The 144,179-nt window shown below is 43.4% G+C and overlaps 3 long non-coding RNA genes across 3 annotated transcripts in view; all 3 read right to left on the reverse strand.

The window, feature by feature from the left end:
* Positions 1-18,361: 18,361 nt before the first annotated feature.
* LOC138667716 (uncharacterized) lies at positions 18,362-71,385 on the reverse strand. Its single transcript, XR_011318903.1, has 3 exons — positions 71,252-71,385; positions 19,679-19,747; positions 18,362-18,436 (listed from the first exon to the last, which is right to left on the reverse strand). It is a non-coding gene; the product is annotated as an uncharacterized lncRNA (long non-coding RNA).
* Positions 71,386-90,548: 19,163 nt separating this feature from the next.
* On the reverse strand, positions 90,549-94,583 carry LOC138667715 (uncharacterized). The gene is made up of 3 exons (XR_011318902.1): positions 94,465-94,583; positions 92,082-92,150; positions 90,549-90,839 (listed from the first exon to the last, which is right to left on the reverse strand). It is a non-coding gene; the product is annotated as an uncharacterized lncRNA (long non-coding RNA).
* Positions 94,584-144,066: 49,483 nt separating this feature from the next.
* Positions 144,067-144,179, reverse strand: part of LOC138667717 (uncharacterized) — a 4,268-nt gene continuing 4,155 nt past the window's right edge. Inside the window, exon 3 of the long non-coding RNA XR_011318904.1 lies at positions 144,067-144,179. This exon is cut by the window's right edge and continues 163 nt beyond it. This is a non-coding gene — a long non-coding RNA (uncharacterized lncRNA).

Below are 144,179 nucleotides of genomic sequence, written 5' to 3' on the forward strand. Positions count from 1 at the left end.
GAACAAAGCAATGTCGTCTGTTTAGTCCTGTTACCAATTTTAAACTGCATTTTGCCAACTTTTTTCTTGGTTGCCCACAAACTTTGTCTGTGCCTCTCATTACAGTTGTCCTCCACTGAACAAAGCAATGCCGCCTGTTTAGTCCTGTTACCAATTTTGAACTGCATTTAGCCTCCTTTTTTATTGTGGGCCTACAAACTATGTCTGCTCCACTCATTACAGTTGTCCTCCACTGAACAAAGCTATGCCGCCTATTTAGTCCTGTTACCAGTTTTGAACTGCATTTAGCCTACTTTTGTGTTTGGGCCTACTAACCGTGTCTGCGCCACTCATTACAGTCGTCCTCCACTGAACAAAGCTAGGCTGCCTGTTTAGTCCTGTTACCAATTTTGAACTGCATTTAGCCTACTTTTTTATTTTGGGCCTACTAACTGTGTCTGAGTCACTCATTACAGTTGTCCTCCACTGAACAAAGCAATGCCGCCTGTTTAGTTCTGTTACCAATTTTGATCTGCATTTAGCCTACTTTTGTGTTTGGGCCTACTAACCGTGTCTGCCCAACTCATTACATTTGTCCTCCACTGAACAAAGCTATGCCACCTGCTTAGTCCTGTTACCAATTTAGAACTGCATTTAGCCTACTTATTTATTGTGGGCCTACAAACTGTGTCTGAGCCACTCATTATAGTTGTCCTCCACTGAGCAAAGCAATGCCGCCTGTTTAGTCCTGTTACCAATTTTGATCTGCATTTAGCCTACTTTTCTGTTTGGGCCTACTAACCGTGTCTGTACCACTCATTACAGTTGTCTTCCACTGAACAAAGCTAGGCCCCTGTTTAGTCCTGTTACCAATTTTGAACTGCATTTAGCCTACTTTTTTTATTTTGGGCCTACTAACTGTGCTTGCGTCCCTCATTACAGTTGTCCTCCACTGAACAAAGAAATGCCGCCTGTTTAGTCCTGTTACCAATTTTGATCTGCATTTAGCCTACTTTTGTGTTTGGGCCCACTAACCGTGTCTGTATCACCCATTACAATTGTCCTCCACTGAACAAAGCAATGCCGCCTGTTTAGTCCTGTTACCAATTTTGAACTGCATTTAGCCTACTTTTTAATTTTGGGCCTACTAACTGTGTCTGCGTCACTTATTACAGTTGTCCTCCACTGAACAAAGATATGCCGCCTGTTCAGTGCTGTTACCAATTTTGAACTGCATTTAGCCTACTTATTTATTTTGGGCCTACAAACTGTGTCTGCTTCACTCATTACAGCTGTCCTCCACTGAACAAAGCAATGCCGCCTGTTTAGTCCTGTTACCAATTTTGAACTGCATTTAGCCTACTTTTTTATTTTGGGCCTACTAACTGTGTCTGCGTCACTCATTCCAGTTGTCCTCCACTGAACAAAGCTATGCCGCCTGTTTAGTGCTGTTACCAATTTTGAACTGCATTTAGCCTACTTTTTTTATTGTGGGCCTACAAACTGTGTCTGCTTCACTCATTACAGCTCTCCTCCACTGAACAAAGCAATCCCGCCTGTTTAGTCCTGTTACCAATTTTGAACTGCATTTAGCCTACTTTTTTATTGTGGGCATACAAACTGTGTCTGCGCCACTCATTACAGTTGTCCTCCACTGAACAAAGCAATGCTGCCTGTTTAGTCCTGTTACCAATTTTGAACTGCATTTAGCCTACTTTTTTATTTCAGGCCTACAAACTGTGCCTGCGCCACTCATTACAGTTGCCCTCCACTGAACAAAGCTATGCCGCCTGTTTAGTCCTGTTACCAATTTTGAACTGCATTTAGCCTACTTTTTTATTGCGGGCCTACAAACTGTGCCTGCGCCACAAATTACAGTTCTCCTCCACTGAACAAAGCAATGCCGCCTGTTTAATCCTGTTACTAATTTTGAACTGCATTTAGCCTACTTTTTTATTTTGGGCCCACTAACTGTGTCTTCGCCACTCATTACATTTGTCCTCCACTGAACAAAGCTATGCTGCCTGTTTAGTCCTGTTACCAATTTTGAACTGCATTTAGCCTACTTTTTTATTGTGGGCCTACAAACTGTGTCTGCTCCACTCATTACAGCTGTCCTCCACTGAACAAAGCAATGCCGCCTGTTTAGTCCTGTTACCAATTTTGAACTGCATTTAGCCTACTTTTTTATTGTGGGCCTACAAACTGTGTCTGCGCCACGCAATACAGTTGTCCTCCACTGAACAAAGCTAGGCCCCTTTTTAGTCCTGTTACCAATTTTGGACTGCATTTATCCTACTTTTTTTATTTTGGGCCTACTAACTGTGTCTGCGTCACTCATTACAGTTGTCCTCCACTGAACAAAGCAAAGCCACCCATTTAGTCCTGTTACCAATTTTGATCTGCATTTAGCCTACTTTTGTATTTGGGCCTACTAACCGTGTCTGTACCACTCATTACAGTTGTTCTCCACTGAACAAAGCTAGGCCGCCTGTTTAGCCCTGTTACCAATTTTGAACTGCATTTAGCCTACTTTTTTATTGTGGGCCTACAAACTGTGTCTGCTTCACTCATTACAGCTGTCCTCCACTGAACAAAGCAATGCCGCCTGTTTAGTCCTGTTACCAATTTTGAACTACATTTAGCCTACTTTTTTATTGTGGGCCTACAAACTGTGTCTGCGCCACTCATTACAGTTGTCCTCCACTGAACAAAGCAATGCCGCCTGTTTAGTCCTGTTACCAATTTTGAACTGCATTTAGCCTACTTTTTTATTGAGGGCCTACAAACTGTGTCTGCGCCACTCAATACAGTTGTTCTCCACTGAACAATGCAATGCCGCCTGTTTAGTCCTGTTACCAATTTTGAACTGCATTTAGCCTACTTTTTTATTGTGGGCCTACAAACTGTGTCTGCGCCAATCAATACAGTTGTCCTCCATTGAACAAAGCAATGCCGCCTGTTTAGCCCTGTTACCAATTTTGAACTGCATTTAGCCTACTTTTTTATTGTGGGCCTACAAACTGTGTCTGCTCCACTCATTACAGCTGTCCTCCACTGAACAAAGCAATGCCACCTGTTTAGTCCTGTTACCAATTTTGAACTGCATTTAGCCTACTTTTTTATTGTGGGCCTACAAACTGTGTCTGCGCCACGCAATACAGTTGTCCTCCACTGAACAAAGCTAGGCCCCTTTTTAGTCCTGTTACCAATTTTGGACTGCATTTATCCTACTTTTTTTATTTTGGGCCTACTAACTGTGTCTGCGTCACTCATTACAGTTGTCCTCCACTGAACAAAGCAAAGCCACCCATTTAGTCCTGTTACCAATTTTGATCTGCATTTAGCCTACTTTTGTATTTGGGCCTACTAACCGTGTCTGTACCACTCATTACAGTTGTTCTCCACTGAACAAAGCTAGGCCGCCTGTTTAGCCCTGTTACCAATTTTGAACTGCATTTAGCCTACTTTTTAATTTTGGGCCTACTAACTGTGTCTGCGTCACTCATTACAGTTGTCCTCCACTGAACAAAGCTATGCCACCTGTTTAATGCTGTTACCAATTTTGAACTGCATTTAGCCTACTTTTTTATTGTGGGCCTACAAACTGTGTCTGCTTCACTCATTACAGCTGTCCTCCACTGAACAAAGCAATGCCGCCTGTTTAGTCCTGTTACCAATTTTGAACTACATTTAGCCTACTTTTTTATTGTGGGCCTACAAACTGTGTCTGCGCCACTCATTACAGTTGTCCTCCACTGAACAAAGCAATGCCGCCTGTTTAGTCCTGTTACCAATTTTGAACTGCATTTAGCCTACTTTTTTATTGAGGGCCTACAAACTGTGTCTGCGCCACTCAATACAGTTGTTCTCCACTGAACAATGCAATGCCGCCTGTTTAGTCCTGTTACCAATTTTGAACTGCATTTAGCCTACTTTTTTATTGTGGGCCTACAATCTGTGTCTGCGCCAATCAATACAGTTGTCCTCCATTGAACAAAGCAATGCCGCCTGTTTAGCCCTGTTACCAATTTTGAACTGCATTTAGCCTACTTTTTTATTGTGGGCCTACAAACTGTTTCTGAGCCACTCATTATAGTTGTCCTCCACTGAACAAAGCAATGTCGCCTGTTTAGTCCTGTTACCAATTTTGAACTGCATTTAGCCTACTTTTTTATTTTGGGCCTACTCACTGTGTCTGCGTCACTCATTACAGTTGTCCTCCACTGAGCAAAGCAATGCCGTCTGTTTAGTCCTGTTACCAATTCTGATCTGCATTTAGCCTACTTTTGTATTTGGGCCTACTAACCGTGTCTGTACCACTCATTACAGTTGTCCTCCACTGAACAAAGCTAGGCCGCCTGTTTAATCCTGTTACCAATTTTGAACTGCATTTAGCCTACTTTTTAATTTTGGGCCTACTAACTGTGTCTGCGTCACTCATTACAGTTGTCCTCCACTGAACAAAGCTATGCCGCCTGTTTAGTGCTGTTACCAATTTTGAACTGCATTTAGCCTACTTTTTTATTGTGGGCCTACAAACTGTGTCTGCTTCACTCATTACAGCTCTCCTCCACTGAACAAAGCAATCCCGCCTGTTTAGTCCTGTTACCAATTTTGAACTGCATTTAGCCTACTTTTTTATTGTGGGCATACAAACTGTGTCTGCGCCACTCATTACAGTTGTCCTCCACTGAACAAAGCAATGCTGCCTGTTTAGTCCTGTTACCAATTTTGAACTGCATTTAGCCTACTTTTTTATTTCAGGCATACAAACTGTGCCTGCGCCACTCATTACAGTTGCCCTCCACTGAACAAAGCTATGCCGCCTGTTTAGTCCTGTTACCAATTTTGAACTGCATTTAGCCTACTTTTTTATTGCGGGCCTACAAACTGTGCCTGCGCCACAAATTACAGTTCTCCTCCACTGAACAAAGCAATGCTGCCTGTTTAATCCTGTTACTAATTTTGAACTGCATTTAGCCTACTTTTTTATTTTGGGCCCACTAACTGTGTCTTCGCCACTCATTACATTTGTCCTCCACTGAACAAAGCTATGCTGCCTGTTTAGTCCTGTTACCAATTTTGAACTGCATTTAGCCTACTTTTTTATTGTGGGCCTACAAACTGTGTCTGCTCCACTCATTACAGCTGTCCTCCACTGAACAAAGCAATGCCGCCTGTTTAGTCCTGTTACCAATTTTGAACTGCATTTAGCCTACTTTTTTATTGTGGGCAAACAAACTGTGTCTGCGCCACTCATTACAGTTGTCCTCCACTGAACAAAGCAATGCTGCCTGTTTAGTCCTGTTACCAATTTTGAACTGCATTTAGCCTACTTTTTTATTGCAGGACTACAAACTGTGCCTGTGCCACTCATTACTGTTGTTCTCCACTGAACAAAGCAAGGCCGCCTGTTTAATCCTGTTACTAATTTTCAACTCCATCTAGCCTACTTTTTTATTTTGGTCCTACTAACTGTGTCTGCGCCACTCATTACAGTTGTCCTCCACTGAACAAAGCTATGCTGCCTGTTTAGTCCTGTTACCAATTTTGAACTGCATTTAGCCTACTTTTTTATTGCGGGCCTACAAACTGTGCCTGCGCCACTAATTACAGTTGTCCTCCACTGAACAAAGCAATGCCGCCTGTTTAATCCTGTTACTAATTTTGAACTGCATTTAGCCTACTTTTTTATTTTGGGCGCACTAACTGTGTCTGCGCCACTCATTACAGTTGTCCTCCAGTGAACAAAGCTGTGCTGCCTGTTTAGTCCTGTTACCAATTTTGAACTGCATTTAGCCTACTTTTATATTTTGGGCCTACAAACTGTGTCTGCTCCACTCAATACAGCTGTCCTCCACTGATCAAAGCAATGCCGCCTGTTTAGTCCTGTTGCCAATTTTGAACTGCATTTAGCCTACTTTTTTATTGTGGGCCTACAAACTGTGTCTGCGCCAGTCAATACAGTTGACCTCCACTGAACAAAGCAATGCCGCCTGTTTAGTCCTGTTACCAATTTTGAACTGCATTTAGCCTACTTTTTTATTGTGGGCCTACAAACTGTGTCTGAGCCACTCATTATAGTTGTCCTCCACTGAACAAAGCTATGCCGCCTGTTTAGTCCTATTTCCAATTTTGATCTGCATTTAGCCTACTTTTGTGTTTGGGCCCACTAACCGTGTCTGTACCACTCATTACAGTTGTCCTCCACTGAACAAAGCTAGGCCGCCTGTTTAGTCCTGTTACCAATTTTGAACTGCATTTAGCCTACTTTTTTATTGTGGGCCTACAAACTGTGTCTGCTCCACTCATTACAGTTGTCCTCCACTGAACAAAGCAATGCCGCCTGTTTAGTCCTGTTACCAATTTTGAACTGCATTTAGCCTACTTTTTTATTGTGGGCCTACAAACTGTGTCTGAGCCACTCATTATAGTTGTCCTCCACTGTACAAAGCAATACCGCCTGTTTAGTCCTGTTACCAATTTTGATCTGCATTTAGCCTACTTTTGTGTTTGGGCCCACTAACCGTGTCTGTACCACTCATTACAGTTCTCCTCCACTGAAAAAAGCTAGGCCGCCTGTTTAGTCCGGTTACCAATTTTGAAATGCATTTAGCCTACTTTTTAATTTTGGGCCTACTAACTGTGTCTGCGTCACTCATTACAGTTGTCCTCCACTGAACAAAGCTATGACGCCTGTTTAATGCTGTTACCAATTTTGAACTGCATTTAGCCTACTTTTTTATTTTGGGCATACAAACTGTGTCTGCTCCACTCATTACAGCTGTCCTCCACTGAACAAAGCAATGCCGCCTGTTTAATCCTGTTACCAATTTTGATCTGCATTTAGCCTACTTTTGTGTTTGGGCCCACTAACCGTGTCTGTACCACTCATTACAGTTGTCCTCCACTGAACAAAGCTATGCTGCCTGTTTAGTCCTGTTACCAATTTTGAACTGCATTTAGCCTACTTTTTAATTTTGGGCCTACTAACTGTGTCTGCGTCATTCATTACAGTTGTCCTCCACTGAACAAAGCTATGACGCCTGTTTAGTGCTGTTACCAATTTTGAACTGCATTTAGCCTACTTTTTTAATGTGGGCCTACAAACTGTGTCTGCTCCACTCATTACAGCTGTCCTCCACTGAACAAAGCAATGCCGCCTGTTTAGTCCTGTTACCAATTTTGAACTGCATTTAGCCTACTTTTTTAATGTGGGCCTACAAACTGTGTCTGCGCCACTCAATACAGTTGTCCTCCACTGAACAAAGCAATGCCGCCTGTTTAGTCCTGTTACCAATTTTGAACTGCATTTAGCCTACTTTTTTTATTGCGGGACTACAAACTGTGCCTGCGCCACTCATTACAGTTGTCCTCCACTGAACAAAGCAATGCCGCCTGTTTAATCCTGTTACTAATTTTGAACTGCGTTTAGCCTTCTTTTTTATTTTGGGCCCACTAACTGTGTCTGCGCCACTCATTACAGTTGTCCTCCACTGAACAAAGCTATGCTGCCTGTTTAGTCCTGTTACCAATTTTGAACTGCATTTAGCCTACTTTTTATTTTGGGCCTACAAACTGTGTCTGCTCCACTCAATACAGCTGTCCTCCACTGATCAAAGCAATGCCGCCTGTTTAGTCCTGTCACCAATTTTGAACTGCATTTAGCCTACTTTTTTATTGTGGGCCTACAAACTGTGTCTGCGCCACTCAATACAGTTGTCCTCCACTGAACAAAGCAATGCCGCCTGTTTAGTCCTGTTACCAATTTTGAACTGCATTTAGCCTACTTTTTTATTGTGGGCCTACAAACTGTGTCTGAGCCACTCATTACAGTTGTCCTCCACTGAACAAAGCAATGCCGCCTGTTTAGTCCTGTTACCAATTTTGATCTGCATTTAGCCTACTTTTGTGTTTGGGCCCGCTAACCGTGTCTGTACCACTCATTACAGTTGTCCTCCACTGAACAAAGCTAGGCCGCCTGTTTAGTCCGGTTACCAATTTTGAACTGCATTTAGCCTACTTTTTAATTTTGGGCCTACTAACTGTGTCTGCGTCACTCATTACAGTTGTCCTCCACTGAACAAAGCTATGACGCCTGTTTAGTGCTGTTACCAATTTTGAACTGCATTTAGCCTACTTTTTTATTTTGGGCCTAGAAACTGTGTCTGCTCCACTCATTACAGTTGTCCTCCACTGAACAAAGCAATGCCGCCTGTTTAGTCCTGTTACCAATTTTGATCTGCATTTAGCCTACTTTTGTGTTTGGGCCCACTAACCGTATCTGTACCACTCATTACAGTTGTCCTCCATTGAACAAAGCTATGCTGCCTGTTTAGTCCTGTTACCAATTTTGAACTGCATTTAGCCTACTTTTTAATTTTGGGCCTACTAACTGTGTCTGCGTCACTCATTACAGTTGTCCTCCACTGAACAAAGCTATGATGCCTGTTTAGTGCTGTTACCAATTTTGAACTGCATTTAGCCTACTTTTTTATTTTGGGCCTACAAACTGTGTCTGCTCCACTCATTACAGCTGTCCTCCACTGAACAAAGCAATGCCGCCTGTTTAGTCCTGTTACCAATTTTGAACTGCATTTAGCCTACTTTTTTAATGTGGGCCTACAAACTGTGTCTGCGCCACTCAATACAGTTGTCCTCCACTGAACAAAGCAATGCCGCCTGTTTAGTCCTGTTACCAATTTTGAACTGCATTTAGCCTACTTTTTTATTGTGGCCCTACAAACTGTGTCTGAACCACTCATTATAGTTGTCCTCCACTGAACAAAGCAATGCCGCCTGTTTAGTCCTGTTACCAATTTTGATCTGCATTTAGCCTACTTTTGTTTGGGCCTACTAACCGTGTCTGTACCACTCATTACAGTTGTCCTCCACTGAACAAAGCTAGGCCCATGTTTAGTCCTGTTACCAATTTTGAACTGCATTTAGCCTACTTTTTTTATTTTGGGCCTACAAACTGTGTCTGCTCCACTCATTACAGCTGTCCTCCACTGAACAAAGCAATGCCGCCTGTTTAGTCCTGTTACCAATTTTGAACTGCATTTAGCCTACTTTTTTATTGTGGGCCTACAAACTGTGCCTGCGCCACTCATTACAGTTGTCCTCCACTGAACAAAGCAATGCCGCCTGTTTAATCCTGTTACTAATTTTGAACTGCATCTAGCCTACTTTTTTATTTTGGGCCTACTAACTGTGGCTGCGCCACTCATGACAGTTGTCCTTCACTGAACAAAGCTATGCCGCCTGTTTAGTCCTGTTACCAATTTTGAACTGCATTTATCCTACTTTTGAATTTGGGCCTACTAACTGTGTCTACGGAACTCATTACAGTTGTCCTCCACTGAACAAAGCTAGGCCGCCTGTTTAGTCTTGTTACCAATTTTGAACTGCATTTAGCCTACTTTTTTATTTTGGGCCTACTAACTGTGTCTGCACCACTCATTACATTTGTCCTCTACTGACCACAGCTATGCCACCTATTTAGTCCTGTTTCCAATTTTGAACTGCATTTAGCCTACTTCATTATTTGGGCCAATATCTGTGTTTCCTCCTCATCCTGCCCATTGCCCAGCCACTGTTAGATGAGTCTGCTGGTACATTGACCCATACCACTACATTCCCCTTGTACTCTACATGGCCAGAATCTGACGCTGCTGAAAGTCAGGTTCCCCTTCCCGCATACTATACCACCTTACACGGGGACAAAGAGGAAGGTGCAGATGAAAGTGCAGGTTCCTTCATCAGGTGGTGAGGCATACTCGTTGGCACTGGCACAGGGCCCCTCATAGTACGCAAAAGTGTCTCTGGCAGTGGGAGGCGCCACCCACCGTCAAACACACCGCCGTACTATGAGGGGCCCTGTGCAAGTGCCAACGAGTGGGCCCCCCCCCCCGCTTGCCCAGGATCACAGCACTTGCAAATTTGAAATACTTACCTCTCCCTGCTCCACCGCCGTGACGTATTCTGCATTTCCTGGGCCCACGAAAATCTTGAGCCAGCCACAATCTTAAGAAATAAGAATTGATGTTTTTGGCATTAAAATGGACACTGTAGGTGTTTTCCTGTCCTCCACTGACTGCCGACTTTGATTACCCATTGACTTGCATTGGGTTTCGTGTTTCGGTCGGCCCCCGACTTTTCGCAATAATCGGCCGATTTCACCCGACCCGACTTTTGACAAAGTCGGGTTTCGCGAAACCCGACTCGATCCTAAAAAAGTAAAAGTTGCTTAACTCTAGTTATAATGTGTGGAGGCTGACCAGTTTCCAGCTGATGTGGGCGACGTGCTCTGAGATAGCACATCAGAAATGGAGAATAAGGAGGAGCAGAAGCGGGTGCAAAAACTGATGTATGACATGGAGGAAACCATAGTAACATAGTAACATAGTAACATAGTTAGTAAGGCCGAAAAAAGACATTTGTCCATCCAGTTCAGCCTATATTCCATCATAATAAATACCCAGATCTACGTCCTTCTACAGAACCTAATAATTGTATGATACAATATTGTTCTGCTCCAGGAAGACATCCAGGCCTCTCTTGAACCCCTCGACTGAGTTCGCCATCACCACCTCCTCAGGCAAGCAATTCCAGATTCTCACTGCCCTAACAGTAAAGAATCCTCTTCTATGTTGGTGGAAAAACCTTCTCTCCTCCAGACGCAAAGAATGCCCCCTTGTGCCCGTCACCTTCCTTGGTATAAACAGATCCTCAGCGAGATATTTGTATTGTCCCCTTATATACTTATACATGGTTATTAGATCGCCCCTCAGTCGTCTTTTTTCTAGACTAAATAATCCTAATTTCGCTAATCTATCTGGGTATTGTAGTTCTCCCATCCCCTTTATTAATTTTGTTGCCCTTCTTTGTACTCTCTCTAGTTCCATTATATCCTTCCTGAGCACCGGTGCCCAAAACTGGACACAGTACTCCATGTGCGGTCTAACTAGGGATTTGTACAGAGGCAGTATAATGCTCTCATCATGTGTATCCAGACCTCTTTTAATGCACCCCATGATCCTGTTTGCCTTGGCAGCTGCTGCCTGGCACTGGCTGCTCCAGGTAAGTTTATCATTAACTAGGATCCCCAAGTCCTTCTCCCTGTCAGATTTACCCAGTGGTTTCCCGTTCAGTGTGTAATGGTGATATTGATTCCTTCTTCCCATGTGTATAACCTTACATTTATCATTGTTAAACCTCATCTGCCACCTTTCAGCCCAAGTTTCCAACTTATCCAGATCCATCTGTAGCAGAATACTATCTTCTCTTGTATTAACTGCTTTACATAGTTTTGTATCATCTGCAAATATCGATATTTTACTGTGTAAACCTTCTACCAGATCATTAATGAATATGTTGAAGAGAACAGGTCCCAATACTGACCCCTGCGGTACCCCACCATAATAGAAGTAGGGACAACAATCTTTGGCCTAAGGAGCACCTGTGCCATACCAGGGTGGGATTGAACTCCAGCATCCATAATGTTCACCCAGTGTGCCATTAGGGAAATGTAGTGTCCCTGGCCACAAACCTTTGTCCACGTGTTGATCATTAAGTGGACAATCCCAGTAACAGCTTTGATAAGAGCTCAGGTGAATTTCCTGGACATGTGCGGGTGCAAGGAAGGGATCAGAATTTCTACTTCCCCATCTCTTATTGCATGCCTTACTCATTTTCTAATTCCTAAGTCTCTTGAAACCAAGTTTATTTTTAATGGTAAAAAATTGGTCCTCTGCAGCAGTCAAAACATTTTTTAGCTTAATACTAGTGATGAGCGAGTACGCTTGTCACTACTCGGTACTCGCACGAGTATCACTGTACTCGGGCTACTCGGCCAATACGGAGTATTCGTGATACTCGTGCTTTACTCGTGGTCCTCATCCCTGCATGTTGGCGCTCTTTTGAGAGCCAGCCCACATGCAGGGATTGGCTGGCAGACCACTGCAATGCCACAGCCCTGTTAGTTGTGGAATTGCAGTGATTGGCCGGCAGCACAGCGTGACCGAGTCTTTATAAGACCCAGCCGCGCTATGCTCTGCACACAGTGTTCCAGACAGTCAGTGCAGGGAGAGTGTCTGCTGCTTCAGGGAGAGGTTTGCAGCCCTTCAAAGCTAGTTCCGGAGCAGGGCTGCAAACTGATGACCAGAACAGTCCTTCTCAGGACTAATCTAGGAGGATATAGGCAGGGAGGGTATAGCCAGGTCGGAGTACAGGTTTCTAGTGACCAGAACAGTCCTTCTCAGGACTTATCTAGGAGGATATAGGTAGGGAGGGTATAGCCAGGTCAGAGTACAGGCTTCTAGTGACCAGAACAGTCCTTCTCAGGACTAATCTAGGAGGATATAGGCAGGGAGGGTATAGCCAGGTCAGAGTACAGGCTTCTAGTGACCAGAACAGTCCTTCTCAGGACTAATCTAGGAGGATATAGGCAGGGAGGGTATAGCCAGGTCAGAGTACAGCCTTCTAGTGACCAGAACAGTCCTTCTCAGGACCAATCTAGGAGGATACAGGCAGGCAGGGAGGGTATAGCCAGGTCGGAGTACAGGCTTTGTAGTGACCAGAACAGTCCTTCTCAGGACTATTGTAGCTGTATACAGGCAGGGTATATAGCAATTCCTAGTGACAGTATACCAGCCTTCATCATATCTGGGTCTGGTGTACACAGTCTAAAACAGTCCTGATAGTGGCAGAGTACGGGTGCACATTTCTTTGTTTTTTGCACGGCTACAACGCACAAAAAAAGAGAATAATACACATCAGCACCACCTGACAGTGTCAGACTTCTCAGTAATTGTCTCTCCTAAAAAGCTGTTAGGTTGTTAGTGCGTGCATTTAAAACCTCTAGTGTGTGCCCGTTGGTTGCACCGTACGAGTGCACATTTCTGTGTTTTTTACATGGCTACAATGCACAAAAAAAAGAGAATAATACACGTCAGCACAGCATTGCAAAATGCGTAAGGGCGTTGGCAAGGAACAAGGATGTGGGCGTGATGGTGGTGCAGGCAGAGGCCAAGGTCGTGTGCAAGCTCTAATTTCGCCACAACAAAGAGCCACATCTACTCGCTCGCACGTCCTGTCCCAAATTCTTGGGGACCGCAGCAGTACACCGCACTTGAACCAAGACCAGTGTCAATGGGTTGCTGGTTGGATAGCGGATAATGCTTCCAGTCAGATTGGTACCACCACAAACACCCTGTCTTCCACACAGTCAAGTGTCAGTACCCGTGATACTGCACCGCACATTTCACAACCTGATCCTCCTTCCTACCACCAGGCCGAGTAAATGTCCACGGACATTACTGATCCCACACATGGACACTCTGAAGAGCTGTTCACGTATCCATTCGCACATTCTGGCTTCTCGCCAGCTCCTGTTGAAGTGGGTCATGAGAAGATCGTATGTACAGATGCCCAAATATTTGAGCAGCCATGTTCTCATGAAGGGAACGTTGGCAACGTGTCTCAACAAGGGGTGGAAGATGATGAGACACAATTGCCAGGAAGTCAGGAGGAGGAGCAGGGTGCGGAAGAGGAAGATGACGTGGTGGATGATCCAGTAACTGACCCAACCTGGCAGGAGGAGATGCAAAGCGAGGACAGCAGTGCACAGGGGGATGGAGGCGTAGCATCACAACATGCAGTAAGAAGCAGGGTGGTGGCCCCAGGCAGAAGTCAGGCAACCATTCCCCGCAACAACAACATGACACAACGTGCCTGTACAAATGTTCGGTCTTCCCGAGTCTGGCAGTTTTTTAAGTTGGCTCCAGATGATTCTAAAAAAAGGCCATTTGCAACACCTGCAATGCCGCATCAGCAGGGGTACCAAAACTAGCAGCCTGACCACCACCAGCATAATCAGGCACATGTCAGCCAAGCACCCGACTTTGTGGGATGTACAACAGAGTCGAGGAGCAGTGCTTGCTGATGTCACTGCTACGTCTTCACGTGTTGTGCGTGCGAGCCAATCCCCTGTCCATGCTGCAGGCGAACAAGCCTCCTGCCCTGCACCTGCAGTTGCCCACGCAGAACTAACACCATCATCAAGCACGTCCTTGTCCCAGCGCAGCGTTCAGTTATCCATTCAGCAAACTTTTGAACGCAGATGCAAATACGCTGCCAACGCCCCACATGCCACAGTTCTAAATGCTAACTGACTGCTTGCGCTGGAAATGTTGCCTTTTAGGCTGGTGGAGACGGAAGCATTTCGTGACCTGATGGTGGCAGCTGTCCCACGTTACTCGGTCCCCAGCCGCCACTATTTCTCCCGGTGTGCCGTCCCCACATTGCATAACCACGTGTCACAAAACATCACACGTGCCCTGAACAATGCTGTTTCAGCCAAAGTCCACCTAACCACAGACACGTGGACAAGTGCTTGTGGGTAGGGTTGAGCGACTTTTAGTTTTTCAGGATCGAGTCGGGTTTCACGAAACCCGACTTTCTCAAAAGTCGGGTCGAGTGAAATCACCCGATCCTATTGAAAAGTCGGGGTCGGGGATCGGCCGAAACTCGAAACCCAATGTAAGTCTATGTTTTTTTTTTTTTACATTTCTCCTGCCAAAACCCGACATGATATGAGTCATGGTTTACATACAGTAAACCATGTCATATCCCCTTTTTTTTGCATATTCCACACTACTAATATTAGTAGTGTGTATATGCAAATTTTCGGCGCTCTAGCTCTTAAATTTAAGGGTTAAATCGCGGAAAAAATTGGCGTGGGCTCCCGCGCAATTTTCTCCGCCAGAGTAGTAAAGCCAGTGACTGAGGGCAGATATTAATAGCCTGGAGAGGGTCCACGGTTATTGCCCCCCCCCCCTAGCTAAAAACACCTGCCCCCAGCCACCCCAGAAAAGGCACATCTGGAAGATGCGCCTATTCTGGCACTTGGCCACTCTCTTCCCATTCCTGTGTGGCGGTGGGATATGGGGTAATGAAGTGTTAATGCCACCTTGCTATTGTAAAGTGACATTAAGCCAGATTAATAATGGAGAGGCGTCAATTCTGACACCTATCCATTATTAATCCATTTGCATTAAATAGTTAAAAAAAACACACACACATTATTAAAATGTATTTTAATGAAATAAAAACACAGGTTGTTTTAATATTTTATTGTACGCTCAATCCACTCGCTGAAGACCCTCGCTCTGTAAGTGGCAGAAAGTGGCTGGCTGATATACCACAAACTAACAGGACTGAAATATATCCACTTTGTGAGAATTTGAATCTCACTTTTTTTTTGGGGGGAGACTAAACCAAACCTCAGGCCCTGTGCATAAAACAACACAATGTGAGTGGCAGAAAGTGGCTGGAAGATATATGAAAAAATACAAGGACTAGTACAATTTCAATCTCCCTACAATGATCTCAGGACAAGTATGGCAGCAATAAAAAGGACTGCCGCACACAAATGTGTGGAGCAACATGATTTTTGCTTTTAAAAAAGCAGTTGGTTTGCACAGCAGCGTGCAAACAGCAATGCAGCTATCAGGGAGCCTTATAAGGCAGCCTAATAAACTACAGAGCTGATGCACAAAAATATAGCCTCCACTGTCCCTGCAAACAAAAGGTGGTGTTGGACAGTGGAATTCGCTACAGCACAAGCAGTTTCAGGGCTTAATCTTCCCTCCCTAACTATATCACTTCTTCTGATGAAGCTGCGGCAACCTCTCCCTATGCTACGATCGGCAGAAGTAAGATGGCGGTCGGCGTGAACGCCTCTTTATAGCCCCTATGATGCCACAGAAAGCAAGCCAATCACTGTCATGCCCTTCTCTAAGATGGTGGGGACCGAGACCTATGTCATCACGCTGCCCACACTCTGCATCCTCCTTCATTGGCTGAAAAATGGCACTGAACGCGTCATACGAAACGAGACTTTGGCACGAAGATCGCCGACCTCATGGCCGATCCCACACTAGGATCGGGTCGTGTTTCATGAAACCCGACTTTGCGAAAAGTCGGCGTTTTTTGAATTTTTCCGATCCATTTCGCTCAACCCTAGTGGAGACCAAGTCTGCACCAATCACCACAACGGCCAAACCCACTGTTAGCATTGGCGGAACGCACCGAATATATTTATTAAGTGGGATTGGTGCGTTCTCAACCCGGGATCCTTCGTGCAGGAAAGAAACTACTGCTAAATAAATGGCGGCACTATATGGCGGTATAAACCAGCTCTGTTAGCTTCACAGAGCAGCCGAGAAGGCAAAGCTCTGTGCCCTGTTAGACTTTCACAGAGGCACAGGCCAACTACCCAGATGTGAGCAGTGAGTGGTCATGCATGCACACAAAACTCCTCGCTGGAGGTGCCAGCATTATAGGGGCTTATTTCAGCCGGGTCCCTGAACACACTTAAACACAATCTCCTTGCTGGAGGTGCCAGCATTCTAGGGGCTTATTTCAGCTGGGTCCCTGAACACATTCAAACACATGACCACACTGGCGCAAAGCACATAGCATAAGAGGATACTAGCGCATGGACTTAAATAGCTGCAGCACGTATAGGACCTTTCAAAGAAGGACCAATGGAATTGCTGCAGTACCTGATCATGTGACCCTAGATCTCCACTGAGAGATCTTGCCCTGGGCATGCTCAGTTTGCGAAGCAGAACTTAGTCCCAGAAAAGCCTGCTCGCTGCAGATCTGTGCATGGTACAATAGCAGAGCCAGGAGAGGCAGTAGTAACCCTTTGCACAGAATCAGTCTTAGTGAGACGCTGGGAGCGACGTCTTCACTGAGCAGGCTCCACTGTGGCCGATGCAGAATGGAAGACCGCAGCAGACACGGATCGAGATTCCCCCTGTGCAGCAGAGGAAACTCGACTCCTAACACCCACTCATATTAAATACATTAGTTATACAAACATTCATAAAGAGTATACATACCCTAATTGTGAATAACCCTATATATTAAAAAGCTGGAAAAAATGGCACCTTTATAATGTTATATATTCTTTATTTACATAGGTTTGGAACAGGTGTTCAGCCAGTCGAATCATGGCATCCCTATACTAATGGATACTAGAATCCAACCACCTGTAGGTCGATCATGGATATGCAGATAACACCTTCCAGGGTTCCAATAATGAGCCACCAAAGAGAAGTGCACCAAAATTGTAATTAGGCTGGTGTGGCAGTAATATAAACTATCATTGCCAGTGATAAGGCCAAATTCTGTCATCAGTATCGACCAGCTGACTAATCATCACCTCCCTTTCATACCTGGGTACCAGACCAGCGCTTCCACCACCAGCGAGCATCACACAGGAGAGGTTACATGACTATTGCCACGTGACCGCATGCTCAATGACACGCGAGGCCGCTGTGCAGAAATGAGCAGCATCCAGGAGAACCATCCAGATCACGGTGGTAACCATGGCGTCGAGACTACCCCCCATGATGCCAAAGGAAGCAACCCATCCAGGTCAAGAGATCGCAGCTGTCCCAAGGTACAGCACCTTTGTGATTTATGGTAACCCATATTTACATCTTTTTAATGTATAAGGTGTTATTTATGCTATTCACAATTGGGTATGTATACTCTTTATGAATGTTCGTATAAATAATGCATTTAATATGAGTGGGTTTGGCCTTTGTGGTGATTGGTGCAGACTTTGTCTCCACACTATAAAAGCCAGCCCTTTGCGATTTTTTTGTATACTTGATAACGATCTATTACAGATTCGAATTTTGTATTTTGATGAAGGAATGCAAATCATTTCTTTGAAATTCATCACCTGTGATTGGACACTGATCTCTTTATATTTTTTTATCTTTTTGTGTCACCACTTTCCCTCTAATTGTTTGAATTGTATTCTGTTACTTATAGAGTTCTGTAGGTTCATCTACTGAATTATACAGTGCTCTGTATAAAGATTATTATTATTGGTGGTTTATCGTAGCTTTATGTTACTGTTGTCTACTTTAAGTATATTTACACTTAAAAGGCTTTGCATTGCATATGAGAGGCATTTGATATTTAACCTATTTTTTGTTAAAGGTGTTGTTCTGGATTAGAAAACATGTCTGCCTTTTTTCTTAGAAAGGATCCTTCATCTGTCCATGGGTTGTTTTTTTTATTCCCTATAATAAAAGATTTCTAATGCATAAGAACTTGAATACATAAACTATAAGTCATGTGTTAATAGCAGAATTTTATTGGATAACAGAACAGATGAGTAAACAGCGAGCAACAGTGAAGGTCAGGATCCTCAATTGATTAGGACAATTTATAATACATTTGCGGAAAGATGGGGAACAATCCAAGGAACAAAGTCGGGTGTCACATGTTCATTTATTGGAATAGAAATTCCCTTGACCTTGGCAGGGAGGTGGACAGCAGGGATCAGGACAGTAGGGATCAGGACAGCAGGGCGGTGGACAGCAGGGAGGTGGACAGCAGGGAGGTGGACAGCAGGGGTTGCAGGGATCTGATGGAGAAGTAAACATATATCAGTTAGTCATTTATTTCAAAGAAGATAAACTGTATACTTTCTTTTTTATATTTGAGTGCCATTTGAGTGCCCTTTTAATTAAAAGCAGTTTAGTAAGACCGCCAACCTATCTCTGAAAAACCGCTTGTGTGGTGCACAGCTGCAGCTGTTGTATTGTATCCATCCGTTGCTATGTGTGCGGGATCAGGAAGGAGCTGTGTGCTTCTGTCACCTGAGCTACATTCTCGACTGGGATTGGTGCGGGTCTTAGGATGTAGACCCCCACTCACTTGTTTGCAAATAAAAAGCCACTCAAATATAAAAAAACAAAACATAACAGTTTAGTTACAATACAAAAGAGCAATACATGGTACAAGGTAACAGAATAAATTACCTGCAGTTTAAAGATAAGACTTTCATGATATTTATTGCTTTGGAATTAACTTTACTATATATGTGTTTGCTATTTTTCAGAATTTTATATGTGTAAAATAATTTGAGCACAGCGCAAAGGCAAAAAGCAAGATAAATATTTTATTTTTTCATGCACTCACCCATTGAGAAATTCTACAACTGCCAGAATACATAATAGTTAAAATGAAGGTTCCTGTGTCAAGTTCTGGAGAAGAGCATGTTTCAGGAAAATAAGGGAATTTTCTAAAATGATGCAGTTCTCCTATTTATGAGATATGGATACCTTGTAATGAGACACACAATGTAGATCCCTACTGAGCATTCTTTGTGGCCCTGTACGTTGTCTTTGTGAATCATCACATTTTATAAAGAATTGCTCTGTTAGACTGTATACTCTACATTATCAAGGTCACTAGTTTGATTTTCTTTTCTGGACAGCTTATCAAAAATTCACAGACTCCACATTTTTTACAGTGACATTCAATAACCATAATAAATCATTATGACTATCAGTGATCCATGATTACAAACTATAAATTAGCTGCATTCTCTTTGAACTGTAAAAAAATCATAATTACAGTCATAATAACCTATTCAAGTTTTTTACAGACAAGGGAAAAAGTGCCCTAATTTTACAGAATGTTCAAGAATTTCTGGAAGTTTGGGAACCCAGCACAGTTTTTCATCATATTTTATGCCAGATGCAGTCCTATGAATCACACCTTATAAAGCAGCTTTTAAATACAGTGATTTTGATCTGTGCATAGAGAAATTAATTAGCACTGATGACAGTGAAAAACTAACTAAAATTATCCTTATCTTTACCTTGTTTGGGGAATTGTCCACGACCTTGTTGATTGCTGTAGCCGGAGTACTGGGATCCAGATTGGCAAGCTAGAAAAGAGAAACATTCATTCTGTGTTCACTGCATTTTGAAACAATGTATGCAAGTTATGTATGATTATGGTCATATCGTAGTTATGTACAGAGTGTGAGTTCTATGGAGCTGTGGCACAACCTGTTGAAGTCTATAGGATTCTGTTCGACCACCTATGCAGGACAGTTGTGAAGGAAGGGCCTACTAGTCAATTCCTACATACCAAAACTTTCTGCTAGACTCTTTTCCCATCTGCAGACTAGACCCTATGAACCACAATTTAACTGTTACCCTTTTACTGCCTCATACAACCAGGACATGTACACTGACTTGTTCACTGCCTTGCAATAGGAGAGATTTTATTAACAATGCCTTCATTGCCCCAGACAGCCAGAATTTTTAATATGAGAAAAAAACCTTCTTTGGGCTATGACCTCATTATAATTATTACAGGCCTTGTCTTCCTGTATGCCTTCCAAATGTTTCTGTATCAAATTCGAATCATACAGAATTCAATATGAGACTGTTTTAATGGATTATTTCCAATTCTTTGCTCCCTGAGATAAGACCAAAAAGTTTAGATATTTGTTATAATCCTCTATTATTACAATGGCTGGTCTAAAATTAATCTTCTAGTAGTAATTTCTATTCTGCATAATCTGGAAAGAAAAATTTTAAGCAGTTAGTCCAAAATCTGCAAGTCTGTATCACCATTTTGATATCTTGTGTACATAGTATATAAAGAGTTTTAAAAACTACAGAATTGTGTACACAGTAACAATATTCACTGTGTAACAAAAAATTGCATCAAGAACTACTGTATATGCTACAATCAGTGGAAAACCATTATGAGGAATATATCAAATATCATCAATTTGAAAAGATTGCCTACAAGTGGATAACAGATTCATAACAGCTAAACTGTCCATCAAAAAATAAAAAACCCATATACTAATGTCAGCTTGGTTGATCTTGATAGACGTGTCTGTTTTCAAATATACTAACTATGTAATAGTAAAGGCTGCAGGCCAATCAGTGACCTCTTATTGTCTGCAGTGATTATATGACATAACAATGGGAGGCACAATGATGGACAGTTTAGATGTTTAGGAGGGATTGTACACTATAGGACATTACCTCCTGAACCGTTTATCCTTGAAGGTTAAATCCAATGTCATAGCAACAAATATGGCTGTCATAATGAATATCTAGATCAATTACTTTTTCTACATGTTTGAGATTTACTTCTATGGAAAACACTTTTTTAAAATTGAATACATTGAACATACCCTACTTCTAAGACTTTAATCCCTTTACTGTATCAAAAAAGCATATTCAACTATTCATCTCAATAGAAAGCGACTTCAAGTCAAAAAAGGAAGTATACGGCTGAATGACATACAGCTGCAAATTATATATGGGGCCCGTATATACCTACAGGCTGAACCTAAGAGCATATGAAATGTGAGCTAAACCTAACCTTAAATGTCTTAAGGCTAGCGAAACGCACCAAGTAATAGGGTGATAGATACGAGGTGCGTTCACAGCCCGGGGTCCACCGTGCAGAGAAACCAGCTGCAAGTAATGGCGGATGGACACTGAGCTCACACGTGGGTTAAACTTCACCCTGTGTGAAATGAAAGCGAGCTCTGTTGCCTCACAGAGTTGCGCTGTACACAGGGACTAAAACCCTAACTGAAAGTTGTGCTTGCTCTGGAACTCTTCTGTGCTAACCGCACACATAAAGGAAACAGATGCTAAGCCAAGGCTATTTGGCCCCTCTGACGATAGCTGCCTGCCTCAGTGTAGAGCCCCAGGGCTAAACAGGCTCACACCACTTATATACAGTGTGGCAGAGTATCCACTGAAAACTGCCAAACACAAATGATACTAGCGCATTGCAGTGCGGCCATGTGAACCTTTTATAGCTGTAGCAGTTCAGGACCTTCCTAGTGGACCAATAGGAGCTGCTACAAGACCTGAGCATGTGACCCCCGACCTCCAATGAGAGGCCTTCAACTGGGCATGCTCAGGAGGGAAAAGCAGGACTTAGTCCCAGGAGCGCCTGCTCGCCGCCGAACAGCACTAGTTATAATGGCTGAACCTGGAAGGGCAGGAACTCGACGCCTAACAAAATTTGACATGTATTCAGCAAGGCTTTTTTTTTTTTTACCGTTTTTTTTTTCTTTACATTTTTTATCTCTTTGTTAAAAAAATACTAATGTAAAATTCTGGAGCAAAGTTCTATAATACTAATTAATGTGTAAAGTTTACAAAGAATTCATTAAGGCAAAAACAAAAAAGAGTAACTTACGGTCTTGGCAAGGATTCACACAGACAGGCACTTTTTGGCAGGGATCCTTGCACGGATTCTGGCACGAGCTCTTCTGGCAGTTTGCTCCTCCTTTGATTCCAGACATGACTGATTTTTTTCTTAGTTCTGAACTTCTCAGAGACTCAAAAGCTATGTTTTGATGATGGCATTGAGACTGATCCTTATATATCTAGACATAGTGATAATTGGGGCATATTTTCTCATCAGCTGGTGATAAGGCATTTAATAGGATGATTACATGTATAATTATTTAATATTCTAAAGGAGAATAAACATTAATTATGAAGAGTAAGCCACTCAACACCTTATGATATTTACTGCAGAAAAATACTTGACATCGCATTCACCATCATTTCTTTTTATTGCACTGTTCTAAAATGGACATTTGTAAAGTGGGATGAGTATGGGGCGCAATGTTGTAAAACTGTGACATGCCCACATTGTAAAATCTATTTATGATAAAAGGAAAAACATGCAGGCAAAAGAGGAAGTAATTGTTCCATTAAAATGTAACTAGTAAAACTGATGCGCTATGCATCCTTGTACAGTTAATCATGATAGCCATGTGCCACCTTTTTGATAATGGCTTTTAATGTGCTTAGTTCTGCAATGCTGTGAACACAAAGGTCGTCATGGTAGGAAGCACATGGAATATGTGCAGCTCAAAATTGCACGAAACAGCTGAGCACCCATCAGGCAAGAACAGAAATATTGTTTTTCATTTCAATCTTGTTACTCTCAGTACAGACATCGCTCCATGAGTCTATTATCTAGCTCTCTTAGTTTCAGTGATCTTCCTACTAGGCAAAAGTCACATTTTCAGGTCTGTTTGACCTTTTAACTTTGGGCTCAGAAAGATGGTATGATCAATCATGCTCACAGATCCTTACTATGTGTTCAGACATAAGATACTGCAAATATGTGTCTAGGCACAATAAGGAAAAAATGTGAAAAAAATACAATAATCAACAAACAAGGATGATTGTATCCAGGGGACTAAACTTCAGTCCTGGCATTTGAAGTTACACAGGCCCACTTGTCACATGGTGACTGTATAATATCTTTGTACACTTGTATGCATGGCCGGTTTTAGGCAAAGTGGGGCCTTAGCCAAAGTTTAAAATGGGGCCCCAAATGCTAACATATTGCACATCACACAAAAGCATTTCGGTTGTATTTACATGCGTTGAGTTCAGGCCGTTAAATGACTTTGATCGACATTACTGAAGTTGTTCAACGCTTGTTTCCCGGCCTTTTTCCACCGTGTGAGAAAGAATGATGGGACAGACCCATCACTAATAGATCACTAACAGATCACCATACAGTATCATGTTATTAGCAGCACATCTACAGTTTCCGCTGGCGATGTGCTGCTGAGAACAAGGATTTTTGTTCCGGCAAAAACAATCCAATCACCCAATGAATATGCAGCATTTTACTTGTTTAGTAAAATACACCCCATAGTCCTCCATATATTATAATGTTCACAACAGTCCTCCATATACTATAATACACTCCTCCATATATTAAAATACACTCGCCCGGTCCTCCATATAGTATAATACACTCCTCATAGTCCTCCATATAGCATAATACACTCCTCACAGTGCTCCGTATAGTATAATGCACCACCATAGTCATCCATAGATACAGATACCACTGATGCATATTAATGCATACCAGATACAGGGGAATTCCCTATCATGGACATAAACTAATACAGGGTAAACTCCACTACTAGATTAATCCTACAAGCAAACCACGGAGTATAAAGACACCCAGAAGTAAAAATAGTAACAACTTTATTAAATCTCATAATTACATAAATACACAAGGTTACAAAAAACAGACTCGACATACAGTGTACACATATAGTTCATGTACGGCGGACAGGAACCGCTGCATATAACACCTAGGGTGCAGACAAAGCATAAACCGAAAGCCTACCAGGGAAATGTCAGTCTTTCAAAATATCCTCTCACATAAAAGTGCATAGTGCCGACTACACATACCCGGTAACGCTACATTATATTGCATCAGTGACATCTAAACCAGTTCAAATAAATAAACGGTACTCTGCCTGTCTTACCCACACTGTTTAGGTGCCAGCGTCCGTCCGGCAGCCCCGGACGGACGCTGGCACCTAAACAGTGTGGGTAAGACAGGCAGAGTACCGTTTATTTATTTGAACTGGTTTAGATGTCACTGATGCATATATGTGTACACTGTATGTCGAGTCTGTTTTTTGTAACCTTGTGTATTTATGTAATTATGAGATTTAATAAAGTTGTTACTATTTTTACTTCTGGGTGTCTTTATACTCCGTGGTTTGCTTGTAGGATTAACCATAGTCATCCATGTAGTACAATTCACTTCCCATAGTATAATGCACCCAATATTTCTTCATATAGTATAACGTATTCCCCATAGTCCTTTATACAATATAATGCAGCCCACATACAGTATAATGCAGCCACCACCCTACAGAGTATAATGCAGCCACACCAGAGTATAATGCAGCCACCTCAGAGTATAATGCAGCCACCCCAGAGTATAATGTAACCCCCATAGAATATAATGCAGCCCCCCTCATAGTTTAATGCAGCCCCCTCATAGAGTATGATGCAATCACCCCTCATTGAATATAAATATAATACAGCCCCTCATAGAATATAATGTAGCCCCGAATAGAATAAAATACAGCCCACCTTCCCATAGAATATAATGCAGCCCCATCAAAGAGTATGATGCAATCATCCCTCATAAATTCTAATACAGCCCCCCATAGAATATAATACAGCCCACCTCCCCATAATATATAATGTAGCCCCTCATAGAATATAATGCAGCCCCCCATAGTATATAAGACAGCCTTCCCCATGGAATATAATATACCCCCATAGTATAAAACACAGCCTCCCCCATAGAATATAATATACCCCCACAATAGTATATAACACAGCCACATAGTATATAACATGGCCTCCCCCATAGAATATAATATACCCCCATAGTACTGTATATATCAAAGCCCGTATAGTATATAGCACAACCTGCATAGTATATAGCACAGCCTGCATAATACAGCACAGCCCGCATAGTAGTATACAGCACAGCCCGCATAGTAGTATACAGCACAGTCCATGTAGTAGTATACAGCACAGCCCGTGTGGTAGTATACAGCACAGCCCGCGTAGTAGTTTACATCATAGCCCGCATAGTAGTATACAGCCCAGCCCGCGTAGTAGTAAACAGCACTGCCCGCTTAGTAGTATATACAGCACAGCCCACACAGTAGTATATACAGCACAGCTCACACAGTAGTGTATATAGCACAGCCCACACAGTAGTATATACAGCACAGACCACACAGTAGTATATACAGCACAGCCCATACAGTAGTATGTACAGCACAGCCCACACAGTAGTATATACAGCACAGACCACACAGTAGAATATACAGCACAGTCCACACAGTAGTATATACAGCACAGCCCACACAGTAGTATATACAGCACAGACCACACAGTAGTATGTACAGCATAGACCACACAGTAGTATATACAGCACAGCCCAAACAGTAGTATTTACAGCACATCCCACACAGTAGTATATATAGCACAGACCACACAGTAGTATATACAGCACAGCACACATAGTAGTATATACAGCACAGACCACACAGTAGCATATACAGCACAGCCCACACAGTAGTATATACAGCACAGCCCACACAGTAGTATATACAGCACAGCCCACACAGTAGTATATACAGCACAGACCACACAGTAGTATATACAGCAGAGCACACATAGTAGTATATACAGCACAGACCACACAGTAGTATATACAGCACAGCCCACACAGTAGTATATACAACACAGCCCACACAGTAGTTTATACAGCACAGCCCACACAGAAGTATATACAGCACAGCCCACACAACTGTAACTGAGGCAATGACAGACTAGCACAGCCCACATCTCATCTCTCCTCCCCTCAATAATGTCCCCGCAGTCCTGTAAAAAAAGAAACAAAAAAAAACACACTTCTCACCTCTCATTTTGCCTGCGCTACTCCCTGCTCCTGTCTTGGCGGCTGCAGTCTGCCCGGGACACAGCAGGTGCGCGATGATATGACATCATCGCACACCCGCAGTGCCAGAGGCAGAGCGGGGAATGATGGGAGAGGAAGCGTCAGCAGATGCTCTCTCCTCCATCATTGCATTCAACTGTAGCGGCATCATAGACGCCAGTATAGTTGAATGCGGCAGTGGCGGCACTGGCGGGTGGAGGGGAGCAGAGTGCAGCGGCCCACTACTGGCACTGGCCCTTCTGGCATTTGCCAGAAATGCACAATGGCCAGTCTGGCCCTGAACACAGCCACATAGTATATAACACGGCCTCCCCCATAGAGTATAATATACCCCCATAGTATATATCAAAGCCCGCATAGTATATAGCACAAACCGCATAGTATATAGCACAGCCTGCATAATATAGCACAGCCCACGTAGTAGTATACAGCACAGCCTGCGTAGTAGTATACAGCACAGTCCATGTAGTGGTATACAGCACAGCCCGCTTAGTAGTATACAGCACTGCCCGCTTAGTAGTATATAGCACTGCCCTCACAGTAGTATGCACAGCACAGTCCACACAGTAGTATATACAGCACAGACCACACAGTAGTATATACAGCACAGACCACACAGTAGTATATACAGCACAGACCACACAGTAATATATACAGCACAGACCACACAGTAGCATATACAGCACAGCCCACACAGTAGTATATACAGCACAGCCCACACAGTAGTATATACAGCACAGCCCACACAGTAGTATATACAGCACAGCCCACACAGTAGTACATACTGCATAGCCCACACAGTAGTATATACAGCACAGCCCACACAGTAGTATATACAGCACAGCCCACACAGTAGTATATACAGCACAGACCACATAGTATTATATACAGCACAGACCACACAGTAGTATATACAGCACAGCCCACACAGTAGTATATACAGCACAGCCCACACAGTAGTATATACAGCACAGCCCACACAGTAGTATATACAGCACAGCCCACACAGTAGTATATACAGCACAGACCACACAGTAGTATATACAGCACAGCCCGCACAGTAGTATATACAGCACAGCCCACACAGTAGTATATACAGCACAGCCCACACAGAAGTATATACAGCACAGACCACACAGTAGTATATACAGCACAGCCCACACAGTAGTATATACAGCACAGACCACACAGTAGTGTATACAGCACAGACCACACAGTAGTATATACAGCACAGCCCACACAGTAGTATATACAGCACAGCCCACACAGTAGTATATACAGCACAGACCACACAGTAGTATATACAGCATAGACCACACAGTAGTATATACAGCATAGCACACACAGTAGTATATACAGCACAGCCCACACAGTAGTACAGTCATGGACAAAAATTTTGAGAATGGGACAAATATTAATTTTTCCATTGTCTACTGCTTCACTTTTTCTAATGGCAATTTGCATATACTCCTGAATGTCAGAGTGATCAGCTTAACAGCAATTACTGTACTTGCAAAGTCAATATTTGCCCAGAAAATGAACTTTAACCCCCAAAACACATTTCAACATCATTGCAGTCCTGCCTTAAAAGGAGCAGCTAACATTGTTTTAGTGATTGATCCATTAACACAGGTGTGGGTGTTGATGAGGACAGGGCTGGCGATCAATCAGTTATGATTAAGTAAGAATGACATCACTGGACACTTTAAAAGGAGGCTGGTGCTTGGTATCATTGTTTCTATTCAGTTAACCATGGTTATCTCTAAAGAAACATGTGCAGCCATCATTGCACTGCACAAAAATGGCATAACAGGGAAAAGTATCGCAGCTACAAAGATTGCACTTCAGTCAACAATCTATCGCATCATCAAGAACTTCAAGGAGAGAGCTTCCATTGTTGTCAGAAAGGCTCCAGGGCGCCCAAGAAAGACCAGCAAGCGCCAGGACCGTATCTTAAAACTGTTTCAGCTGCGGGATCGGACTACCAGCAGTGCCGAGCTTGCTCAGGAATGGCAGCAGGCTGGTGTGAGTGCTTCTGCACGCACTGTGAGGCGGAGACTCTTTGAGCAAGGCCTGGTTTCAAGGAGGGCAGCAAAGAAGCCACTTCTCTCCAGAAAAAACATCAGGGACCGACTGATATTCTGCAAAAGGTACAGGGAGTGGACTGCTGAGGACTGGGGCAAAGTCATTTTCTTTGATGAATCCCCTTTTGATTGTTTGGGACATCTGGAAAAAAGCTTATTCGGAGAAGAGGTGAGCGCTACCACCAGTCTTGTCTCATGCCAACTGTAAAGCATCCTGAAACCATTCATGTGTGGGGTTGCTTCTCAGCCAAGGGAATCGGCTCACTCACAGTCTTGCCTAAAAACACAGCCATGAATAAAGAATGGTACCAGAATGTCCTCCAAGAGCCACTTCTCCCAACCGTCCAAGAGCAGTTTGGTGCCCAACAATGCCTTTTCCAGCATGATGGAGCAACTTGCCATAAAGCAAAGGTGATAACTAAATGGCTCATGGAACAAAACATAGAGATTTTGGGTGCATAGCCTGGAAACTCCCTAGATCTTAATCCCATTGAGAACTTGTGGTCAATCATCAAGAGACGGGTGGACAAACAAAAACCAACAAATTCTGGCAAAATGCAAGCATTGATTATGCAAGAATGGACTGCTATCAGTCAGGATTTGGTCCAGAAGTTGATTGAGAGCATGCCAGGGAGAATTGCAGAGGTCTTGAAGAAGAAGGGTCAACATTGCAAATATTGACTTGCTGCATTAACTCATTCTAACTGTCAATATCACCTATTGGTACTCATAATATGATTGCAATTATATTTCTGTATGTGATATAAACATCAGACAAACACTAATAAAAACCAGAGGGCAGCAGATCATGTGAAAATATAATTTTGGTGTCATTCTCAAAAATTTTGGCCATGACTGTATATACAGCACAGACCACACAGTAGTATATACAGCACAGCCCACACAGTAGTATATACAGCATAGCACACACAGTAGTATATACAGCACAGCCCACACAGTAGTATATACAGCACAGCCCATACAGTAGTATATACAGCACAGCCCACACAGTAGTATATACAGTACAGCCCACACAGTAGTATATACAGCACAGCCCACACTGTAGTGTATACAGCACAGCCCACACAACTGTAACTGAGGCAATGACAGACTAGCACAGCCCACACCTCATATCTCTTTCCCCCCGATAATGGCCCCACAGTACCGTAAAAAAAAACAAAAAAAACACACTCCTCACCTCTCCTCTCCTCTTGCCCGTGCTGCTCCCTGCTCCTGTCTCAGCGGCTGCAGTCTGCCCGGGACACAGCAGGTGCGCAATGATATGACGTCATCGCGCACCCGCAGTGTCAGAGGCAGAGCGGGGAATGATGGGAGAGGGAACGTCAGCAGATGCTCTCTCCTCCATCATTGCATTCAACTGTACCGGCGTCATAGACGCCGGTATAGTTGAATACGGCAGTGGCAGCACTGGCGGGTGGAGGGGGGGAGTGCAGCGGCCCATTAGTGGCACCGGCCCTTCTGGCATTTGCCAGAATTGCCCAATGGCCAGTCCGGCCCTGATTGTATCTTTGTACCACAGGTCTAGACCAAAAAAGTCTAGCAAGCTAACGTTACAACACAAGATTTTATCTGAACTTTCTATTAATATAATATTATAGATCAGTCAGCTGTCTAAAATCCTCATCTCATATCATTAGGTGACTCAAATAATGTATTAATGTACAGAAAAAGTTCAAGAATGTAACAATCATGTTATTGATAGTGAACCTTTCAAGCCAATATAATGTGATGAGTTTTGTCCTCTAATGGTCTAGGAACTTCTCTTTATCACATAAAAACTAGTGATGAGCGAATATACTCATTACTCGAGATTTCCCAAGCACGCTCGGGTGACCTGCGAGTATTTTTTAGTGCTTCGAGATTTAGTTTTCATCGCCGCAGCTGAATGATTTACATCTGTTAGCCAGCATAAGTACATGTGGGGGTTGCCTGGTTGCTAGGGAATCCCCACATGTAATCAAGGTGTGTCCAAACTTTTGGTCTGTACTGTATGGGGTATCAGCATACTCAGAACAAATTGTACAACAACTTTTGGGTTCCAATTTCTCCTGTTACCCTTGGTAAGGGTTAATAAACTTCTTGAATGTGGTTTTGAGCACCTTGAGGGGTGCAGTTTTTAGAATGTTGTCACACTTGGGTATTTTCTATCATATAGACCCCCTCAAAACGGTGGTGTAAAAATGAGAAATTGCTGGTCAACTTTTAACCCTTATAACTCCCTAACAAAAAAAATTTTGGTTCCAAAATTGTGCTGATGTAAAGTAGACATGTGGGAATGTTACTTATTAAGTATTTTACCAAAACAGAAGGCCGGATCAAGGCTCATACATAAGTAAAGTATAGAAAACCAAATAAAAAGATATGGACCACAGAGCGATATAAGATGTAAATCATACAAATCTTTATTTTGGAAAATACATTAAAATAGTATTAAAGATGATACAAAAATATGAAAAATAAAGGAAAAAGGGGAGATTGTGACACCTTTGGGTGCCACGTCCAAAACGGAAGGTATGTAAATATGTCAGACTAGTTGTAGGCAGATTAGAAGTGGTGAGTACGATTGTCTATGTTGCAGGATGGAACACAACCACATCATATAGTATTACTATCAGATAGCAGTACAAAATGCAAAAAAATATATAGAAAGGAGACTCACGTTATATCATATAAAGTGCCAAGGGCATATTGATAATAATACCTATAAAAGAACCCCAACGCGCGTTTCGCTGTGTAGCTTCTTTGGGGGGCGTGGTGTCAGGGTGTAAAATGCAGGTATTTATAGAGGGGAGGAAATGAGTCCACTAAAAGCGGAGTTGTGCGGTATATACGGCGCTTACAATGGCATGGCGAAAGCCGGAAGCCAGGGCCTCGGCGTCCGACGTCATCGGTCCATGCCCACTGCAGACGCATCAGCAAAGTGGGCTGGGAGCCGAAGACGTCAGGAGGACGCATAGCCATGGAGACAGGCAGACGCCAGCCAGAGGACCGATATAATTATAATAATAATAATTATAATAATAATAATTATAATTTTTTCTTAACTTTTCTCCTTAAACCCTCTATGATAATTGGACATTTTATACAACTGGCTGTTACTGCAAGAGTTTGGCTGTCAGTTAAGCCTCCCAGTAGTGGACCCATGGACAAAGATTCCTGCATGATCACCATGACGTAACTATATACATACGTGGTCAAAATTGTTGGTACCCCTCGTTTAAAGACAGAAAAACCCACAATGGTCACAGAAATAACTTGAATCTGACAAAAGTAGTAATAAATAAAAAATCTATGAAAATGAACAAATGAAAGACAGACATTGCTTTTCAACCAGGCTTCCACAGAATTAAAAAAAAAATAAAACTCATGGAATAGGCATGGACAGAAATTATGGTACCCCTGAAAATAATGTGACCAAAGGGACATGTCAAATCAAAGTGTGTCTACTAATTAGCATCACAGGAGTCTACAATCTTGGAATCAGTGAGTGGGCCTGTATATAGGGCTACAGACACTCTCTGTTTGGTGACATGGTGTATCACACTCAGCATGGACCAGAGGAAGCAAAGGAAAGAACGGTACCAACAGTTTTGATCATTTGTACACATCATAGAACAGGAACATGTTTCCCATCGTAACATAATTCTATGGCAAACACCGGGAAAGACTGAATCTGTTAGGGTTTTCAGAACACACTAAATAAATTTGAAAATAAAGTGTGTTCGCCACCCGGGGTCCATGGTGCAGAGATGGCAAACTGCAGCTAGAGGACAATGGCAAATACTAGCAGTGAGCGAAAGTGACTCACACTGAGTTAAAGTCACTCAGTGGAGAAGCACGTGGCTGTGCCAATCGCACACAGCAATGGGAAAGGAACTTTGCAATAAGACTGTGTTTATCCCCCACAGTTGCTGAGTGAATATGGCGCTAAACGCATAGCCTGTTAGCTTCACAGGAGTACGCAAGCCCCACTGGGGCAAAGGAACTGGTAGTGGACTCCAAGCACTCACAGAACTTCTCTGTTTAGAGGCCTGAATTCTAAAGGCACTAGCGCCATCCCTGAATTCAAACACACAATCTCCTCTCTGGGGAAGCCGGAATTCTAAAGGCAATCGGCCTGCCCTGAGCACATACAACCGAGTCCAGAACACCGTTAGGTTCCTCACACACAACATAAATGATCTTAGCACACCAACGGGAGCACCAAAGATCCTTTTATAGTTTTTGCCAATTAGACAGGACCTTGCTCACGGACCAATCCGAAGCCGGATAGGACATGAGCATGTGACGGCCGACCTCCACTGAAAAGTCGCCTCATGAGCATGCTCAGTAGAGCGAATCTCGGACTTCTTCTCAAGAGGGATAGCTCGCTACTGTCTATTGCCAGTTACTATAGCTGAACCTGGAGAGGCAGCAGTATCCAAGCGCACAGCCCGAGTATGAGCAAGACACTGAGACTGATGTCTTTGCTGAGCATCATTCACTGCGGTTGAGACTGAATGAGGGACCGCAGGAAAAGATAAGGCTTGGGATCCATCCTATGCAGAGGGAGAATCCCGGTGTCAAACATTAACCCCCTTCCTAGCACCCCCCCCCCCCGCGAGCTTTGGCATGCTTGAAGGTCACAGTAAGCTAGGGGGCACAAATGTGTTCAACAGGCTCCCAGGTCCTATCCTCTGGCCCATGACCCTTCCAGTCCACTAAATTAACTTTTTTGCCTCGTATCACCTTGGAATCGATGATTGCATTCACTGCAAAGTCATCCGAGGAAATACCCGACGTCTCGGCAGATGACTCAGAAAACCGGGACATGTGAACGGGTTTCAAGAGGGACACATTAAAGGTGTCGGTGATATTCAGGTGTGTTCGAAGGGACAGGTGATACACCACAGGATTAACCTGCTCCAGTATTTTAAAAGGACCTTGGTGACGGGGAGCAAACTTTAGTGGACTCTACGCACAGCTTGATATACAAGCTAAGAGCCACACCAAGTCGCCCAGAGTGAAGACCAGGGCGGGATGGCGATGTACATCAACAGAATCCCTCATTCTCTCCTTAGAGGCCTTGATGGCATCCTGTGTGTTGTCTCAGATGTCACTAGCCTCCAGAGCCCAGTTTACCAACCTAGAGTCGGAAGAAGAGATGGTCATGGGGACGGGAACACTCGGATGCTGACCTTAATTAAGGAGAAATGGAGTCTGCCCTGTACAATCAGCAACCGTATTGTTAAGAGCAAACTCTGCCCAAGGCAAAAAAGATGCCCAATCATCATGCCTGGCAGAGATGAAGTGCTGTAGGTATGTGACCAGAGTCTGATTGGCCCTCTCCACCAACCCGTTCGTCTCGGGATGGTATGGTGAAGAGAGATTAAACAGAATACTGAGCAGACGACAGAGCTCTCTCCAGAACCGAGAAGCAAACTGGAGACCCCGGTCATTGACTATCATGTCAGTCATGCCATGAAGAAGGAAAAAATGCTTCACAAAAAGCGCAGCCAAAGCCCATGCTGACAGATCTTGTGGAAGAGGAACTAAGTGTACCATCTTGGAGAAATGTTCGGTGACTACCCAGATGACTGTATTGTTACAAGACTTGGGCAAACCCACAACAAAGTCCATCCCGACCATGTCCCAGGGCCTATTTGACACAAAGAAGGAATGTAACAAGCCCACTGGCCTCTGCCGGGATGGCCGATTCCATTCGCGGCCAGCAATAAGACCTCGCCATAAGCTCAGACATCCTTTTGATCCTGAAATGTCCACCCAACCTAGACTAGTGAGCCCAAGAGAGACCCTCTCAGAACAAATTATGGTCCAAACCCCATTTATAAGGCAAGAAATCCCACATATTAAACATGACAGGGCACACCTGTGAAGTGAAAACCATTCCCGGTGAAGCTCATTAAGAGAATGCCAAGAGTGTGCAAAGCAGTCATTAAAGCAAAAGGTGAACACTTTGAAGAACCTAGAATATAAGACATAATTTCAATTGTTTCACACTTTTTTGTTAAGTATATAATACCACATGTGTTAATTCATAGTTTTGATGCCTTCAGTGTGAATGTACTATTTTCATAGTCATGAAAATACAGAAAAATCTTTAAATGAGAAGGTGTGTCCAAACTTTTTGTCTGTACTGTATGTGGGGGTAAACCACTGTTTGGGCGCATGGCAGAGCTCAGAAGGGAAGGAGCGCCATTTGACTTTTAATGCAAAATTGATTGGAATTGAGATAGGATGCCATGTCGCGTTTGGAGAGCCCCTGATGTGCCTAAACATTGAAACCCCCCACAAATGACATCATTTGGAAAGTAGACCCCTAAGAAACTTATCTAGATGTGTGGTGAGCACTTTGACCCACCAAGTGCGTCACAGAAGTTTATAATGTAGAGCTGTAAAAATAAAAAAATCATATTTTTAAAAAAAATAATCTTTTCCCCCCCAATTTTTTATTTTCCCAGGGGTAACAGAAGAAATTGGAACCCAAAATTTGGGAAATTTGTCCTGAGAATGCTGATACCCCATGTGGGGGGGTAAACCACTGTTTTGTGGGTAGACCACTGTTTGGGCGCATGGCAGAGCTCGGAAGGGAAGGAGCGTCGTTTGACTTTTCAATGCAAAATTGACTGGAAATGAAATGGGACGCCATGTCGGGTTTGAAGAGCCACTGATGTGCCTATACATTGAAACCCCCCACAAATGACACCATTTTGGAAAGTAGACCCCCTAAGGAGCTTATCTAAATGTGTTGTGAGCGCCATCAAGTGTTTCACAGAAGTTTATAATGTATAGCCTTAAAAATAAAAAATCATTTTTTTTAACAAAAATTATATTTTTGCCCCCAATTTTTTATTTTCCCAAGGGTAACAGGAGAAATTGGACCCCAAATGTTGTTGTGAAATTTGTCCTGAGTACGTTGATACCCCATATGTGGGGATAAACCATTGTTTGGGTGCATGGCAGAGGTCGGAAGTGAAGGAGCGCCGTTCGACTTTTCAATGCAAAATTGACTGGAATTGAGATGGGAAGCCATGTCACGTTTGGAGAGCCCCTGATGTGCCTAAACATTGAAACCCCCACAAGTGACACAATTTTGGAAAGTAGACCCCCCAAGGAACTTATCTAGATGTGTGGTGAGTAGTGTTGAGCATTCCGATACCGCAAGTATCGGGTATCGGCCGATACTTGCGGTATCGGAATTCCGATACCGAGATCCGATATTTTTGTGATATCGGGTATCGGTATCGGAAGTGTAAAATAAAGAATTAAAATAAAAAATATTGTTATATTCACCTCTCCGGCGGCCCCTGGACATCAGCGGGAGGATCCGGCGTCCGGCACGGCTTCTTTCTTCAAAATGCGCGCCTTCAGGACCTGTGGAATGACGTCCCGGCTTCTGATTGGTCGCGTGCCGCCCATGTGACCGCCACGCGACCAATCAGAAGCCGCGACGTCATTCCTCAGCTAAAGTCCTAGAATGAGCGCCTTCTAGGACCTGAGGAATGACGTCGCGGCTTCTGATTGGTCGCGTGGCGGTCACATGGGCGGCACGCGACCAATCAGAAGCCGGGACGTCATTCCACAGGTCCTGAAGGCGCGCATTTTGAAGAAAGAAGCCGTGCCGGACGCCGGATCCTCCCGCTGATGTCCAGGGGCCGCCGGAGAGGTGAATATAACAATATTTTTTATTTTAATTCTTTATTTTACACTTTAATATGGATCCCAGGGCCTGAAGGAGAGTTTCCTCTCCTTCAGACCCTGGGATCCATGAGGATACCTTCCGATACTTGATGTCCCATTGACTTGTATTGGTATCGGATATCGGTATCGGCGATATCCGATATTTTTCGGGTATCGGCCGATACTATCCGATACCGATACTTTCAAGTATCGGACGGTATCGCTCAACACTAGTGGTGAGCACTTTGAACCCCCAAGTGTTTGCCCAAAATAGAAATTATTTTTTTTTCCTCAAAAATTATTTTTTAGCCCCAGTTTTACATTTTCCCAAGGCTAACAAGAGAAAAGTTGTTGCCCAATTTGTCTTGAGTACACTGATACCCCATATGTGGGAGAAAACTACTGTTTGGGCGCATGGCAGAGCTCGGAAGGGAAGGAGCGCCGTTTGGAGTGCAGACTTAGATGGAATGGTCTGCAGACATCCCATTGCATTTGGAGAGCCCCTGATGTACCTAAAAAGTAGAAACCCACACAAGTGAACCCATATTGGAAACTAGACCCCCCAAGGAACTTATCTAGATGTGTTGTGACAAATTTGAACTCCCCAAATGTTTCACTACAGTTTATAACGCAGAGGGCTTTTTTTTCCACAAGCCCCCCCAATTTTTATTTTCCCTAGGGTAACCAGATAAATTGGACACCAAAATTTGTGGTCCAATTTGTCCTGAGTACGCTGATACCCCATATGTTGGGGTAAACCCTTGCTTTGGCGCTCAGGAGAGCTCTGAAGGGAAGGAGCACTGTTTTACTTTTTCAGCGCAGAATTGGCTGGAATTGAAATCGGATGCCATGTCACGTTTGGAGAGCCCCGATGTGCCTAAACAGTGGAAACCCCCAATTCTAACTGAAGCTCTAACCCAAACACACCCCTAACCCTAATCCCAACCGAAACCATAACCCTAACCACACCCCTAAATCAAACATGCCCCTAACCCTAATCCAAACCACACCCCTAATGCCAACACACCCCTAACCCTAATCCCAACCCTAACCACACCCCTAACTCCAACACACCCCTAACCCTAGTCCCAACCATAACGCTAACCACACCCCTAACCCTGACACACTCCTAACCCTAATCCCAACCCTAATCCCAACCGTAAATGTAATCCTAACCCTAACTTTAGCCCCAGCCCTAACTTTAGCCCCAACCGTAACCCTTACTTTAGCCCCAACCCTAACCCTTAGTGCAGCCCCAACACTAGCCCTAACTTTAGCCCCAGACCCTAACCATAATTTTAGCCCCAACCCTAACCCTAACTGTAGCCCCAACCCTAACCCTAACTGTAGCCCCAACCCCAACACTAACCGTGGCCCCAGCACTAACTGTAGCACCAACCCTAACTGTAGCCCAAACCCTAACTTTAGCCCCAACCCTAACCCTAACTTTAGCCCCAACTTTAACCATAACCCTAATGAGAAAATGGAAAAAAACACATTTTTAAAATTTTATTATATTACCCTAAAAAAGGGGGTGATGAATGGGGGTTTGATTTACTTTTTTAGCGGGTATTTTAACCCCTTCATGACCAGGGGATTTTTCGTTTTTCCGTGTTCGTTTTTCGCTCCCCTCCTTCCCAGAGCCATAACTTTTTTATTTTTCCGTCAATTTGGCCATGTGAGGGCTTATTTTTTGCGGGACGAGTTGTACTTTTGAACGACATCATTGGTTTTAGCATGTCATGTACTAGAAAACGGGAAAAAAATTCCAAGTGCGGTGAAATTGCAAAAAAAGTGCAATCCCACATTGGTTTTTTGTTTGGCTTTTTTGCTAGGTTCACTAAATGCTAAAAATGACCTGCCATTATGATTCTCCAGGTCATTACGAGTTCATAGACACCAAACATGACTAGCTTATTTTTTATCTAAGTGGTGAAAAAAAATTCCAAACTTTGCTAAAAAAAAAAAAAAAAAGATTGTGCCATTTTCCGATACTCGTAGCGTCTCCATTTTTCGTGATCTGGGGTCGGTTGAGGGCTTATTTTTTGCGTGCCGAGATGACGTTTTTAATGATAGCATTTCGGTGCAGATACGTTCTTTTGATCGCCCGTTATTGCATTTTAATGCAATGTCGCGGCGACCAAAAAAACGTAATTCTGGCGTTTCGAGTTTTTTTCCCGCTACGCTGTTTAGCGATCAGGTTAATACTTTTTTTTATTTGATAGATCGGGCAATTCTGAGCGCGGTGATACCAAATATGCGTAGATTTGATATTTTTTTTATTGATTTATTTTGATTGGGGCGAAAGGGGGGTGATTTAAACTTTTATGTTTTTTTTATTTTTTTCACATTTTTTTAAACTTTTTTTTTTAACTTTTGCCATGCTTCAATAGCCTCCATGGGAGGCTAGAAGCAGGGACAGCACGATCGGCTCTGCTACATAGCAGCGATCTGCTGATCGCTGCTATGTAGCAGAATTGCACGTGTGCTGTGAGCGCCGACCACAGGGTGGCGCTCACAGCGACGGGCAATCAGTAACCATAGAGGTCTCAAGGACCTCTATGGCTACAATGGAGACGCATCGCCGACCCCCGGACATGTGACGGGGGTCGGCGATGACGTCATTTCCGGCCGCCCGGCCGGAAGCGGTAGTTAAATGCGGTAGTTAAACTAGTTAATAGGTGCGGGCAGATCGCGATTCTGCCCGCGCCTATTACGGGCACATGTCAGCTGTTCAAAACAGCTGACATGTCCCGGCTTTGGTGCGGGCTCACCGCGGAGCCCTGCATCAAAGCAGGGGAGCCGGCATCGGACGGTATAGTACGTCCGATGCCGGTAAGGGGTTAAGTGGATTTTTATGACTGGCAGCTGTGGCACGCTAAAAGACGCTTTGTAATGCAAAAATTAGTTTCTGCTTCTCCACATTTTGAGAGCTATACTTTTTCCATATTTTGGTCCACAGAGTCATGTGAGGTTTTGTTTTTTGCTGGACGAGTTGACGGTTTTATTAATGCCATTTTCGGGGACATGACAGTTTTTGATCGCTTTTTATTCCGATTTTTGTGAGGAAGAATGAACAAAAACCAGCAATTTGTGAATTTCTTTTGAGGGGGCGTTTTTACCGTTCCCCGTTTGATAAAATTGATAGGGTTAGGGATGGGCAAGGGTTAGGGTTGTGTTGATGTTAGGTTAGGGTGGTGTTGTGGTTAGGGTAATGGTTAGGGTTGGGATTAAGATTAGGGGTGTGTTGGGGTTAGGATTGGGATTAGGGTTGGAGTTAGAATTGGGTGTTTTCCAATGTTAGGCACATCAGTGGGCACAACGTTTAGGCACAAACGTGACATGACGACCGCCAGTGAATCCAGCCAATTGTGCGTTCAAAAAGTCAAACGGTGCTCTCTCACTTCTGTTCTCTGCCATGCGTCCAAGCAGTGGCTTTGCCCCACAGTACCACCATACTCAGGAGAAATTGCACAACAAATTTCGAGGTCCATTTTCTCCTGACAAACTTGTGAAGATAAAAAAAAATTTGCTTCCAAATTAAATTTTTTGTGAAAAAAGTAAAATGTTTGATTTCCTTCCACATTGATTTAGTTCTTGTGAAGCACCTGAAGGGTTAATAAACTTCTTCAATGTGGTTTTGCACACCGTGAGGTGTGCAGTTTTCTGTATGGTGTCACTTTTGGGCATTTTCTGTTATATTGACCCCTCAAATTCACTTCAAATGTCAGGTGGACCCTAAAAAAACAGGTTTTGTAAATTTTGTTGGAAAAATGAGAAAAACTTTTAAGATTTATAATGTCCTAGCAAAAAAAATTATGTTTCCAAAATTGTGCTAATGTAAAGTAGACATGTGGGAAATGTTATTTATTAACTATTTTGTGTGGTAGGACTCTCTGATTTAGGGGCACAAAAATTAAAAGTTTGAAAATTGAAAATTTTTTGCCAAATTTCCATTTTTTGCATAAGTAAATGCAGTCATATCAAATAAATTTTACCATTGACATGAAGTACAATATGTCCCGAAAAATCAGTGCATTAGGCGTCGAGTTCCTGCCACTGCACAAATGGAATCTCGAACCATCTCCGCTGTGGTCTCCCATTCTCCTCCAGTTGCAATGGAGCATGCTCAGCATAGACATTGGTCACAGCATCTGGCTCAAGCTGATACTGTGCAGTTGCTGGTTGCTGCTGTTCTTCCAGGCTCAGCCATTGTAGCCAGTGCAGATCAGTGGTCAGCAGGCGTCCCTGGACTAAGTCCTGCTTTTCTTCTTCTGAGCATGCTCAAGGGACAACCTCTCATTGGAGGTCAGGGGTCATATGCTCAGGTCCTGTAGCAGCTCCTATTGGACCACTAGGAAGGTCCCAGAGAGCTTCCGCTATAAAAGGATTGCATGGCTACACGGCCATGCGCTAGTATAAACTTATTAACGTGTGTGTCGATGTATGCCTGTCGATGGATGAAAGCTCCGAATCTTTCCCATCCCTAGTATTGTTGACTGTTCGTGAAAGGTGGAAGCTATCTTTCGCCTGACAGTGCTATCCCACACAGCTAGCACACGATACAGCATTTGATAGCAGTGACCACCGGTGCGGCGCAATGCACTAATAGTGCGCTTTCCTGGCCCAAATCTGGGTGGTTAGTGGCATCTGCCAGAGCGGCACTGCACACACTCTTGTGCAGTAAATCATTAGTTCTATTAATCTCTGACACCCCAGTAGTGCTGACGAGTGCAAGAGGTCTAGAGGAACTTTTTCCCTGAGTCTTGGGATAGAGTTCTGTGACTCTTTGCTTGCGCTCTTTGTGTGGTACAGCGGCCCTGTGACGCAACAGGGCATGCTTCCTTCATACCAGGTGAAGCTAACCCGTGTGTGTATCCACATTATACCACCATATAGTCCATCATTACTCAGCAGCAGGTTCCATCTCTGCATGGTGGACCCCGGGCTGCGAGCCCACCTTATTCCATCCTTAAAATTATTTGGTGCGTTCCGCTAGCCCTAACACAGTGGGATCTGTGGAAGCGTTCCATAGCTTTAATCTCATAAACTGACAGTGATCATAATTGTAAAAATTGGCCAGACTCTGGGACCTTGATTTCCAAATGAAATGAAAAATTTACTTTCATCTGGACGCGACTAATTAAAGCAATTTGTTTTCGCATAAATTGCCAATAAAAAGCAAAACACCATCATTTTACACAATGAAGAAAATTGTATCAACCAGATCAGGCTCACATGACCCTGGACGCAGTGTGACAAGCTCACCCATAATGCCTTACAGCTATTACATCACATGGTATAGCACTCTTTATAAGCAGAGACTATAATAACCTGTATAAAAGCTGAGACGGGGAATGCATCAGCCTTTTCGAGGTGAATCTGGATAGAGTAAACTATCACATCTCTAAGCTTAGTAACACAGACAGGGAGAGAAACAGTGGACAAATTCTACAACTAGTGTATGACAATAAAACAGCACATCTTCTAACTTTGAAAGGTAAGAAAGAGGTATAAATACTGTGGTGTGCATAGTACACTATCCCAATTTTAAAATTATGCTAAGCTACTTCCGTACGCTTGCTCAGTCCCTTATATGCACACACACTATTTCCCCTAGTGAAGCCTATAGATATTCACACACAGTATGATAACTTTTCTTGCCCCTTATGCCCCAAATACCATAGTATAATACCCCCACAGTACACTATACAGTATGATGCCCCACAGTACATTCCCCTCCACACAGTATGATTATTCCATCATCCTCCAGACACCCAGTATGCTGCCCCCATAGCCACCTACAATGTATGATGCTCCTCACAATTACAATATATACAGTTTGATGCCCCTCACCTAATATGATTACCATTCATTTCCTCTCAAACGATATGATGCCATCAAAACTGCCTTGATTCAGCCTGATGACCTCACAGCCAACCACAGTATATCATGCTTTCACACACAGTATGATGTCCTCATACAACTCTCCACAATTTATGGGGTCCTTAGTGTTCACCACAGAGAATGATGCATCCAACGCCACCCAGAGTACATCCCACCATAGCTCACAACCTTGTTTGATTCCCCCAGATCCTCCTACTATACAGTGTGTTACCCCCAGAGCTCCCCACATCGCATGGTGCCCCCAGAGATAAAATTTAACCTTTATTAGGTATGTATTAAAAATAGGCCTCAAATAGGACCTGACTATAGACCAAAAAAAAAATATACTAAAACAAACAAAAATAGGAAACCAAACGTGGTGTGTGCCCTATTACCTACACAGAAAGGAAAAACGAGAAACAGACAGACAAATACAAATAGCATATACTCTGCAGCACTGACCGTGCCAATACTGAGTAACCAATCCACAATAGTCTTTGCAGGCTCACACAAAGTGGGCCAACTATTGAACAACCCAGCTGGACATAAATATTTGACACAGGATGCACCTCTATATGAAGGTATTATGGCTATAACTGTGTCTGTACAAACAAAAACAGAGTATATCACCTTGTCACAGCTGGTTACTAAACCAAAGAATGTTCTTGTAGTATATCACTGGTAGACAACATATCATTGCTCTACCAAAATATATATACCCAGATAGGAATAACGTCAGTGCAGAGTAGCAGACCACATATGCAGCATAGTGAGATGCCCAACAATAAAAAATACCCTTCCATATAACTTAGGGATCCATGTTAACTCATTTACACATACTATGAGTGTTCCCTGAAGGATTCAGTTGTGGCATTCTTAAAGGGTTAATGACGGTGGTATATAGTAACGGGAACGCTGTGATACACGAGATCAGTCATGTAACCACCATGTAAATTGGTTAGATCTCACCGCGTGTACAACTCATCACCAGCTGATCCTCTTTCTTCGTCCACCTCATATCCTGACCCTTAGTCTTTTACAGAGTGGTACTGCAGAGAGCGTCTCCCGACGCGTTTCCTCCTTGCGGATTCATCAGGGGAGAATGCTGCTGCCATTACGGGTCTCCCCCTTCTGTGTCCTTTATAGATTAAGCTCGTGCCGCGCTGACATAAGCCCCGCCCACCTGGCGTGTGACGCGCTCCTCGAGCTTGTCCAGACTGTACCAGCCGCTCACCGACTACGTTGGACATAGGGAATCCCGGCACAGTAGCGCATGCGCGTCTACCGTAGCGGGGATAGAGATGTCCCAGGGTATGTGAGCGAACTGTATCTTATTCATGATACGGGGGAATAAAGCGTAAATGTATGAATTCATACATATACCCCCCTAAGGTGTCTGTACACATTGCAGCATGGAATCAATAATCCATCCAATATGCCGCACACTTAGTCAGCACCCTAAAAACAGGACCTACAATAGAACACCGATCCTGTTCACCAAACGACATGATTCATGGAAAAACTCAGCATATTATCATACCAATTAAGTTACAGTAGACAAACAGAGGGTTATCTACTTTTTGTGTATAACAATATCACATATAAACTGCGAGAAACAAGGACGAGAGAGCCTAAAAAAACGTAAAATACAGTGAGAATTTAAATACTGATTTGTTGATATAAGGAAATATATAGGGTAAAAATTCTTATGCGCGGGACACCACCATCCATCTCCAAAAAACCCAAAGGAGGGAAAAGGTGACCCTAAAACATTACCCTATCATAATATCCCTACTCTCCTGTCCCTGCCTGTCGCGGAGGTTGGCACCCTACAAAGAACCCTGCGCAAGTGGCGCCCCCACTCGACGTCGGCTCACCCAAAACTATCTCTCCCTATAGCACCCTCATATCTGCAAAGGACAGCTGGAAAGAAAGAACACAGATTGGGAGGGGAAAAGGAACTGTAGGATTTTCCAATAATTTGAAAATATTTATAAAGGTCAGATCCGTAATTAGGCGATACAGACAATCCCTAAGATCCTGACCCTACCTGTCGCAGGGGTTGGCACCCTACAACCTTCGCATGTGGCGCCCCCACTCCACGACGGCTTGTCCTAATTGGAAACCCTATCAGATGTAATCACAAAAGAGGTGGAAAAATAGTAAGATACCTAAATACACCTAAATACAAACTACAGGAAACAACTGTATGATTGTGTCTCATTTAGTCCTAACGGTTGTACAGTCTTCAACATGAATATCCATCTCGTCTCTTTTTGCAATATTTGTTTGTCCCAGTCGCCACCTCTTGGTGGAGGTATAATCCTGTCAATCCCTACGAAATAGATCTTATCGGGGTTGCCCTGATGAAACTGATTCATGTGGATAGCCACGGGAGTGTCCCTTTTATTAGCAATATCATGGAGGTGCTCACCAATTCTCTTACAAAACTCCCTTTTTGTTTTACCCACATACTCCAGGTTACAATCACATGTGGCCTTGTAAATAACCCCCTTGGTCCGGCAGTTGATAAAATGCCGAATTGTGTACGTGGTACCTGTGACATTACTTATAAAGCTTTTTGAGGGTCTGATAGATGCGCAGCTTTTGCAGCTACCACACTTATAACAACCCTTAGTCTGGTTTGTCGTTAACCAAAGGCTGTTACCTGAGTCAAAATGGCTGTGAACCAATCTGTCATGGAGAGATTTGCCCTTTCTGTATGTGATCTGAGGTACCGGTGGGACATGTTTGTTTATATCCCTATCCATCTGCAGGATAGGCCAATGTTTCTGAAGAATTTCTCTGACATAATTCGACCCATTAGAGTATCTAGTGATGAAGCGAATAACATTGTCTTCATCAGACTTGGGCTTGGGTATCAGTAAATCTTTCCTTTCTTTTTTCAGAGATTCTTTGTAGGCCTTGTTGAGTACCCCCTCCGGATTTCCTCTTTCCAAGAACCGATACTTCAAATCAATGGCTTGTTCTTGGAACACTTCATTGTTTGAGCAATTTCTGCGCACCCTGAAATATTGCCCCTTAGGGATCCCTCTTTTAAGAGGAGCAGGGTGACTACTTTCCCACCTGAGGAGAGAATTTGTGGCCGTGTCCTTTCTGTGTGTTTTTGTGGTCAATTCACCATTAGGACGTTTATCAATGCGTATGTCCAAAAATGCCAGGCTAGTGTTGCTGGCTTCAAACGTGAAGCGCAGGCCTAGGTCATTGATGTTTAGCCCCTCAACAAAGTTGGCAAAATCAGTGGCTTCTCCTCTCCAAATTACAAACACAACATCAATATATCTTAGCCACAAAATTATCCTCTCCTCAGGATGGGTCAAAGTGTCTCCAAAAACTACCTTTTTCTCCCACCAGCCCAGGAGCAAATTTGCATACGAAGGCGCACAAGGGCTGCCCATCGCGGTGCCCCTGAGCTGGTGGAAGTACTTACGGTCAAACAGGAAAACATTATGGGTCAAACAAAATTCTAGGGCCTTTATCACAAAATCATTATGTCTGTTATATTGTGTGCCTCTAGTATGTAAGAAGTGGCTCACAGCCATTAGGCCCTTGTCATGTGGTATTGAAGAGTATAGTGACTCCACGTCAATGCTGCCTAAGATCATGTCTGGGTCCAGGCAAACATCTTCCAATTTAAGCAAGAGGTCAGTGGTGTCCCGCACATAAGAATTCAAAGCTCCCACAAATGGTTTTAAGATCTTATCGATGTAAATACCAAGTCTTTCTGTCAAACTGTTGTTTCCTGAAACAATCGGGCGCCCCTTTAGGGGATTGTTCCCCTTGTGAATCTTTGGAAGACAATAAAAAGTTGGAGTAACCGGATGCTTGGGTACCAAATACTCCCTCTCGTCCTTGCTTAACACTCCATCTCTGAAACCCTCCTCAACGATAGATCTGAGTTCACATGTCTGAACTAGGTACAAAAGAAAGACCCCTACTTAGTAATGATATTTCAATCTCTGATAGTGCTCTGGAAGAAAGATTTACTACCTGCATATTTAAGTTGGGGGATTGGTTCGACTCCTGAGTGGATAACTGAGGTCTAAAAAATTGTTCTTGACCGGTGATTTTTTGTTACTCCCGCGTCCCCAGTTACCACCTCTCCCCCTATTCTTTCCTTTTCCTCTCTGTCCTCCAGCTCTGCCTTCACTGTCCGAAACTTCTGCCTCTGAAGATGAAATATCAGTCTCTGTTTTTCGGGAAAATCTACTAGCTGAAAAGGTATATGCTTTATTATCTTTGAACTCCTGAAGATCTCTTATGAAAAATTTATGTTTTTTATCCTTCAGATGATACTGGAATCTCTCTACCGAGTTCTGCAATTGAATTTCTTTTTTGGAGAACTCAGGTTCAGCTGAGAATTTCTTTGTTATATCTATATGCTCTTTCAGGGATTCATTCAAACTGTTCAAATTTTGTTTTTCTTCTTCTAATAATAGTCCCATCAATCTAAGAGAACTTGCCGTGGCCTCCTTCTCCCATTTAGCTAACAGACTGGGATTTTTGTAACGATAACCAGGTGCCAAGGTGATCCTTAGATGTCTGGGAACAATACCAGATTTAAAGTAGTTGTCTAAACTTTGTACCTCCCACCATGAGGCAATTTGATCTTTGTATACTTTGGTCAGCTCTTTAACCCCTTTCTGCCATTAGACGTACTATTGCGTCCATGTGGGGTGGGCTTTACTTCCCAAGGACGCAATAGTACGTCATATGCGATCGGCAGCGCTCACAGGGGGAGCGCCGCTGATCGCGGCCGGGTGTCAGCTGTTTATCGCAGCTGACATCCGGCACTATGTGCCAGGAGCGGTCACGGACCGCCCCCGGCACATTAACCCCCGGCACACCGCGATCAAAGATGATCGCGATGTGCCGGCGGTGCAGGGAAGCACCGCGCAGGGAGGGGGCTCCCTGCGGGCTTCCCTGAGCCCCCCGCAGCAACGCGATGTAGGTGGTGGCTTCACAGAGCCTGCTCAGAGCAGGCACTGTGAAGGCTGCAGCGCTGCATGTCAGATCAGTGATCTGACAGAGTGCTGTGCAAACTGTCAGATCACTGATCTGTGATGTCTTCCCCTGGGACAAAGTAAAAAAGTAAAAAAAAAATTTCAAATGTGTAAAAAAAAATAAAAAAAAATATTCCAAAATAATGAAAAAAAAAAAAAATATTATTCCCATAAATACATTTCTTTATCTAAATAAAAAAAAAAAACAATAAAAGTACACATATTTAGTATCGCCGCGTCCGTAACGGCCCGACCTATAAAACTGGCCCACTAGTTAACCCCTTCAGTAAACACCGTAAGAAAAAAAAAAAAAAAACGAGGCAAAAAACAACGCTTTATTATCATACCGCCGAACAAAAAGTGGAATAACACGCGATCAAAAAGACAGATATAAATAACCATGGTACCGCTGAAAGCGTCATATTGTCCCGCAAAAAACTAGCCGCCATTCAGCATCATCAGCAAAAAAATAAAAAAGTTATAGTCCTGAGAATAAAGCGATGCAAAAATAATTATTTTTTCTATAAAATAGTTTTTATCGTATAAAAGCGCCAAAACATAAAAAAATGATATAAATGAGGTGTCGCTGTAATCGTACTGACCCGAAGAATAAAACTGCTTCATCAATTTTACCAAACGCGGAACGGTATAAACGCCTCCCCCAAAAGAAATTCATGAATAGCTGGTTTTTGGTCATTCTGCCTCACAAAAATCGGAATAAAAAGCGATCAAAAAATGTCACGTGCCCGAAAATGTTACCATTAAAAACATCAACTCGTCCCGCAAAAAACAAGACCTCACATGACTCTGTGGACCAAAATATAGAAAAATTATAGCTCTCAAAATGTGGTAACGCAAAAAATATTTTTTGCAATAAAAAGCGTCTTTCAGTGTGTGACGGCTGCCAATCATAAAAATCCGCTAAAAAACCCGCTATAAAAGTAAATCAAACCCCCCTTCATCACCCCCTTAGTTAGGGAAAAATTAAAAAAATGTATTTATTTCCATTTTCCCATTAGGGTTAGGGCTAGGGTTAGGGCTAGGGCTAGGGCTAGGGTTAGGGCTAGGGTTAGGGCTAGGGTTAGGGCTAGGGTTAGGGCTAGGGTTAGGGCTAGGGTTAGGGTTAGGGTTAGGGCTAGGGTTAGGGCTAGGGTTAGGGCTAGGGTTAGGGTTAGGGTTAGGGCTAGGGTTAGGGTTAGGGTTAGGGCTAGGGTTAGGGCTAGGGTTAGGGCTAGGGTTAGGGCTAGGGCTAGGGCTAGGGTTAGGGTTAGGGATAGGGTTAGGGATAGGGTTAGGGCTAGGGTTAGGATTAGGGTTAGGGCTAGGGTTAGGGCTAGGGCTACAGTTTGGGTTGGGGCTAAAGTTACAGTTAGGGTTTAGATTACATTTACGGTTGGGAATAGGGTTGGGATTAGGGTTAGGGGTGTGTCAGGGTTAGAGGTGTGGTTAGGGTTACTGTTGGGATTAGGGTTAGGGATGTGTTTGGATTAGGGTTTCAGTTATAATTGGGGGGTTTCCACTGTTTAGGCACATCAGGGGCTCTCCAAACGCGACATGGCGTCCGATCTCAATTCCAGCCAATTCTGCGTTGAAAAAGTAAAACAGTGCTTCTTCCCTTCCGAGCTCTCCCGTGTGCCCAAACAGGGGTTTACCCCAACATATGGGGTATTAGCGTACTCAGGACAAATAGGACAACAACTTTTGGGGTCCAATTTCTCCTGCTACCCTTGGGAAAATACAAAACTCGGGGCTAAAACATATTTTTTGTGGGAAAAAAAAAGATTTTTTATTTTCACGGCTCTGCGTTATAAACTGTAGTGAAACACTTGGGGGTTCAAAGTTCTCACAACACATCTAGATTAGTTCCCTGGGGGGTCTAGTTTCCAATATGGGGTCACTTGTGGGGGGTTTCTACTGTTTAGGTACATTAGGGGTTCTGCAAACGCAATGTGACGTCTGCAGACCATTCCATCTAAGTCTGCATTCCAAATGGCGCTCCTTCCCTTCCGAGCTCTGCCATGCGCTCAAACGGTGGTTTCCCCCAACATACGGGGTATCAGCGTACTCAGGACAAATTGGACAACAACTTTTGGGGTCGAATTTCTCCTCTTACCCTCGGGAAAATACAAAACTGGGGGCTAAAAAATAATTTTGGGGGGAAAGATTTTTTTTTTTAATTTTCACGGCTCTGCGTTACAAACTGTAGTGAAACACTTGGGGGTTCAAAGCTATCACAACACATCTAGATGAGTTCCTTAGGGGGTCTAGTTTCCAAAATGGTGTCACTTGTGGGAGGTTTCTACTGTTTAGGTACATTAGGGGCTCTGCAAATGCAATGTGACACCTGCAGACCATTCCATCTAAGTCCTCATTCCAAATGGAGCTCCTTCCCTTCCGAGCCCTCCCATGCGCCCAAACAGTGGTTCCCCCCCACATATGGGGTATCAGCGCACTCAGGACAAATTGGACAACAAATTATGGGGTCGAATTTCTCCTGTTACCCTCGGGAAAATACAAAACTGGGGGCTAAAAAATAATTTTTGTGGGAAAAAATTTTTGTTTTATTTTTACGGCTCTCCATTATAAACTTCTGTGAAGCCCTTGGTGGGTCAAAGCGCTCAGCACACATCTAGATAAGTTCCTAAGGGGGTCTACTTTCCAAAATGGTGTCACTTGTGGGGGGTTTCTACTGTTTAGGTACATTAGGGGCTCTGCAAACGCAATGTGACACCTGCAGACCATTCCATCTAAGTCTGCATTCAAATGGCACTCCTTCCCTTCTGAGCCCTCCCATGTGCCCAAACAGTGGTTCCCCCCACATATGGTGTATCATCGCACTCAGGACAAATTGGGCAACAAATTTTGGGGTCCAATTTCTCCTGTTACCCTCAAGAAAATACAAAACTGGGGGCTAAAGAAATAATTTTTGTGGGAAAAAAATTTTGTTTTATTTTTATGGCTCTGCATTATAAACTTCTGTGAAGCACTTGGTGGGTCAAAGTGCTCACCACACCTCTAGATAAGTTCCTTAGGGGGTCTACTTTCCAAAATGGTGTCACTTGTGGGGGGTTTCAATGTTTAGGCACATCAGTGGCTCTACAAACGCAACATGACGTCCCATCTCAATTCCTGTCAATTTTGCATTGAAAAGTCAAACGGCGCTCCTTCCCTTCCGAGCTCTCCCATCCGCCCAAACAGTGGTTTACCCCCACATATGGGCTATCAGCGTACTCAGGACAAATTGTACAACAACTTTTGGGGTCCAATTTCTTCTCTTACCCTTGGGAAAATAAAAAATTGGGGGCGAAAAGATAATTTTTGTGAAAAAATATGATTTTTTATTTTTACGGTTCTACATTATAAACTTCTGTGAAGCACCTGTTGGGTCAAAGTGCTCACCACACCTCTAGATAAGCTCCTTAGGGGGTCTACTTTCCAAAATGTTGTCACTTGTGGGGGGTTTCAATGTTTAGCCACATCAGGGGCTCTCCAAACGAAACATGGCGTCCCATCTCAATTCCAGTCAATTTTGCATTGAAAAGTCAAATGGCACTCCTTCGCTTCCGAGCTCTGCCATGCGCCCAAACAGTGGTTTACCCCCACATGTGGGGTATTGGCATACTCAGGACAAATTGTACAACAATGTTTGGGGTCTATTTTCTCCTGTTACCCTTGGTAAAATAAAACAAATTGGAGCTGAATTAAATTTTTTGTGAAAAAAAGTTAAATGTTCATTTTTATTTAAACATTCAAAAAATTCCTGTGAAGCACCAGAAGGGTTAATAAACTTCTTGAATATGGTTTTGAGCACCTTGAGGGGTGTAGTTTTTAGAATGGTGTCACACTTGGGTATTTTCTATCATATAGACCCCTCAAAATGACTTCAAATGAGATGTGGTCCCTAAAATAAAATGGTGTTGTAGAAATGAGAAATTGCTGGTCAACTTTTAACCCTTATAACTCCCTAACAAAAAAAATTTTGGTTCCAAAATTGTGCTGATGTAAAGTAGACATGTGGGAAATGTTACTTATTAAGTATTTTGTGTGACATATCTCTGTTATTTAATTGCATAAAAATTCAAAGTTGGAAAATTGCGAAATTTTCATAATTTTCGCCAAATTTCCGTTTTTTTCACAAATAAACGCAGGTACTATCAAATAATTTTTACCATTGTCATGAAGTACAATATGTCATGAGAAAACAATGTCAGAATCACCAGGATCCATTGAAGCGTTCCAGAGTTATAACCTCATAAAGGGACAGTGGTCAGAATTGTAAAAATTGGCCCGGTCATTAACGTGCAAACCACCCTTGGGGGTAAAGGGGTTAAATGCCGCATTAAATGAGGGAACATATTTTTTTTGGGTATAAGATCTTTCAGAGAAAACTTCCCTTGCCTCCGTAACCCACTGATTGGTATCAATTCCTGTGCTGAGAAATCCTGCCATGCCAAAAATAAATATATAAGTAGCGTGGTGTATTTATCCAATAATATTTATACAGTATAGTAGCAAAAGGATAAAATTTAACCTTTATTAGGTATGTATTAAAATAGGCCTCAAATAGGACCTGACTATAGACCAAAAAAAAATATACTAAAACAAACAAAAATAGGAAACCAAACGTGGTGTGTGCCCTATTACCTACACAGAAAGGAAAAACGAGAAACAGACAGACAAATACAAATAACATATACTCTGCAGCACTGACCGTGCCAATACTGAGTAACCAATCCACAATAGTCTTTGCAGGCTCACACAAAGTGGGCCAACTATTGAACAACCCAGCTGGACATAAATATTTGACACAGGATGCACCTCTATATGAAGGTATTATGGCTATAACTGTGTCTGTACAAACAAAAACAGAGTATATCACCTTGTCACAGCTGGTTACTAAACCAAAGAATGTTCTTGTAGTATATCACTGGTAGACAACATATCATTGCTCTACCAAAATATATATACCCAGATAGGAATAACGTCAGTGCAGAGTAGCAGACCACATATGCAGCATAGTGAGATGCCCAACAATAAAAAATACCCTTCCATATAACTTAGGGATCCATGTTAACTCATTTACACATACTATGAGTGTTCCCCTGAAGGATTCAGTTGTGGCATTCTTAAAGGGTTAATGACAGTGGGATATAGTAACGGGAACGCTGTGATACACGAGATCAGTCATGTAACCACCATGTACAGTTAGGTCCATATATATTTGGTCAGAGACAACATTTTTCTACTTTTGGTTATAGACATTACCACAATGAATTTTAAACAAAACAATTCAGATGCAGTTGAAGTTCAGACTTTCAGCTTTCATTTGAGGGTATCCACATTAAAATTGGATGAAGGGTTTAGGAGTTTCAGCTCCTTAACATGTGCCACCCTGTTTTTAAAGGGACCAAAACTAATTGGACAGATTCAATAATTTTAAATAAAATGTTCATTTTTAGCACTTGGTTGAAAACCCTTTGTTAGCAATGACTGCCTGAAGTCTTGAACTCATGGACATCATCAGACGCTGTGTTTCCTCCTTTTTGAAGCTATGCCAGGCTTTCACTGCGGTGGTTTTCAGTTGCTGTTTGTTTGTGGGCCTTTCTGTCTGAAGTTTAGTCTTTTACAAGTGAAATGCATGCTCAATTGGGTTGAGATCAGGTAACTGACTTGGCCATTCAAGAATATTCCACTTCTTTGCTTTAATAAACTCCTGGGTTGCTTTGGCTTTATGTTTTGGGTCATTGTCCATCTGTAGTATGAAATGACGACCAATCAGTTTGGCTGCATTTGGCTGGATCTGAGCACACAGTATGTCTCTGAATACCTCAGAATTCATTCGGCTGCTTCTGTCCTGTGTCACATCATCAATAAATATTAATGACCCAGTGCCAGTGGCAGCCATGCATGCCCAAGCCATCACACTGCCTCCGCCGTGTTTTACAGATGATGTGGTATGCTTTGGATCATGAGATATACCACGCCTTCACCCTGCTTTTCTCTTTCCATCATTCTGGTAGAGGTTGATCTTGGTTTCATCTGTCCAAAGAATGCTATTCCAGAACTGTGCTGGCTTTTTTAGATGTTTTTTAGCAAAGTCCAGTCTAGCCTTTTTATTCTTGATGCTTATGAGTGGCTTTCACCATGCAGTGAACCTTCTGTATTTACTTTCATGCAGTCTTCTCTTTATGGTAGATTTGGATATTGATACACCTACCTCCTGGAGGGTGTTGTTCACTTGGTTGGCTGTTGTGAAGGGGTTTCTCTTCACCATGGAGATTATTCTGCGATCATCCACCACTGTTGTCTTCCGTGGCGCCCAGGTCTTTTTGCATTGATGAGTTCACCAGTGCTTTCTTTCTTTCTCAGAATGTACCAAACTGTAGATTTTGCCACTCCTAATATTGTAGCAATTTCTCGGATGGTTTTTTTCTGTTTTTGCAGCTTAAGGATGGCTTGTTTCACCTGCATGGAGAGCTCCTTTGACTGCATGTTTACTTCACAGCAAAACCTTCCAAATGCAAGCACCACACCTCAAATCAACTCCAGGCCTTTTATCTGCTTAATTGAGAATGACATAATGAAGGGATTGCCCACTCCTGTTAATGAAATAGCCTTGGAGTCAATTGTCCAATTACTTTTGGTCCCTTTAAAAACAGGGTGGCACAAGTTAAGGAGCTGAAACTCCTAAACCCTTCATCCAATTTTAATGTGGATACCCTCACATGAAAGCTGAAATTCTGAACTTCAACTGCATCTGAATTGTTTTATTTAAAATTCATTGTGGTAATGTCTATAACCAAAATTAGAAAAATGTTGTCTCTGTCCAAATATATATGGACCTAACTGTAAATTGGTTAGATCTCACCCCGTGTACAACTCATCACCAGCTGATCCTCTTTCTTCGTCCACCTCATATCCTGACCCTTAGTCTTTTACAGAGTGGTACTGCAGAGAGCGTCTCCCGACGCGTTTCCTCCTTGCGGATTCATCAGGGGAGAATGCTGCTGCCATTACGGACCTCCCCCTTCTGTGTCCTTTATAGATTAAGCTCGTGCCGCGCTGACATAAGCCCCGCCCACCTGGCGTGTGACGCGCTCCTCGAGCTTGTCCAGACTGTACCAGCCGCTCACCGACTACGTTGGACATAGGGAATCCCGGCACAGTAGCGCATGCGCGTCTACCGTAGCGGGGATAGAGATGTCCCAGGGTATGTGAGCGAACTGTATCTTATTCATGATACGGGGGATCAGGTGGGAAAGTAGTCACCCTGCTCCTCTTAAAAGAGGGATCCCTAAGGGGCAATATTTCAGGGTGCGCAGAAATTGCTCAAACAATGAAGTGTTCCAAGAACAAGCCATTGATTTGAAGTATCGGTTCTTGGAAAGAGGATATTCGGAGGGGGTACTCAACAAGGCCTACAAAGAATCTCTGAAAAAAGAAAGGAAAGATTTACTGATACCCAAGCCCAAGTCTGATGAAGACAATGTTATTCGTTTCATCACTAGATACTCTAATGGGTCGAATTATGTCAGAGAAATTCTTCAGAAACATTGGCCTATCCTGCAGATGGATAGGGATATAAACAAACATGTCCCACCGGTACCTCAGATCACATACAGAAAGGGCAAATCTCTCCATGACAGATTGGTTCACAGCCATTTTGACTCAGGTAACAGCCTTTGGTTAACGACAAACCAGACTAAGGGTTGTTATAAGTGTGGTAGCTGCAAAAGCTGCGCATCTATCAGACCCTCAAAAAGCTTTATAAGTAATGTCACAGGTACCACGTACACAATTCGGCATTTTATCAACTGCCGGACCAAGGGGGTTATTTACAAGGCCACATGTGATTGTAACCTGGAGTATGTGGGTAAAACAAAAAGGGAGTTTCGTAAGAGAATTGGTGAGCACCTCCGTGATATTGCTAATAAAAGGGACACTCCCGTGGCTATCCACATGAATCAGTTTCATCAGGGCAACCCCGATAAGATCTATTTCGTAGGGATTGACAGGATTATACCTCCACCAAGAGGTGGCGACTGGGACAAACAAATATTGCAAAAAGAGACGAGATGGATATTCATGTTGAAGACTGTACAACCGTTAGGACTAAATGAGACACAATCATACAGTTGTTTCCTGTAGTTTGTATTTAGGTGGTCCTGTATCTTACTATTTTTCCACCTCTTTTGTGATTACATCTGATAGGGTTTCCAATTAGGGCAAGCCGTCGTGGAGTGGGGATCAGGATCTTAGGGATTGTCTGTATCGCCTAATTACGGATCTGACCTTTATAAATATTTTCAAATTATTGGAAAATGCTACAGTTCCTTTTCCCCTCCCAATCTGTGTTCTTTCTTTCCAGCTGTCCTTTGCAGATATGAGGGTGCTATAGGGAGAGATAGTTTTGGGTGAGCCGACGTCGAGTGGGGGCGCCACTTGCGCAGGGTTCTTTGTAGGGTGCCAACCTCCGCGACAGGCAGGGACAGGAGAGTAGGGATATTATGATAGGGTAATGTTTTAGGGTCACCTTTTCCCTCCTTTGGGTTTTTTGGTGATGGATGGTGGTGTCCCGCGCATTAGAATTTTTACCCTAAATATTTCCTTATATCAACAAATCAGTATTTAAATTCTCACTGTATTTTACGTTTTTTTAGGCTCTCTCGTCCTTGTTTCTCGCAGTTTATATGTGATATTGTTATACACAAAAAGTAGATAACCCTCTGTTTGTCTACTGTAACTTAATTGGTATGATAATATGCTGAGTTTTTCTATGAATCATGTCATTTGGTGAACAGGATCGGTGTTCTATTGTAGGTCCTGTTTTTAGGGTGCTGACTAAGTGTGCGGCATATTGGATGGATTATCGATTCCATGCTGCAATGTGTACAGACACCTTAGGGGGGTATATGTATGAATTCATACATTTACGCTTTATTCCCCCGTATCATGAATAAGATACAGTTCGCTCACATACCCTGGGACATCTCTATCCCCGCTACGGTAGACGCGCATGCGCTACTGTGCCGGGATTCACTATGTCCAACGTAGTCGGTGAGCGGCTGGTACAGTCTGGACAAGCTCGAGGAGCGCGTCACATGCCAGGTGGGCGGGGCTTATGTCAGCGCGGCACGAGCTTAATCTATAAAGGACACAGAAGGGGGAGACCCGTAATGGCAGCAGCATTCTCCCCTGATGAATCCGCAAGGAGGAAACGCGTCGGGAGACGCTCTCTGCAGTACCACTCTGTAAAAGACTAAGGGTCAGGATATGAGGTGGACGAAGAAAGAGGATCAGCTGGTGATGAGTTGTACACGCGGTGAGATCTAACCAATTTACATGGTGGTTACATGACTGATCTCGTGTATCACAGCGTTCCCGTTACTATATCCCACCGTCATTAACCCTTTAAGAATGCCACAACTGAATCCTTCAGGGAACACTCATAGTATGTGTAAATGAGTTAACATGGATCCCTAAGTTATATGGAAGGGTATTTTTTATTGTTGGGCATCTCACTATGCTGCATATGTGGTCTGCTACTCTGCACTGACGTTATTCCTATCTGGGTATATATATTTTGGTAGAGCAATGATATGTTGTCTACCAGTGATATACTACAAGAACATTCTTTGGTTTAGTAACCAGCTGTGACAAGGTGATATACTCTGTTTTTGTTTGTACAGACACAGTTATAGCCATAATACCTTCATATAGAGGTGCATCCTGTGTCAAATATTTATGTCCAGCTGGGTTGTTCAATAGTTGGCCCACTTTGTGTGAGCCTGCAAAGACTATTGTGGATTGGCTACTCAGTATTGGCACGGTCAGTGCTGCAGAGTATATGCTATTTGTATATGTCTGTCTGTTTCTCGTTTTTCCTTTCTGTGTAGGTAATAGGGCACATACCACGTTTGGTTTCCTATTTTTGTTTGTTTTAGTATTTTTTTTTTTTGGTCTATAGTCAGGTCCTATTTGAGGCCTATTTTTAATACATACCTAATAAAGGTTAAATTTTATCCTTTTGCTACTATACGGTATAAATATTATTGGATAAATACACCACGCTACTTATATATGCCCCCAGAGATCCCCACACCTCACATATTATAATACCTGCAATCAAGCATACATTATGCCTCTATGTCATGATTCTTTTTTGAGCTGGTCTATGCCATCTGTCAACTAACCAAAGAATGTCACGTGATCTCAAGATACTTTCAGGTCTTTCAGTCTTTACCCACACTGAATGGTTGAGTAGGGCTCCGATGGCTCTCTCTTCCGCCATTGTATTCAACTGTATTTGCACTAAGAAGACACCGAAAATGTTGAAGTCAGGACATACTTCTCAGCTCCAAGGACAGCAGGACAGCTACCCAGATTGAGGACTATTCTGCTCAATCTGAGTTACTTGGGAGGTATGCAGCTGTGAAAAAAGGGTTACCATCTGTTTATCTATAGTCACATATGTTGAGGCCACTGTGACTTTACTAAGGTTGTGCGTAAGTCAAAGAGCTTAAAGGGAGTTATATACATTCCTAATGGACCTCTTTGCAGCAACTCAAATTTTCAAAATATTCGGTGAAGCTGGTGGATTTGAATTGTAAAAAATTTCTCATCTAAAGTATGTAAATGTATGAGATGGAGATAGTTTTGATCCACGTTGGGATCATAAACTAATGTGAGTTATGACAAACGCTGTACATAATATTTTAACTTTATATAAGCAAAACAAAATAAGTAAGTCAATAAATACTTGGCTACATACCTATTAACAATAGATAAGTTCAAAATGATTCCAAACATGACTCTGCACAGCTCATATAATTATTCTCAAATGAATCATTTAATAATAATGAGCCATTGGGTTGCTGCATATGAGATGATATTGTGGCATTCCATTACCCTGAACAATGTTAAAGTATATATATAAAAACAATAACACTGCACTTTAGACAGAAATTAAGAAACTATAAAGTCTGTGTACATGAAGCCAAAGAAATATATAACATTGGGCATACTGCCATGTGTCTTTTTTATACTGTCTAGTAAGAATTCCTTCTGTACAGACTGTTGGTTCACAGTTGGTTAATGACACGGCCAATTTTGACCTTAATAACCAAGCCGAAAAAGGCTGTTTTTTCATTACATATTGTGCAGGAGTAAAACCAGCTGCTAGTTACTGATGGTACTATATGGCGGTATAAGTGAACTCTGTTACTTCACAGAGTCACTTAAGACAAGAGAATGCTGTGCCTTGTTAACCTCTCAGAGGAACTCAGCTACCAAATAGAGCGAACAGTGGTCATGCAGTCAGAATAGCACATGCAAAACTCCTCCCCGGAGGTGCCGGTATTTTAGGTGCTCATTTCAGCTGAACCCTGAAACTAGGGTTGAGCGACTTTTACTTTTATATGATCGGATCGGGTTTCATGAAACCCGACTTTTTCAAAAGTCGGGTCGAGTGAAATCGGCCGATCCTATAAAAAAGTCGGGGTAGGGGTCGGCCGAAACACGAAATGGTTCCCAGGGTCTAAAGGAGAGGAAACTCTCCTTCAGGCCCTGGGATCCATATTTAAGTGTAAAATAAAGAATTAAAATAAAAAATACTGCTATATTCACCCTCGGACGCGCCCTGGTACTAACCGGCAGCCTTCCTTCCTTAGAATCAGCGCGTGAAGGGCCTTAGATGACATCTTACATATGGATTCCGATACCGATTTCCGATATTTCAAACATATCGGAACTTGGGATCGGAATTCCAATACCAGATTCAGAAGATCGCCGACCTCATGCCCGACCCCACACAGGGGTCGGGTCGGGTTTCATGAAACCCGACTTTGCCAAAAGTCGGCGACTTCTGAAAATGGTCGACCCGTTTCGCTCAACCCTACCTGAAACCACATACATATGACCACACTGGCGCTGAACACATAACTTAGTTGACACAAGCGCATGGCCGTGCGGCCATGCGAACCTTTTATAGCTGCAGCAACTTCAGAATCTTCCTAGCGGTCCAACGGGAGCTGCTGCAGTACCTGAGCCACTTCAGGACCTTCCTAGAGGACCAATGGGAGCTGCTGTGGTACCTGAGCATGTGACCCATGACCTCAAATGAGAGAATTTACCCTGGGCATGCTCAGAAAGGGAAAAGCAGGACTAAGTCCCAGAGACGTCTGCTCGCCGCTGACCAGTACTGGCTACAATGGCAGAGCATGAAAAGGCAGCAGTAACCATCCGCACCGTATCAGGCTGAGCCAGACGCTCAGACCGATGTCTCCACTGAGCAGGCTCCACTGCGGCTGGAGAAGAGTGGAAGACCACAGCGGAGATGGTTTAAGATTCCCCCTGTGCAGAGGCGGGAACTCGACCCCTAACACATATTGTACTGCATGATAGTGGTAAAATTTCTTCCATGTGTTTGAGTTTATTTGTGAAAAAAAATGGAAAATTTTGAAAATGTCAACATTTTCAAACTTTTAATTATAATGCCCTTAAATCAGAGAGTTATGTCGCACAAAATAGTTAATAAATAATATTTCCCACAAGTGAACTTTATATCAATACAATTTTTTGTAAATATTTTTTTTAAGGAAAGTTAGAAGGGTTAAAAGTTATCCAGCAATTTCTCATTTTTACAACAAAATTTACAGAAACATATTTTTAGGGACCACATCACATTGTGCTGACAAACATTTCCCCTGGAGGAGTAAGAATTTTTTGGTTTAAAATTCTTAACGGGTATCATAAAAAGACCCTTGCACAAAAAACCGAGTGACTTTTGAATCACGGAATACGTTCACCCTGGTGTTCGTATGACTGTGAAATATGAGGATAAGAAGGAGGATAACACCAAACAGACCAAATCAGGAAGCGTATACCCACATGTGGTCTGAAGAGGTGCATGAGAATACACCTCCACAAAAAATACAATGTATTTGAGGTTATATTTTGCTGTTTTCAATTGGTGGTGTGCAGAAGTCTTGCCCAATCCAGCCCTTGGTCATTTTTTATAAAAGTCAGCCTGTCAGCATCTTTAGTTGACAGGCGGATGTGCTTATCTGTCATAATTCCACGAGCGGCACTAAAAACCTGCTCTGACAGAACGCTAGTAGCAGGCAGGCAAGGACTTTGAAGGCATAGAGAGCCAGTTCATGCCACGTGTCAAGCTTGGATAACAAATAAATAAAAGGAACAGAGGAATCCCGGAGGATGTTTGTACAATCTGCAAGGTATTCCCTCAGCATCTTCCCATACATTGCACTTCTTGTGACAACATCACCCCTTGCCTCTGTTCCGGCACAATGGGAGGGTCTGAGAAAACTGTCCTAGAACTTTGCCATTGTTCCCTGTCTTAGCTGGATTGTACTTCTGTCTCTCTCGATTGGACTCCTTGGTTCTAGAACAAACTCTGACGTCTGCTGCCAGCGTTCTCACATTTGAATTTTTTAAGTAATTCCGCTACAAGGGCCCTCTGGTACTGGAACATTTTAGTACACCTGTCTGCCTCTAGAAGAAGAGATTGAAAGTTCTTGTAGCAACCAGTAATGACTGTCACTGAAAATTTTAATAATGTGAGAGTCACGGGAAATGCAGTGCAACATAAAATCAGCCATGCATGCTAGACTGCTAACAGGCAAGACTTCCGTGTCCTCACCAACAGGACGACTGAGCATGCTGTCCTCCTCCTCCTCCCTGTCATCAGGCCATCCACACTGAACAGATGGTATGACAGCTGTGCTTGTAGTACCGTCTATAGCGCATGAAAGTAGCTCCTGTTCTTCCTCCTCTTCCTCATTGTGTACCAATTCATGAAATGAGGCTGTGCTGAGTGTAATCACCCTGTATGGTTCCTTGCTCCTTGTCCTCATGCTCTGCCTGATATGCATCCTCTTTAATTGTGAGCGGAGAGGTTTTCAGAATGCAGAGAAGCGAGATGGTGATCCTGATTATGGTGCCATCGCCGCTCACCATCTTGATGCAGTCCTCAAAGTTTTTGTGGATGGTAAATATGGCTGACATCCATGTCCACTTATGAGGTCTTATGTGTGGAGTCAGAACTGAAAAACGATGGTAGTCAACAACTGCCCTCTTCTGCTCGCAAATCCTTTCTAACATATGCAGTGTAGAGTTCCAATGCGTGGGGACATCAACATCAGTCGGTGAGCCGGAAGCTGCAAACACTGCTGAAGCAAGGCAAGGGTGGCTGAAGCTGTAGCTGACTGCAGCTCCAGGTAGCTTTTGAGAAAACGTTGAACGATGAGGTTAAGCACATGGGCCAAGCAAGGTACGTGCGTGAACTCACCTTGCCTTAGAGCAGCCACCAGATTCCATCATTGTCACACAAAACCATGCCTGGCTGTAGGTTCAGCGGTGTCTTTTATATATCTGACTGCTTTTTCAGCACTGTGCACAACTCTTCAGCATTGTGTTGTTTGTCATCTAAGCAGATTAGCTTCAGCACAACCTGTTGCTGCTTGGCTGACGCAGTGATGCAGTGCTTCCAGCTTCTGACTGAGGTGCACATTTCAGAGATGGAAGCTGAAGAGGAGGAGGAGGCGCAGGAGCTGTAGACTGTGGGGGCCACCCTGATTGACATAGGGCCCGCAATCCTTGGCGTGGGGAGAATGTGTTCCATCCCAAGGTCTGACTGAGTCCTGGCTTCCACTATGTTAACCCAGTGTGCCGTCAGTGAGATGTACGATCAATGCCCACGTGTCCGTGGTTAGGTGGACATTCCCAGTAACAGCATTGTTGAGAGCATGGGTAAAGTTTTGGGACATGTGCTGGTGTAATGATGGTATGGCACACCAGGAGAAATAGTGGCGACTGGGGACCGAGTTCCTTAGGATGGCCGCCGCAAGCTTGTTGCGGAAAACTTCCCTCTCAATGAGCCAAAAAGGCAACATTTTGAGCGCAAGCATACAGGAAATGTTATAATTTAGTATTGCTGCCAGTGGGGAATTGACTGGGTAATTTCCTCTTCTATTCCAATGACTGGGGTATAGACAACTGAAGGCTCTGCTGGGATAAGGACATGGACAGGCTTGATGATGTTGCTGGTTGACTGTGGGCAACAACAGATGCAGGGCACGAGGCATCTTCACATGCACGGTGAACAGGGGATTGGCTTCTATACAAAACATTGGAAGAAACAGTGCTGTCACCAGCATACAGTGTTCTTGGAGCCTGGGGTTTGGCCCACAAAGTCTAGAGCTTTGCTGCCATGTGCCTAATCATGCTGGTGGTGGTCAGGCTGGTAGTTTTGCTACTCCTGCTGATACAGGCATGGCAGGTGCTGCAAATGGCCTGTTTGGTGTTATCGGCAGAGTCTTTAAAAAATAACCAGACGCTGGAAAATTTAACAGTTGGAATGGCAACTTCCGTCATGTTGGTTTTACGGGAAATGGATGCAAGTCTTCTGCCTGTTGTCACCAAACTGCTTCTAACTGCCAGTTGGGGTGATATGCCTCCTTCCCCATGTGTGCTGCTGTCCTCGCTCTGCATGTTCTCCTGCCAGGTTGGGTCAGCACCCTGCTCCCCCTCCTGATTTCTGGCAATTGTGTCTCCTCATCTTCCACCTTTTGTGACACTTTCCCACCATCACCTGTGTGTGACTGTGGATGTAAAAATCTTTGGGCATCGTTACATGCGATCTCATCTGGCCCCTCTTCAAGTTGACCATCTGAGAGTCCAGAATCTTTAAAGGGAAAAGTGAACAGCTCTTCGGAGTGTCCAAGTGTGAGATCAGTTGTCTCAAGGCACTCGGCATGGTGGGAGGATAATGGTGATTAATATTTGGTCCACACTCACGGCTACTCAGACTTTACCATGTGTAAGACATGGTGGTGGTGGTGGCTAAGTGACTGGAAGCATTAACCACTATCCAACCAACAACCATTTCACACTGCTCTGGCTTCAATAGTGGTGTGCTGCAGTCCCCTAGAAACTGGGACAGGAAGGTCGAGCGAGAAGATGTGGGTCTTTGTTGTGGCCCATTTTCAGCTTGGCCACGGCCTCGTCCTCTGCATGCACCATCAGCATCACGTCCACTTCACCATCCTTTGCCCATTTTAAAATGGACTACTGAAATATTTGAAAAGTTCAATACAAATGGATTAATTTGGAGAAAACTTAAATGTGATCAGTATGCCTGAAAAGCAAGTATTTGGGGACCACAGACACACCGAGCATCTGTCAGAGATAACAGACAGTTAAAATATGATTTTTTTTAAAAAAATGTAAAACACAAAATACTGAGTAGACCAAGGCTCGCAGAAAAAAACATGCAATGACACAGTCGACCACTGCCTACTGCTACAGATTCTTTCTTCCCTCGGCATCAAAGGCCTTGCCCTGTCCTGGTTTGCCTCATACCGCATGCGTCGTTTTGACGATGCAAAAAAAAAAATGCTACATGGCTGCGTCTCCACTGGTCGCCGCATCGTCAAAACGACGCATGCGGCACCATCCGCATACAGCCGCACGACCTGCGTACCTAATGTTAAATATAGGTACGCAGGCCGCATGCGGGCCGCATGCAGATGTAGATGGAGCTAGCAGTGGAGGTGCGACCGAGGGTGTTGTGAATTCCACTCTTGGGCTCCCTCCGGTGGTTGTAAGTAGCATTTTAATTCATTTTTGGCCAGTTGTACTGTTATGGTCTGGTGATTAAGGAGCGACATGCGACTAGCTCTGAGCAGGTGGTAACTATGCTGACCGCAGTCCCTAAGCTCGACACAACACTAGAAGTAGCCGTGGAATGCTCCTAACTCTGCCTAGGCATCTCGTCACAGCCTAAGAGCTAACTACCCCTAAAGATAGAAGCCGGAAAACTATCTTGCCTCAGAGAAAATCCCCAAAGGATAGATTAGCCCCCCACAAGTAATGACTGTGAGAGGAGAAGGAAATGACATACGTAGTATGAAACAAGATTTAGCACAGGAGGCCACTTCTAGCTAGATAGAAATAGTACAGGACAGAACGCTGTGCGGTCAGTAATAAAAACTAGAAAAAGTCCACCGCAGAGCAATGACTCCAGGCAGGAACAATTGACAACTGGCATTGAATGAGGGATAAGGCCAGACTAATATAGCCGAGCCAGAAAGACGATCAGTGAAAACCGCTGCTGAAGCTAAATCCAAGAAGCAGCCATACCACTCAAAACCACAGGAGGGAGCCCAAGAGCAGAACTCACAAAAATGCTACTTACAACCACCGGAGGGAGCCCAAGAGCGGAATTCACAACAAGAGGGCGGGGCTTCACGGAAGAAGTCCGCAGCCCGCCGCACATCAGGTGAATGCTAGTGTGAAACTAGCCTGAGATAGTGTGGAGACCAAGTCTGCACCAATCACCACAACAGCCAAACCCACAGCCAAATACATTATTTATACAAACATTCATAAAGAGTATACATACCCTAATTTGAATAACACTTTATATATTAAAAAGATGGAAAAAAGGCACCTCTATAACGTAATATATTCTTTGTTTACATAGGTTTGGAAAAGGTGTTCAGCCAGTCAAATCATGGCATCCGTATACATATGGATACTAGAATCCAACCACCTGTAGGTCGATCATGGATATGCAGATAACACCTTCCAGGGTTCCAATAATGAGCCACCAAAGAGAAGTGCACCAAAATTGTAATTAGGCTGGTGTGGCAGTAATATAAACTATCATTGCCAGTGATAGGGCCAAACTTTGTCATCAGTATCCGACCAGCTTACTAGTCATCACCTCCCTCTCATACCTGGGTATCAGACCAGCGCTTCCACCACCAGCGAGCGTCACACAGGAGAGGTTACATGACTATCGCCACTTGACCGCATACCCAATGAAAAGTGAGGCCGCTGTGCAGTAATGAGCAGCATCCAGGAGAACCATCCAGACCACGGTGGTAGCCATGGCATCGAGACTGCCCCCCATGACACCAAAGGAAGCAACCCATTCAGGTCATGTGATCGCAGCTGTCCCAAGATACAGCACCTATGTGATTTCTGGCAACCCATATTTACATCTTTTTAATGCATAAGGTGTTATTTATGCTATTCACAATTGGGTATGTATACTCTTTATGAATGTTTGTATAAATAATGTATTTAATATGAGTGGGTTTGGCCTTTGTGGTGATTGGTGCAGACTCCACACTATAAAAGCCAGCCCTTTGCGATGTTTTTGTATATTTGATTACGACCTATTACAGATTGGAGTTTTGTATTTTGATGAAGGAATACAAATCATTTCTTTGAAATTCATCAGTTGAGATTGGACACTGATCTGTTTATATTTTTTATCTTTTTGTGTCACCACTTTCCCTCTAATTGTTTGATTTGTATTCTGTTACTTATAGAGTTCTGTAGGTGCATCTACTGAATTATACAGTGCTCTGTATAAAGATTATTATTATTGGTGGTTCTTCGCAGCTTTATGTTACTGTTGTCTACTTTAAGTATATTTACACTTAAAAGGCTTTGCATTGCATATGAGAGGCATTTGAAATTTAACGTTTTTTTGTTAAAGGTGTTTTTCTGGATTAGAAAACATGTCTGCCTTTTTTTCTTAGAAAGGATCCTTCATCTGTCCGTGGGTTGTTTTTTTTTATTCCACTATAATAAAAGATTTCTAATGCATAAGAACTTGAATACATAAACTATAATCCATGTGTTAATCGCAGAATTTTATTGGATAACAGAACAGATGTGTAAACAGCGAGCAAAGGTGAAGGTCAGGATCCTCAATTGATTAGGACAATTTATAATACATTTGCGGAAAGATGGGGAACAATGCAATGAACAAAGTCGGGTGTCACATGTTCATTTATTGCAATAGAAATTCCCTTGACCTTGGCAGGGATCAGGACAGCAGGGATCAGGACAGCAGGGAGGTGGACAGCAGGGAGGTGGACAGCAGGGGTTGCAGAGATCTGATGGAGAAGTGAACATATATCAGTTAGTCATTTATTTCAAAGAAGATAAACTGTATACTTTTTTTATATCTGAGTGCCATTTGAGTGCCCTTTTAATTAAAAGCAGTTTAGTGAGAACGCCACCTATCTCTCAAAAAACCGCTTGTGTGGTGCACAGCTCCAGCTGTTGTATTGTATCCATCCGTTGCTATGTGTGCGGGATCAGGAAGGAGCTGTGTGCTTCTGTCCCCTGAGCTACATTTGGGATTGGTGCGGGTCTTAGGATGTAGACCCCCCACTCACTTGTTTGCAAATAAAAAGCCACTCAAATATAAAAAAAAAGATAAAGGTTTAGTTACAATAGACAGTTCAATACAAAAGAGCAATACATGGTACAAGTTAACAGAATAAATTACCTGCAGTTTAAAGATAAGACTTTTATAATATTTATTGCTTCGGAATTAACTTTACTATATATGTATTTGACCATATAAAGCAAAAATGACACAGACACATGATCCAAATTACTTGCCACATATTAACCCATTTCATGTGCCTGCTAGGACTACCAGACCCATCATCATAAACCATACATGAATACAAACGAAAAAAAGATGATCAAATGGTCGAGTATCAAAAAGATCTATATAAATTTTATTAACAAACTATTTAAAATTACATCACACCAAATTGGGACAGAAGGTGAAATAGAGCGACACATTTGCTTAGTGTAATACATAGGTAACCGACGTCATCACCTGGAACAGCAGCTAAACTACGTGATATATACATACATACATTAGTCCCTTGTATGGACCGCTACCAGCTGTAGCCAATATATCATAAATGCCACAGAGTGCACTATTATCCTGCCGCTACTAGCTGGTGCAGGTAAAGATATAACATCCCCATATCTATCTAACAATATCCAGCAAGGACCATATAAACCGGTCACCAATATTTACCTACTGTTGCAGAGATACGGGGGTAAAGCTGCAGTCCTAGTTAGTGCGTCTGCCTGACGCCCGTTTCGGTTGTTGCTATAGTTGCCTCATCGACGTGGCGCGTCACTTCCGGGTCGGGAGCGCAACTTCCAGTGACGTTATCACTGTGTGCGCTTATGTGATACTATTTAAGACTGGCTGGGAGCAGTATAGTTAGGCCCCATGAAAAAGGATAAGGTCCGAAACGCGCGTCGGGGCGGACGCACTCACCTGGACTGCAGCTTTACCCTATTTCACCTTCTGTCCCAATTTGGTGTGATGTAATTTTAAATAGTTTGTTAATAAAATGTATATAGATCTTTTTGAAACTCGACCATTTGATCATCTTTTTTTCGTTTGTATTCCTATATATGTGTTTGCTATTTTTCAGAATTGTATATGTGTAAAGCAATTTGAGCACAGAGCAAAGGCAAAAAGCAAGATAAATATTTTATTTTTTCATGCACTCACCCATTGAGAAATTCTAAAACTACCAGAATACATAATAGTTAAAATAAAGGTTCCTGTGTCAAGTTCTGGAGAAGAGCATGTTCCAGGAAAATAAGGGAATTTTCTAAAATGATACAGTTCTCCTATTTATGAGATATGGATACCTTGTAATGAGACACAGTGTAGATCCCTACTGAGCATTCTTTGTGGCCCTGTACGTTGTCTTTTTTAATCATCACATTTTATGAAGAATTGCTCTGTTAGACTGTATACTCTACATTATCAAGGTCACTAGTTTGATTTTCTTTTCTGGACAGCTTATCAAAATTTCACAGACACTCAACATTTTTTACAGTGACATTCAATAACCATAATAAATCATTATGACTATCAGTGATCCATGTTTACAACCTACAAATTAGCTGCATTCTCTTTGAACTGTAAAAAATGATAATTACAGTCATAATAACCTATTCAAGTTTTTCTCAGACAAGGGAAAAAGTGTCCTAATTTTACTGACTGTCCAAGAATTTCTGGAAGTTTGGGAACCCAGCACAGTTTTTCTTCATATTTTATGCCAGATGCAGTCCTATGAATCACACCCAATAAAGCAGCTTTTAAATACAGTGATTTTGATCTGTGCATAGAGAAATTAATTAGCACTGATGACAGTGAAAAATTTACTAAAATGATCCTTATCTTTACCTTGTTTGGGGAATTGTCCATGACCTTGTTGATTGCTGTAGCTGGAGTACTGGGACCCAGATTGGCAAGCTAGAAAAGAGAAACATTAATTCTGTGTTCACTGCATTTTGGAACAATGTATGCAGAGTTATGTATGATTATGGTCGTATCGTAGTTATGTACAAAGTGTGAGTTCTATGGAGCTGTGGCACAACCTGTTGAAGTCTATAGGATTCTGTTCGACCACCCATGTAGGACAGTTGTGAAGGAAGGGCCTACTAGTTAATTCCTCCATACCAAAACTTTCTGCTAGATTTTTTTCCCATCTGCAGACTAGACCCTATGAACCACAATTTAACTGTTACCCTTTTACTGCCTCATACAACCAGGACATGTACACTGACTTGTTCACTGCCTTGCAATAGGAGAGATTTTATTAACAATTAGTGTTGAGCGATACCGTCCGATACTTGAAAGTATCGGTATCGGATAGTATCGGTCGATACCCAAAAAATATCGGATATCGCCGATACCGATATCCGATACCAATACAAGTCAATGGGACATCAAGTATCGGAAGGTATTCTCATGGTTCCCAGGGTCTGAAGGAAAGGAAACTCTCCTTCAGGCCCTGGGATCCATAGGGATGTGTAAAATAAAGAATTAAAATAAAAAATATTGATATGCTCACCTCTCCGGCGGCCCCTGGACATCACGCTGGTAACCGGCCAGCTTCTTTGTTTAAAATGAGCGCCTTTAGGACCTGCGAATGACATCGCGGCTTCTGATTGGTCGCGTGCCGCCCATGTGACCGGCACGCGACCAATCAGAAGCCGCGACGTCATTCGCAGGTCCTTAATTCCTAGAATTAGGAGTTTTGTGAATGAGAATGACGTCGCGGCTTCTGATTGGTCGCGTGCCGGTCACATGGGCGGCACGTGACCAATCAGAAGCTGCGACGTCATTCGCAGGTCCTAAAGGCGCTCATTTTAAACAAAGAAGCCGGCCGGTTACCAGCGTGATGTCCAGGGGCCGCCGGAGAGGTGAGCATATCAATATTTTTTATTTTAATTCTTTATTTTACACATCCCTATTGATCCGATACCGATACCCGATACCACAAAAGTATCGGATCTCGGTATCGGAATTCCGATACCGCAAGTATCGGCCGATACCCGATACTTGCGGTATCAGAATGCTCAACACTATTAACAATGCCTTCATTGCCCCAGACAGCCAGATTTTTTAATATGACAAAAAACCTACTTTGGGTTATGGCCTCATTATATTTATTACAGGCCTTGTCTGTATGCCTCTAAGAGAAAACACTTCCAAATGTTTCTGTATCAAATTCGAATCATACAGAATTCGATATGAGACTGTTTTAATGGATTATTTCCAATTCTTTGCTCCCTGAGATAAGAATAAAAAGTTTAGATATTTGTTATAATCCTCTATTATTACAATGGCTGGTCTAAAATTAATCTTCTAGTAGTAATTTCTATTCTGCTTAATCTGGAAAGAAAAAATTAAAGCAGTTAGTCCAAAAATCTGAAAGTCTGCATCACCATTTTGATATCTTGTGTATAAAGTATATAAAGAGCTTTAAAAACAACAGAATTGTGTACACAGTAACAATATTCACTGTATAACAAAAAATTGCATCAAGAACTACTGTATATACTACAATCAGTGGAAAACCATTATGAAGAATATATCAAATATCATCAATTTGAAAAGATTGCCTACAAGTGGATAACATATTCATAACAGCTAAACTGTCCATTAAAAAATAAAAAAGCCGTATACTATGGTCAGCTTGGTTGATCTTGATAGACGTGTCTGTTTTCAAATATACTATGTAATAGTAAAGGCTGCAGGCCAATCAGTGACCTCTTATTGTCTGCAGTGATTATATTTCAAAAACCTGACCTGCACATCAGGATGTGCAGGTCAGGTTTTTGAAATGTATTCTCTAGCCTTCTGATCGTGCACTCCGCCTCCTAGCTTCAGGTGTTTTAATTACAGCAGGTCCAATACCCCTCCACAGAGAGAGAGAATTTTAGTCTAGTAAGAGGTTTTCACATGTACCCATTCAGATGGAGACGTTTATTCTCAGCGAGGTAAGGCAAGCATAGGACCTGGTATAAGAGAGATGCCGTAAAGGGGCTACCAGGTACACATAAAATTGGCCATTGTTATGCGCTAAAAGCTCTCATTTTTCATATTTCTAGTGCAGTGGTGCAGTTCAAATTTCGTGTTTTCAAGTTTGTATGTTCTAGCGCTGCAGTGTGCTGCCTTATTTACTTAACTATATACGAGTTGGCAACTCTAGGTTCAGCACCTGTTCACACTTAGTGTATGTTTTGATGTGCAGGTCAGGTTTTTGAAATGTATTCTCTAGCCTTCTGATCGTGCACTCCGCCTCCTATCTTCAGGTGTTTTAATTACAGCAGGTCCAATACCCCTCCACAGAGAGAGAGAATTTTAGTCTAGTAAGAGGTTTTCACATGTACCCATTCAGATGGAGACGTTTATTCTCAGCGAGGTAAGGCAAGCGTAGGACCTGGTATAAGAGAGATGCCGTAAAGGGGCTACCAGGTACACATAAAATTGGCCATTTTTATGCGCTAAAAGCTCTCATTTTTCATATTTCTAGTGCAGTGGTGCAGTTCAAATTTCGTGTTTTCAAGTTTGTATATTCTAGCGCTGCAGTGTGCTGCCTTATTTACTTAACTGCAGTGATTATATGACATAACAATGGGAGGCACAATGATGGACAGTTTAGATGTTTAGGAGGGATTGTACACTATAGGACATTACCTCGTGAACAGTTTACCCTTGAAGGTTAAATCCAATTTTATAGCAACAAATATGGCTGTCATAATGAATATCTAGATCAATTACTTTTTCTACATGTTTGATATTTACTCCTATGGAAAACACTATTTTAGATTGAATACATTGAACATACCCTACTTCTAAGACTTTAATCACTTTACTGTATCAAAAAAGCATATTCAACTATTCATCTCAATAGAAAGCGACTTCAAGTCAAAAAAGGAAGTATACGGCTGAATGACATACAGCTGCAAATTATATATGGGGCCTGTATATACCTACAGGCTGAACCTAAGAGCATATGAAATGTGAGCTAAACCTAACCTTAAATGTGACATGTTTTCAGCAAGACGTCTAAAACTTTTTTTTTTTTTACAGTTTTTAAAAGCATTAATTCTTTAAATTTTTTATATCTTTGTTAAAAAAATACTAATGTAAAATTCTGGAGGAAATTTCTATAAAAATAATTAATGTGTAAAGTTTACCAACAATGCAAAAAGGCAAATCAAAAAAGAGTAACTTACGGTCTTGGCAAGGATTTACACAGATAGGCACTTTTTGGCAGGGATCCTTGCACGGATTCTGGCACGAGCTCTTCTGGCAGTTTGCTCCTCCTTTAATTCCAGACATGACTGATTTCTTTTCTTAGTTCTGAACTTCTCAGAGACTCAAAAGCAATATTTTGATGATGGCATTGAGACTGATCCTTATATATCTGGACATAGTGAGAATTGGGGCATGTTTTCTCATCAGCTGGTGATAAGGCATTTAATAGGTTGATTACATGTATAATTATTTAATTTTCTAATGGAGAATAAACATTAATTATGAAGAGTAAGCCACTCAACACCTTATGATATTTACTGCAGAAAAATACTTGACATCGCATTCACCATCATTTCTTTTTATTGCACTGTTCTAAAATGGACATTTCGAAAGTGGGATGGGTATGGGGCGCAATGTTGTAAAACTGTGACATGCCCACATTGTAAAATCTATTTATGACATGAGGAAAAACCTGCAGGCAAAAGAGGATGCAATGGTTCCATTAAAATGAAACTAGTAAAACTGATGCGCTATGCATCCTTGTACAGTTAATCATGATGGCCATGTGCCACCTTTTTGATAATGGCTTTTAATGTGCTTAGTTCTGCAATGCTGTGAACACAAAGGTCTTCATGGCAGGAAGCACCTGGAAAATTTGCAGCTGAAAATTGCACGAAACAGCTGAGTACCCATCAGGCAAGAACAGAAATATTGTTTTTCATTTCAGTCTTGATAATCTCAGTACAGACATCGCTCCATGAGTCTATTATCTAGCTCTCTTAGTTTCAGTGATCTTCATACTAGGCAAAAGTCACATTTTCATGTCTGTTGACCTTTTAACGTTGGGGTCAGAAAGCTGGTATGATCAATCATGCTCATGGATCGTTACTATTTTTTCAGACATAGGATACTTCAAATACCTGTCCAGGCTTAGAGATGGGCGACTAAACACAATAATGACAAAATGGGAAAAAAATACAATAATCAAGAAACATGGATGATTGTATATTTGTAACACAGGTCAAGACCAAAAAGTCTATCAAGCTAACTTTACAGAACAATATTTTATCTGAACTTTTTATTAATATAATATTATATTTCAGTCAGCTGACTAAAATCCTGATCTTATATCATTAGGTGACTCAAATAATTTATTTATGTACAGAAAAAAGTTCAAGAATGTAACAATCATGTTATTGATATTCAACATTTCACGCAAATACAATGTGATGTGTTTTGTCCTCTAATGGTCTAAGAACTTTTCTTTATCAACTAAAAACATACTTTTTTTTTTGCAAAGCTCTTTTTATGGAGATTCTGTTAGGCGCCAGGACTTTCCCTCGGCACAGGATGGATCTCAAGCCGTGTCTTCTCCTGCAGTTCCCATTTAGTCTCGACCACAGTGAATGATGCTCAGCAAAGACATCAGTCTCATGGTCTTGCTCAGACTCAGGCTGTGCGCTTGATTACTGCTGCCTCTCCAGGTTCAGCTATAGTAACTGGCAATAGACAGCAGCGAGCGATCCCTCCTGAGACTAAGTCCGGGATTCGCTCTACTGAGCATGCTCGTGAGGAGTCTTCTCAGTGGTTGTTAGCCGTGACATGCTCAGGTCATGGTTCGGCTTCAGATTGGTCCGTGAGCAAGGTCCTGTCTAATTAGCAAAAACTATAAAAGGATCTTTGGTGCTCTCGTCGATGCGCTAAGATCATTTATGTTTTGTGCGTGTGAGGAACCTAACGGTATTGTGGACTCGGTTGTCTATACTCAGGGCAGGCTTATTGCCTTTTCAATTCCGGCTTCCCCGCAGAGGAGATTGTGTGTTTGAATTCAGGGCAGGCACTAGTGCCTTTAGAATTCAGGCCTCTCCAGAGAGGAGTTCTGTGAGTGCTTGGAGTCCATTTCCGGTTCCCTTGCCCCAGTGGGGCTTGCGTACTCTTGTGAAGCTAACAGGATACGCATTTAGAACCATATTCACTTTGCGACTGTGTGCCGATAAACACAGTCCTATTGCAAAGTTCCTTTCCAGTTGCTGTGTGCGATTGGCATAGCCACGTGCTTCTTGACTGAGTGATTTTAACTCGATTTGAGTAATTTTCGCTCACTGCTAGTATTCACCATTGTCCTCTGGCTGCAGTTTGCCATCTCTGTACCGTGGACCCAGGGTGGCGAACACACTTTATTTTCATATTTATTTAGTGCATTCCGACAACCCTAACAGATTCACACTTTCCCAATGTTTGACATAGATGTACAGTACAGACCAAAAGTTTGGACACACCTTCTCATTTAAATATTTTTCTGTGTTTTCATGACTATGAAAATTGTACAGTCACACTGAAGGCATCAAAACTATGAATTAACACATTTGGATTTATATACTTTTACTATCAGACATGCCTGTTAAGGGACTTACCTATCTATCTTTCTATCTATCTATCTATCTATCTATCTATCTATCTATCTATCTATCTATCTATCTATCTATCTATCTATCTACCTATCTATCTATCTATCTATCTATCTATCTATCTATCTATCTATCTATCTATCTATCTATCCCATATCTGTCTATCTCATATCTTCAGTACAGAGCAAAAGTTTGGACACACCTTCTCATTTAAAGAGTTTTCTGTATTTTTATGATTATGAAAATTTTAAATTCACATTGAAGGCATCAAAACTATGAATTAACACATGTGGAATTATATACCTAACAAAAAAGTGTGAAACAACTGAAAATATGCCTTATATTCTAGGTTCTTCAAAGTAGCCATCTTTTGCTTTGATGACTGCTTTGCACACTCTTGGCATTCTCTTGATGAGCTTCAAGAGGTAGTCACCGGGAATGGTTTTCACTTCACAGGTGTGCCCTGTCAGGTTTAATAAGTGGGTTTTCTTGCCTTATAAATGGGGTTGGGACCATCAGTTGTGTTGTGCAGAAGTCTGGTGGATACACAGCTGATAGTCCTACTGAATAGACTGTTAGAATTTGTATTATGGCAAGAAAAAAACAGCTAAGTAAAGAAAAATGAGTGGCCATCATTACTTTAAGAAATGAAGGTCAGTCAGTCCAAAAAATTGGGAAAACTTTAAAAGTGTCTCCAAGTGCAGTGGCAAAAACCATCAAGCGCTACAAAGAAACTGGCTCACATGAGGACCACCACAGGAAAGGAAGACCAAGAATCACCTTTGCTTCTGAGGATAAGTTTATCCGAGTCACCAGCCTCAGAAATCGCATCTTAACAGCAGCTCAGTTTGGAGGCCAGGTCAATGCCACACAGAGTTCTAGCAGCAGACACATCTCTACAACAACTGTTAAGAGGAAACTTTGTGCAGCAGGCCTTCATGGTAAAATAGCTGCTAGGAAACCACTGCTAAGGACAGGCAACAAGCAGAAGAGACTTGTTTGGGCCAAGGAACACAAGGAATGGACATTAGACCAGTGGAAATCTGTGCTTTGGTCTGATGAGTCCAAATTTGAGATCTTTGGTTCCAACCATCATGTCTTTGTGCGACGCAGAAAAGGTGAACGGATGGACTCTACATGCCTGATTCCCACCGTGAAGCATGGAGGAGGAGGTGTGATTGTGTGGGGGTGCTTTGCTGGTGACACTGTTGGGGATTTATTCAAAATTGACGGCATACTGAACCAGCATGGCTACCACATAATCTTGCAGCGGCATGCTATTCCATCCGGTTTGCGTTTAGTTGGACCATCATTTATTTTTCAACAGGACAATGACTTTAAACACAGCTCCAGACTGTGTAAGGGCTATTTGACCAACAAGGAGAATGATGGAGTGTTACGCCAGATGATCTGGCCTCCACAGTAACCAGACCTGAACCCAATCGAGATGGTTTGGGGTGAGCTGGACCACAGAGTGAAGGCAAAAGGGCCAACAAGTGCTAAACATCTCTGGGACTTCCTTCAAGATTGTTGGAAGACCATTCCCGGTGACTACCTCTTGAAGCTCATCAAGAGAATGCCAAGAGTGTTCAAAGCAGTCATCAAAGCAAAAGGTGGCTACTTTGAAGAACCTAGAATATAAGACATAATTTCAGTTATTTCACACTTTTTTGTTAAGTATATAATTCCACATGTGTTAATTCATAGTTTTGATACCCTTCAGTGTGAAAGTACAATTTTCATAGTCATGAAAATACAGAAAAATCTTTAAATGAGAAGGTGTATCCAAATTTTTGGTCTGTACTGTATGTTATGATGGGAAACATGTTCCTGCTCTATGATGTACGCATATGGTCAAAAATTGTTGGTACCCCTCGTTCCTTCGCTTCCTCTGGTCCATGTTGAGTGTGATACACACCATGTCACCAAACAGCTCAGTGAGTAACTGTAGCCCTATATACAGGCCCACTTACTGATTGCAAGATTGTAGACATATGTGATGCTAGTTAGTGGACACACTTTGATTTAACATGTCCCTTTGGTCACATTATTTTCAGGGGTACCATCATTTCTGTCCAGGCCTATTTCATGAGTTTTATTTTTTTTTTTATTCTGTGGAAGAATGGTTCAAAAGCAATGTCTGACTTTCATTTGTTCATTTTCATAGTTTTTGTATTTATTATTACGTTTGTCAGATTCAAGTTATTTCTGTGACCGTTGCAGGTTTTTCTGTCATTAAACGAGGGGTACCAACAAAGTTGACCGCATGTGTATAAAGTTACTTCACGGTGATCATGCAGGAAGCTTTTCTCATGGGTTCACTGCTGAGAGGCTTAACTGACAGCCAAACTCTTACAGTAACAGCCAGTTGTTTAAAATGTCCAATTCTTGTAGAGGGGCTAAGGAAAAAGTTAAGAAAAAATTATAAAAATATAAAATAACCTCACAAAACAAACAGTATAACAATCACAAAAAATTGTTTTCCTAATGAATATGCATATGAATATTTTATTGTGTAAAAACAAAATAAACATAAAAGTACACCTATTTGGTACTGTTGCATGTAGCACATCCCCATCACATAAAAAATAAAATTGTATAGCTCTCAGAATGTGTCAATGTATAAACATTTTTTTTCTACAATATTAATCTTAGTTTGCAAAAGTAACAAAAGATAAGAAAACTATATTAATATGGTATTATTGTAATCACACTCACCCAAAGGATAAAGCTTTCTTATCACTTTTACTGTATGGTACATGGAATATAATAAAGAAAAAAAATCCTAAAAAGTCCATATTATTGTAGTTGGAGTTCTGCAAAAATCCCCAAAACCCTATCTCCATCCTTAGCTTAGATTAAAGTTCTGTATGGGGCTAAATGCTCTTTTTGGTTCAGACATTAATCTCTTTAACCCCTTACCGGCATCGGACGTACTATACCGTCCGATGCCGGCTCCCCTGCTTTGATGCAGGGCTCCGCGGTGAGCCCGCACCAAAGTCGGGACATGTCAGCTGTTTTGAACAGCTGACATGTGCCCGTAATAGGCGCGGGCAGAATCGCGATCTGCCCGCACCTATTAACTAGTTAAATGCCGCTGTCAAACGCAGACAGCGGCATTTAACTACCGCTTCCGGCCGGGCGGACGGAAATGACGTCATCGCCGACCCCCGTCACATGATCGGGGGTCGGCGATGCTTGTGAATGGTAACCATAGAGGTCCTTGAGACCTCTATGGTTACTGATTGCCCGTCGCTGTGAGCGCCACCCTGTGGTCGGCGCTCACAGCACACGTGCAATTCTGCTACATAGCAGCGATCAGCAGATCGCTGCTATGTAGCAGAGCCGATCGTGCTATGCCTGCTTCTAGCCTCTCATGGAGGCTATTGAAGCATGGCAAAAGTTAAAAAAAAAGTTTAAAAAAATGTGAAAAAAATAAAAAAAACATAAAAGTTTAAATCACCCCCCTTTCGCCCCAATCAAAATAAATCAATAAAAAAAATATCAAATCTACGCATATTTGGTATCGCCGCGCTCAGAATCGCCCGATCTATCAATTAAAAAAAAGTATTAACCTGATCGCTAAACAGCGTAGCGGGAAAAAAATTTGAAACGCCAGAATTACGTTTTTTTAGTCGCCGCGACATTGCATTAAAATGCAATAACAGGCGATCAAAAGAACGTATCTGCACGGAAATCTCGGCACGCAAAAAATAAGCCCTCAACCGACCCCAGATGATGAAAAATGGAGACGCTACGAGTATCGGAAAATGGCGCAACTTTTTTTTTTTTTTTTTAGCAAAGTTGGAATTTTTTTTCACCACTTAGATAAAAAATAATCTAGTCATGTTTGGTGTCTATGAACTCGTAATGACCTGGAGAATCATAATGGCAGGTCATTTTTAGCATTTAGTGAACCTAGCAAAAAAGCCAAACAAAAAACCAATGTGGGATTGCACTTTTTTTGCAATTTCACCGCACTTGGAATTTTTTTCCCGTTTTCTAGAACACAACATGCTAAAACCAATGATGTCGTTCAAAAGTACAACTCGTCCCGCAAAAAATAAGCCCTCACATGGCCAAATTGACGGAAAAATAAAAAAGTTATGGCTCTGGGAAGGAGGGGAGCGAAAAACGAACACGGAAAAACGAAAAATCCCCCGGTCATGAAGGGGTTAATATTTAGTAGTAAGCACTAATAACTTGTAGTACTAAGGTCATGGGTCCAAATACGTCCAAGGACAACAATTTAATCACTTTACAACCAGATGTATTTCTGTTTTTGTTTTTCGTTTTTTGCTTCCTTTCTTCCCAGAGCCATTTCGTTTATAGTTTTTGGTCAATATGGCCATGTGAGTGCTTGTTTTTTGTGGGACAACTTGTAGTTTTGAACAACATCATTAATTTTAACATATTGCTTACTGGAAAATGGTAAAAAAAATTCTAAGTGCAGTCAAATTGCAAAAAAGTGCAATTCCACATTTCTTTTTTTATTTTTTTTAATTTTTTTACCATGTTCACTAGAGTTGAGCGACTTTTAAATTTTAAGAACGAGTCGGGTTTTGTGATACCCGACTTTGTCAAAAGTCGAGTCAGGTGAAATCGGTCAATTATTGCAAAAAGTCAGGGGATCGACAGAAACACGAAACCCAATGCAAGTCAATGGGGAATCAAAGTTGGCAGTGAGTGGAGGACAGGAAAATGCCTTCAGTGTACATTTTAATGCCAAAAACATCAATTATTATTTCTAAAGATTGTCAAACTTAATTTACTTTATAATAATAATTAGGCATTGAAAACAGGGGGTCATTTGGTTAAATTTGTGGGGGGGGTAGGGCTGGCTCAAGATTTTCGTGGGCCCAGGAAACGCAGAATACGTCACAGCGGTGGAGCAGGGAGAGGTAAGTATTTCAACTTTGCAAGTGCTGTGATCCTGAGCAAGTAGGGGCGGCCCACTCGTTGGCACTGGCACTGGCACAGGGCCTCTCATAGTATGGCGGTGTGCTTGACGGCGGCTGGCACCTCCCACTGCCAGAGACACTTTTGCGTACTATGAGGGGCCCTGTGCCAAAGATGTCGCCAACGAGTATGCCCCCCCCACCTGATAAAGGAACCTGACTTTCAGCAGGGTCAGATTCTGACTGTGTAGAGTGCAAGGGGAACGTCGTGGTCTGGGTCAATGTACCAGCAGACTCATCTAGCAGTGGCTGGGCAATGGGCAGGATGAGGAGGAAACACAGATATAGGCCCAAATAATAAAGTAGGCTAAATTCAGTTCAAAATTGGTAACAGGACTAAACAGGCGGCATAGCTTTGTTCAGTGGAGGACAAATGTAATGAGTGGCGCAGACATAGTTAGTAGGCCCAAAATAAAAAAGTAGGCTAAAAGCAGTTCAAAATTGGTAACAGGACTAAACTGGCGGCATTGCTTTGTTCAGTGGAGGACAACTGTAATCAGTGGCGCAGACACAGTTTGTAGGCCCACAATAAAAAAGCAGGCTAAATGCAGTTCAAAATTGGTAACAGGACTAAAAAGGCGGCATTGTTTTGTTCAGTGGAGGACAACTGTAATGAGTGGCGCAGACACAGTTAGTAGGCCCACAATAAAAAAGTAGGCTAAATGCAGGTCAAAATTGGTACTGCAGCAGTACCTGTCGTGTCAGCGGTCATTTTGAAATCACTCCACAATCTGGTCATAAAACCCCTCTGTCCAACGCCACTTCGGATTTGTGCACCTCTAACACCTCTGCCATGTTGCCCCCTACAACTCGTGTGAGAACTATCACCACCGCTGTGTGCTGGGAATGCCTGAACCAAACGGTCTACAAGAGTTGCTTGTTTGGTAGCCAATATTTGCTCAAGGTTCTCATGTGGCATGATATTTTGTAATTTTCCTTTATATCATGGATCCAGGAGGCAGGCCAACCAGTAATCGTCATCGGTCATTATTTTGAAAATGCGGGGGTCCCTTTTTAGGATACGCAAGGCACACTCAGCCATATGGGCCAATGTTCCAGGTGTCAATTCACTGCTTGTGCTGGGTTGAGGAGCACTTTCTTGCAAATCAACATCACTTGTGTCCTGCAAAAACCCTGTACCTGACCTTGCAATGCTACCAGTTTCTATTGCCACCTGTGAAGCATCCTCCTACCGTAAATATTAATCCCCATCATCCTCCTCCTCCTCCTCTTCATCCGCCACCAGGTCCAGGAGAGTTCCCTGAGAAGACAATGACTGACTGTCATCAAGGCTTCCCTCCTCCTCGGCTGCAGACGCCTGCTCCTTAATGTGCGTTAAACTTTGCATCAGCAGACTCATTAGTGGGATGCTCATGCTTATGATGGCGTCGTCTGCACTTACCAGCCGTGTGCATTCCTCAAAACACTGAAGGACTTGACAGAGGTCTTGGAGCTTAGACCACTGCACACCAGACAACTCCATGTCTGCCATCAAACTGCCTGCCCGTGTATGTGTATCCTCCAACAAATTAATTACAGCACGCCACTGTTCACACAGCCTCTGAAGCATGTGCAGTGTGGAGTTCCACCTTGTTGCAATGTTGATTATTAGGTGGTGCTGGGGAAGATTCAGCGATCGCTGATAGTTCAGCATACGGCTGGAGTGTACGGGCGACCGGCGGATGTGCGAGCAAAGTCTTCGCACCTTCAGGAGCATTGCTGCTAACTCCGGATAATTTTTTAGGAAGCACTGCACCACCACGTTTAACATGTGAGCCAGGCAAGGTATGTGTTTAAGTTCTGAAAGGGCTATGGCAGCCATAAAATTCCTTCCATTATCACTGACTACCTTGCCTTCCTCAAGATGTACACTGCCCAGCCATGACTGAGTTTGTTGCTGCAAGTACTCGGCCAGTACTTCCGCAGTGTGTCTGTTGTCGCCCAAACACTTCATTTCTAACACAGCCTGCTGATGCTTACCACTAGCTGTTCGATAATAAGACACCTCGTGTGCAACACTGGCAGCTGCGAATGGAGTGGCCGTGCGACTGCGCTCTGTGGACGAATTTTCGCTTCTGGAGGAAAAGAAGGGGTGGCGAATGCCTACAGCCAACTGTTTCCTAGACCATGGGCTAGGCAGAACTGTAACACTATGGCTGTCCCCTGTGGACCCTGCATCCACCACATTAACCCAGTGTGCCATGATGGACACGTAACGTCCCTGGCCATGCCTACTGGTCCATGCATCTGTTGTGAGGTGCACCTTTCTACTGACTGATTGCCTCAGTGCATGGACAATGGGTATTTGACATGCTGGTGGAGGGCTGGGATGGCTTTTCTCGCAAAGAAGTGTCAACTGGGTAGGTCATAGCGTGGTACTGCGTAGGCCATCAGGGATTTGAAAGCTTCGCTTTCAACCAACCGGTAGGGCATCATCTCTAATTAGATTAGTCTAGCAATGTGGGTGTTCAATCCCTGTGTGCGTGGATGAGAGGATGAGTACTTTCTTTTCCTAACGAGAGTCTCTTGTAGGGTGAGCTGGACTGGAGAGGTGCATATGGTGGAATTAGCGCTGGTGGTGGTGGTGGACATGGCGGATTGAGAGAGGGTTGGTGATGGTATTCTCGATGTTGGCCTACATACAGTGTTTCCTATCAATAACCTTGTGATTCCCTGACTGCTTTGGCCTTGCGACGATACCTCCACATTTGCTGCTGGTGGTGTCCTAACCGGTGGGCTTACAGTGAGGGAAGCAATGTAGCGTTGCTGACTACCTTCATTCTGAGCAGGTACACCAACGGTACGGGACATTTGGTAGTCAGTCCAGGCTTGCAAGTGCATGCTGGTTAAATGTCTAAGCATGCATGTTGTATTTAAATTTTGAAGATTCTTCCCTCTGCTAAAGGTCTTTGAGCATTTCTTACAGATAACTTTTGACTGATCATTCGGATCTTGGTTAAAAAATTGCCACACTGCACTCTTCCTACTACAGAATACCTTTTCACGCATTGCGCGCTGTGCTACTTTCAACGGATGGCCACGCTGTCCTAAAACTGTTTTTGTTTTTGACTAACGTTTTTGGCCTGATACGTGCCTGCCAGATGACAACTGTTGCGATGTAGATGGCTGCTGCGGATCATCCTCCTCCGCTTCTGAGCTACTGGCAGCGGCACCCTCTTCCCCCAATGGCTGCCAATCTGGGTCAACAACTGGGTCATCTATCACCTCCTCTTCAATGTCATGTGCACCTTCCTCTGTGTCACCGTGTAAGGTGCTATAGCGTTTGGGAAGGGGAACCATAGTCTCATCAGGGTCAGATTCTGGCTCAGTACACTGCGAGGGCAATGTAGTGAACTGAGTCAATGGAACAGCATTATAATCTAGCTGTGGCTGTGCATCAGTGCACTCCATGTCCGATTCATCTTGTAATGGGCAGTTAACAATTTCCCATTCTAACCCAGGCACGGTATGTGTAAAGAGCTCGATGGAGTAACCTGTAGTGTCGCCTGACGCATCCTTCACTTTTGATTTGGGTGAAGGACACAAGGAAACATCTTGTTCCTGACCGGGAGCATCCACTGACGACTCGCTGCTTTTATATTTAGAACTTTCTGAAGAGGAGGCGAAAGAGCTAGAGGCTGAGTCTGCAAAGAAAGCTAAAACTTTTTCCTGCTGCTCCGGCTTTAAAAGCCGTTTTCCTACTCCCAGATAAGGGAGCCTTCGAGGCCTTGTGTAGCCAGATGATGACACTGGCTCAACACCTCCAGCCTTAGGTGCTATTGTGCTTTTGCCACTACCATCAGATGCACCACCACCACCATCAGTACCAGCTCACAACCACCGCCCACAGCCTCTTCCACCTGACTTCCTCATTTTTTGAAAAATCTAACAAATATAACAACTGTTATATGGTACTGTAAAACAAGGTAGAAGGTGTATATAAATGTGTTGAGATTTTAAATCTCCCTTTTTTGGGGGGGAGACTGAACAAAAAATCAGGCCCTGTGCAAAAAACAACACAATGTAAGTGGTTGAAAGTGGCTGGCTGATATACGACAAAATAACAGGATAGAAGTATATCCACTTTTTGAGAATTTGAATCTCCCTTTTTTGGGGGGAGACTGAACCACTACTTAGGCCCAGCGTATATAACAACGGAATCTAAGTGGCAGAAAGTGGCTGGCTGATATACGACAAACTAAAAGGACAGAAGTATATCCAATTTGTGAGAATTTGAATCTCCCTCTTTTTTTTGGGGGAGACTGAAATACAACTTAGGCCCAGTGTATATAACAACGCAATCTAAGTGGCAGAAAGTGTCTGGCTGATATACGACAATCTAACAGGACAGAAGTATATCCAATTTGTGAGAAATTGAATCTCCTTTTTATGGAAGACTGAACCACTATTTAGGCCCAGTGTATATAACAATGCAATCTAAGTGGCAAAAAGTGGCTGGCTGATATACGACAAACTAACAGGACAGAAGTATATCCACTTTGTGAAAATTTGAATCTCCCTCTTTTTTTTGGGAGACTGTACCACAACTTAGGCCCAGTGTATATAACAACGCAATCTAAGTGGCAGAAAGTGGCTGGCTGATATACGACAAAGTAACAGGACAGAAGTATATCCACTTTGTGAGAATTTGAATCTCCCTCTTTTTTGGGAGGAGACTGAAATACAACTTAGGCCCAGTGTATATAACAACACAATCTAAGTGGCAGAAAGTGGCTGGCTGATATACGACAAACTAACAGGAAAGAAGTATATCCACTTTGTGAGAATTTGAATCTCCTTCTTTTTTTTGGGAGACTGAACCACAACTTAGGCCCAGTGTACATAACAATGCAATCTAAGTGTCAGAAAGTGGCTGGCTGATATACGACAAACTAACAGGACAGAAGTATATCCACTTTGTGAGAATTTGAATCTCCCTTTTTTTAAGAGACTGAACCACAACTTAGGCCCAGTGTATATAACAATGCAATCTAAGTGGCAGAAAGTGGCTGTTGATATAAGACAAACTAACAGGACAGAAGTATATCCACTTTGTGAAAATTTGAATCTCCCTCTTTTTTTTGGGAGACTGTACCACAACTTAGGCCCAGTGTATATAACAACGCAATCTAAGTGGCAGAAAGTGGCTGGCTGATATACGACAAAGTAACAGGACAGAAGTATATCCACTTTGTGAGAATTTGAATCTCCCTCTTTTTTGGGGGGAGACTGAAATACAACTTAGGCCCAGTGTATATAACAACACAATCTAAGTGGCAGAAAGTGGCTGGCTGATATACAACAAACTAACAGCACAGAGGTATATTCACTTTTTGAGAATTTGAATCCCCCTTTCTTTGGGGAGACTGAACAACAACTTAGGCCCTGTGCATAAAACAACACAATGTAATTCGCAGAAAGTGGCTGGCTGATATACCACAAACCAGCAGGACTGAAATATATCCAATTGGGATCATTTGAATCTCATTTTTTTGGGGGGGAGACTAAACCAATCATCAGGCCCTGTGCACAAAACAACACAATGTAAGTGGCAGAAAGTGGCTGGCTGATATACCACAAACTAACGGGACTGAAATATATCCACTATGTAATAATTTGAATCTCACTTTTTTCAGGGGGAGACTGAACCAAACCTCAGGCCCTGTGCATAAAACAACACAATGTAAGTGGCAGAAAGAGGCTGGAAGTTATATGAAAAAATAGAAGGACTAGTACAATTTCAATCTCCCTACAATGATCTCAGGACAAGTATGGCAGCAATAAAAAGGACTGCCGCACACAAAAGTGTGGACACATAAACAAGATATCTGTGCAGAAAGGAGCAATAGGATTTTTGCTTTAACCCCTTAATCCCATATGACGTACTATCCCGTCGAGGTGGGGTGGGCTTTAATTCCCACCGACAGGATAGTACGTCACAGGCGATCGGCCGCGCTCACGGGGGGAGCGCGGCTGATCGCGGCCGGGTGTCAGCTGCCTATCGCAGCTGACATCCGGCACTATGTGCCAGGAGCGGTCACGGACCGCCCCTGGCACATTAACCCCTGGCACACCGCGATCAAACATGATCGCGATGTGCCTTCGGTATAGGGAAGCATCACGCAGTGAGGGGGCTCCCTGCGGGCTTCCCTGAGCCCGCCGCAGCAACGCGATGTGATCGCGTTGCTGCGAGGGTCTCCTACCTCCTTCCTCCTTGCTGGACCCGGATCCAAGATGGCCGCGGCATCTGGGTCCTGCAGGGAGGGAGGTGGCTTACCAAGTGCCTGCTCAGAGAAGACACTTGGTAACGCTGCACTGCTCTCAGACAGATCGGTGATCTGTCAGAGTGCTGTGCAAACTGGCAGATCACCGATCTGTACTGTCACCCCCTGGGACAAAGTAAAAAAGTAAAAAAAAATTTTTCCAAACATGTAAAAAAAAATTAAAAAAAATATTCCTAAATAATGAAAAAAAAAAAATATTATTCCCATAAATGCATTTCTTTATCTAAATAATAAAAAAAAAACAATAAAAGTACACATATTTAGTATCGCCGCGTCCGTAACGACCCGACTTATAAAACTGGCCCACTAGTTAACCCCTTCAGTAAACACCGTAAGAAAAAAAAAAAAAACGAGGCAAAAACCAACGCTTTATTATCATACCGCTGAACAAAAAGTGGAATAACACGCGATCAAAAAGACAGATATAAATAACCATGGTACCGCTGAAAGCGTCATCTTGTCCCGCAAAAAACGAGCTGCCATACAGCATCATCAGCGAAAAAATAAAAAAGTTATAGTCCTGAGAATAAAGCGATGCAAAAATAATTATTTTTTCAATAGTTTTTATCGTATAAAAGCGCCAAACATAAAAAAATTATTTAAATGAGGTATCGCTGTAATCGTACTGACCCGAACAATAAAACTGCTTTATCAATTTTACCAAACGCGGAACGGTATAAACGCCTCCCCAAAAGAAATTCATGAATAGCTGGTTTTTGGTCATTCTGCCTCACAAAAATCGTAATGAAAAGCGATCTAAAAATGTCTTGTGCCCGAAAATGTTACTAATAAAAACTTCAACTCGTCCCGCAAAAAACAAGACCTCACATGACTCTGTGGACCAAAATATGGAAAAATTATAGCTCTCAAAATGTGGTAACCCAAAAAATATTTTTTGCAATAAAAAGCATCTTTCAGTGTGTGACGGCTGCCAATCATAAAAATCCGCTAAAAAACCCGCTATAAAAGTAAATCAAACCCCCCTTCATCACCCCTCTAGTTAGGGAGAAATTAAAAAAATGTATTTATTTCCATTTTCCCATTAGGGTTAGGGCTAGGGTTAGGGCTAGGGTTAGGGCTAGGGTTAGGGTTAGTGCTAGAGTTAGGGCTAGGGTTAGGGCTAGGGCCACAGTTAGGGTTGGGGCTAAAGTTACGGTTAGGGTTGGGGCTAAAGTTACGGTTAGGGTTTAGATTACATTTACAGTTGGGAATAGGGTTGGGATTAGGGTTAGGGGTGTGTCAGGGTTAGAGGTGTGGTTAGGGTTACTGTTGGGATTAGGGTTCGGGGTGTGTTTGGATTAGGGTTTCAGTTATAATTGAGGGGTTTCCACTGTTTAGGCACATCAGGGGCTCTCCAAATGCGACATGGCGTCCGATCTCAATTCCAGCCAATTCTGTGTTAAAAAAGTAAAACAGTGCTCCTTCCCTTCCGAGCTCTCCCGTGTGCCCAAACAGGGGTTTACCCCAACATATGGGGTATCAGCGTACTCAGGACAAATAGGACAACAACTTTTGGGGTCCAATTTCTCCTTTTACCCTTGGGAAAATACAAAACTGGAGGTTAAAAAATATTTTTTGTGGGAAAAAAATATTTTTTATTTTCAAGGCTCTGTGTTATAAACTGTAGTGAAACACTTGGGGGTTCAAAGTTCTCACAACACATCTAGATGAGTTCCCTGGGGGGTCTAGTTTCCAATATGGGGTCATTTGTGGGGGTTTTTACTGTTTAGGTACATTAGGGGCTCTGCAAACGCAATGTGACACCTGCAAACCATTCCACCTAAGTCTGCATTCCAAATGGCGCTCCTTCCCTTCCGAGCCCTCCCATGCACCCAAACGGTGGTTCCCCCCCACATATGGGGTATCAGCGCACTCAGGACAAATTGGACAACAACTTTTGGGGTCGAATTTCTCCTCTTACCCTCAGGAAAATACAAAACTGGGGGCTAAAAAATAATTTTTGGGGGAAAATGTTTTATTTTTATTTTCACGGCTCTGCGTTACAAACTGTAGTGAAACACTTGGGGGTTCAAAGCTCTCACAACACATCTAGATGAGTTCCTTAGGGGGTCTACTTTCCAAAATGGTGTCACTTGTGGGGGGTTTCTACTGTTTAGGTACATTAGGGGCTCTGCAAACGCAATGTTACACCTGCAGACCATTCCATCTAAGTCTGCATTCCAAATGGCACTCCTTCCCTTCCGAGCCCTCCCATGCGGCCAAACGGTGGTTCCCCCCCACATATGGGGTATCAGCGCACTCAGGACAAATTGGAAAACAACTTTTGGGGTCGAATTTCTCTTCTTACCCTCGGGAAAATACAAAACTGGAGGCTAAAACATAATTTTTGTGGGAAAAAATTTTTGTTTTAATTTTTCGGCTCTGCATTATAAACTTCTGTGAAGCCCTTGGTGGGTCAAATCGCTCAAAACACATCTAGATAAATTCTTTAGGGGGTCTACTTTCCAAAATGGTGTCACTTGTGGGGGGTTTCAATGTTTAGGCACATCAGTGGCTCTCCAAAAGCAACATGGCGTCCCATCTCAATTCCTGTCAATTTTGCATTGAAAAGTCAAACGGCGCTCCTTCCCTTCTGAGCTCTCCCATGCGCCCAAACAGTGGTTTACCCCCACATATGGAGTATCAGCGTATTCAGGACAAATTGTACAACAACTTTTGGGGTCCAATTTCTTCTCTTACCCTTGGGAAAATAAAAAATTGGGGGCAAAAAAATAATTTTTGTGAAAAAATGATTTTTTATTTTTACGGTTCTGCATTATAAACTTCTGTGAAACACTTGGTGGGTCAAAGTGCTCACCACACCTCTAGATAAGTTCCATAGGGGGTCTACTTTCCAAAATGGTGTCACTTGTGGGGGGTTTCAATGTGTAGGCACATCAGTGGCTCTCCAAACGCAACATGGTGTCCCATCTCAATTCCTGTCAATTTTGCATTGAAAAGTCAAACGGCGCTCCTTCCCTTCCGAGCTCTCCCATTCACCCAAACAGTGGTTTACCCCAACATTTGGGGTATCAGCGTACTCAGGACAAATTGTACAACAACGTTTGGTGTCCATTTCTCCTGTTACCCTTGGTAAAATAAAACAAATTGGAGCTGAATTAAATTTTTTGTTAAAAAAAGTTAAATGTTCATTTTTATTTAAACATTCCAAAAATTCCTGTGAAGCACCAGAAGGGTTAATAAACTTCTTGAATATGGTTTTGAGCACCTTGAGGGGTGCAGTTTTTAGAATGGTGTCACACTTGGGTATTTTCTATCATATAGACCCCTCAAAATGACTTCAAATGAGATGTAATCCCTAAAAAAAAAATGGTGTTGTAAAAATGAGAAATTGCTGGTCAAGTTTTAACCCTTATAACTCCCTAACAAAAAAAAATTTTGGTTGCAAAATTGTGCTGATGTAAAGTAAACATGTGGGAAATGTTACTTATTAAGTATTTTGTGTGACATATCTCTGTGATTTAATTGCATAAAAATTCAAAGTTGGAAAATTGCGAAATTTTCACAATTTTCGCCAAATTTCAGTTTTTTTTCACAAACAAACACAGGTACTATCAAAGAATTTTTACCACTATCATGAAGTACAATAAGTTCCGAGAAAACAATTTCAGAATCATCTGGGATCTGTTGAAGTGTTCCAGAGTTATAACCTCATAAATGGACAGTGGTCAGAATTGTAAAAATTGGCCCAGTCATTAACGTGCAAACCACCCTTGGGGCTTAAGGGGTTAAAAAAAGCAGTTGGTTTGCACAGCGGCGTGCAAACAGCAATGCAGCTATCAGGGAGCTTTATAAGGCAGCCTAATAAGCTACAGAGCTGATGCACAAAAATCTAGCCTCCACTGTCCCTGCAAACAAAAGGTGGTGTTGGACAGTGGAAATCGCTACAGCACAAGCAGTTTTGGGGCTTAATCTTCCCTCCCTAACTATATCACTTCTTCTGATGAAGCTGCGGCAACCTCTCTCTATACTACGATCGGCAGAAGTAAGATGGCGGTCGGTGTGCACGCCTCTTTATAGCCCCTGTGACGCTGCAGAAAGCAAGCCAATCACTGTCATGCCCTTCTCTAAGATGGTGGGGACCGAGACCTATGTCATCACGCTGCCCACATTCTGCATCCTCCTTCATTGGCTGACAAATGTCGCTGAACGCGTCATACGAAACGAGACTTTGGCGTGAAGATCACTGTCCTCATGGCCGATCCCACACACGGATTGGGTCGGGTTTCATGAAACCCCACTTTGCCGAAAGTCGGCGTTTTTTTAATTTGTCCGATCCGTTTCGCTCAACCCTAGTGGAGACCAAGTCTGCACCAATCACCACAACGGCCAAACCCACTCATATTAAATACATTATTTATACAAACATTCATAAAGAGTATACATACCCAATTGTGAATAACCCTATATATTAAAAAGCTGGAAAAAAGGCACCTTTATAATGTAATATATTCTTTGTTTACATAGGTTTGGAACAGGTGTTCAGCCAGTCAAATCATGGCATCCCTATACTCATGGATACTAGAATTCAACCACCTGTAGGTCGATCATGGATATGCAGATAACACGTTCCAGGGTTCCAATAATGAGCCACCAAAGAGAAGTGCACCAAAATTGTAATTAGGCTGGTGTGGCAGTAATATAAACTATCATTGCCAGTGATCAAGCCAAATTCTCTCATCAGTATCGACCAGCTGACTAATCATCACCTCATACCTGGGTATCAGACTAGCGCTTCCACCACCAGCGAGCATCACACAGGAGAGGTTACATGACTATCGCCACATGACCGCATGCTCAATGACACGCGAGGCTGCTGTGCAGTAATGAGCCCACGGTGGTTACCATGGCGTCGAGACTGCCCCCCATGAGGCCAAAGAAGCAACCCATCCAGGTCAAGATATCGCAGCTGTCCCAGGACACAGCACCTATGTGATTTATGGTAACCCATAATTACATTTTTTTAATATATAAGGTGTTATTTATGCTATTCACAATTGGGTATGTATACTCTTTATGAATGTTCGTATAAATAATGTATTTAATATGAGTGGGTTTGGCCTTTGTGGTGATTGGTGTAGACTCCACACTATAAAAGCCAGCCCTTTGTGATTTTTTTGTATACTTGATAATGACCGATTACAGATTGGAATTTTGCATTTTGATGAAGGAATGCAAATCATTTCTTTGAAATTCATCACCTGAGATTGGACACTGATCTCTTTATATTTTTTATCTTTTTGTGTCACCCCTTTCCCTCTAATTGTTTCAATTGTATTCTGTTACTTATAGAGTTCTGTAGGTTCATCTACTGAATTATACAGTGCTCTGTATAAAGATTATTATTATTGGTGGTTCAGCGCAGCTTTATGTTACTGTTGTCTACTTTAAGTATATTTTCATTAAAAAGGCTTTGCATTGCATACGATAGGCATTTGATATTTAACGTTATTTTTGTTAAAGGTGTTGTTCTGGATTAGACAACATGTCTGTCTATTTTTCTTAGAAAGGATCCTTCATCTGTCCGTGGGTTGCTATTTTTTGTCCACTGTAATAAAAGATTTCTAATGCATAAGAACTTAAATACATAAACTATAATCCATGTGTTAATAGCAGAATTTTATTGGATAACAGAACAGATGTGTAAACAGCAAGCAACGGTGAAGGTCAGGATTCTCAATTGGTTAGGACAATTTATAATACATTTACGGAAAGATGGGGAACAATGCAAGGAACAAAGTCAGGTGTCACATGTTCATTTATTGCAATAGAAATTCCCTTGACCTTGGCAGGGATCAGGACAGCAGGGATCAGGACAGCAGGGAGGTGGACAGCAGGGAGGTGGACAGCAGGGAGGTGGACAGCAGGGAGGTGGACAGCAGGGGTTGCAGGGATCTGATGGAGAAGTGAACATATATCAGTTAGTCATTTTTTCAAAGAAGATAATCTGTATACTTTCTTTTTTATATCTGAGTGCCATTTGAGTGCCCTTTTAATTAAAAGCAGTTTAGTGAGAACACCACCTATCTCTAAAAAAACTACTTGTGTGGTGCACAGCTCCAGCTGTTGTATTGTATCCATCCGTTGGTATGTGTGCGGGATCAGGAAGGAGCTGTGTGCTTCTGTCACCTGAGCTACATTTGGGATTGGTGTGGGTCTTAGGATGTAGACCCCCACTCACTTGTTTGCAAATAAAAAGCCACTCAAATATAAAAAAAGATAAAGGTTTAGTTACAATAGACAGTTCAATACTAAAGAGCAATACATGGTACAAGTTAACAGAATAAATTACCTGCAGTTTATAGATAAGACTTTCATAATATTTATTGTTTTGGAATTAACTTTACTATATATGTGTTTGCTGTTTTTCAGAATTGTATATGTGTAAACCAATTTGAGCAAAGCGCAAAGGCAAAAAGCAAGATAAATATTTTATTTTTTCATGCACTCACCCATTGAGAAATTCTAAAACTACCAGAATACATAATAGTTAAAATAAAGGTTCCTGTGTCAAGTTCTGGAGAAGACCAAGTTCCAGGAAAATAAGGGCATTTTCTAAAATGATACAGTTCTCCTATTTATGATATATGGATACCTTGTAATGAGACACACAGTGTAGATCCCTACTGAGCATTCTATGTGGCCCTGTACGTTGTCTTTGTGAATCATCACATTTTATGAAGAATTGCTCTGTTAGACTGTATACTCTACATTATCAAGGTCACTAGTTTGATTTTTCTTTTCTGGACAGCTTATCAAAAATTCATAGACTCAACATTTTTTACAGTGACATTCAATAACCATAATAAATCATTATGACTATCAGTGATCCATGTTTACAACCTACAAATTAGCTGCATTCTCTTTGAACTGTAAAAAATGATAATTACAGTCATAATAACCTATTCAAGTTTTTTACAGACAAGGGAAAAAGTGTCCTAATTTTACCGACTGTCCAAGAATTTCTGGAAGTTTGGGAATCCTGCACAGTTTTTCCTCATATTTTATGCCAGATGCAGTCCTATGAATCACACCTTATAAAGCAGCTTTTAAATACAGTGATTTTGATCTGTGCATAGAGAAATTAATTAGCACTGATGACAGTGAAAAATCTACTAAAATTATCCTTATCTTTACCTTGTTTGGGGAATTGTCCACGACCTTGTTGATTGCTGTAGCCGGAGTACTGGGACCCAGATTGGCAAGCTAGAAAAGAGAAACATTCATTCTGTGTTCACTGCATTTTGGAACAATGTATGCAGAGTTATGTATGATTATGGTCGTATCGTAGTTATGTACAAAGTGTGAGTTCTATGGAGCTGTGGCACAACCTGTTGAAGTCTATAGGATACTGTTCGACCACCTATGCAGGACAGTTGTGAAGGAAGGGCCTACTAGTCAATTCCTACATACCAAAACTTTCTGCTAGATTTTTTTCCCATCTGCAGACTAGACCCTATGAACCACAATTTAACTGTTACCTTTTTACTGCCTCATACAAGCAGGACATGTACACTGACTTGTTCACTGCCTTGCAATAGGAGAGATGTTATTAACAATGCCTTCATTACCCCAGACAGCCAGAATTTTTAATATGAGAAAAAACCTTCTTTGGGCTATGACCTCATTATAATTATTACAGGCCTTGTCTTCCTGTATGCCTTCCAAATGTTTCTGTATCAAATTCGAATCATACAGAATTCGATATGAGACTGTTTTAATGGATTATTTCCAATAATTTGCTCCCTGAGATAAGACCAAAAAGTTTAGATATTTGTTATAATCCTCTATTATTAAAATGGCTGGTCTAAAATTAATCTTCTAGTAGTAATTTCTATTCTGCTTAATCTGGAAAGAAAAATTTTAAGCAGTTAGTCCAAAAATCTGAAAGTCTGTATCACCATTTTGATATTTTGTGTACATAGTATATAAAGAGTTTTAAAAACTACAGAATTGTGTACACAGTAACAATATTCACTGTATAACAAAAAGTTGCATCAAGAACTACTGTATATGCTACAATCAGTGGAAAACCATTATGAGGAATATATGAAATATCATCAATTTGAAAACATTGCCTACAAGTGGATAACAGATTCATAACAGCTAAACTGTCCATCAAAAAATAAAAAAGCCATATACCGTACTAAGGTCAGCTTGGTTGAACTTGATAGATGTGTCTGTTTTCAAATATACTAACTATGTAATAGTAAAGGCTGCAGGTCAATCAGTGACCTCTTATTGTCTGCAGTGATTATATGACATAACAATGGGAGGCACAATGATGGACAGTTTAGATGTTTAGGAGGGATTGTACACTATAGGACATTACCTCCTGAACCGTTTATCCTTGAAGGTTAAATCCAATGTCATAGCAACAAATATGGCTGTCATAATGAATATCTAGATCAATTACTTTTTCTACATGTTTGAGATTTACTTCTATGGAAAACACTATTTAAAATTGAATACATTGAACATACCCTACTTCTAAGACTTTAATCACTCTACTGTATCAAAAAAGCATATTCAATTATTAATCTCAATAGAAAGCGACTTCAAGTCAAAAAAGGAAGTATACAGCTGAATGACATACAGCTGCAAATTATATATGGGGCCCGTATATACCTACAGGCTGAACCTAAGAGCATATGAAATGTGAGCTAAACCTAACCTTAAATGTCTTAAGACTAGTGAAACGCACTAAGTAATAGGGTGATAGATACGAGGTGCGTTCACAGCCCGGGGTCCACCGTGCAGAGAAACCAGCTGCAAGTAATGGCAGATGGACACTGAGCTCACACGTGGGTTAAACTTCACCCTGTGTGAAATGAAAGCGAGCTCTGTTGCCTCACAGAGTTGCGCTGTACACAGGGACTAAAACCCTAACTGAAAGTTGTGCTTGCTCTGGAACTCTTCTGTGCTAACCGCACACATGAAGGAACCAGATGCTAAGCCAAGGCTAATTGCCCCCTCTGACGATAGCTGCCTGTCTGAGTGTACAGCCCCAAGGCTAAACAGGCTCACACCACTTATATACAGTGTGGCAGAGTATCCACTGGCAACTGCCAAACACAAATGATATTAGTGCATGGCAGTGCGGCCATGTGAACCTTTTATAGCTGTATCAGTTCAGGACCTTCCTAGTGGACCAATAGGAGCTGCTAAAAGACCTGAGCATGTGACCCCCGCCCTCCAATGAGAGACCTTCCACTGGGCATGCTCAGGAGGGAAAAGCAGGACTTAGTCCCAGGACCGCCTGCTCGCCGCCGAACAGCACTAGTTATAATGGCTGAACCTGGAAGGGCAGGAACTCGACGCCTAACAAAATGTGACATGTGGTTTTCAGCAAGGCTTTTTTTTTTTTTTACAGTTTTTAAATGCATTAATTCTTTACATTTTTTATCTCTTTGCTAAAAAAATACTAATGTAAAATTCTGGAGCAAAGATCTATAATACTAATTAATGTGTAAAGTTTACAAAGAATTCATTAAGGCAAAAACAAAAAAGAGTAACTTACGGTCTTGGCAAGGATTTACACAGATAGGCACTTTTTGGCAGGGATCCTTGCACGGATTCTGGCACGAGCTCTTCTGGCAGTTTGCTCCTCCTTTGATTCCAGACATGACTGATTTTTTTCTTAGTTCTGAACTTCTCAGAGACTCAAAAGCTATGTATTGATGATAGCATTGAGACTGATCCTTATATATCAGGACATAGTGAGAATTGGGGCATGTTTTCTCATCAGCTGGTGATAAGGCATTTAATAGGATGATTACAAGTATAATTATTTAATATTCTAAAGGAGAATAAACATTAATTATGAAGAGTAAGCCACTCAACACCTTATGATATTTACTGCAGAAAAATACTTGACATCGCATTCACCATCATTTCTTTTTATTGCACTGTTCTAAAATGGACATTTGTAAAGAGGGATGAGTATGGGGCGCAATGTTGTAAAACTGTGACATGCCCACACTGTAAAATCTATTTATGATATAAAGAAAAACGTGCAGGCAAAAGAGAAATCAATGGTTCCATTAAAATGTAACTAGTAAAACTGATGTGCTATGCATCCTTGTACAGTTAATCATGATGGCCATGTGTCTCATTTTTGATAATGGCTTTTAATGTGCTTAGTTCTGCAATGCTGTGAACACAAAGGTCGTCATGGTAGGAAGCACATGGAATATGTGCAGGTCAAAATTGCACGAAACAGCTGAGCACCCATCAGGCAAGAACAGAAATATTGTTTTTCATTTCAATCTTGTTACTCTCAGTACAGACATCGCTCCATGAGTCTATTATCTAGCTCTCTTAGTTTCGGTGATCTTCCTACTAGGCAAAAGTCACATTTTCAGGTCTGTTTGACCTTTTAACTTTGGGCTCAGAAAGCTGGTATGATCAATCATGCTCACAGATCCTTACTATGGGCTCAGACATAGGATACTGCAAATAGGTGTCCAGGCACAATAAGGAAAAATGTGAAAAAATACAATAATCAACAAACAAGGATGATTGTATCCAGGGCCGGACTGGGACTAAACTTCAGCCCTGGCATTTGAAGTTACACAGGCCCACCTGTCACATGGTGACTGTATAATATTTTTGTACACTTGTAGGCAGGGCCGGTTTTAGGCAAAGTGGGGCCCTGGGCAAAGTTTAAAATGGGGCCCCAAATGCTAACATATTGCACATCACACAAAAGCATTTTGGTTGTATTTACATGCGCTGAGTTCAGGCCGTTAAATGAGTTTGATCGACAATACTGAAGTTGTTCAACGCTTGTTTCCCGGCCTTTTTCCACCGTGTGAGAAAGAATGATGGGACAGACCCATCACTAATAGATCACTAACAGATCACCATACAGTATCATGTTATTAGCAGCACATATACAGTTTCCGCTGGCGATGTGCTGCTGAGAACAAGGATTTTTGTTCCGGCAAAAACAATCCAATCACCCAATGAATATGCAGCATTTTACTTGTTTAGTAAAATACACCCCATAGTCCTCCATATATTATAATGTTCACCACAGTCCTCCATGTACTATAATACACTCCTCCATATATTAAAATACACTCGCCCGGTCCTCCATATAGTATAATACACTCCTCAAAGTCCTCCATATAGCATAATACACTCCTCATAGTGCTCCATATAGTATAATGCACCACCATAGTCATCCATGTAGTACAATTCACTTCCCATAGTATAATGCACCCAATATTTCTTCATATAGTATAACGTATTCCCCATAGTCCTTGATACAATATAATGCAGCCCACATACAGTATAATGCAGCCACCACCCTACAGAGTATAAAGCAAGGAGAAAAACAGGGAGCATATGGTAAAGATATAGATAAGATGATCTTCATTACTACAAAAAAGTTAAAACAGTCATTGGACATCAGTAGTGATCACATAGTAACCCACAACATAACACATGAAGGGGGGAAGGAACACCCCACATCTAACCACCCCAACACACTGTAACAAATACTGGTAATATAATGAGCACCCTAAAATAGGTACACAGAAAATAAAGGGAAATACAACCATAACGGGGCCCAGGGGATAAGGAAGAAATCTATATTGGCAACTGGAGTAGCCTCTGTGACCGCAGTATCACCCAACCAATGTATAGCAGCCCATACGCAGGACCTAATCAGCGGTATGGGGCAGGTAGAGAGTAACAGCCATAATGGCCCCTATATACCCCGGTGACATGTGCAGCATACCACGAGCCCAGCAGCATAGGGGAACGGTATAGAAATAAAGAAGTCACAGCGGGGCCGGTGCCCAGCGCAGAGACTGAAGCCAGCATGTAATAACAGCTGGGGTGACCCCAGCGACCATAATGGAGCCCAGAGACAATTGCTTACCCGTGCAAGTGGAGGGGAGGAAGATGTGGAGGAGACCCACCGGTAGAAACTCCTCATAGTCCTCCATATAGCATAATACACTCCTCATAGTGCTCCATATAGTATAATGCACCACCATAGTCATCCATGTAGTACAATTCACTTCCCGTAGTATAATGCACCCAATATTTCTTCATATAGTATAACGTATTCCCCATAGTCCTTGATACAATATAATGCAGCCCACATACAGTATAATGCAGCCACCACCCTACAGAGTATAATGCAGCCACACCAGAGTATAATGCAGCCACCCCAGAGTATAATGTAACCCCCATAGAATATAATGCAGCCCCCCTCATAGTTTAATGCAGCCCCCTCATAGAGTATGATGCAATCACCCCTCATAGAATATAAATATAATACAGCCCCTCATAGAATATAATGTAGCCCCGAATAGAATAAAATACAGCCCACCTTCCCATAGAATATAATGCAGCCCGATCAAAGAGTATGATGCAATCATCCCTCATAATATCTAATACAGCCCCCCATAGAATATAATACAGCCCACCTCCCCATAATATATAATGTAGCCCCTCATAGAATATAATGCAGCCCCCCATAGTATATAAGACAGCCTTCCCCATGGAATATAATATACCCTGTGACAAAACACTCTGGGATCGCCTTTGCTGGGGTCAAAGGTCACGTGGTTTGTGCATTGAATCTGAGGCGTACAGCAGGTTTCTGAGCAGACTGACCTCAGGTCAGATTTATTAACGTGAAAGCAACATGAACAAAACAAAACATAAAAATAAATCCTAGCCTGTCCGGCACTAACTAAACAAATACGTTGCTATCTCAACAACTGGGGGGGCTTCTCCCACCCAGCTAACATCACACAGATCTTGAGCACAGCTCTTCACTCACGTTTGTCTCACACAGGCAGGCAATCTGTGTGCCCCAGGCAGACACTGGAAACCCCCAGCTGGTCATCTTTTATTCCTGCAATCATTAACCCATTAGCACCCTGAAGATACTGAGTGGCCTAATTCACATAGGACAAACACCTTGGTGAGATATACCTGCCTCCAACTACCACACCAGCATGAGTCTTACATATCCCCCCCCCTTGCTCAGACCACTCCGGTCGAGCAAGAACACTTTTGAAACAGTGCACTCGGGATAGGGCATCGGCGTTCCCCATCTGAAAACCAGGTCGGTGCTCCACCGTAAAAGAGTAAGCCTGCAGGGCAAGAAACCACCGGGTTACCCGACTATTACGGTCTTTGTGGAGGTGCATCCACTTGAGAGGGGCATGGTCTGTGACCAGCCTAAACTTCCTACCGGCCAGGTAATACTTGAGGGAGTCGAGAGCCCATTTAATGGCTAGGCACTCTTTTTCAACCACCGCATACCTCTGCTCATGTACATTCAGTTTCCGACTGAGATAGAGGACCGGGTGTTCGACTCCGTCCCTCACCTGGGAAAGTACAGCTCCGACACCAGTATCAGAGGCATCAGTTTGTACCACAAACTCGCTGCTGAAATCTGGAGTCACTAGTATGGGCTGAGAGCACAAAGCCCGTTTCAGGCTGTGGAAGACCTCTTCAGCAGCTGAGGTCCATTTTACCATGACGGAACCCTTCCCCTTGGTAAGATCCGTCAAGGGAGTAGCCATGGCTGCAAAATTGGGTATGAACCGGCGATAATAGGCGGCAATCCCCAGGAAAGCCTGTACTTGTTTTTTGTTCACTGGTTGTGGCCAGCCCTGAATTGCCTGTATTTTGTCGATCTGGGGTTTAACCACTCCTCGGCCAATCACGTAGCCCAAGTATCGGGCTTCTTCAAGCCCGATGTGGCATTTCTTGGGGTTTGCCGATAAACCTGCATCTCGCAGGTCATCAATCACCGCTTGTACCTTCTGGAGATGAGTTTCCCAGTCCATGCTGTAAATTGCGATGTCATCCAGGTAGGCAGAAGCGTACTGTCTGTGAGGCCTCAAGACTCGATCCATCAATCTCTGGAACTTTGCGGGAGCTCCGTGAAGTCCAAACGGCATATAGACATACTGGAACAGACCTTCCGGTGTAGCAAATGCCGTCTTCTCTCTGGCCGCCTCGGCCAGAGGAATCTGTCAGTACCCCTTTGTTAAATCCAGGGTCGTAATGTATCGGGCTTTACCAAGCCGGTCGATCAACTCATCGACCCGGGGCATAGGGTACGCATCAAATTTAGAAACTGCATTCAGTTTCCTAAATTCATTACAAAACTGGATGGAGCCATCCGGTTTAGGTATCAACACAATTGGACTGGACCAGGCGCTGTGCGACTCCTCAATGACTCCTAAGTCCAACATTGCCATCACTTCCCAGGAGACGGCTTCACGGCGGGCTTCCGGAATCCGGTAGGGCTTCACATGAACAGTGACGCCAGGCTCGGTGACAATCTCATGTTTCACCAACTTAGTCCGGCCAGGTTTTTCGGAGAAAAACTGTCGGTTCTGTAACAAAAATTGCTTAACCTCAGATTTTTGTCGTTCTGAGAGAGTCTCGGCAACCTGCACCTCCGGTACAGTAGGTGAACAAACCGGACGGGGCAGATCCGCCGTTGGGGCAGAGCGGTCTTTCCAGGATTTTATCAGATTCACATGATAAATCTGTTCCGGGTTTTCTCTTACCCGGCTGGTACACTTTATAGTTCACTTCACCAACTCTTTCTCGGACCTCAAATGGGCCCTGCCATTTCGCCAGGAATTTACTATCCACCTTAGGGATTAGGACCAACACCCTATCGCCGGGTGCAAATGTACGGACCTTAGCGCCTCTATCATAACTTTGCCTCTGGGATCCCTGGGCCTGTAACATATGGTCCCTAACAATGGGCATGACAGCGGCAATACGATCCTGCATTTGTGTTACATGGTTGATCACCGTTTTAAAGGGAGTGACTTGACCTTCCCAGGTTTCTTTTGCGACGTCCAGCAGTCCCTGTGGACGACGGGCGTACAACACTTCGAAAGGCGAAAACCCTGTGGAAGACTGGGGAACTTCACTAATGGCAAACAGCAAATAGGGTAACAAGTAATCCCAGTTCTTCCCATCTTTGTCTATCGCCTTCCGGAGCATCTGTTTTAAGGTTTTGTTGAAGCGCTCAACCAGGCCATCTGTTTGAGGGTGATAGACAGACGTACGCAACGGGTCTATTTGTAAGAGCCTGCAGAGCTCCTTCATTACCCTCGACATAAAGGGAGTCCCCTGGTCGGTGAGTATCTGTTTTGGAATTCCCACCCGACTAAACACTTGTACCAATTCCTTGGCGATCGTCTTGGTAGCTGTGTTACGCAAAGGGACGGCTTCCGGGTAACGAGTGGCATAGTCCACGATGACGAGGATATGTTGGTGCCCACGTGCGGATTGGGGAAGGGGCCCAACCAAATCCATCCCAATTCTCTCAAAAGGGACCCCGATGATAGGAAGGGGTACCAAAGGGCTACGGAACTGAGATTTAGGGGCCGCGATTTGGCACTCTGGACAGGACTCACAATAGTTACGCACATCATAATGTATTCCAGGCCACACAAAACAATGCAATATCCTTTCTGTGGTTTTCTGTACCCCCAGATGTCCCCCCATTATATGTCCGTGGGCCAAATCCAGTACCTTCCGCCGATAAGGTTTGGGTACCACTAACCATTGCACTGTGTCTTCCCCTTTTTTTTCTACCTGGTAGAGCAAATCATTTTCAAGAACCATATACGGGTATGCTAGCCTACTGTCAGGTTCTACGGGTACCCCATCTATCATTTTTACATTTTTCCTAGCCGGAGTCAGGGTAGGATCTTTCATTTGCTCGCTGTGGAAGTCATCCACCTGGACTCCCAAATCTGGCAGGCAGGGTGCCGGATGGCTGTCTGCCTCCGCCTCTCGCTGAGGTTCCTCAGTTTCCTCCGTTTCCCCCGCCATGATGGAGAAGGGGTACTGAAGGTTAGATTCACAAACCTCCCCAGCAACATCTTCCTGTGGGGTCTCCTCTAGGGACTCGGGACCTCCAGATGGCATGGGAGAAGATTCACGGGTACAGCTACCGTGAAGGAGCAACTGATTCTCCCACAACTGCCAGAAATAGGGAAAATCCCTGCCCAGGATTACATCCTGTAACAATGCGGGAACGAGTCCCACTTTGTGCTGCACTGACCCATAGGGAGTAGAAATCCATATGACCGCTGTTAAGTACGAGCGGGTGTCACCATGCACACACGTCACAGAAAACTTGTCAGACGGACCAGACGGAAGTGCCACCAGACTAGCTTTCACCAGAGTCACCACACTTCCAGAGTCTAGTAATGCCACAACATTTTTCCCATCAACAGATAATTCACACAGGTGTTTCACTGTATCATTTTGACCCGCATTCACACTCACTAGCTGTGTAACCAAAGACATGCGTTTTCTAGAGTCTATAACGTCACACTGCATGGGTTCAGCGGTAACAGGACAGTTCACAGAAACATGACCCTTCTCATGGCAGCGGAAACACCTAACAGGTCCCCTACTGAGACCACCGTCCAATACTCTTGGTCTCAGAGGGCGAGTAGTCCCGGACTCCTCCCCCACAGTTTTAAGCGATTTTCCTTCACCCGTGGTCCCTGGAACAGTCTTACCGGTTCCACGAGGAGGAGGCACAGACCGGGGGTTGGCGGTGTCGTCGGGAAGTCCTTCAGCCACGGAATAACGCACGACCAACTCAACAAGTTGATCCGCTGTCGTGGGATTTCCTTGGCTTACCCACCTTTTCAGCGCTGGGGGTAGTACTCTCAGGTACTTGTCCAGGACAACCTGCTGGATTATTTTGGGTATTGTCAGTACCTCGGGTTGCAGCCATTTCTTTGTTAAGTAGATCAGGTCGAACATCTGAGACCGCGCCGGTTTATCTTGCTGGTATGTCCACTGATGTACCCTCTGTGCCCGGACAGCCGTCGTCACACCCAGCCGGGCCAGGATCTCAGCTTTCAGTTTCTCAAAGTCCTGAGCGACCTCCGGGTCCAAATCATGGTAAGCTTTTTGGGCCTCGCCGGAGAGAAATGGGGCGATCAAATCGGCCCATCGTGCCTTCGGCCACTTCTCTCTCAACGCCGTACGCTCAAACGTTGTCAGGTATGCCTCGACGTCATCTTCTGCAGTCAGCTTTTACCAGTATCGACTCACATGGATCCTTCTGGACTCTGCTTCCGGGTCAGTGTCAGGCATGCTCACCAGGCGCTGCGCCACCTGTTGGAGAAGTTGGCGGTCTGCATCCGTCATTTCCACTAACTCCTTCAGCTGTGCGGCCATCAAGCGATTAGCTTTGTGCTGTGCGGCAGTGGCCTGCTGCTGTACGGCAGTGGACTGTACTAAGGCTTTCACCACGTCTCCCATGCTGTCGCCTGTGCCACGGTATGCCCACGTTCTCCACCACAATGTGACAAAACACTCTGGGATCGCCTTTGCTGGGGTCAAAGGTCACGTGGTTTGTGCATTGAATCTGAGGCGTACAGCATGTTTCTGAGCAGACTGACCTCAGGTCAGATTTATTAACGTGAAAGCAACATGAACAAAACAAAACATAAAAATAAATCCTAGCCTGTCCGGCACTAACTAAACAAATACGTTGCTATCTCAACAACTGGGGGGGCTTCTCCCACCCAGCTAACATCACACAGATCTTGAGCACAGCTCTTCACTCACGTTTGTCTCACACAGGCAGGCAATCTGTGTGCCCCAGGCAGACACTGGGAACCCCCAGCTGATCATCTTTTATTCCTGCAATCATTAACCCATTAGCACCCTGAAGATACTGAGTGGCCTAATTCACATAGGACAAACACCTGGGCGAGATATACCTGCCTCCAACTACCACATCAGCATGAGTCCTATAACCCCCATAGTATATAACACAGCCTCCCCCATAGAATATAATATACCCCCACAATAGTATATAACACAGCCACATAGTATATAACACGGCCTCCCCCATAGAATATAATATACCCCCATAGTATATATCAAAGCCCGTATAGTATATAGCACAACCTGCATAGTATATAGCACAGCCTGCATAATACAGCACAGCCCGCATAGTAGTATACAGCACATCCCGCATAGTAGTATTCAGCAAAGTCCACATAGTAGTATACAGCACAGCCCGTGTGGTAGTATACAGCACAGCCCGCGTAGTAGTATACATCATAGCCCACGTAGTAGTATACAGCCCAGCCCGCGTAGTAGTATACAGCACTGCCCGCTTAGTAGTATATACAGCACAGCCCACAAAGTAGTATATACAGCACAGCTCACACAGTAGTGTATACAGCACAGCCCACACAGTAGTATATACAGCACAGACCACACAGTAGTATATACAGCACAGCCCATACAGTAGTATGTACAGCACAGCCCACACAGTAGTATATACTGCACAGCCCACACAGTAGTATATACAGCACAGCCCACACAGTAATATATACAGCACAGCCCACACAGTAGTATATACAGCACAGACCACACAGTGGTATATACAGCATAGACCACACAGTAGTATAAACAGCACAGCCCACACAGTAGTATATACAGCACAGCCCACACAGTAGTATATACAGCACAGACCACACAGTAGTATATACAGCACAGCACACATAGTAGTATATACAGCACAGACCACACAGTAGTATATACAGCACAGACCACACAGTAGTATATACAGCACAGCCCACACAGTAGTATATACAGCACAGCCCACACAGTAGTATATACAACACAGACCACACAGTAGTATATACAGCACAGCTCACATAGTAGTATATACAGCACAGACCACACAGTAGTATATACAGCACAGCCCACACAGTAGTATATACAGCACAGCTCACACAGTAGTATATACAGCGTAGCACACACAGTAGTATATACAGCACAGCCCACAAAGTAGTATATACAGCACAGCCCACACAGTAGTATATACAGCACAGCCCACACAGTAGTTTATACAGCACAGCCCACACAGTAGTATATACAGCACAGCCCACACAAATGTAACTGAGGCAATGACAGACTAGCACAGCCCACATCTCATCTCTCCTCCCCCAAATAATGGCCCCACAGTCCTGTAAAAAAAGAAACAAAAAAAACCACTTCTCACCTCTCCTTTTGCCCGCGCTACTCCCTGCTCCTGTCTCGGCGGCTGCAGTCTGCCCGGGACACAGCAGGTGCGCGATGATATGACGTCATCGCACACCCGCAGTGCCAGAGGCAGAGCTGGGAATGATGGGAGAGGGAGCGTCAGCAGATGCTCTCTCCTCCATCATTGCATTCAACTGTAGCGGCATCATAGACACCGGTATAGTTGAATGTGGCAGTGGCAGCACTGGTGGGTGGAGGGGGGGAGAGAGCAGCGGCCCACTACTGGCACCGGCCCTTCTGGCATTTGCCAGAAATGCCCAATGGCCAGTCTGGCCCTGAACACAGCCACATAGTATATAACACGGCCTCCCCCATAGAGTATAATATACCCCCATAGTATATATAAAAGCCCGCATAGTATATAGCACAAACCGCATAGTATATAGCACAGCCTGCATAATATAGCACAGCCCACATAGTAGTATACAGCACAGCCCGCGTAGTAGTATACAGCACAGTCCATGTAGTAGTATACAGCACAGCCCGCGTAGTAGTATACAGCACTGCCTGCTTAGTAGTATATAGCACTGCTCACACAGTAGTATACACAGCACAGTCCACACAGTAATATAAAGAGCACAGCCCACACAGTAGTATATACAGCACAGACCACAGAGTAGTATATACAGCACAGACCACACAGTAGTATATACAGCACAGACCACACAGTAGTATATACAGTACAGACCACACAGTAATATATACAGCACAGACCACACAGTAGCATATACAGCACGGCCCACACAGTGGTATATACAGCACAGCCCACACAGTAGTAAATACAGCACAGTCCACACAGTAGTATATACAGCACAGCACACACAGTAGTACATACTGCACAGCCCACACAGTAGTATATAGAGCACAGCCCACACAGTAGCATATACAGCACAGCCCACACAGTAGTAAATACAGCACAGCCCACACAGTAGTATATACAGCACAGCACACACAGTAGTACATACTGCACAGCCCACACAGTAGTATATAGAGCACAGCCCACACAGTAGCATATACAGCGCAGTCCACACAGTAGTACATACTGCACAGCCCACACAGTGGTATATACAGCACAGCCCACACAGTAGTAAATACAGCACAGCCCACACAGTAGTATATACAGCACAGCACACACAGTAGTATATACAGCACAGCCCACACAGTAGTATATAGAGCACAGCCCACACAGTAGCATATACAGCGCAGCCCACACAGTAGTACATACTGCACAACCCACACATTAGTATATACAGCACAGCCCACACAGTATTATATACAGCACAGCCCACACAGTAGTACATACTGCACAGCCCACACATTAGTATATACAGCACAGCGCACACAGTAGTATATACAGCACAGCCCACACAGTAGTATATACAGCACAGCCCACACAGTAGTATATACAGCACAGTCCACACAGTAGTGTATACAGCACAGACCACACAGTAGTATATACAGCACAGCCCACACAGTAGTATATACAGCACAGCCCACACAGTAGTATATACAGCACAGCCCACACAGTAGTATATACAGCACAGCCCACAAAGTAGTATATGCAGCACAGCCCACACAGTAGTATATACAGCACAGACCACACAGTAGTATATACAGCACAGACCACACAGTGATATATACAGCACAGACCACACAGTAGCATATACAGCACAGACCACACAGTAGTATATACAGCACAGCCCACACAGTAGTATATACAGCACAGCCCACACAGTAGTATATACAGCACAGCCCACACAGTAGTACATACTGCACAGCCCACACAGTAGTATATACAGCACAGCCCACACAGTAGTATATACAGCACAGCCCACACAGTAGTATATACAGCAGAGCCCTCACAGTAGTATATACAGCACAGACCACACAGTAGTGTATACAGCACAGACCACACAGTAGTATACACAGCACAGCCCACACAGTAGTATATACAGCACAGACCACACAGTAGTATATACAGCATAGCACACACAGTAGTATATACAGCACAGCCCACACAGTAGTACAGTCATGGACAAAAATTTTGAGATTGAGACAAATTTTAATTTTTCCAAAGTCTACTGCTTCATTTTTTCTAATGGCAATTTGCATATACTCCTGAATGTCAGAGTGATCAGCTTAACAGCAATTACTGTACTTGCAAAGTCAATATTTGCCCAGAAAATGAACTTTAACCCCCAAAACACATTTCAACTTCATTGCAGTCCTGCCTTAAAAGGATCAGCTAACATCGTTTTAGTGATTGATCCATTGACACAGGTGTGGGTGTTAATGAGGACAGGGCTGGCGATCAATCAGTCATGATTAAGTAAGAATGACATCACTGGACACTTTAAAAGGAAGCTGGTGCTTGGTATCATTGTTTCTCTTCAGTTAACCATGGTTATCTCTAAAGAAACACGTGCAGCCATCATTGCACTGCACAAAAATGGCCTAACAGGGAAAAGTATCGCAGCTACAAAGATTGCACCTCAGTCAACAATCTATCGCATCATCAAGAACTTCAAGGAGAGAGCTTCCATTGTTGTCAAAAAGGCTCCAGGGCACCCAAGAAAGACCAGCAAGCGCCAGGACCGTATCTTAAAACTGTTTCAGCTGCGGGATCGGACTACCAGCAGTTCCCATCTTGCTCAGGAATGGCAGCAGGCTGGTGTGAGTGCTTCTGCACGCACTGTGAGGCGGAGACTCTTTGAGCAAGGCCTGGTTTCAAGGAGGGCAGCAAAGAAGCCACTTCTCTCCAGGAAAAACATCAGGGACCGACTGATATTCTGCAAAAGGTACAGGGAGTGGACTGCTGAGGACTGGGGCAAAGTCATTTTCTCTGATGAATCCCCTTTTTGATTGTTTGGGACATCTGGAAAAAAGCTTATTCGGAGAAGAAGAGGTGAGTGCTACCACCAGTCTTGTCTCATGCCAACTGTAAAGCATCCTGAAACCATTCATGTGTGGGGTTGCTTCTCAGCCAAGGGAATCGGCTCACTCACAGTCTTGCCTAAAAACACATCCATGAATAAAGAATGGTACCACAATGTCCTCTGTTGTGAATTCTGTGGCTGAATTCACTCCTGTGGTCACAAGTGGTACTGCAGCTTCTGGGCTTCCTCCCTCAGGTGTTCTGGTGAGCTCGTTGGCTGCCTTGTTATTTAACTCCACCTGATTCTGTCTTCCTTGCTCCTTGTCAATGTTCCAGTGTTGGATCTGAGCTTCTGGATCTTTCCTGTGGCCTGCTGCTCTGCTTAGATAAGTGCTTCTTTGCTTTTGTTGCTGTTTTTTCTGTCCAGCTTGTCTATTCGTTTTTGCTGGAAGCTCTGAGACGCAAAGGGTGTACCGCCGTGTCGTTAGTTCGGCACGGTGGGTCTTTTTGCCCCCTTTGCGTGGTTTTTTGCTTTAGGGTTTTTTGTAGACTGCAAAGTTCCCTTTGCTATCCTCGCTCTATCTAGTATATCGGGCCTCACTTTGCTGAATCTATTTCATCCCTACTTTTTGTCTTTTCATCTTGCTAACAGTCATTATATGTGGGGGGCTGCCTTTTCCTTTGGGGTATTTCTCTGAGGCTAGTCAGGCTTGTATTTCTATCTTCAGGCTAGTCAGCTCCTCAGGCTGTGCCGAGTTGCATAGGTAGTGTCAGGCGCAATCCACAGCTGCCTTTAGTTGTGTGTAGGATAGGTTCAGGTATTGCGGTCTACAGAGATTCCACGTCTCAGAGCTCGTTCTATTGTTTTGGGTTATTGTCAGATCACTGTATGTGCTCTGATTACTGGCACACTGTGTTACTGGATTGCCTTCATAATAGTACAAGGAGCCAAACTAATGATTCTCAATAGAGGGAAAAAAGAAGTTCTGACATCATTTTTTTTTCTCAGCTCTGTGTTCAGTCTTTTTTTTCCCCTAGACATTAGGGTGCTTCAGGACACAGCTGTGGACATGGATATTCAGGCTCTGTGCTCTTCAATGGATAATCTCGTTATAAATGTACAAAAGATTCAAGATACAATTGATCAGAAATCTATGCTAGAACCAAGAATTCCTATTCCTGATTTGTTTTTTGGTGATAGAACTAAGTTTCTGAGCTTCAAAAATAATTGTAAGCTATTTCTGGCCTTGAAACCTCATTCTTCTGGTAATTCAGTTCAACAGGTTTTGATTATTATTTCATTTTTGCGCGGCGACCCTCAGGACTGGGCATTTTCTCTTGCGCCAGGAGACCCTGCATTGAGTGGTGTCGATGCGTTTTTCCTGGCGCTCGGATTGCTGTACGATGAGCCTAATTCAGTGGATCAGGCTGAGAAAAATTTGCTGGCTTTGTGCCAGGGTCAGGATGATATAGAAGTATATTGTCAGAAATTTAGGAAGTGGTCAGTACTCACTCTGTGGAATGAATCTGCGCTGGCAGCTTTGTTCAGGAAGGGTCTCTCTGAGGCTCTTAAGGATGTCATGGTGGGTTTTCCTATGACTGCTGGTTTGAATGAGTCTATGTCTTTGGCCATTCAGATCGGTCGTCGCTTGCGCGAGCGTAAATCTGTGCACCATCTGGCGGTATTGTCTGAGATTAAACCTGAGCCTATGCAGTGCGATAGGACTATGACCAGAGTTGAACGGCAAGAACACAGACGTCTGAATGGGCTGTGTTTCTACTGTGGTGATTCCACTCATGCTATTTCTGATTGTCCTAAGCGCACTAAGCGGTTCGATAGGTCTGCCGTCATTGGTACTGTACAGTCCAAATTCCTTCTGTCCATTACCTTGATATGCTCTTTGTCATCGTATTCTGTCATGGCGTTTGTGGATTCAGGCGCTGCCCTGAATCTGATGGATTTGGATTATGCTAAACGTTGTGGGTTTTTCTTGGAGCCTTTGCGGTGTCCTATTCCATTGAGAGGAATTGATGCTACACCTTTGGCCAAGAATAAACCTCAGTACTGGGCCCAGCTGACCATGTGCATGGCTCCTGCACATCAGGAAGTTATTCGCTTTCTGGTGCTACATAATCTGCATGATGTGGTCGTGTTGGGGTTGCCATGGCTACAAACCCATAATCCAGTATTGGATTGGAACTCTATGTCGGTATCCAGCTTTAGTTGTCAGGGGGTACATGGTGATGTTCCATTTTTGTCTATTTCGTCATCCACTCCTTCTGAGGTCCCAGAGTTCTTGTCTGATTATCAGGATGTATTTGAAGAGCCCAAGTCCGATGCCCTACCTCCGCATAGGGATTGTGATTGTGCTATCAATTTGATTCCTGGTAGTAAATTCCCTAAAGGTCGTTTATTTAATTTATCCGTGCCTGAACACACCGCTATGCGCAGTTATGTGAAGGAGTCCCTGGAGAAGGGACATATTCGCCCATCGTCATCACCACTGGGAGCAGGGTTCTTTTTTGTAGCCAAGAAGGATGGTTCGCTGAGACCGTGTATTGATTACCGCCTTCTTAATAAGATCACTGTTAAGTTTCAGTATCCCTTGCCATTGTTATCTGACTTGTTTGCTCAGATTAAGGGGGCTAGTTGGTTCACTAAGATAGATCTTCGTGGTGCGTATAATCTGGTGAGAATCAGGCAGGGAGATGAATGGAAAACGGCATTTAATACGCCCGAGGGTCATTTTGAGTATCTAGTGATGCCGTTCGGACTTGCCAATGCTCCATCTGTTTTTCAGTCTTTTATGCATGACATCTTCCGTGAGTATCTGGATAAATTCCTGATTGTTTACTTGGATGACATTTTGATCTTCTCAGATGATTGGGAGTCTCATGTGAAGCAGGTCAGAATGGTTTTCCAGGTCCTGCGTGCTAATTCTTTGTTCGTGAAGGGATCAAAGTGTCTCTTCGGTGTGCAGAAAGTTTCATTTTTGGGGTTCATCTTTTCCCCTTCTACTATCGAGATGGATCCGGTTAAGGTCCAAGCCATCCAGGATTGGACTCAGCCGACATCTCTGAAAAGTCTGCAAAAGTTCCTGGGCTTTGCTAATTTTTATCGTCGCTTCATCTGTAATTTTTCTAGCATTGCCAAACCATTGACCGATTTGACCAAGAAGGGTGCTGATTTGGTTAATTGGTCTTCTGCTGCCGTGGAAGCTTTTCAGGAGTTGAAGCGTCGTTTTTGTTCTGCCCCTGTGTTGTGTCAACCAGATGTTTCTCTTCCGTTCCAGGTCGAGGTTGATGCTTCTGAGATTGGAGCAGGGGCGGTTTTGTCACAGAGAGCTTCTGGTTGCTCAGTGTTGAAACCATGTGCTTTCTTTTCCAGGAAGTTTTCTGCTGCTGAGCGTAATTATGATTTGGGCAACCGAGAGTTGCTGGCCATGAAGTGGGCATTCGAGGAGTGGCGTCATTGGCTTGAAGGAGCTAAGCATCGCGTGGTGGTATTGACTGATCATAAGAACCTTACTTATCTCGAGTCTGCCAAGCGCTTGAATCCTAGACAGGCCCGTTGGTCGTTATTTTTTGCTCGCTTCGATTTTGTGATTTCGTACCTTCCGGGCTCTAAAAATGTGAAGGCGGATGCTCTGTCTAGGAGTTTTGTGCCCGACTCTCCGGGTTTATCTGAGCCGGCGAGTATCCTTAAGGAAGGAGTCATTGTGTCTGCCATCTCCCCTGATTTGCGGCGAGTGTTGCAAAAATTTCAGGCGAATAAACCTGATCGTTGTCCGGCGGAGAAACTGTTCGTCCCTGATAGGTGGACTAGTAAAGTTATCTCTGAACTTCATTGTTCGGTCTTGGCTGGTCATCCTGGAATCTTTGGTACCAGAGAGTTAGTGGCTAGATCCTTCTGGTGGCCATCTCTGTCACGGGATGTACGTACTTTTGTGCAGTCCTGTGGGATTTGTGCTAGGGCTAAGCCCTGCTGTTCACGTGCCAGTGGGTTGCTTTTGCCCTTGCCGGTCCCAAAAAGGCCTTGGACACATATTTCGATGGATTTCATTTCTGACCTTCCCGTTTCTCAAAAGATGTCAGTCATTTGGGTGGTCTGTGATCGCTTTTCTAAAATGGTCCATCTGGTGCCCTTGGTTAAATTGCCTTTCTCCTCTGATTTGGTGCCTTTGTTCTTCCAGCATGTGGTTCGTTTGCATGGCATTCCTGAGAATATTGTTTCTGACAGAGGTTCCCAGTTTGTTTCAAGGTTCTCGCGAGCCTTTTGTGGTAGGATGGGCATTGACCTATCTTTTTCCATGGCTTTCCATCCTCAGACTAATGGCCAGACCGAACGAACCAATCAGACCTTGGAAACATATCTGAGATGTTTTGTTTCTACAGACCAGGATGATTGGGTGTCCTTTTTGCCGTTGGCTGAGTTCGCCCTTAATAATCGGGCCAGCTCGGCTACCTTGGTCTCTCCATTTTTCTGCAATTCTGGGTTCCATCCTCGTTTTTCTCTTCAGGACAGGTTGAGTCTTCGGACTGTCCTGGTGTGGATTCTGTGGTGGACAGGTTGCAGCAGATCTGGACTCAGGTAGTGGACAATTTGACCTTGTCCCAGGAGAAGGCTCAACTTTTCGCTAATCGCATACGCCGTGTGGGTCCCCGACTTCGTGTTGGGGATCTGGTTTGGTTATCTTCTCGTCATATTCCTATGAAGGTTTCCTCTCCTAAATTTAAACCTCGTTTTATTGGTCCGTATAGGATTTCTGAGATTCTCAATCCTGTGTCCTTTCGTCTGACCCTCCCGGACTCCTTTTCCATACATAATGTATTCCATAGGTCGTTGTTGCAGAGATACGTGGCACCTATGGTTCCATCTGTTGAGCCTCCTGCCCCTGTTTTGGTGGAGGGGGAATTGGAGTATATTGTGGAGAAAATTTTGGATTCTCGTGTCTCTAGACGGAAACTCCAGTATCTGGTTAAATGGAAGGGTTATGCTCAGGAAGATAATTCCTGGGTTTTTGCCTCTGATGTCCATGCTCCAGATCTTGTTCGTGCTTTTCATGTGGCTCATCCTGGTCGGCCTGGGGGCTCTGGTGAGGGTTCGGTGACCCCTCCTCAAGGGGGGGGTACTGTTGTGAATTCTGTGGCTGAATTCACTCCTGTGGTCACAAGTGGTACTGCAGCTTCTGGGCTTCCACCCTCAGGTGTTCTGGTGAGCTCGTTGGCTGCCTTGTTATTTAACTCCACCTGATTCTGTCTTCCTTGCTCCTTGTCAATGTTCCAGTGTTGGATCTGAGCTTCTGGATCTTTCCTGTGGCCTGCTGATCTGCTTAGATAAGTGCTTCTTTGCTTTTGTTGCTGTTTTTTCTGTCCAGCTTGTCTATTCGTTTTTGCTGGAAGCTCTGAGACGCAAAGGGTGTACCGCCGTGTCGTTAGTTCGGCACGGTGGGTCTTTTTGCCCCCTTTGCGTGGTTTTTTGCTTTAGGGTTTTTTGTAGACTGCAAAGTTCCCTTTGCTATCCTCGCTCTATCTAGTATATCAGGCCTCACTTTGCTGAATCTATTTCATCCCTACGTTTTGTCTTTTCATCTTGCTAACAGTCATTATATGTGGGGGGCTGCCTTTTCCTTTGGGGTATTTCTCTGAGGCAAGTCAGGCTTGTATTTCTATCTTCAGGCTAGTCAGCTCCTCAGGCTGTGCCGAGTTGCATAGGTAGTGTCAGGCGCAATCCACAGCTGCCTTTAGTTGTGTGTAGGATAGGTTCAGGTATTGCGGTCTACAGAGATTCCACGTCTCAGAGCTCGTTCTATTGTTTTTGGGTTATTGTCAGATCACTGTATGTGCTCTGATTACTGGCACACTGTGTTACTGGATTGCCTTCATAACAGTCCTCCAAGAGCAACTTCTCCCAACCGTCCAAGAGCAGTTTGGCGCCCAACAATGCCTTTTCCAGCATGATGGAGCACCTTGCCATAAAGCAAAGGTGATAACTAAATGGCTCATGGAACAAAACATAGAGATTTTGGGTCCATAGCCTGGAAACTCCCTAGATATTAATCCCATTGAGAACTTGTGGTCAATCATCAAGAGACGGGTGGACAAACAAAAACCAACAAATTCTGGCAAAATGCAAGCATTGATTATGCAAGAATGGACTGCTATCAGTCAGGATTTGGTCCAGAAGTTGATTGAGAGCATGCCAAGGAGAATTGCAGAGGTCTTGAAGAAGAAGGGTCAACATTGCAAATATTGACTTGCTGCATTAACTCATTTTAACTGTCAATATAACCTATTGGTACTCATAATATGATTGCAATCATATTTCTGTATGTGATATAAACATCAGACAAACACTAATAAAAACCAGAGGGCAGCAGATCATGTGAAAATATAATTTTGGTGTCATTCTCAAAAATTTTGGCCATGACTGTATATACAGCACAGCCCACACAGTAGTATATACAGCACAGCCTACACAGTAGTATATACAGCACAGCCCGCACAGTAGTATATACAGCACAGACCACACAGTAGTATATACAGCACAGCCCACACAGTAGTATATACAGCACAGACCACACAGTAGTATATACAGCACAGCCCACACAGTAATATATACAGCACAGACCACACAGTAGTATATACAGCACAGACCACAAAGTAGTATATACAGCATGGCACACACAGTAGTATATACAGCACAGCCCACACAGTAGTATATACAGCACAGCCCACACAGTAGTATATACAGCACAGCCCACACAGTAGTATATACAGCACAGCCCACAAAGTAGTATATACAGCACAGCCCACACAGTAGTATATACAGCACAGACCACACAGTAGTATATACAGCACAGCCCGCACAGTAGTATATACAGCACAGCCCACACAGTAGTATATACAGCACAGACCACACAGTAGTATATACAGCACAGACCACACAGTGATATATACAGCACAGACCACACAGTAGCATATACAGCACAGACCACACAGTAGTATATACAGCACAGCCCACACAGTAGTATATACAGCACAGCCCACACAGTAGTATATACAGCACAGCCCACACAGTAGTACATACTGCACAGCCCACACAGTAGTATATACAGCACAGCCCACACAGTAGTATATACAGCACAGCCCACACAGTATTTTATACAGCAGAGCCCTCACAGTAGTATATACAGCACAGACCACACAGTAGTGTATACAGCACAGACCACACAGTAGTATACACAGCATAGCCCACACAGTAGTATATACAGCACAGACCACACAGTAGTATATACAGCACAGCCCACACAGTAGTACAGTCATGGACAAAAATTTTGAGAATGAGACAAATTTTAATTTTTCCAAAGTCTACTGCTTCATTTTTTCTAATGGCAATTTGCATATACTCCTGAATGTCAGAGTGATCAGCTTAACAGCAATTACTGTACTTGCAAAGTCAATATTTGCCCAGAAAATGAACTTTAACCCCCAAAACACATTTCAACTTCATTGCAGTCCTGCCTTAAAAGGAGCAGCTAACATCGTTTTAGTGATTGATCCATTGACACAGGTGTGGGTGTTGATGAGGACAGGGCTGGCGATCAATCAGTCATGATTAAGTAAGAATGACATCACTGGACACTTTAAAAGGAAGCTGGTGCTTGGTATCATTGTTTCTCTTCAGTTAACCATGGTTATCTCTAAAGAAACACGTGCAGCCATCATTGCACTGCACAAAAATGGCCTAACAGGGAAAAGTATCGCAGCTACAAAGATTGCACCTCAGTCAACAATCTATCGCATCATCAAGAACTTCAAGGAGAGAGCTTCCATTGTTGTCAAAAAGGCTCCAGGGCACCCAAGAAAGACCAGCAAGCGCCAGGACCGTATCTTAAAACTGTTTCAGCTGCGGGATCGGACTACCAGCAGTGCCGATCTTGCTCAGGAATGGCAGCAGGCTGGTGTGAGTGCTTCTGCATGCACTGTGAGGCGGAGACTCTTTGAGCAAGGCCTGGTTTCAAGGAGGGCAGCAAAGAAGCCACTTCTCTCCAGGAAAAACATCAGGGACCGACTGATATTCTGCAAAAGGTACAGGGAGTGGACTGCTGAGGACTGGGGAAAAGTCATTTTCTCTGATGAATCCCCTTTTTGATTGTTTGGGACATCTGGAAAAAAGCTTATTTGGAGAAGAAGAGGTGAGCGCTACCACCAGTCTTGTCTCATGCCAACTGTAAAGCATCCTGAAACCATTCATGTGTGGGGTTGCTTCTCAGCCAAGGGAATCGGCTCACTCACAGTCTTGCCTAAAAACACAGCCATGAATAAAGAATGGTACCAGAATGTCCTCCAAGAGCAACTTCTCCCAACCGTCCAAGAGCAGTTTGGCACCCAACAATGCCTTTTCCAGCATGGTGGAGCACCTTGCCATAAAGCAAAGGTGAAACTAAATGGCACATGGAACAAAACATAGAGATTTTGGGTCCATAGCCTGGAAACTCCCTAGATCTTAATCCCATTGAGAACTTGTGGTCAATCATCAAGAGACGAGTGAACAAACAAAAAGCAAGAAATTCTGGCAAAACGCAAGCATTGATTATGCAAGAATGGACTGCTATCAGTCAGGATTTGGTCCAGAAGTTGATTGAGAGCATGCCAAGGAGAATTGCAGAGGTCTTGAAGAAGAAGGGTCAACATTGCAAATATTGACTTGCTGCATTAACTCATTCTAACTGTCAATATAACCTATTGGTACTCATAATATGATTGCAATTATATTTCTGTATGTGATATAAGCATCAGACAAACACTAATAAAAACCAGAGGGCAGCAGATCATGTGAAAATATAATTTTGGTGTCATTCTCAAAAATTTTGGCCATGACTGTATATACAGCACAGCCCACAAAGTAGTATATACAGCACAGCCTACACAGTAGTTTATACAGCACAGCTCACACAGTAGTATATATAGCACAGACCACACAGTAGTATATACAGCACAGCCCACACAGTAGTATATACAGCACAGACCACACAGTAGTATATACAGCACAGACCACACAGCAGTATGTACAGCACAGCCCACACAGTAGTATATACAGCACAGCCCACACGGTAATATATACAGCACGGACCACACAGTAGTATATACAGCACAGACCACAAAGTAATATATACAGCATAGCACACACAGTAGTATATACAGCACAGCGCACACAGTTTTATATACAGCACAGCCCACACAGTAGTATATACAGCACAGCCCACACAGTAGTATATACAGCACAGCCCACACAGTAGTATATACAGCACAGCCCACACAGTAGTATATACAGCAAAGCACACACAGTAGTATATAAAGCACAGCCCACACAGTAGTATATACAGCACAGCCCACACAGTAGTATATACAGCACAGCCCACACAGTAGTATATACAGCACAGCCCACACTGTAGTAGATACAACACAGCCCACACAACTGTAACTGAGGCAATGACAGACTAGCACAGCCCACACCTCATATCTCCTCCCCCCCGATAATGGTCCCACAGTCCCGTAAAAAAAACAAAAAAAAAACACACTCCTCACCTCTCCTCTTGCCCTCGCTGCTCCCTGCTCCTGTCTCGGCGGCTGCAGTCTGCCCGGGACACAGCAGGTGCGCGATGATATGATGTCATCACGCACCCGCAGTGTCAGAGGCAGAGCGGGGAATGATGGGAGAGGGAGCGTCAGCAGATGCTCTCTCCTCCATCATTGCATTCAACTGTACCGGCGTCATAGACGCCGGTATAGTTGAATACGGCAGTGGCAGCACTGGCGGGTGGAGGGTGGAGTGCAGCGGCCCACTAGTGGCATCGGCCCTTCTGGCATTTGCCAGAATTGCCCAATGGCCAGTCCGGCCCTGATTGTATCTTTGTACCACAGGTCTAGACCAAAAAAGTCTAGCAAGCTAACGTTACAACACAAGATTTTATCTGAACTTTCTATTAATATAATATTATAGATCAGTCAGCTGTCTAAAATCCTCATCTCATATCATTAGGTGACTCAAATAATGTATTAATGTACAGAAAAAGTTCAAGAATGTAACAATCATGTTATTGATAGTGAACCTTTCAAGCCAATATAATGTGATGAGTTTTGTCCTCTAATGGTCTAGGAACTTCTCTTTATCGCCTAAAAACTAGTGATGAGCGAATATACTCATTACTCGATATTTCCCAAGCACGCTCGGGTGACCTGCGAGTATTTTTTAGTGCTTGGAGATTTAGTTTTCATCGCCGCAGCTGAATGATTTACATCTGTTAGCCAGCATAAGTACATGTGGGAGTTGCCTGGTTGCTAGGGAATCCCCACATGTAATCAAGGTGTGTCCAAACTTTTGGTCTGTACTGTATGGGGTATCAGCATACTCAGAACAAATTGTACAACAACTTTTGGGTTCCAATTTCTCCTGTTACCCTTGGTAAGGGTTAATAAACTTCTTGAATGTGGCTTTGAGCACCTTGAGGGGTGCAGTTTTTAGAATGTTGTCACACTTGGGTATTTTCTATCATATAGACCCCCTCAAAGTGACTTCAAATGTGATGTAGTCCCTAAAATAAAACGGTGGTGTAAAAATGAGAAATTGCTGGTCAACTTTTAACCCTTATAACTCCCTAACAAAAAAAATTTTGGTTCCAAAATTGTGCTGATGTAAAGTAGACATGTGGGAATGTTACTTATTACGTATTTTACCAAAACAGAAGGCCAAATCAAAGCTCATACATAAGTAAAGTATAGAACACCAAACAAAAAGATATGGACCACACAGCGATATAAGATGTAAATCATACAAATCTTTATTTTGGAAAATACATTAAAATAGTATTAAAGATGAATGATACAAAAATATGAAAAATAAAGGAAAAAGGGGAGATTGTGACACCTTTAGGTGCCACGTCCAAAACGGAAGATATGTAAATATGTCAGACTAGTTGTAGGCAGACTAGAAGTGGTGAGTACGATTGTCTATGTTGCAGGATGGAAAACATCCACATCATAGAGTATTACTATCAGATAGCAGTACAAAATGCAAACAAATATATAGAGAGGAGACTCAAGTTATATCATATAAAGTGCCAAGTGCATATTGATAATAATACTTATAAGAGAACCCCAACGCACGTTTCGCTGTGTAGCATCTTTGGGGGCGTGGTGTCAGGGTGTAAAATGCAGGTATTTATAGAGGGGAGGAAATGAGTCCACTAAAAGTTGGGTTGTGCGGTATATACGGCACTTACAATGGCATGGCGAAAACCGGAAGCCAGGGCCTCGGCGTCCGACGTCATCGGTCCACGCCCACTGCCGACGCGTCAGCAAAGTGGGCTGGGAGCCGAAGATGTCAGGAGGACGCATAGCCATGGAGACAGGCAGACGCCAGCCAGAGGACCAATATAATAATAATAATAATAATAATTATAATTTTTTCTTAACTTTTCTCCTTAAACCCTCTATGATAATTGGACATTTTATACAACTGGCTTTTACTGCAAGAGTTTGGCTGTCAGTTAAGCCTCCCAGTAGTGGACCCATGGACAAAGAATCCTGCATGATCACCATGACGTAACTATATACATACGTGGTCAAAATTGTTGGTACCCCTCGTTTAAAGACAGAAAAACCCACAATGGTCACAGAAATAACTTGAATCTGACAAAAGTAGTAATAAATAAAAAATCTATGAAAATGAACAAATGAAAGACAGACATTGCTTTTCAACCATGCTTCCACAGAATTAAAAAAAAATTAAAACTCATGGAATAGGCATGGACAGAAATTATGGTACCCCTGAAAATAATGTGACCAAAGGGACATGTCAAATCAAAGTGTGTCTACTAATTAGCATCACAGGAGTCTACAATCTTGGAATCAGTGAGTGGGCCTGTATATAGGGCTACAGACACTCTCTGTTTGGTGACATGGTGTATCACACTCAGCATGGACGAGAGGAAGCAAAGAAAAGAGGGGTACCAACAGTTTTGATCATTTGTACACATCATAGAGCAGAAACATGTTTCCCATCGTAACATAATTCTATGGCAAACATCGGGAAAGAGTGAATCTGTTATTGTTTTTGGAACGCACTAAATAAATTTGAAAATAAAGTGTGTTCGCCACCCGGGGTCCATGGTGCAGACATGGCAAACTGCAGCTAGAGGACAATGGCAAATACTAGCAGTGAGCGAAAGTGACTCACACTGAGTTAAAGTCACTCAGTGGAGAAGCATGTGGCTGTGCCAATCGCACACAGCAACGGGAAAGTAACTTTGCAATAAGACTGTGTTTATCCCCCACAGTTGCTGAGTGAATATGGCGCTAAACGCATAGCCTGCTAGCTTCACAGGAGTACGCAAGCCCCACTGGGGCAAAGGAACTGGTAGTGGACTCCAAGCACTCACAGAACTTCTCTCCTTAGAGGCCTGAATTCTAAAGGCACTAGCGCCATCCCTGAATTCAAACACACAATCTCCTCTCTGGGGAAGCCGGAATTCTAAAGGCAATCGGCCTGCCCTGAGCACATACAACTGAGTCCAGAACACCGTTAGGTTCCTCACACACAACATAAATGATCTTAGCACACCAACGGGCGCGCCAAAGATCCTTTTATAGTTTTTGCCAATTAGACAGGACCTTGCTCACGGACCAATCCGAAGCCGGTCAGGACATGAGCATGTGACGGCCAACCTCCACTGAGAAGTCGCCTCATGAGCATGCTCAGTAGAGCGAATCTCGGACTTAGTCTCAAGAGGGATAGCTCGCTACTGTCTATTGCCAGTTACTATAGCTGAACATGGAGAGGCAGCAGTATCCAAGAGCACAGCCCGAGTATGAGCAAGACACTGAGACTGATGTCTTTGCTGAGCATCATTCACTGCGGTTGAGACAGAATGAGAGACCGCAGGAAAAGATAAGGCTTGGGATCCATCCTATGCAGAGGGAGAATCCCAGTGTCTAACATTAACCCCCTTCCTAGCACCCCCCTGCGAGCTTTGGCATGCTTGAAGGTCACAGTAAGCTGGGAGGCACGAATGTGTTCAACAGGCTCCCAGGTCCTATCCTCTGGCCCATGACCCTTCCAGTCCACTAAATTAACTTTTTTGCCTCGTATCACCTTGGAATCGATGATTGCATTCACCGCAAAGTCATCCGAGGAAATTCCCGACGTCTCGGCAGATGACTCAGAAAACCGGGAAATGTGAACGGGTTTCAAGAGGGACACATTAAAGGTGTTGGTGATATTCAAGTGTGTTGGAAGGGACAGGTGATACACCACAGGATTAACCTGCTCCAGTATTTTAAAAGGACCTTGGTGACGGGGAGCAAACTTTAGTGGACTCTACGCACAGCTTGATATACAAGCTTAGAGCCACATCAAGTCGCCCAGAGTGAAGACCAGTGAAGGATGGCGATGTACATCAACAGAAACCCTCATTCTCTCATTAGAGGCCTTGATGGCATCCTGTGTGTCGTCTCAGATGTCACTAGCCTCCAGAGCCCAGTTTACCAACCTAGAGTCGGAAGAAGAGATGGTCATGGGGATGGAAACACTCGGATGCTGACCTTAATTAAGGAGAAATGGAGTCTGCCCTGTACAATCAGCAACCGTATTGTTAAGAGCAAACTCTGCCCAAGGCAAAAAAGATGCCCAATCATCATGCCTGGCAGAGATGAAGTGCTGTAGGTATGTGACCAGAGTCTGATTGGCCCTCTCCACCAACCCATTCGTCTCGGGATGGTATGGTGAAGAGAGATTAAGCAGAATACTGAGCAGACGACAGAGCTCTCTCCAGAACCGAGAAGCAAACTGGAGACCCCGGTCATTGACTATCATGTCAGTCATGCCATGAAGAAGGAAAACATGCTTCACAAAAAGCGCAGCCAAAGCCCATGCTGACAGATCTCGTGGAAGAGGAACTAAGTGTACCATCTTGGAGAAATGGTCGGTGACTACCCAGATGACTGTATTGTTACAAGACTTGGGCAAACCCACAACAAAGTCCATCCCGACCATCTCCCAGGGCCTATCTGCCACAAACAAGGAATGTAACAAGCCCACTGGCCTCTGCCGGGATGGCCGATTCCATTCGCGGCCAGCAATAGGACCTCGCCAAAAGCTCAGACATCCTTTTGATCCTGAAATGTCCACCCAACCTAGACTAGTGAGCCCAAGAGAGACCCTCTCAGAACAAATTATGGTCCCAACCCCATTTATAAGGCAAGAAATCCCACATATTAAACATGACAGGTGTTATGATCTGGTGGCCGAGGAGCAGCATGAGACGTACTCTGGAGAAGATGGTACCTGTACTGACCACAAACCGAAACTTAGCACCGCAAGTAGAAGTAGCCGTGGGATGTACCTAACGCTCTCTAGACACATCGACACAGCCTTAGAACTAACTTCCCCTAAAGATAGAAACGGGAAAACTATCTTGCCTCAGAGAAAATCCCCAAAGGATAGACCGCCCCCCACAAATATTGACTGTGAGATGAGAGGGAAATGACATACGCAGACTGAAATCAGGATTTAGCAAAGGAGACCATTCTAGCTAAAAAGAAAGAATAGGACAGAGTACTATGCGGTCAGTATTAAAACACTAGAAAATATCCACCACAGAAAATACAAATCTCCACATCTGACTAAAGACATGGAGGGTATATCTGCATCTCCAGAGACACAGCTTGGCTGCAAAAAATCCTTCACAGACAAAGCTGGACAAGACAAAACAAGAAAATGCACTGAACTATAAGATCCACAGCATGTGGACAGCAAAAACAAAGCCAGAACTTATCTTTGTTGAAATGAACAGCAAAACAGGAGAGACCAGGTATGGATGTGAATCCTCCAAAAACAATGGACAACTGGCACTGACTAAAGGATCAAGCAAGACTATATAGCCCAGCCCAAATTGCAATAAGTGAACACACCTGATAAATGCTGCGATCCAAAGACAGCAGCACTACCACTCATAACCACCGGAGGGAGCCCAAGAGCAGAATTCACAACAGATAGGGCACACCTGTGAAGTGAAAACCATTCCCGGTGACTACCTCTTGAAGCTCATCAAGAGAATGCCAAGAGTGTGCAAAGCAGTCATTAAAGCAAAAGGTGAATACTTTGAAGAACCTAGAAGATAAGAAATAATTTCAATAGTTTCACACTTTTTTGTTAAGTATATAATTCCTCATGTGTTAATTCATAGTTTTGATGCCTTCAGTGTGAATGTACTATTTTCATAGTCATAAAAATACAGAAAAATCTTTAAATGAGAAGGTGTGTCCAAACTTTTGGTCTGTACTGTATGTGGGGGTAAACCACTGTTTGGGCGCATGGCAGAGCTCAGAAGGGAAGGAGCGCCATTTGACTGTTAATTCAAAATTGATTGGAATTGAGATAGGATGCCATGTCGCGTTTGGAGAGCCCCTGATGTGCCTAAACATTGAAACCCCCCACAAATGACATCATTTGGAAAGTAGACCCCTTAAGGAACTTATCTAGATGTGTGGTGAGCACTTTGACCCACCAAGTGCTTCATAGAAGTTTATAATGTAGAGCTGTAAAAATAAAAAAAAATCTAATTTAAAAAAAAAATAATCTTTTTCCCCCCAATTTTTTATTTTCCCAGGGGTAACAGAAGAAATTGGAACCCAAAATTTGTTGCGAAATTTGTCCTGAGAACGCTGTTACCCCATATGTGGGGGTAAACCACTGTTTTGTGGGTAGACCACTGTTTGGGCGCATGGCAGAGCTCGGAAGGGAAGGAGCGTCGTTTGACTTTTCAATGCAAAATTGACTGGAAATGAAATGGGACGCCATGTCGGGTTTGAAGAGCCCCTGGTGTGCCTATACATTGAAACCCCCCACAAATGACACCATTTTGGAAAGTAGACCCCCTAAGGAGCTTATCTAAATGTGTTGTGAGCACCAACAAGTGTTTCACAGAAGTTTATAATGTATAGCCTTAAAAATAAAAAATCATTTTTTTTAACAAAAATTATATTTTTGCCCCCAATTTTTTATTTTCCCAAGGGTAACAAGAGAAATTGGACCACAAATGTTGTTGTGAAATTTGTCCTGAGTACGTTGATACCCTATATGTGGGGATAAACCATTGTTTGGGTGCATGGCAGAGGTCGGAAGTGAAGGAGCGCAGTTTGACTTTTCAATGCAAAATTGACTGGAATTGAGATGGGATGCCATGTCACGTTTGGAGAGCCCCTGATGTGCCTAAACATTGAAACCCCCACAAGTGACACCATTTTGGAAAGTAGACCCCCTAAGGAACTTATCTAGATGTGTGGTGAGCACTTTGAACCCCCAAGTGTTTCACTACAGTTTATAACACAGAGCCGTAAAAATAGAAATTATTTTTTTTTCCTCAAAAATTATTTTTTAGCCCCAGTTTTACATTTTCCCAAGGCTAACAAGAGAAATTGGACCGGAAAAGTTGTTGCCCAATTTGTCTTGAGTACACTGATACCCCATATGTGGGAGAAAACTACTGTTTGGGCGCATGGCAGAGCTCGGAAGGGAAGGAGCGCCGTTTGGAGTGCAGACTTAGATGGAATGGTCTGCAGACATCCCATTGTGTTTGGAGAGCCCCTGATGTACCTAAAAAGTAGAAACCCACACAAGTGAACCCATATTGGAAACTAGACCCCACAAGGAACTTATCTAGATGTGTTGTGAGAACTTTGAACCCCCAAATGTTTCACTACAGTTTATAACGCAGAGGGCTTTTTTTTCCACTAGCCCCCACAACTTTTATTTTCCCTAGGGTAACCAGATAAATTGGACACCAAAATTTGTGGTCCAATTTGTCCTGAGTACGCTGATACCCCATATGTTGGGGTAAACCCTTGTTTTGGCGCTCAGGAGAGCTCTGAAGGGAAGGAGCACTGTTTTTCTTTTTCAGCGCAGAATTGGCTGGAATTGAAATCGGATGCCATGTCACGTTTGGAGAGCCCCAATGTGCCTAAACTGTGGAAACCCCCAATTCTAACTGAAGCTCTAACCCAAACACACCCCTAACCCTAATCCCAACCGAAACCATAACCCTAACCACACCCCTAAATCAAACATGCCACTAACCCTAATCCAAACCACACCCCTAATGCCAACACACCTCTAACCCTAATCCCAACCCTAACCACACCCCTAACTCCAACACACCCCTAAACCTAATCCCAACCCTAACCCTAACAACAACCCTAACCCTGACACACTCCTAACCCTAATCCCAACCCTAATCCCAACCGTAAATGTAATCCTAACCCTAACTTTAGCCCCAACCCTAACTTTAGCCCCAACCATAAGCCTTACTTTAGCCCCAACCCTAACCCTTACTGCAGCCCCAACACTAGCCCTAACTTTAGCCCCAGACCCTAACCATAACTTTAGCCCCAACCCTAACCCTAACTGTAACCCCAACCCTAACCCTAACTCTAGCCCCAACCCTAACCCTAACTGTAGCCCCAACCCTAACACTAACTGTGGCCCCAGCACTAACTGTAGCCCAACCCAAACTGTAGCCAAAACCCTAACTTTAGCCCCAACCCTAACCTTAACTTTAGCCCCAAATTTAACCATAACCCTAATGAGAAAATGGAAAAAAACACATTTTTTAAATTTTATTATATTTCCCTAACAAAGGGGGTGATGAATGGGGGTTTGATTTACTTTTCTAGCGGGTATTTTAAGTGGAGTTTTATGATTGGCGTCTGTGGCACGCTAAAAGATGCTTTTTAATGCAAAAAATAGTTTCTGCTTCTTCACATTTTGAGAGCTATACTTTTTCCATATTTTGGTCCACAGAGTCATGTGAGGTTTTGTTTTTTGCTGGAAGAGTTGACGCTTTTATTAATGCCATTTTCGGGGACGTGACAGTTTTTGATCGCTTTTTATTCCGATTTTTGTGAGGAAGAATGAACAAAAACCAGCAATTCGTGAATTTCTTTTGAGGGGGCAGTTTTACCTTTCCCCGTTTTATAAAATTGATAGGGTTAGGGATGGGCAAGGGTTAGGGCTGTGTTGATGTTAGGTTAGGGTGGTGTTGTGGTTAGGGTAATGGTTAGGGTTGGGATTAAGGTTAGGGGTGTGTTGGGGTTAGGGTTGGGATTAGGGTTGGAGTTAGAATTGGGTGTTTTCCAATGTTAGGCACATCAGTGGGCACAATGTTTAGGCACAAACGTGACATGACGACCGCCAGTGAATCCAGCCAATTTTGCGTTCAAAAAGTCAAACGGTGCTCTCTCACTTCTGTTCTCTGCCATGCGTCCAAGCAGTGGCTTTGCCCCACAAACTGAGTACCACCATACTCAGGAGAAATTGCACAACAAATTTCGAGGTCCATTTTCTCCTGACAAACTTGTGAAGATAAAAAAATTTGCTTCCAAATTAATTTTTTTGTGAAAAAAAAAATGTTTATGTTTTCCTTCCACATTGATTTAGTTCTTGTGAAGCACCTGAAGGGTTAATAAACTTCTTCAATGTGGTTTTGCACACCGTGAGGTGTGCAGCTTTCAGTATGGTGTCACTTTTGGGCATTTTCTGTTATATTGACCCCTCAAATTCACTTCAAATGTCAGGTGGACCCTAAAAAAACAGGTTTTGTAAATTTTGTTGGAAAAATGAGAAAAACTTTTAAGATTTATAACGTCCTAGCAAAAAAAATTATGTTTCCAAAATTGTGCTGATGTAAAGTAGACATGTGGAAATGTTATTTATTAACTATTTTGTGTGGTAGGACTCTGATTTAGGGGCTCAAAAATTAAAAGTTTGAAAATTTCAAAATTTTTGCCAAATTTCCATTTTTTGCATAAGTAAATGCAGTCATATCAAATAAATTTTACCATTGGCATGAAGTACAATATTTCCCGAAAAAATCAGTGTATTAGGTGTCGAGTTCCTGCCACTGCACAAACGGAATCTCGAACCATCTCCGCTGTGGTCTCCCATTCTCCTCCAGTTGCAATGGAGCCTGCTCAGCATAGACATTGGTCACAGCATCTGGCTCAAGCTGATACTGTGCAGCTGGTTGCTGCTGTTCTTCCAGGCTCAGCCATTGTAACCAGTGCAGATCAGCGGTTAGCAGGCGTCCCTGGGACTAAGTCCTGCTTTTCTTCTTCTGAGCATGCTCAAGGGACAACCTCTCATTGGAGGTCAGGGGTCATATGCTCAGGTCCTGTAGCAGCTCCTATTGGACCACTAGGAAGGTCCCAGAGAGCTTCCGCTATAAAAGGAATGCATGGCTACACGGCCATGCGCTAGTATAAACTTATTAACGTGTGTGTCGATGTATGCCTGTCGATGGATGAAAGCTCCGAATCTTTCCCATGCCTAGTATTGTTGACTGTTCGCAAAAGGTGGAAGCTATCTATCGCCTGACAGTGCTATCCCGCACAGCTAGCACACGATACAGCATTTGATAGCAGTGACCACCGGTGCGGCGCCATGCGCTAATAGTGCGCTTTCCTGGCCCAAGTCTGGGTGGTTAGTGGCATCCGCCAGAGTGGCACTGCACACACTCTTGTGCAGTAAATTATTAGTTCTATTAATCTCTGACACCCCAGTAGCGCTGTTGAGTGCAAGAAGTCTAGAGGAACTTTTTCCCCTGAGTCTTGGTATAGAGTTCTGTGACTCTTTGCTTGCGCTCTTTGTGTGGTACAGCGGCCCTGTGACGCAACAGGGTATGCTTCCTTTATACCAGGTGAAGCTAACCCGTGTGTGTATCCACATTATACCGCCATATAGTCCATCATTACTCAGCAGCAGGTTCTATCTCTGCATGGTGGACCCCAGGCTGTGAGCCCACCTTATTCAATCCTTATAATTATTTGGTGCGTTCCGCTAGCCCTAACACAGTGGGATCTGTGGAAGTGTTCCATAGCTTTAATCCCATAAACTGACAGTGATCAGAACTGCAAAAATTGGCCAGGCTCTGGGACCTTGATTTCCAAATTAAATTAAAAATTTACTTTCATCTGGACGAGACTAATTAAAGCAATTTGTTTTCGCATAAATTGCCAATAAAAAGCAAAACACCATCATTTTACACAATGAAGAAAATTGTATCAACGAGATCAGGCTCACATGACCCTGGACGCAGTCTGACAAGCTCACCCATAATGCCTTACAGCTATTACATCACATGGTATAGCACTCTTTATAAGCAGAGACTATAATAACCTGTATAAAAGCTGAGACGGGGAATGCATCAGCCTTTTCGAGGTGAATCTGGATAGAGTAAACTATCACATCTCTCAGCTTAGTAACACAGACAGGGAGAGAAACAGTGGACAAATTCTACAGATAGTGTATGACAACAAAACAGCACATCTTCTAACTTTGAAAGGTAAGAAAGAGGTATAAATACTGTGGTGTGCATAGAACACTATCCCAATTTTAAAATTATGCTAAGCTACTTCCGTACGCTTGCTCAGTCCCTTATATGCACACACACTATTTCCCCTAGTGAAGCCTATAGATATTCACACACAGTATGATAACTTTTCTTGCCCCTTATGCCCCAAAGACCATAGTATAATACCCCCACAGTGCACTATACAGTATGATGCCCCACAGTACATTCCCCTCCACACAGTATGATTACTCCATCATCCTCCAGACACCCAGTATGCTGCCCCCATAGCCACCTACAATGTATGATGCTCCTCACAATCACACTATATACAGTTTGATGCCCCTCACCTAATATGATTACCATTCATCTCCTCAAAGACGATATGATGCCATCAAAACTGCCTTGATTCAGCCTGATGACCACACAGCCAACCACAGTATATTATGCTTTCACACACAGTATGATGTCCTCATACAACTCTCCACAATTTATGGGGTCCTTAGTGTTCACCGCAGAGTATGATGCATCCAACGCCACCCAGAGTACATCCCACCATAGCTCACAACCTTGTTTGATTCCCCCAGATCCTCCTACTATACAGTGTGTTACCCCCAGAGCTCCCCACATGGCATGGTGCCCCTAGAGATCCCCACACCTCACATAATATAATACCTGCAATCAAGCATACATTATGCCTCTATGTCATGATTCTTTTTTGAGCTGGTCTATGCCATCTGTCAACTAACCAAAGAATGTCACGTGACCTCAAGATACTTTCAGGTCTTTCAATCTTTACCCACACTGAATGGTTGAGTAGGGCTCCGATGGCTCTCTCTTCCGCCATTGTATTCAACTGTATTTGCACTAAGAAGACACCGAAAATGTTGAAGTCAGGACATACTTCTCAGCTCCAAGGACAGCAGGACAGCTACCCAGATTGAGGACTATTCTGCTCAATCTGAGTTACTTGGGAGGTATGCAGCTGTGAAAAAAGGGTTACCATCTGTTTATCTATAGTCACATATGTTGAGGCCACTGTGACTTTGCTAAGGTTGTGTGTAAGTCAAAGAGCTTAAAGGGAGTTATATACATTCCTAAGGGACCTCTTTTCAGAGGAACTGTAGTAATTGTGATTCACGGCGAAGCGATTTGCAGCAACTCAAATTTTCAAAATATTCGGTGAAGCTGGTGGATTTGAATTGTAAAAAATTTCTCATCTAAAGTATGTAAATGTATGAGATGGAGATAGTTTTGATCCACGTTGGGATCATAAACTAATGTGAGTTATGACAACCACTGTACATAATATTTTAACTTTATATAAGCAAAACAAAATAAGTAAGTCAATAAATACTTGGCTACATACGTTATAAGAATAGATGAGTTAAAAATGATTCCAAACATGACCATGCACAGCTCATATAATTATTCTCAAATGAATCATTTAATAATAATGAGCCATTGGGTTGCTGCATATGAGATGATATTGTGGCATTCCAATACCCTGAACAATGTTAAAGTATATATATATATATATATATATATATATATATATATATATATATATATATAAACAATAACACTGTACTTTAAACAGAAATTAAGAAACGATAAAGTCTGTGTACATGAAGCCAAAGAAATATATAACATTGGGCATACAGCCATGTGTCTTTTTTATACTGTCTAGTAAGAATTCCTTCTGTACAGACTGTTGGTTAACAGTTGGTTAATGACCCGGCCAATTTTGACCTTAATAACCAAGCCAAAAAAGGCTGTTTTTTCATTACATGTTGTTAGGGTTTGGCAGAAAGCACCAAAGATATATTTATAAAGTAATAGGTGCGTTCGCAACCCGGGGTCCACCGTGCAGGAGTAAAACCCGCTGCTAGTTACTGAAGGTACTATATGGTGGAATAATTGAACTCTGTTACTTCACAGAGTCACTTAAGACAAGAGAATGCTGTGCCCTGTTAACCTCTCAGAGGAACACAGCTACAAAATAGAGCGAACAGTGGTCATGCAGTCAGAATAGCACACGCAAAAGGTGCCGGTATTCTAGGTGCTTATTTCAGCTGAACCCTGAAACCACATACATATGACCACACTGGCGCTGAACACGTAACTTAGTTGACACTAGCGCATGGCCGTGCGGCCATGCAAACCTTTTATAGCTGCAGCAACTTCAGAATCTTCCTAGCGGTCCTATGGGAGCTGCTGCAGTACCTGAGCCACTTCAGGACCTTCCTATAGGACTAATGGGAGCTGCTGTGGTACCTGAGCATGTGACCCATGACCTCAAATGAGAGAATTTACCCTGGGCATGCTCAGAAAGGGAAATGCAGGACTAAGTCCCAGAGACGTCTGCTCGCCGCTGACCAGTACTGGCTACAATGGCAGAGCATGAAAAGGCAGCAGTAACCATCCGCACCGTATCAGGCTGAGCCAGACGCTCAGACCGACATCTCCACTGAGCAGGCTCCACTGCGGCTGGAGAAGAGTGGGAGACCGCAGCGGAGATGGTTTGAGATTCCCCCTGTGCAGAGGCGGGAACTCGACCCCTAACACATATTGTACTGCATGATAGTGGTAAAATTTCTTCCATATGTTTGAGTTTATTTGTGAAAAAAATGGGAAATTTTGAAAATGTCAACATTTTCAAACTTTTAATTATAATGCCCTTAAATCAGAGAGTTATGTCGCACAAAATAGTTAATAAATAATATTTCCCATAAGTGAACTTTACATCAATACAATTTTTTGTAAATATTTTTTTTAAGGAAAGTTAGAAGGGTTAAAAGTTATCCAGCAATTTCTCATTTTTACCACAAAATTTACAGAAACATATTTTTAGGGACCACATCACATTGGGCTGACAAACATTTCCCCTGGAGGAGTAAGAATTTTTTTGGTTTAAAATTCTTAACGGGTATCATAAAAAGACCCTTGCACAAAAAACCGAGTGACTTTTGCATCACAGAATACGTTCACCCTGGTGTTCGTATGACTGTGAAATATGAGGATAAGGAGGAGGATAACACCAAACAGACCAAATCAGGAAGCGTATACCCATATGTGGTCTGAAGAGGTGCATGAGAATACACCTCCACAAAAAATACAATGTATTTGAGGTTATATTTTGCTGATTTCAATTGGTGGTGTGCAGAAGTCTTGCCCAATCCAGCCCTTGGTCATTTTTAGAAAAGTCAGCCTGTCAGCATCTTTAGTTGACAGGCAGATGTGCTTATCTGTCATAATTCCACCAGCGGCACTAAAAACCTCCTCTGACAGAACGCTAGTAGCAGGGCAGGCAAGGACTTTGAAGGCATAGAGAGCCAGTTCATGCCACGTGTCAAGCTTGGATAACAAATAAATAAAAGGAACAGAGGAATCCCGGAGGATGTTTGTACGATCTGCAAGGTATTCCCTCAGCATCTTCCCATACATTGCACTTCTTGTGACAACATCACCCCTTGCCTCTGTGCCGCACAATGGGAGGGTCTGAGAAAACTGTCCTAGAACTTTGCCATTGTTCCCTGTCTTAGCTGGATTGTACTTCTGTCTCTCTCGATTGGACTCCTTGGTTGTAGAACAAACTCTGACATCTGCTGCCAGCGTTCTCACATTTGAATTTTTTAAGTAATTCCGCTACAGGGGCCCTCTGGTACTGGAACATTTTAGTACACCTGTCTGCCTCTAGAAGAAGAGATTGAAAGTTCTTGTAGCAACCAGTAATGACTGTCACTGAAAATTTTAATAATGTGAGGGTCACGGGAAATGCAGTGCAAAATAAAGTCAGCCATGCATGCTAGACTGCTAACAGGCAAGACTTCCGTGTCCTCACCAACAGGACGACTGAGCATGCTGTCCTCCTCCTCCTCCCTGTCATCAGGCCATCCACACTGAACAGACGGTATGACAGCTGTGCTTGTCGTACCATCTATAGCGCATGAAAGTAGCTCCTATTCTTCCTCCTCTTCCTCATTGTGTACCAATTCACGAAATGAGGCTGGGCTGAGTGTAATCACCCTGTATGGTTCCTTGCTCCTTGTCCTCATGCTCTGCCTGATATGCATCCTCTTTAATTGTGAGAGGAGAAGTTTTCAGAATGCAGAGAAGCGAGATGGTGATCCTGATTATGGTGCCATCGCCGCTCACCAACTTGATGCAGTCCTCAAAGTTTTTGTGGATGGTAAATATGTCTGACATCCATGTCCACTTATGAGGTCTTATGTGTGGAGTCTGAACTGAAAAACGATGGTAGTCAACAACTGCCCTCTTCTGCTCGCAAATCCTTTCTAACATATGCAGTGTAGAGTTCCAATGCGTGGGGACACCAACATCAGTTGGTGAGCCGGAAGCTGCAAACACTGCTGAAGCAAGGCAAGGGTGGCTGAAGCTGTAGCTGACTGCAGCTCCAGGTAGCTTTTGAGAAAACGTTGAACGATGAGGTTAAGCACATGGGCAAAGCAAGGTACGTGCGTGACCTCACCTTGCCTTAGAGCAGCCACCAGGTTTCGTCATTGTCACACAAAACCATGCCTGGCTGTAGGTTCAGCGGTGTCTTTTATATAGCTGACTGCTTTTTCAGCACTGTGCACAACTCTTCAGCATTGTGTGGTTTGTCATCTAAGCAGATTAGCTTCAGCACAACCTGTTGCTGTTTGGCTGACGCAGTGCTGCAGTGCTTCCAGCTTCTGACTGAGGTGTACATTTCAGAGATGGAAGCTGAAGAGGAGGAGGAGGTGCAGGAGCTGTAGACTGTGGGGGCAAACCTGATTGACATAGGGCCTGTAATCCTTGGCGTGGGGAGAATGTGTTCCATCCCAAGGTCTGACTGAGTCCCGGCTTCCACTATGTTAACCCAGTGTGCCGTCAGTGAGATGTACGATCAATGCCCACGTGTCCGTGGTTAGGTGGACTTTCCCAGTAACAGCATTGTTGAGAGCATGGGTAAAGTTTTGGGATATGTGCTGGTGTAATGTTGGTATGGCACACCAGGAGAAATAGTGGCGACTGGGGACCGAGTTCCTTAGGATGGCCGCCGCCAGCTGGTTGCAGAAAACTTCCCTCTCAATGAGCCAAAAAGGCAACATTTTGAGCGCAAGCATACAGGAAATGCTATAATTTAGTATTGCTGCCAGTGGGGAATTGACTGGGTAATTTCTTCTTGCATTCCAATGACTGGGGTATAGACAACTGAAGGCTCTGCTGGGATAAGGACATGGACAGGCTTGATGATGGTGCTGGTTGACTGTGGGCAACAACAGATGCAGGGCACAAGGCATCTTCACATGCACGGTGAACAGGGGATTGGCTTCTATACAAAACATTGGAAGAAACAGTGCTGTCACCTGAATACAGTGTTCTTGGAGCCTGGGGCTCGGCCCACAAAGTCTAGAGCTTTGCTGCCATGTGCCTAATCATGCTGGTGGTGGTCAGGCTGGTAGTTTTGCTACTCCTGCTGATGCAGGCATGGCAGGTGCAGCAAATGGCCTGTTTGGTGTTATCGGCAGAGTCTTTAAAAAATAACCAGACTCGGGAAATTTTAACAATTGGAATGGCAACTTCTGTCATGATGGTTTTACGGGAAATGGATGCAAGTCTTCTGCCTGTTGTCACCACACTGCTTCTAACTGCCAGTTGGGGTGATATGCCTCCTTCCCTATGTGTGCTGCTGTCCTCACTCTGCATGTCCTCCTGCCAGGTGGGGTCAGCACCCTGCTCCCCCTCCTGATTTCTGGCAAATGTGTCTCATCATCTTCCACCTTTTGTGACACTTTCCCACCATCACCTGTGTGTGACTGTGGCTGTAAAAATCTTTGGGCATCGTTACATGCGATCTCATCTGGCCCCTCTTCAAGTTGACCGTCTAAAAGTCCAGAATCTTTAAAGGGAAAAGTGAACAGCTCTTCGGAGTGTCCAAGTGTGAGATCAGTTGTCTCAAGGCACTCGGCATGGTGGGAGGATAAGGGTGATTAATATTCTGTCCACACTCACTGCTACTCAGACTTTACCATGTGTAAGACATGGTGGTGGTGGTGGCTAAGTGACTGGAAGCATTAACCACTATCCAACCAACAACCATTTCACACTGCTCTGGCTTCAATAGTGGTGTGCTGCAGTCCCCTAGAAACTGGGACAGGAAGGTCGAGCGAGAAGATGTGGGTCTTTGTTGTGGCCCATTTTCAGCTTGGCCATGGCCTCATCCTCTGCATGCACCATCAGCATCACGTCCACTTCCCCATCCCTTGCCCATTTTAAAATGGACTACTGAAATATTTGAAAAGTTCAATACAAATGGATTAATTTGGAGAAAACTTAAATGTGATCAGTATGCCTGAAAAGAAAGTATTTGGGGACCACAGACACAGCAAGCATCTGTCAGAGATAACAGACAGTTAAAATATGATATTTTTTTTTAAAAATGTAAAAGACAAAATACTGAGTAGACCAAGGCTCGCAGAAAAAAACATGCAATGACACAGTCGACCACTGCCTACTGCTACAGATTCTTTCTTCCCTCGGCATCAAAGGCTTTGCCCTGTCCTGGATTGCCTCATACCTTTCCAACCGAACATTTAGCCTTTCCCACTACCACACTACCTCCTCACCCCACCCCCTGTCTGTTGGAGTCCCTCAAGGCTCTGTCCTAGGGCCTCTACTTTTTCCATCTATACCCTTGGCCTATGACAACTCATAAAGTCCCATGGCTTCCAGTACCACCTATATGTGGATGACATTCAGATCTACCTCTCTGGCTCAGATGTCGCCTCTCTTCTGTCCAGAATCCCCGAGTGTCTGTCAGACATATCCTCCTTCTTCAACTCTCGCTTCCTAAAACTCAGTGTAGACAAAACCGAAATCATCATCTTTCCCCATCTCGCGTATCCCCCTACCTAATCTATTTATTATGGTAAACGGCATCACGCTCTCCCACACCTGAAATCCGCTGCCTCGGGGTAACTATGTACCGCACGTCCAAACTCTTGCCACCTCTTGTCGCCTCCAACTCAAAAATATTGCCAGAATCCATCCCTTCCTCAGCCCACAATCTACTAAAACTCTGCATGCCCTCATCATCTCACACCCTCCGATGTGGCCCCTGTTATGTAGGCAATCCAGTGACACAGTGTGCCAGCAATCAGAGCACATACAATGATCTGACAATAACCCAAAAACAATAGAACGAGCTCTGAGACGTGGAATCTCTGTAGACCGCAATACCTGAACCTATCCTAAACACAACTAAAGGCAGCTGTGGATTGCGCCTGACACTACCTATGCAACTCGGCACAGCCTGAGGAGCTGACTAGCCTGAAGATAGAAAAACAAGCCTGACTTGCCTCAGAGAAATACCCCAAAGGAAAAGGCAGCCCCCCACATATAATGACTGTTAGCAAGATGAAAAGACAAACGTAGGGATGAAATAGATTCAGCAAAGTGAGGCCCGATATTCTAGATAGAGCGAGGATAGCAAAGAGAACTTTGCAGTCTACAAAAAACCCTAAAGCAAAAAACCACGCAAAGGGGGCAAAAAGACCCACCGTGCCGAACTAACGGCACGGCGGTACACCCTTTGCGTCTCAGAGCTTCCAGCAAAACGAATTGACAAGCTGGACAGAAAAAGTAGCAACAAAAGCAAAGAAGCACTTATCTAAGCAGAGCAGCAGGCCACAGGAAAGATCCAGAAGCTCAGATCCAACACTGGAACATTGACAAGGAGCAAGGAAGACAGAATCAGGCGGAGTTAAATAACAAAGCAGCCAACGAGCTCACCAGAACACCTGAGGGAGGAAGCTCAGAAGCTGCAGTACCACTTGTGACCACAGGAGTGAATTCAGCCACAGAATTCACAACAGTACCCCCCCCCCTTGAGGAGGGGTCACCGAACCCTCACCAGAGCCCCCAGGCCGACCAGGATGAGCCACATGAAAGGCACGAACAAGATCTGGAGCATGGACATCAGAGGCAAAAACCCAGGAATTATCTTCCTGAGCATAACCCTTCCATTTAACCAGATACTGGAGTTTCCGTCTAGAAACACGAGAATCCAAAATTTTCTCCACAATATACTCCAATTCCCCCTCCACCAAAACCGGGGCAGGAGGCTCAACAGATGGAACCATAGGTGCCACGTATCTCCGCAACAACGACCTATGGAATACATTATGTATGGAAAAGGAGTCTGGGAGGGTCAGACGAAAAGACACAGGATTGAGAATCTCAGAAATCCTATACGGACCAATAAAACGAGGTTTAAATTTAGGAGAGGAAACCTTCATAGGAATATGACAAGAAGATAACCAAACCAGATCCCCAACACGAAGTCGGGGACCCACATGGCGTCTGCGATTAGCGAAAAGTTGAGCCTTCTCCTGGGACAAGGTCAAATTGTCCACTACCTGAGTCCAGATCTGCTGCAACCTGTCCACCACAGAATCCACACCAGGACAGTCCGAAGACTCAACCTGTCCTGAAGAGAAACGAGGATGGAACCCAGAATTGCAGAAAAATGGAGAGACCAAGGTAGCCGAGCTGGCCCGATTATTAAGGGCGAACTCAGCCAACGGCAAAAAGGACACCCAATCATCCTAGTCTGCAGAAACAAAACATCTCAGATATGTTTCCAAGGTCTGATTGGTTCGTTCGGTCTGGCCATTAGTCTGAGGATGGAAAGCCGAGGAAAAAGATAGGTCAATGCCCATCCTACCACAAAAGGCTCGCCAAAATCTTGAAACAAACTGGGAACCTCTGTCAGAAACAATATTCTCAGGAATGCCATGCAAACGAACCACATGCTGGAAGAAAAAAGGCACCAAATCAGAGGAGGAAGGCAATTTAACCAAGGGCACCAGATGGACCATTTTAGAAAAGCGATCACAGACCACCCAAATGACTGACATCTTTTGAGAAACGGGAAGGTCAGAAATGAAATCCATCGAAATATGTGTCCAAGGCCTCTTTGGGACCGGCAAGGGCAAAAGCAACCCACTGGCACGTGAACAGCAGGGCTTAGCCCTAGCACAAATCCCACAGGACTGCACAAAAGTACGTACATCCCGTGACAGAGATGGCCACCAGAAGGATCTAGCCACTAACTCTCTGGTACCAAAGATTCCAGGATGACCAGCCAACACCGAACAATGAAGTTCAGAGATAACTTTACTAGTCCACCTATCAGGGACGAACAGTTTCTCCGCCGGACAACGATCAGGTTTATTCGCCTGAAATTTTTGCAACACTCGCCGCAAATCAGGGGAGATGGCAGACACAATGACTCCTTCCTTGAGGATACTCGCCGGCTCAGATGAACCCGGAGAGTCGGGCACAAAACTCCTAGACAGAGCATCCGCCTTCACATTTTTAGAGCCCGGAAGGTACAAAATCACAAAATCGAAGCGGGCAAAAAATAACGACCAACGGGCCTGTCTAGGATTCAAGCGCTTGGCAGACTCGAGATAAGTAAGGTTCTTATGATCAGTCAATACCACCACGCGATGCTTAGCTCCTTCAAGCCAATGACGCCATACCTCGAATGCCCACTTCATGGCCAGCAACTCTCGGTTGCCCACATCATAATTACGCTCAGCAGCCGAAAACTTCCTGGAAAAGAAAGCACATGGTTTCAACACTGAGCAACCAGAACCTCTCTGTGACAAAACCGCCCCTGCTCCAATCTCAGAAGCATCAACCTCGACCTGGAACAGAAGAGAAACATCTGGCTGACACAACACAGGGGCAGAACAAAAACGATGCTTCAACTCCTGAAAAGCTTCCACAGCAGCAGAAGACCAATTAACCAAATCAGCACCCTTCTTGGTCAAATCGGTCAATGGTTTGGCAATGCTAGAAAAATTACAGATGAAGCGACGATAAAAATTAGCAAAGCCCAGGAATTTTTGCAGACTTTTCAGAGATGTCGGCTGAGTCCAATCCTGGCTGGCTTGGACCTTAACCGGATCCATCTCGATAGTAGAAGGGGAAAAGATGAACCCCAAAAATGAAACTTTCTGCACACCGAAGAGACACTTTGATCCCTTCACAAACAAAGAATTAGCACGCAGGACCTGGAAAACCATTCTGACCTGCTTCACATGAGAGTCCCAATCATCTGAGAAGATCAAAATGTCATCCAAGTAAACAATCAGGAATTTATCCAGATACTCACGGAAGATGTCATGCATAAAAGACTGAAACACAGATGGAGCATTGGCAAGTCCGAACGGCATCACTAGATACTCAAAATGACCCTCGGGCGTATTAAATGCAGTTTTCCATTCATCTCCTTGCCTGATTCTCACCAGATTATACGCACCACGAAGATCTATCTTAGTGAACCAACTAGCCCCCTTAATCCGAGCAAACAAGTCAGATAACAATGGCAAGGGATACTGAAATTTAACAGTGATCTTATTAAGAAGGCGGTAATCAATACACGGTCTCAGCGAACCATCCTTCTTGGCTACAAAAAAGAACCCTGCTCCCAGTGGTGATGACGATGGGCGAATATGTCCCTTCTCCAGGGATTCCTTCACATAACTGCGCATAGCGGCGTGTTCAGGCACGGATAAATTAAATAATCGACCTTCAGGGAATTTACTACCAGGAATCAAATTGATAGCACAATCACAATCCCTATGCGGAGGTAGGGCATCAGACTTGGGCTCTTCAAATACATCCTGATAATCAGACAAGAACTCTGGGACCTCAGAAGGAGTGGATGACGAAATAGACAAAAATGGAACATCACCATGTACCCCCTGACAACCCCAGCTGGATACCGACATAGAGTTCCAATCCAATACTGGATTATGGGTTTGCAGCCATGGCAACCCCAACACGACCACATCATGCAGATTATGTAGCACCAGAAAGCGAATAACTTCCTGATGTGCAGGAGCCATGCACATGGTCAGCTGGGTCCAGTACTGAGGTTTATTCTTGGCCAAAGGTGTAGCATCAATTCCTCTCAACGGAATAGGACACCGCAAAGGCTCCAAGAAAAACCCACAACGTTTAGCATAATCCAAATCCATCAGATTCAGGGCAGCGCCTGAATCCACAAACGCCATGACAGAATACGATGACAAAGAGCATATCAAGGTAATGGACAGAAGGAATTTGGATTGTACAGTACCAATGACGGCAGACCTATCGAACCGCTTAGTGCGCTTAGGACAATCAGAAATAGCATGAGTGGAATCACCACAGTAGAAACACAGACCATTCAGACGTCTGTGTTCTTGCCGTTCAACTCTGGTCATAGTCCTATCGCACTGCATAGGCTCAGGTTTAATCTTAGACAATACCGCCAAATGGTGCACAGATTTACGCTCGCGCAAGCGTCGACCGATCTGAATGGCCAAAGACATAGACTCATTCAAACCAGCAGGCATAGGAAAACCCACCATGACATCCTTAAGAGCCTCAGAGAGACCCTTTCTGAACAAAGCTGCCAGCGCAGATTCATTCCACAGAGTGAGTACTGACCACTTCCTAAATTTCTGACAATATACTTCTATATCATCCTGACCCTGGCACAAAGCCAGCAAATTTTTCTCAGCCTGATCCACTGAATTAGGCTCATCGTAAAGTAATACGAGCGCCAGGAAAAACGCATTGACATTACTCAATGCAGGGTCTCCTGGCGCAAGAGAAAATGCCCAGTCCTGAGGGTCGCCGCGCAAAAAAGAAATAATAATCAAAACCTGTTGAATAGGATTACCAGAAGAATGAGGTTTCAAAGCCAGAAATAGCTTACAATTATTTTTGAAATTAAGAAACTTAGTTCTATCACCAAAAAACAAATCAGGAATAGGAATTCTTGGTTCTAACATAGATTTCTGATCAATTGTATCTTGAATCCTTTGTACATTTGTAACGAGATTATCCATTGAAGAGCACAGACCCTGAATATCCATGTCCACACCTGTGTCCTGAAACACCCAAATGTCTAGGGGAAAAAAAAGACTGAACACAGAGCTGAGAAAAAAAAATGATGTCAGAACTTCTTTTTTCCCTCTATTGAGAATCATTAGTTTGGCTCCTTGTACTGTTATGTAGGCAATCCAGTGACACAGTGTGCCAGCAATCAGAGCACATACAGTGATCTGACAATAACCCAAAAACAATAGAACGAGCTCTGAGACGTGGAATCTCTGTAGACCGCAATACCTGAACCTATCCTAAACACAACTAAAGGCAGCTGTGGATTGCGCCTGACACTACCTATGCAACTCGGCACAGCCTGAGGAGCTGACTAGCCTGAAGATAGAAAAACAAGCCTGACTTGCCTCAGAGAAATACCCCAAAGGAAAAGGCAGCCCCCCATATATAATGACTGTTAGCAAGATGAAAAGACAAACGTAGGGATGAAATAGATTCAGCAAAGTGAGGCCCGATATTCTAGATAGAGCGAGGATAGCAAAGAGAACTTTGCAGTCTACAAAAAACCCTAAAGCAAAAAACCACGCAAAGGGGGCAAAAAGACCCACCGTGCCAAACTAACGGCACGGCGGTACACCCTTTGCGTCTCAGAGCTTCCAGCAAAACGAATTGACAAGCTGGACAGAAAAAGTAGCAACAAAAGCAAAGAAGCACTTATCTAAGCAGAGCAGCAGGCCACAGGAAAGATCCAGAAGCTCAGATCCAACACTGGAACATTGACAAGGAGCAAGGAAGACAGAATCAGGTGGAGTTAAATAACAAAGCAGCCAACGAGCTCACCAGAACACCTGAGGGAGGAAGCTCAGAAGCTGCAGTACCACTTGTGACCACAGGAGTGAATTCAGCCACAGAATTCACAACAGGCCCCCCCGCTAACTCCCTTGCACCACTCCAGTCTGTCCTCAACTCTGCTGCTCAGCTAATCCACCTCTCCCCTTGCTATTCCCCTGCTTCACCCCTCTGCAAATCCCTCCACTGGCTCCCAATTCCCCAACGAATCCAGTTCAAACTACTAACACTGATCTACAAAGCCATCCACAACCTGTTCCCTCCTTATATCTCTGAACTAATCTCCCACTATCTTCCCTCACATAATCTTCGATCCTCCCAAGACCTCCTACTCTCCTCCACACTTATTCGTTCCTCACACAGCCGCCTCCAAGATTTCTCCCGAATTTCCCCCATCCTCTGGAATTCCACGCCTCAACACATCCGATTATCCACCACCCTCGGATCCTTCAGACAGAACCTGAAAACCCATCTCTTCAGGAAAGCCTACAGCCTGCAATAACCATTTTGCTGCCTCACCAACCACCCGAGCTGTCGCCTCACCAACCACCCAAGCTGCCGCCACGTCACCAAGCACCCAAGCTGCCGCCACGTCACCAACCACCCAAGCTGCCGCATCACCACTACCAGAGCTGCCGCCTCACCAACCACCCGAGCTGCCACCTCACCACCACCAGTGCTACAGCACACCGACCTCCTGTCTCTTCCCCATTATCCCGAAGAATGTAAGTCCGCAAGGACAGGGTCCTCTCACCGCTGTGTCAGTCTGTCACTGTAAATTTGTTTACTGTTAACGATATCTATAACCCTGTATCTAACCTCTTTTCACATGTACAGCACCATGGAATTAATGGTGCTATATAAATAAATAATAATAATAATAATAACATGCCTACAAAGCAAGGATTTGGACACCACAGATACACCAGGTGTCTGACGGAGACAACAGACCGTTTAAATGTGTGGCCTTTTTTTTATTTGAAACCACTCAATAATGAATAGACCAAGGCCAACAGACAAAATAATGCAACGTATGCCTGCAAAGCGTGGATTTTGACATCACAGATACACCGTGCGTCTGACGGAGATAACAGCCTTATCACAATGTGGCCTTGATTATTTTGGGCCCACCAAAATTGTGTCAATAAGTAGGCTATGACACTCCAAAAAAATGTTGGAGTACTAAAATTGTAAAATATTTAGCGCAATGATATGCGATGCATGTGACGTACAAAACACACTGATAAAAATAAGAACTCTAGCTAAATATTTTTTTCGACCAGATAAAGATTTTTGGTCAGCAAAATGGTCTTCAAGATTGTTGTAATACACTTCAAAAAATACTACAGCACCAAAAAAAGGCCAGAATTTTCTGCACACTCACATCACATGCCTAGAACAAAAAAGCTGTTTTAAATTGCTAGATTTTCACATTTTTGTATTAAAATGATTGGCTGGTTTCTGCAGTGTGATCAAGCAAATAAATGTAGACAAAAAAGGGGGCTCTGGATTGCTTTTTAATAAAATTAGCAGGATTCAGGTGCCATAAAAAAATTAATCCTAGCCACAGACACCTGCAGCTAGATGTATATAAAATAGGAAGCAGCAGACAGTAATGAACCCTCTTGATGTATGCAGTGAGATCTCTATACTCACATAAAGAGCCTGCATGCCTTGCACTGATGTGGATATGCGCACATAGACTCCCCTGCCTTCCTAGCACTGCAATCAATATACTCCATAATTAGCCCTAAAAAGGACTGTTGTTTCATCTGGAGTTGTGGATTCTGTGATGGTAGACCCACAATAAATAATAAAAGAACAAATCTGACCCTTTTTCAGCAGCAGCTCTCCTTACACTAGCTGAGTCCGGAGCTGAATGCACCGAGCAGGGCGTCGTCTGGTCTCTTATAGACCTGATGACACTGTGCGGCCAGCCAATCACTATAATACCACAACAAAGATGGCTGAGGTATTACGGTGCATGGCCGACAATACCTGCATGTTCATTGGCGCTCTAAAGAGCACCAAAATTGCAGGGCGAAGACCCGAGCTCCCGCTGAATAATCCTGGAAATGCTCGGTGCTTCCCGAGTACACCGAGTTTCGTGATACTCCGGCGAGCAACGAATAATAGCGAGCACGTTTGCTCATCACTACTTAACATTAGTCTTTATCAAGTATACAAAAAATCAAAAAGGGCTGGCTTGGGCTAGTTTCACACTAGCGTTCCCCTGATGTGCGGCGGGCTGCGGACTTCCTCCGTGAAGCCCTGCCCTCGGCCGCCCCTCCGCTGCTAGCTCCGCCTACATCTCCAAGCCGCCCGCATGTGGCCTGCGTACCTATACTATATTTAACATTAGGTACGCAGGTTGTGCGGCTGTATGCGGATGGTGCCGCATGCGTCGTTTTGACGAGCCGGCGACCAGTGGAGACGCAGCCATGTAGCATTTTTTTTTTTGCATCGTCAAAACGACGCATGCGGCACCATCCGCATACAGCCGCACGACCTGCGTACCTATATAAATATACGTACGCAGGCCGCATGCGGGCCGCATGCAGATGTAGGCGGAGCTAGCAGTGGAGGTGTGGCTGAGGGCGGGGCTTCACGGAGGAAGTCCGCAGCCCGCCGCATATCAGGGGAATGCTAGTGTGAAACTAGCCTTAGATAGTGTGGAGACCAAGTCTGCACCAATCACCACAACAGCCAAATCCACTCATATTAAATACATTATTTATACAAACATTCATAAAGAGTATACATACCCTAATTTGAATAACACTTTATATATAAAAAGATGGAAAAAAGGCACCTCTATAACGTAATATATTCTTTGTTTACATAGTTTTGGAACAGGTGTTCAGCCAGTCAAATCATGGCATCCGTATACACATGGATACTAGAATCCAACCACCTGTAGGTCGATCATGGATATGCAGATAACACCTTCCAAGGTTCCAATAATGAGCCACCAAAGAGAAGTGCACCAAAATTGTAATTAGGCTGGTGTGGCAGTAATATAAACTATCATTGCCAGTGATTGGGCCGAACTCTCTCATCAGTATCCGACCAGCTGACTAATCATCACCTCCCTCTCATACCTGGGTATCAGACCAGCGCTTCCACCACCAGCGAGCGTCACACAGGAGAGGTTACATGACTATCGCCACTTGACCGCATACCCAATGAAAAGCGAGGCCGCTGTGCAGTAATGAGCAGCATCCAGGAGAACCATCCAGACCACGGTGGTAACCATGGCATCGAGACTGCCCCCCATGACGCCAAAGGAAGCAACCCATCCAGGTCATGTGATCGCAGCTGTCCCAAGATACAGCACCTATGTGATTTCTGGCAACCCATATTTACATCTTTTTAATGCATAAGGTGTTATTTATGCTATTCACAATTGGGTATGTATACTCTTTATGAATGTTTGTATGAATAATGTATATAAAAATGAGTGGGTTTGGCCTTTGTAGTGATTGGTGTAGACTCCACACTATAAAAGCCAGCCCTTTGCGATGTTTTTGTGTACTTGATAACGACCTATTACAGATTGGAGTTTTGTATTTTGGTGAAGGAATACAAATCATTCCTTTGAAATTCATCACCTGTGATTGGACACTGATCTCTTTATATTTTTTATCTTTTTGTGTCACCATTTTCCCTCTAATTGTTTGAATTGTATTCTGTTACTTATAGAGTTCTGTAGGTTCATCTACTGAATTATACAGTGCTCTGTATAAAGATTATTATTATTGGTGGTTCATCGCAGCTTTATGTTACTGTTGTCTACTTTAAGTATATTTACACTTAAAAGGCTTTGCATTGCATACGATAGGCATTTGATATTTAACGTTTTTTTGTTAAAAGTGTTGTTCTGGATTAGAAAACATGTCTGCCTTTTTTTCTTAGAAAGGATCCTTCATCTGTCCGTGGGTTGTTTTTTTTTTATTCCACTATAATAAAAGATTTCTAATGCATAAGAACTTAAATACATAAACTATAAGACATGTGTTAATAGCAGAATTTTATTGGATAACAGAACAGATGAGTAAACAGCAAGCAAAGGTGAAGGTCAGGATCCTCAATTGATTAGGACAATTTATAATACATTTGCGGAAAGAT

Source organism: Ranitomeya imitator, chromosome 2 (genome assembly GCF_032444005.1).
Source record: "Ranitomeya imitator isolate aRanImi1 chromosome 2, aRanImi1.pri, whole genome shotgun sequence".
Classification (NCBI taxonomy): Eukaryota; Metazoa; Chordata; class Amphibia; order Anura; family Dendrobatidae; genus Ranitomeya; species Ranitomeya imitator.